Source organism: Magnolia sinica, chromosome 19 (genome assembly GCF_029962835.1).
Source record: "Magnolia sinica isolate HGM2019 chromosome 19, MsV1, whole genome shotgun sequence".
Lineage (NCBI taxonomy): Eukaryota > Viridiplantae > Streptophyta > Magnoliopsida > Magnoliales > Magnoliaceae > Magnolia > Magnolia sinica.
The window spans coordinates 6,259,102-6,403,280 of NC_080591.1; the positions used below are offsets into that span (position 1 = coordinate 6,259,102).

Consider the following 144,179-nt stretch of genomic DNA (forward strand, 5'->3'; position numbering starts at 1 on the left):
TGGCCCACGAATATTTCAACTATCGAAATTCAATTCTCACATTTTCAGCCCAATTGAGAATTAGTGACGGTTCATTTTTATCCTCATGTCCTGAAATGAATTCACAAAACAGATGGATGAAGAGGATTTCTTAAAATCATCACAATGGGCTACACTTGGGTTCCCAGTGCAAAAATTGTCTACGAAAGCCCGCGTGCCTAATCTACGTTCTCTTCGGAAGGAGATTGGCTGGTGTACCACACACCAGATATATAGCTGCTGTAGCCTGTATGTACATGTGTCCCAAGATTGTACTAACAGTTCAAAGGAAATCAAAGTTACATGGCCCCACAGTGATGTATTTATTATATCTATACTGTCCGTATCTTTTTAGAGATATTTCAGAGCATTATACAAAAAATTAATCATATGCAAAGATCATGTGGACCACACCACAAATAGCAGCGGAGATAATGATTTTCATCGTTAAACAATTCTTATGGCTCACCGTAACATTTATTTTCCATCCAATCTGTTCATAAGGCTACAAAGACCTAAATTAACAAGAAAAACAAATTTTATACTGATCCAAAACTTGGATGACTCAAAAAAGGTTTCAATGGTATATGTCCAATCCCCTACTATTTTTTGTAGTGCAGTCATCTTTCGTATTTTTCGTCTCAACCTTTAAGATTGGCTCACCAAATGGATGGACAGTTGGGATATAACAGGTACCTCTTAATCAAAACCGAAGTACTTGCTGATATCATTACAACAATTATATAACTGGTGTGAGGTACACCAGCCAATCCTCTCCTCCCTTTTCGCCCTAGAGATTACCTACCACTAACAAAGAGGATGGGGAGCCAAATTGGCTAATGAAGTGAAGTCACCAAAATTTAAGGCCCCACCCTAATATATGTATTGTATCCACACTGTCCATTCATAAACCTTATGGGCCCCACCATAATATATGTATTGTATCCACACAGTACAACCATTTATAGAGATCATTTCAGGGGACGACACAAGTATACCCGTTAACAAAAAAAAGGAGAGTAATTCGGACGGTTGAAACCTTCCTAAGGTCATGATGTTTATTTGATCTTTAACTTGTTCACGAGCTAAAACGGACATTGAAGAAGGTAAAACACAAATATCAGCTTTACCGAAAACTTTTATGCCCTTGGAAGTTTCTAAGGGTCGGTGTCACTCTCCCCACTGTTTTCAAAGGTGGGTCCACTCGAGCTTTGGATCTAACTAATTATTTGGCCAAATGGATGGACGGTCTGGATACAAAACATACACCATGATGGCCCACACAACTCGGTGACGTCACTTCAGTGGCGAGTCTCGCCACTCAACCTGTCAGTAGCTAATCCGCGTCCTTCCCCCTTCTCTCTTCGGACATTTCACCATTTTGTTGAGCTCTCAAATTCCCCGGAGCCCTAATTTTCTGCAATTCCTTTCAATCCATCCCTACCATATCAGAGAAATGAAACCCTAGAATTTCCAAATTCTAGGGTTTTGAGTCCCCGAAAACTTATAAATGGCATTTTCTTCCTCCTCTCATTCTCCTCCGTTTCTCACTCCCACCAAAATTCGCCCTCACTGCCTCCGCTCTGATCCTTCCGTCATCGGTTTTCCAAATCGCTTTCTGAATTTTCAGATCTCAAGGCATAGAAAATCAGTTCATTTCGCTTCTATTGCCGAAAGAACGCTCGAAGCCTCGTCGTCGTCGTCCTGGATTCCTCCAGATGGAAACTCGAGCGATGGCTACGGAGGTTGGTTGTTCGTTGAAATGCCGATCGAGAAGAAGAAAAGAGGTGGTTTTTCAGTCAATTTCTATAATTTTTGTTCCCGGTGAAACACTTTCGTAAAATGCGAAACTGTTTTTTGTTTTTTGCAGAACTGCCGATGTTTCTATTTTCTGGTGTTGCTGCTTCAATTGCAATCGTACTTGCTGCTGTTGCGCATCGTTCCTTTTCATCCAAAGGTGCATGTCAAAAGTCACATGGTTTTTTTTTTTTTTTTGCGGCATATATATATATATATATATATATATAGTGGTTGTTTGTCTTGATCAGTGTTGAAGGAGAATCTTGATGGGATTTTTTTCATTATCATTGTTCTTTTTTTGCTGAAATTTGAATTATCATTCCTTATTATGGTGCGACATGTCATTGGTTTTAATTTATGAAAATGCTCTTGTACAAAAAACGCGCTGCAAAAGTTTGCCCAGAGCAGACATTATCACTCTCCTGTGAAGATTGGATGGTAAACATGAAATGGGTCCCCATGGATCCCTCTGCCTTGTTTGAGGTCCACTATCCGACGGGTCTCCACCACTGCATACATTGTTTTTTAAGATAATATCCTGGAATTCATGAACTATATCATGCCCTTTCCTTGAAGTTAATTTTTTTCCTGGATTGGTAGTTTTAAATATCAGAATGCGCCATATTGTATAATAAAATCATTCAGTCATAAAATACAGTCATCCATACTATTACTGCTACAAGTTAATGCATCAAAAGGAGGTGAAGCTGCAGTGCCATCTCCTATCTCACCAGATTAGGCCATTTGTGAGCTAACTCATTTACAGATATAGCATATATTTTCGGAGACAATGATATCCATTCAATAATTGATCCATTAACCTGCTGTCTGCCTCTATTCTCTCTCAGAGTCAGTTCCTTTTCTTTTTTTCTTTTTCCTTCTATGCTGTATGCAGGATCTTTTGATCTTTCAGTAATATATATTTAGTTATTTGCTCAAGAAAAAAAGTAGCAGCATTTGTGTTGGTTTGTACTCTGTATCATTGATATGTTCCAATACAGCAACATAATATAGGGATGTATTAAAAAAAAACCCCGCAATGTATCCTCAGCTATCACACCAAGGTTAATAATACTAGAATGTATCATTATGGATCTTATCGGGAATGTATCGTAAAGAGTTAATCCAATGATACAATATAGTCAAAGAATATTTTGAACCTTGGTTTGTGCTCCCTGTGGTATTCATTCATGCACTTGTGCTTTTGACAGTGTATAAACTATAAACTGCTTCTGCATTTTAGTTCAATTTCATCACTGATCATTGCACTATGGAATGTGATCATGCCCATGGGTATTTTAGGTTTTAAATATCGATTCAATGCCCCGCTGCATGCCCTGCAAGAACTGTTTACACCAGCCCACTCCAAGGTCCCTGCAATCAGAATTGCATCTGCTGATGTATCTGAGACAATCCCGGAGGATAAATCTTCCATGGGTCATCGAGCGTCTGATACGGCAGAAGAGGACTGCTTGTCAGGTATTCAACATTGTAGCTTCCTTTGAAAACATCCCAATTACACAACTTCTTGGCATTGCCTCATTCCTGATGAGTTTCCATTGGAAGTTTATGACATTGTTTCACGCATATCAATCTGACCAACTATCCTATTTCTGTGTGTTTCTTTATGTACTTTTATCAGGAGAGAAGCAAGAACGTATAATTATTCCAGTTGCTCCAGATTCCACTCAACAGGAAGCTCTCTCAGTTATGAAGAAACTAAAGGTTCTTGCTAGAAGTGTTTTTTTAATCATTCACCAAGCTTCAATTGCATCGTAATTTGTGGGAATTTGCACATATATATTCTTGAGCTTCATTGGAATTGGTGAATGTACTCCTTGAATGAAAAGTTGTTCTGTGTAAGTTTCATCAGAATATGCATGCTTACATGAATAGCAAGTGAAATATCTTGTTGTTGGAGTCTTTGACCTTCCAGAATTTGATATTCCCTTAGCTAACTTGCGAAGAAAAAATAGAGAAGAGATTGACATGTTTTTCTTCAACCAAGTTTGAGGAGACTCAGTAATCATTGCCAATTATAGTTTATGGCTTTGACATTAATTATGGTTTATGGCATTGACATTATGGAATATCGCTGACCCTGGGTGCGAATGATTCTCTACTTTGGTTGAGAGACGAATCGGGCACCTTCATGGTGAAATCCTTGTATGAAATCATTCGCCGAAGATCTCTAGTTTCGGATTGCGGCCACACTGGTTAGGTCTGGACCTATGGTGCCCCGGCAAAGGTAGCAGCCTTTGCTTGGCTTGCGGGCCGAAAAAGAGTGCTCACCATTGATAACCTTTGCAAGCGGGCAAAATTTCTTCCTAACATCTGTCTTCTCTGTGCGAAGGATGCAAAATCAGTCACTCATCTCTTCATGTTCTGCCCTTTCGCAAGTGGGTTGTGGAACAATATTTTGGAAAATTTTAACTTTCCTGGGGTAATGCCTAACTCTAGGGAGGGCCCTTTAATTTTTTTTGAAAGATGTGAAATTTTATTAAAAAAGGCTGCAAAGAACCACCAAGAAACTACAATGAAACTACACAAAGGAAAAAACAGAGAAAAAGAGAACAAAAAGAAGAAAAGAAGATACATTGGCTACAACCCCAACCTCTACCCAGGGCACCAGCCAGATTACGACGCCCAATCCCTAAAAAAGATCAAAACCTTAGAGAACACAACTGCGGAAAAGAGACTATGGTCCCTAAAGATGCAGTTGTTTCTCTCCGCCCAAAATACAGCTAGCAGAAGGCAACACCACTTTTACCAATATCTCCACTAGTCTCCATGTGCCAACAACAAAACAGATGGTCCACATTAGCGGGCATAGCCCATTCCACACTTACTAGGTGAAGGACACTCCACCAGATATTTGTCAAGAAGGGATAGTGGATGAAAAGATGGTCGACCGTCTCTTCGTTCTTGAGGCAAAGGAGGTAGACGCTTGGCAAAACGAATCCTCTTTTGCGTAAATTATGAACTGTGAGGATTCTATTCCCTCATGCGAGCCAACCGAAAGCCACCACCTTCAACGGGATACCATAAGACCAGACTGCTCCAATATGACATTGGGTGGGAGGGTTAACCGAGGACGATATGAAGTTGTAGAAGGACTTTACGGAGAAGATTCTTGAGCTGGACCGCTTCCAAGAAATGGAGTCCTCTTCCAGGGGGTTGAGACGAATTTCTTGCAAAGGAGAGAGCAGTGAAATAAATTCGCTGATCTCTTCATCATTGAAATTCCTTTTAAAGGGAGGAATCCAAACTCCTCCCATCCCATTATGGAAAAAAAAAAAAAACAATCTTTCACAAGGATAAGCTGATTTGGACAAAGAGCAAACAAGAAAGGTTACTAATGCAAGGGCATTTTCACATCGGGCTCGAGTGGGGTGGCCTGTGGGATGCAGGGGCACACTTGAGGTGGGCAACATGTGTGAGGTGGGCCCCACCTGTGGGAGGCGGGTGGCTTGTGTGAGGCGGAACCATGTGATGTGGGGCCTACGAGGGGGTTCAACCAATGACCTAACCTATGGGATGTGGGCCCTGGGCTAGATAAAGGAATCGATTTGCCACACTCTATCGGTTCGAGCTTTTAGAGCAAGTTGTTAGTTGTACTGCGTCAAAGTGGTATCAGAGCAGGGGGTCTCGTGTTTGAGACTGCTTACCAAGGGTGATTAATATAGGGGCATTTTGACGCTAGGCTCCTTACTAGGCGTGATTAATGCATGGGCATTTTCACACCGGGCTCGAGTGAGGTGGCTCGTGGGATGCGGGGGCACACTCGGGGTGGGCGGCCCGTGTGAGGCAGAACCCATGTGACGTAGGGCCCACGAGGAGGGTTCGGCCGATGACCTAACCCATGGGATGTGGGGCCTAGGCTATGAGATAAAGGAATTGATTCACCATGCTCTATCAGTTCGAGCTTTTTTAGCAAGTTGTTAGTTATCCTGCGTCAGTTACGCCTCCACCAACGTAGAAGGGTCACACCAATGGTCTAGCCAGAACCGAATCTTGTTTCCATTACCAAGGGAAATATCAATGGTCTAGCCAGAACCGAATCTTGTTTCCATTACCAAGGGAAAAGCGAATATTTTCGCGAATGGAGGCAGATAGCTTTGCAATATTCTTCCAAAGAAACGGGGCTTTGTACATTGCCAAATCATTTGTCCACCAACCAGAGGGGGGTGAGCCATATTTAGCTGCAATGATTTGCCTCCATAGGCTGTTTGGCTTGGTTCCGAGTCACCAAATCCATTTGCCAAGAAGAGCTCAGTTGACAATCTCAAGATTTTTGATATTTGCACCCCTTTCACTATGAGGACACTTCCTTCCATTTGAGCAAAGCAAACTTGAATGAAACACTATTCTCTTGGCAAAAAAATTTCCTATTAATGCTGTCAATCTTGGAGATAACTGACTTGGGGCAGATGAGACCATGGCCGTGAAACAGAGAGGACATCGGAATGGCGTTCAGGGAGGGCCTGTTCTTGTCCTGGAACATCAGAATGCCAGTTGATAACGTTAAGGTCAGATGGAGACTATCCTTGCTCGATATCTTATGGCCCACCTGGGATGAGAGGAACAACCGCTGCTTTAGGAATGTTAGTGGGTCTACTTCGGCAGCATCTCAAAGGTCTTTTTGTTCATCAGGGAGTGGGACCCTGATTAGGGGTTTCTGCTGCTTTTCTTTCGTTTTTCTGTTTACCGTTTTTCTGTTTGTATTCTTTGTCTTCGGGCATTCTTTAATCAAATCCTTTGCCTTTAAAAAAATAATAAATAAGTAAATAATAAAAAAATAGCCAGTACTTCACTTTTTTAACTTTGCAGTCTGTACATGGATTGTGGATGAGATTATGAGGGTTGGATAAATAGTGGCTGTTTGTTTTTCCTTGAACTAGCCTTTCGCTGTCCCAGAAGTTAGATCAATCACAGTTAAACTTGTTTTCTGTTCAATTGTCCCCCTCATTCTTTAAATGTATTCATATTCAAATGAATTCAGCTGTTCCCTTACTTTGTGTGGCCTTCTATCACACTGCCACATTTAAAATGACCTCTCTCTCTCTCTCTCTCTCTCTCTCTCTCTCTCTCTCTTTAAAATTATTTTTTAAATGACCTCTTGAGGCTTGATGATTGGTAAAGGTTTGACAAATTGAAATTCCACTTGATAAACTGGTTGTCAGTTGACTCAAACAGTTTCTCAAGATTTTGTTTGTTTCAGGCAAGTGCTTCCTCAATCCTTGTAGCCTTTTGTTGCTTTCAATGGAGTTTCTTGAGTGCCTGATCCACTTTTGAGTTTCTGATCTTTTAGTTGAATTATACCAAAACCATATTGCTTGGAAACTTGGTGCATGGCTTGATTGAGTCAAGTTGCCTCAGCTGAGTTTTGAGCCAACTCATTGAATTTTTAAATCATGGATAAACTAGGTTTTCAAAATTGTGCATTTTATTCTCTTACTGAAATTTGAATCAGTTAGAAACAGTGGAAGTTATAAACATGTAAAAAGAACAATTTAAGTGTTCTTCTCAGTTTATATCCATTTTAGAATGGAAGTTATAAACATGTAAAAAGAACAATTAAGTGTTCTTCTCAGTTTATATCCATTTTAGAATGGATTCCACTGAGCACCAGAACAATCTGGATCTGATAGAAAGAAGCTGTTAGTTTTCGATGAAGTATAAAATCATAATTATGGAGCTTCTGCCCCATTCTGAACATGGGTTCTTAGTTGGTTTTCAAATGTACAGATCATTGACGACGATGTTAAGCCCGAGGAGTTGTGTACAAGGAGGGAATATGCAAGATGGTTAGTTAGAGTGAACTCTTTGTTGGAAAGGTAACTGGTGAATGAGGCATTAAACAATTTTATTTTATTTTTTTGTCCTGACAAAGTAAATCACTTGAAGTTATTATATATTCTGAAATCAATAATTCTTGTATAGGAATCCAAAACACCAAATAGTCCCATCTATGTTAATTGCTGGTTCTACAGTTACTGCATTTGATGATGTGAGTGTTGGAGACCCCGATTTGTGGAGCATTCAAGGTAATCCAGTTTGATAATATCTATGATTTAGAAGTTCATGCGTAAGCAAAGGTATCTGAACTCTTGATTACATGAACTTGCAATCAAAAGCACTTGCCGAAGCTGGTGTCGTAGCCAGCAAGTTGTCTGTGAAGCACTCTAGCTTTCAGGACATGGATGGCTCAAAGGACCAAGGGAGGGTTGTTTTTCTCCCAGAAAGGTAGTACTGTATTCTGTCCTCTGAGCAGGATTTTTCTACCTTAAACAATAGTTAGGTAGTAATGTGGAGTTGTTGATATTGCTTGCTGTTGCAGTTTTATATCACGGATGGATCTGGTAGATTGGAGAGCCAAGTTAGATTATCCGCGCATGGCTGGAATAGAAGAAAAGGTATCCAAAATAGCAGACAAGGTTCTGTTGAATTGTTTTGTTTGGATTAATAACAACTATGTAGTTTCACTGATATTTATGCAGTACTTTGCAGTGCTTAAAACCTGACTTGTTTACAGTCCAGATGTTAAGGAAGAAAGTGGGTTTTATGGATGTGGCTCCAGATGCATCGCCAGAACTACTCATGGATTTGCTTGGTGGTGACAGGAGTATAGCTAGAAAAGTGTTTGGTATTCCACTCCCCTCTGTATTCCTCTCTCTCTATCTCTCTCCATGATGTTTCTCTCACTACTAGATAAAGCCAGGTTGACTCAAAACTCATTCAAAACCCAACTTGCATTAATACTGTGGTGGCAAACTGGTCTTGTCCTAGGCACCCAAAGCAAAATTTGACTTGCCTTTGACGTGGGTGCTTTATGGAAAAAGCTATAAGTTGGTTCCTTGAATTCTTTGAGTTATTTGTTTGATTTTGGGTTATATGTGCTGTTTGGTTCCGATGTTTTGTTAGTGACAGTATATACTTAATTTTGGAATTTGGAAGCATCGTATTTACCTATGAAAAAATATTTCTCAAAGCGATCATTAAAAATAAAAATAAAAAATCCTCAAACATGATATCCTTCAAATGTTCCCCCCCTGGCGATGAGCAAGTATTATCCCAAAGGGATTTGCTATTGCATTCAAACCACGGCAAGATGGGTGAGATGCCATGAGGAAGCCCTCCTCTTGCAGCCCTTCCTGCCACCATGCCATGATCAGAGGAAGTCCCCCATTTGAACGTGGCATGAATCAATGAGCTTAAAGAAGTTCCGCCAAATCTTCAACATGGAGGAATGGGCAAGAACAGATGAGCCACAGTTTCAGCATCCCTAATGGCAGAAAAATGCAACCACTTGGGATTATCATCTTCCTACTCAAATGGTCAATTGTGGGAATTGTAATTTTACCTACTAGCCAAGCAAAAGTGAGAACGCGAGGCAGCTGCAAGTACTTCCAAGTGGCACAAATAGGATCCGGAACTCCGGAGAAAGAAGGAATGACTATGGCTGAGTAAAATAATTGATAGAGAAGCAGCCTAAGCTGCTAGCATTCACATTTCTGTTCCAAATCATATTTGAAGCAGCCCAAGTTGCTAGCATTCTCAACTCTGTTCCAAATCATATTTGGGCTTTTCTTTTATTTGATTTAAATTTTTGATGAGAAGTTTGCTCATTTTACTGGTGATCGTTGTGCTAACATTGCTATGCTTAAACATTATTTTATCCAAAATTATACAATAGGTACCATAATTCAAGCCACATTTTTGATAAATTTCATGGTTAATTGTGAGAGTAGGATTTCAAGTCCCCCTTCCTTAATTTGCCAATGTGCTGCATATGTGTGAGATTATGGTCTATCATTAGTTGGGTCCACTTTGTGTTGTTGCCCGAAAATCAGGCTGGTCCAGTCATCAGGTTGGCCACCCATCTATGAATAACTGGGCAGAGAATTGATCACTGTTCACATACAATGCAGGCCCATCTGATGACCTGACTAGCCTAATTTTTGGGTGATGACCATACAAGAGGGGCTCAATTGATGAATGTCCTGGATGTCACACACATGCCAGTTTTGGTCCAACTCCCATGACTGACCATTGCAGAGCTTTATTGGTTTTTCCAGCTTTTAACTCAGGTTTTCTATACTTCTCTTGACATTGTGGTCTGTCTTTATAAAACTTCGTTTCTTCACCCAAAAGAGAGACATTCTTGGCTTGGCAGTTATCCTGTGCGATACAGTATTCTCATGGATTTTAGTCAAAATTCTGGAGAGGCCAGGGACTTGCACCCGTGCCATTAGTTTTTGGCAAGCAGTGTTTTGTTCAGTTACTATTCTGAATCAATGGCACCCATGTCATTACATTCACTTGCAGGAAACAGCAGGCGGCTTCAGCCACGGAAACCTGCAACTAAAGCACAGGCTGCTGTGGCACTGACATCTGGCAGGATGGCAGAAGCAATTCGTACTGAACTATTAAGACTTGAAGCTGAAAATTCATCGAGGCAAGCTGAAATGGAAGAAATAAGGTCTGAGATACTTGGCAGAGGAGAAATACAAAGGTTTTGGGAGGAAAAGTTGAATGAAGAGAGAGCCCGTGGGTTGGAGGTTGAGGGAGATTTTCATGCAGCCATGCATGATTTGGAAAAGGAGAAGACTGTTCGAGATGAGAGCCTTGCTGACTTTTTGAAGGAGAAGGCAGCACTGGACTGCCAGCGGCAGTTGCTGTCGCGTCTTGAGGAAGAAATCAATGAGATGCGGGAAAGGCTTGCTGCTGAGAGGGCTAACTTTGTGGCTGAACAGCTTAGTTCAGGGCAGTTGCTTGTGGATTTACAAGCCAAGCAGGAGGCCATGGTTGAAGCAAAATCTATACTGCAAGCCGAGAAAGAAGCTCTCAGAATCCTCAGGTGAGTCTTTGACCCACCCTTAATCCTTTTTTTTTTGGATGAGTGGCGAAATTTTATTAGCCAAATGGCAAAGAAAAACTAGAAAATAAACACGAGGAAAAGCTAAGGAAAAGCACAAGAAAAGAAAAGACGAAGGAGACATCCGTTTACAACCAGAGAAGCTAAGCTACCATGAGGGGGACCAAACCACTCTAGCTGCCATCTGAAATCCAAAAACTCTCCCTTGCCGCACCCTCTTTAACCAAAGAATCAGCCCTATCATTCGCCAATCTGTCTACATGAGAGAAAATGACTTTTGTGTCTGTCACACAAATCTGTAGCCTCCTCAAGTATATTCAGCATCCGCCAGGGGCCCCTCCTGTACTTGTCCAGTCGATGACATTGGAGGAATCTCATTCCAAAAATAATCGAAACAGGTTATGAGCTACCCCAATCTTAATACCAGTAAGCAACGCCATAGCCTTGGTGCGAGATGAATCTCCACACCCCAACGGGCTGGAGAATTGCACAATTGTTTTGCCTCTGTGATTCCTTATAATGCCTCCCAACACCAGATTGGCCTGGGTTTCCTAATAAGCAGCCATCAAAATTCATCTTAAACATGCTGTGGGGAGGGGCTTTCCACTATTGAGCATCCTTGCCCTTGGGGTGCCCACTGTTAATGACTCCTTCCCAACCGGACATCATTGTCACTCTTGGAATTCCAGCCATAAGTTTACTTTGATCGCCCCAGCTGGCCACTTACTTAGCAGTCTGCTTGAAGATATCAGCTTCTAACTTTTCACTGCCGCAGAATACTATTATTTTGTTCTAATCCCTGGCAACAGAAGCATGCTTTCTGCTAAAGGTTTCAGAGCAATTTGCCAACTGTGCCCCAACCTGTAACCCTCCAGCAACTGCGAAGATCACGCATCTGACATTACCTGCTGAACACCATATCTAGTAAGAACTGCAGACCACAGCCCACAAGCAAAGGAACAGTGAATAAACAAATGGTTAATGTCCTCCATGGCAGCCTTGCACATTAAACATCTGTTTGGAATAATCCCCCCTATGTTGAAGGTGATCCACTGTCAGCATCTTGTTACGGCAAACAGAGATCATTGACCTTCGTTGGAGCTACCTTCATCTGACCCTTTTCCCTATTGATTTTGATTTTGCAATTTCCAACATTGGTGGATCGTGGGTGCCTAGGAAATTCGGGTTGATTGGGAGATTTCGTTACCTCTGATACCAAGGAGTGCTAGTCCACTTTGTTGACCCGCACCTTTCACATGTGGCACTGCAGCATACGATGTGTGAATGTGATATCCCAGTACTTACCATACGGGTTCCACTGTATGTAATCCTCTTATAGTAAAATCAGGGTGATCTGATCATCATGTGGCCACATATGTACAAAAGAAGTAGGTAGGTAAGAGAAATGGACTAATAACCACATTCAACATATGGTGTTTCTCACCTGATGACCAAACTAGCTCTTTACTTTCCTCTTAATATTTTGAGAGGGAAACCATCTAAATGGTGGGAGTGGGACTGCCTAATAAGATACTTGGGTCTCAGATGTGTGTGCCACATTCTCTTGCATGAGAGGGTGGTGCCAAAAAAGTGCACCTTGCTCATGTCACCTGGCATCTCTCCTCTGACATGACCTTATAGTCACAGTTTTAGAAATCACCTCATTGCCATAATCACCTTCTTCTTACCATTGCTAATATTATGATGAATTCGTTATATTTAAATTTGTTATCATCATATGAGAGTTATTGCCCATCAGTCATATATTTACTACTAATTTATTGGGATCAACCTATGTAATAGACTATTAGATAGCACTTGATGGTAATCAACCGATGTAATAGTCTATTATTACATTGTACCTTTGGGATTTTTGTGCTCTCATGGCCGGTCCTAAGCCTGGATAATGGAGGGTTGTGTCAGTTGGCAGCTGGTGTCAAACTTATGCAATAACTTCCATCATGAACCTGAACATATATGACATTCCAAACTCAATGTTGGGTGCAACTGAAGTATGAGCCTTGATACAGTGGAATGGTGGAACAGGATTTGTGTTTCTGACCCTAATTAGTTGGGACAAGGCTTAGATGATGATGGTGATGGTGAGGGTGATGAAGATTTGGTCTTTGAGTGAAATCGTTTGTCCCTTTTTTCAATGACGGAGATGCCCTCATATCTTATAGCTGGAGGCATTGATGTTCCCCCTTTGTCATTGGGAAAAAAAATATTTCAATGTAGGTAAATTTGTGGATTTGTGTGCATTGGTCGGAGAGCATGGATGTATCATTTGTATAATTTTTCTCATCCTTGAACTGGTCTGCAGGTCTTGGGTAGAGAATGAGGCAAGGCGAATCAAAGAACGTGCAAAGGTTCTCGAGGAGGCTGGACGGAGGTGGAAATGGGATGCCAGATAAAGTCTCGCCACTCGTGCTTTGCCTGAGAGCAAGTCTGCATATGTACTGTGAGGAATCAATAATGTGAGGGCAACCGGAGCCAAACGTAGTTGATCTTTTGAGGAGGTACTATTGTCTGATCAGAGCCCATTGTCGTAGTCTCCTGCTCACCTCCATTTGTTGTTGCCATGGGGGCCCACAAAAGTATGTTCTGTCCCATCACAGCAACCATTGGTTGTGACAGGATGTGTCCTGAAAGACATTTGGCATTTCCCAACCAATTTTCTATAGTTTGACAATTGAAGTCGGTTGCGTTCAGTCATTGTAAATGAAACTATACAAGCATCAATGTCGGGACAAGAAAAAAAAAAAACTAATGTTTTAGAGAATTAACAGAACAAACTAGGGCTAGACTCCTATATTAGTTACACCAGTTTTTTTTTTTTTTTTAAAGGTTAATGGGAATTTATTAAAGACTGACTGGAAAAACCAGCGAGAAAAAAATACAAGAAGAAGAAAGGAAAAAAAAAAGAGAGAGGAGTGGCTATCAATCCAAAGATTTCATAAGGGAAGCCCACTTAGAAACAAGGGTCAAAATATGGGCTATAACCGTACTGACAGAAGAAGAATTTCTAGAGTAACAACCATTCCATTCCTCTTGGCCCAAACAGCTCACCACACCACCAGGTTGACTTGCCAGTGAACTACGACTAGGGCTGTACACGAGGAGAGTTAGCTCGGTTAGCTCGCTTGACTCGACTCGAAAAAGCTCGATTCGACTCGGTTCGAAAGTGAGTTCGAGCCAAGTTGAGCTGATTTTTTGAGCTCGAAAAAAAATTGAACCGAGTTTGAGCTTGGCCCAGCTCGACTCGACTCGGATCGAACCCAGCTCGAATCGGACTTGGATCAAACCAGTTCGGTGACTCTGTTACTTTGGTATTGATGTTGCTCACCAACTGTTTGATGAAACGACCCAACCAAGTGTCCGCTGGTGGCAAGGAAGGTACGTATGTGAAACAAATACTCCTTTTTCTTGATTTTGATGTTGCATACGAGGTGTTTGATGAAATACCTGTAAAAATCACTGCTGCTGTTTTACAAACAATGAGAATTTGAGAATGGACTGAATTTGAGATGCAGTCCATGTGTTTGTGAAAATGCCGCAGAGGCGAACTCAGCTGGATCTTGGCTCGAACTGGCCCGAGCTACTGACAGAACCAAGAGCTGACCAGTCAGGCTCGAGGACCGAGCTGAGCCGAGTGCGAGCTGGGGTCGGCAAGTGGCCGAGCCAAGTCCAGCTGTACCAAGGTCGACTCCATTTGACTCGTGTACACCTCTAACTACGACCTTGATAACCAAACCTCCTTTATGCCAAGCCCACAGAAGATCTTTACATTATCAGGCATAGGCCATGAGGGAATGGAGGAAATGACATACAACCACTGATTGGAAGTGAAGGGGCAAGAAATGAAAAGATGATCGGTTGTTTCCACAGCCTGCTGACAAAGGTAGCATCTGTTCGGAATGATGAGAGACCCCGTCTAAAGATCGTCTATCATCAAGACTCTTTTCTTCCCACTAAGGCTGCTACTTTGAGGGGAATAGCATAGGAGCAAAAATGAAACGCGTGTCCATTATGCAAAGAACTCAATGACAAATGTCCATATTTATGGGCAGTCCTGACCATTTCGTCTTCCTCACCTTGGATAAGAATCGGATCTTGTCCTCAAGGGCGAATGAATTCTGCCATTTATTGATCCGAGAGACCTTCTACAAGGAGTCCAACAAGCAGTAGAGTTCTGCCATTTATTGATCCGAGAGACCTTCTACAAGGAGTCCAACAAGTATAGAGTCCCAAATCGAAAAGCAGCCTGCGCCACTGAGATATCTAATGAGGGAACGAGGCGAGCCAGGTTAGGATATACTTGAGATAGAAGAAGGTCATTGTACCACACTTCCGCTCAAAAATTGACTCTAGTCCTATCACTAAGCGAGAAGGAAACACATTTCTTAAAAATATTTCTAAGAGCCATGATCGACTTTCAAGTATTAGAAGCCCTATAAAGCAAAGAGTCCTTGAGTCTCCATTGATCATGCTATACTGACCATCCAATTAATGGCTATAAAATGGATGACCTATGGTTTGATTGAGTATACGGTCCTTGATAGTGTGGAATGGCAACAGCAGGATTTGCATAGCCGATCCCAAGTAGTTGGGATAAAGTTTAGATGGTGATGGATGAAAGTAAACAGAGAACGGTCCAATTTTTTAAGGGAAATATTAGATAGTTAATTTTATCCTCCCAATGCAAATTTTTTGTCATGCTCCATCGACGGTTGTGTGATTTGGACAGTCTGGATTGCTGTACAACTACGCATGGACTCCATGCTGCGGAAGAGTCACAAAACTAACACAGAAGTAGACCCAATAAACCTTCACTGGAACTTATCTTCTTCTCTACTCTGCAATGGTAGAACATGTCATCAGTTCTGACCTGTTGGTTGCTCTGCTACCTCGTCCATGCATGATACCTAAAGAAATTCCCCACTAATCTATAACAGTCCCAACAGCCTGACAATAACTTGCTTTGGAATGGTTGGAAGGTAAGGGAAAAAGATCCACCGAATTGTTATCAATTCGGATTGATGGCCATATTTGCCGGAAAGACTGTATACAGTACTTTTTGAACCGTTGATAGATATACGGTTCCTAGACTTGATTTAAGCAAAAAAGTTAAAAAGAGTGGAGCAGTAACTCTCGGTAGCTATCTCTGATTGGGCCCACCAAAGTAAACGTCTAGCATGTTTCACTGTTGGTCCCTCTCCTACCGATCCAATCAGACGAATCTGTGGCCAGTTGATTGTATAATTTGCCCTATTTTCTTTCCAACACCCCATCAGCAGACCGCTGACTGGATGGTTTGGATTTGTCTGAACAGGGAAATTTTGGGCCATGGCCTATCATCGGTGGGGCCTACTGGATGAACACTTGATAATACTAAGATCTTGTGGACAGGCCACTGCCGTTTTGCACCTGACAGAAGATTCCTTGAGAGATGGTCAGATAATATCTTCCGAAAATTAAAATTTAATACTCACTACTACTCTGGAGACCTTTTTAAAGGTGTGGGGTTGTTGATTAAAATGACTGATCGAGACCTTAGTACCAGAAACATGTAGCCATCTCTGGCAGCAGATACGGCCAGTTGATGTATCAATCAGATCCGTACATCTAGTTAATCCCATTTGCTGGCGAGGGTTTGAAAACCTAGCTAATGATCAAGGGCCTGATATTCTATGGGGGAAAGTGAAGTGATGGATAGCATTGTCTAGCAAGTGTGATCTTGGAAAACACAAGTCATCTATGGTAGGGCTGGATAGATGGACGCATTTGATACATCACTAACCCCACTTGCTGCCAAGAAATTGCTCTACCGTTTCCCCATTCTTCCGGCTCTACCATGCTATCACCCATCATATGACTAGGAATCTGGGCCGTATTCTTTCGGCTCTACCATGCCTCAGCCAAAAAATTATTGCTGGCCCACTCATTATATGGCCAGCCAATGTCTCCAAGCTCTAGCCATTCCTTTTATTGATATGCTGTATGCTATCCAAAAACAAAGCTCAGACCTGGAACAGGTGGCCTACATCTCACTCCAGCACGTCCCTACGGTCCATCTTTTCTACTCGTTTTTGCAAAACCTTAAGAAGAAAATAATATCAAATCCTAGAATTCAAAGTTATAATAAATAACCAGTCGTTTCCCAAAAACACATGCCATGTTCATCGGATTGTTTAAACACTTCTGGAACATTACCCACACATCTCGGCAGGCTCCAGTAGCAGATGCTGATAACCAGAAATTCAATAGCAAAATCTAATGGCTACAAGAGGAAAAACAATTCTGAGATGTTGGAGAATCAAATCAGATGAAACTAGGGTAAACTGGTCCCTTTGAGAGGCCAAGGCGGACTTCCATGCCATGATGCAGATCTGCTGGACGGAAGGTTTCCGAGTTGCGTGGGTCTGCAAATGGCAACATATGATGTCAAGATCAACATTGGGCAATTTCATCGGGTGGGTGATTCAAATTCAAAGTAGTGTATAAGGATGTGTTATTAAATCAAACTGCAATTAATTACTCTAACAAAGTTCAAAAATTAACATTGCAATTTCAGGATTTGTGCTCCAAAATGCAACACGGTTTTCCTACGGTTGGACCCACAAGGAAATTTTGTAGGCTACTTGTTATGAAAACTAGAACCATCATTGGTTTTCTTTTCTTGATTGAATTGATTAGTTGCAATGTGAACATGTCCTAAATTCATGCCTAGTTGCTTTCCCATCAAGGTTTTAAATCAGTGTGTGGAATATCGTATCATTCAACCATTAATACGCCCCTTGTCGCCCCTTTATTGGGCTGTTTTGGGGGGGTACAGCTGTATCGCTCATGTGCGATACCAGTGCATATAGGGTGATAGTACTGCTTTTGGATGATACTTTAAACCTTGTTTCCCGTTGATGTGCCCACCACAAATGAGAGTGAGATGACAACAGTCAGCACTCATTTTTTATCCCACAGTCGGTGGAAGGGAAGGTGGGAGAGAGGAAGCCTGCTAGATACAGTTTCTGTTTTCCATGCTGTTCGACACCCAGAGTAGATGTGATCCACTGAAACTGCCAAACCAATCCCAATCTCAGGTAGATCCACAGGGTCCTTCCTACATGCAAATCTAAATAAATTTTAGCGACTAACACAGAAGTAAGATCCTTCAACCTTATAGGGCAGGGGAAAGCTTTTCCCCACACAAACAGGTCATATTCTAAACATGGGTGACAGGGTTGTAAATTGGGTTAGCTTTTAACTTCAATTTAAGAGAGGCACCTGCTGATCAGAAATTCTTGGCCGTATTTCATTTTTTTATTACACATTTCTACAATGTTTCCTGCTGATCCAATGTAGAATTCATGCAAAAAAAAAAGTACTTTTATTCAAATCCAATATAGAATTCATGCATGCGGATGGTTATCCTGACTATCCAATAGTTGATGATCACCCCCATTAATCTTATGGGCAACACCATGGATTGACCATACCCCAAAAATTTCCCAAGTTGGAACATCCTAAGCATCTGATCTTTGGCCTTTTTGTGTTATATGGGGCACTGCTGTATCTATCTCAACTGTCTGCAGGCCACGGATCAAATGGTTAGGATTGTCCCATTTTAGGAGATGTTTTGTGCACCGAGCCATCAGATCAACGGTCAGATCCACCAAGTCATGTTACCCAATTGTAAGGACTGATGAAAAACAGCATCTAGAGATGGAAGCATTGTTACCATTGAGGTAATCTTCAACACCGATACAATCCAAGCTCCCATCAAGAGCCTCCAAGCCCAGCATGGATGACGGCAATGCTCCTGGAGGCCTCTGAAACCTGCAAACAAGAGCCTGTTAAAATCTGACTATCCAATAAATGCTGAGGTCCAACTTTGAATGTGTGCAAATGCACATTTAGCTCTATTCACATGGCAGTCTTGCATTCATAAGGTGTTCTATAACGGTAACGGTGGCCGTAACGGCCACCACTGTTACCGTTATGATATGGGCCGTATCGGCCGTTACAGCCCCCGTAGCGGCCGTTACGGCCATTTTTATTTATTTTTTGAAAAATGTGCTTCCTGGACCGTTACGGGGCCGTCATGGGTCTGTTACGGACCGTTACCGGGCATTTTTCTGTAACGGCCGTTACGGCCGTTTCGACCCCGTAACACATAACGGTTATGACCATTACCGTTACGAAACGGCCGTTATGGCCGTTACATAACGGATTTGGAATACCAAATGCATTTCAAAAGGTGTGGAAACTACATCTTGAAGCACACGACTATCAAACTGGCTCGAAACAACAAATAAGCTAAATGCGGCAGGGTGCCAAGCAAAATAGCCATTTCGTCCATATGATCATTCTGCTGAATGCAAATATATTGACGTCCAAATGCACTGTGAGTTCCCTGAACTACAAAATGTGCCCTTTTTTTTAAAGAGTTTGCATCTGTGTGTTTGAGATTGTGATTTTCCATGACTGATTTCGACAAAAGACTGCATAGAACAAATAGCTTGTTCAACATGGAACCTCTTTTCCTTCCTTTCCAAAATATGGCAGCTTTTCAATGTCGCGCATCCCCAACATTGTTTGAGGTAGGCCAATTGCAGCTTAAATTATTAATTAAAAGAGAAAAAAAAAAAATGCTTCCCATGTGCATGCTAATATTGAACTGTGCTAGGATCAGGAGTACTATTGAGAAGCTTGACGTCTCCACAATTTACAATTTACAAAATTCAAATCTAGATGGAAAAGTCTTAATCTAAACACAACCAATCATTTTTGGTCAAGATCCATACTACAAGAGACCCACCCTATCATATTAATTTTAACCCTCTTATATAAATCTGCTTCCAACCCCCTCTTTTTTTGGGAAGCATTGATCATTCCTATCCCCCCAAATAGCCTGTAATACAGTAATCATGATTAACTTACGCAGCAAAGTCTCCTTTTTTCCTTGTGCCACCACCAGGCCATGGTAGTAGGAGATCTATAATGGAGCCTGGCATCACCAATGAAATGCCGAAGGAGGCTACTAATTTCTCCCACAACTTCATACAAAAGGACAATGGATGAACAGAAGATCCATTGTCTGTCTCTACCTCTATCTAGAGCTGGACATGAACTGAGCTAGCTCGGTTAACTCGCTCGGCTTGGCTCGGATAAGCTTGACTCGGCTCGACTTGAAAGCTGGTTTAGGAAGAGCCGAGCTGATTTTTTTTAGCTCGGAAGAATTTTTTAGGCGAGCTTGAGCTGGGCTGAGCTCGACTCGGCTCGAAACTCGGCCCTAACTCAACTCAGTTTGGCTTGTTTCAACTCGTGTCGGTATGATGAGGATCTTTCCAATTTATAGTTACTCTTGCTCCTGGTTCTCGGTTTTATCGACGGAAAATAAACCCTTTTCACTCTATTTCTTTTCCTACCTCTGCCAATAAACCCTTTTCCCTCTATTTCTCTTCCTACCTCCGCCCTTTTGGAACCCTTTGCTCCAATCTTCCAAACCGGCTTTGATTTTCCATCTCGTAAGCGATTTCATTTCTCCAGATCTGAGGAGGTTTCAGTCTGTATCCGCACTTTAGGTTTTGAAAGCGGTTTCTAGCTAGGGTTTGGGAAGTTTCTGAGCAGTTTTTCGAGCTGGAGGAAGGAAATCAAGGGTTTTTCTGTGGAGATCTGTGGTGTGATCTAATGGCGACGGAATTACAACAGCAGAAGCGTATCCTTTTTTTTTTCTGTGATCTTTTTATGTATTTTTTGCTCCTATTTCCTGAATTTTACAGTATTTCTTATTCCTGATTCCTGTTGATCTCGATCTTTGATTGATGTTTGAAAAGGGATTTTTTTTTTTTTTTTTTTTTGTATTATTTGGGCTGCTTGATCTGATAGATCTGTGTAGATTAGAGATCTTTGATTGATCTTCAGTTTAGATATGCTCTTCGTGCCAGCTATGGAATGGTTTTTCCTTCTTCTTCTTTTAAAGAATTTTCTCATTACGGATCTTTGGTAGTTGAGGGCTTAAGTCGAACTCGAACTTGGCTCGAGCTTGGCCCAAGCTGTTGACCGAGCCAAGCTGGGCCAAGCTCGACTCGGTTTGGCTTGGTGTCCAGCTCTACCTCTATCATACACATCAAACAACAACTAGGAATTCCTAGTGATCTCTTTTGAAGATTGTCAATGGTAAGAATCTTATTCCTACGCCGCAACTGCTCTTGCTAAAGCCGGAAAAGTGTGCATACCCCAATCAACACATCTTTCCAAAAATGGATCCTTTTCCCGTCATCCCAAGAGAACCAAATCCCTTCCTTGAATGCAATCATCGATGATGAAACACACCTCCACGACCTAGACACCTTGTAAAGAGATGATCTCTTCACCCACCAACCCCCATCCTAGGTGCCATATTTGCATAAAATTACTTTTCTCCCCAATTTTCTTTCCTCCAAACCAAATCTCCATAATCATTTGCCAAGAAGAGCTTTAATCCTAAGCCATATTCCTTATGCCCACTCCCCCCTCCCTATAAGGTGTCATACTTCATCCCACTTTATGAGATGGAATTTATGCTTCACTTTAGCACCTTTCCATAGGAAATTCCACCTCAATCTCTCCAACTTGCCCACCACTGATGTCAGATACTTAAAAAGTGACAAAATATATCGGTAGGTTCAATATAGCTATTTTATCAACGTCAATCGGTCCCCAAATGAAAGATACTTTTTCACCCTGAAAACTTCCTTTCAACCTCTTCAATGACCTTGTCCCACAAGTATTTAGCCGAGAAGAGTGCTTGCCTTACACCTGAAGACATCTGCCAATGCCGTCGCAATTTCACTAGAGCAATACACACCAAATAATTTCCTTTTGAAAATATTCTCTTAGGCCCAAGACCACCTTGAAACATCTCAACAACTTCCTCAGATTATCCACCATATGAACTTTTGCATCACAAAATAGGATAGTATCGTCGACGAACTGAAGTTGGGAAATTAGGGACATAGCATCGCCCACTTTAAAACTTCTAATCAGACTGACCGCTTGTCCTCTATTGAGCATAATTGGATGATTATTTGTTTTTTGAAATCAGCTTCTTGAAATCTTTTGTTTTTTGTGTTCATTTCTTTGCTATATTAAGACTCATACCAAACCACCAATCATCCTCATCTTGTTGCTGCTGCCAAATTGGAAAATTTAGGTAAGAGAATTTGGAGAATGTTACTAGATAGAGTTTACATCTCTTTTCAATTAATTCAAGCCCTAAGTAAAAGTAGTAAATCTATATAGTAATATCAACGACACGTTGATGGTAATTGACCTATGTAATAGACTATTAGATTGCGCTTGATTGTAATCAACCTTTTTAATAGTCTGTTATTCTATGCGAGTTTGTGTTCTCACTGCCAGTCCCTAGCCAGGATCAAGGAGGGTTGAGTCGGGTTGCAGAGAGCGTAAAACTTATGCCGTGAAGATCATGAATCCAAATGGAACATGATTCATGTAGCCACCCCAATTAATTGGGATAAGGCTTAGACGACGACGGCGGCGACGATATAGTGATCAACGTTTTTAAGGGTATGGAGTGAGCTCATCTTAAATTAAGCTACAGCCTAGAAGACTAGAACTGGGATACAGATTACAAGAAAAAATAATAGTATTTTTTCTGAGTAAAAAAGCATTTCATTGAGCAAAAGTGCATTCTGCATTCTGTGATTTAGAATGCAAAAGAACTCTAGTTTGGAACTAGATATAGGTGATAATGCATGTTGGCCTGCATTCTAGAATAAAGTATGAGCCATGCTACTACTAGAACTTGCATAAACCACCATATACCTGCTTACAACTTACATGGCATGGAGCTTTCTGAACTTTCCAACAAAGCCTTGTTCAGATTGAAATAAAACTAAACAGCACCAGGCAGGAAGCAGTGCAAGAAATGCCCCTAATCAGCAAGCAAGACAACTGAATTTCTTCTTTTGAAATTAATGCAAAACTAGGGAAGGGTCTAATGTGAATTATAGAACTAGAGAGAGAGAGAGAGAGAGAGAGAGAGAGAGAGAGAGAGAGAGAAGCACGTGTGTGATAGAACTAATAATGCAACTGTCAATATAAAATTAACAGTGTAGCTCAGTGTACTTAAAGGCACTAGGCACACCCCAAGTACGCCTGCCCCTTCCATGTGCAAACTTTTAATTTTATATCATAAATATTGATATTTCTATTTGTAGTATAAGTTGATTTTTTTTTTCTTCCTAAAAACAAGCAAAGTCAATGCCATTCAATTCCTCCTTGTCCAAAACCCAATATCCCTAATTTTCTCTGAACTCTCTTAATTTGAAATCCTATTTCTCCGATTTCCACATCCCAACCCTAAATCCCCATTTTCTCCTGGTGTCACTAACTAATCCATGGTCCAGGCGTGGTGTCTGTGCTCCAAAATTCCTAGGAGTACACTGATGCAACTAGCAGTCACTCAAAACAACACCTACCTCCAAGGTATTCAAGAACACTATCAGTGGCTGTAAGTCTGTAACCATCATTACAGTCATGTAACAGTCTGATTTTTTTAAAGGAAAAAATGTATCGGCTCATTAAGGGTTTTTTTTTTTTTTTTTTCCAAATTGGCCTTACAGCCGCATATCATGTAACGGGCAGAATGAATGAAGAGAAGTAGAATGTATGAATGTAGATGGTAGAGATTAGAGAAATACAATGTTAACTACTAACTACTAACTAAGTACTATGTGAGAGAGAGAGAGAGAGAGAGAGAGAGAGAGAGAGAGAGAGAGAGAGAGAGAGAGATGTAAAATAGAAATATGGAAAGAATGAAGAATGATTATGATTATGAATGAAGGAGATATAGAATGAATGAATGAAGATAAATAGAATGTGTGTGTGTGTGTGTGTGTGTGTGTGTGTGAGAGAGAGAGAGAGAGAGAGAGAGAGAGAGAGAGAGAAGTAGAATGAGAGCGCTTCTTCAATGTATTCTTGGTTCTTGAATCTTGATTGATCTTTGTAAACTTCTCTTCTTGATTGATCTTTGTAGAGGATTTGTAGAGATTAGGATTTAGGCTTGGAAGTAGGAATGTAAGAGAGAGATTATAAGGATTAAGGAGTAAAAGGGAGAAAGAGAGAGTTTGAAATGATTCAATGTTGCAAATTGGGGGATTTGAGTGTCTTTCTATAGGCAAAAAGTGAAAATTTTACCCAAAAAGAAAAAAAAAGTGCCAATGGTCAGATTTTTGACAGTTGGCGAATACGCAATTGCATATGTTGTATGCAATTGCATATATCACATATTCAATCACATATTATTGCATAAAAGAATATGTGATTGCATATGACAACATTGACAGGCACCACATTACTGTTACGTAACGGCCGTTGTGGCTGGAATGTAACCGTTTTTTAATACCATGCCTACCTCTAGACCCAAAAAACAGTTACCAAGACACTTAACTATCTTTGAATAATGGTTGACGCAAATACCATGCCTGCCTGTGGACCCCAAAAAAAAAAAAAAAAAAACAACCAATACAATTAACTATTTTTGAATATTGATTGATGGAAATCTGTCATTTCGCACTGGTAAATCAACCATACCACATTCAGAAACACAACTTCTCTAACACATACTAGGGATGGAAGGTATATTATAAAACTAGTCAAGATAGAGAGTGAATGAGTGGTGGAGGAGTTCTATGAAACTCTGTTTAGTGATAAATGTTTGTCCTGTCGGATATTTATATTTTTCACGTCAATTGAATGTTAAGTGATGTGTGATAAGAATTAAGAATTTTAAATAACTTGCGCTACATAGCTTGTAGCTTATGCTAAGTAGCAGGCTTAGACTTCACGCCACATAGCTCATGAAAATACTTAAGCTACATGTAGTCAATGCTACACTAGCATATCTTATGCTCCAAGTTATTTTGCACTAACACATTAAAATCAATTAATGTTTTCAATGATTTATTACATGTTCCTATTCAGAAAAAATTAGTTAACTTTTTAAATAAATTTAGTTAAATAATACAAGTAAGAAGTAACAGTATCAAACCAGTTCCATTGCTATTTCTATCTTTATATTTAATCTTTGCCCTATGTTTCCTGTTACTTTAGGTTGTGTTTGGTCACACCGAATATCACAAAAATTTGATATTATGCAACCAAGCAGAACCTTGATTATAAATATATATTTAACTTTTAAAATTATTTGATAATTTACAATAAATATTTTTACTTTTGGCGAGACTTTCCTGATGATGTCCTGATAAAAACCTCAAATTTTGAAAATCTCCTGAGAGATTGCCAAGAACGAGATTTGTTAGTATGCTGAATAATTCTCGAGTTCACTTCTCTGGAGTTTAAAAAGCTAGAGAGGGCCACCTTGAATTCTTTTTTAAAAGCACTGGATCCACCTAAATCAGGATTTGGGTGGCCTCCAAACACGCCACTGAGTTAAAGATTTCCTACCTGGAAAGGATTTGTCGGTCCAAATCCATTTTCAAAGGAAGTGCTGATCCATAAGTGTTTGAGAGAATCATCCGTTTCGTCTCTTCTTCTTTCCTCCTTGCCTGATAAAAAAAAAAAAAAAACACAAATTAAAGATCAAGAAAGTACGATTAGGGTTAGGGTTTTACGACAAACAGTTCTTCGGGGAGCGAGAAAGAGGGTGAAAGAGATCGTACAGATTCGGTGAGAGATTGAAGAGGGTGTTGCCCGACGATCTCGCTCTTGACGCCTTGCAAACCGAAACGGAGGGCGTCATTCTGGAGCCCTCCGATCTGGTGGGCCAAAGTCTGCGAGTCATTCTCTGCCATCTCTCTCTCTCTCTCTCTCTCTCTCTATCTATCTCTCGCCTTTGTTTCACGGCCCTTGCTTGATATGCAAGACAGTGAGGAAGAGCAGCCGAAGAAGAAACGTCAAATAACCAAAATACCCTCGAGGTCGATCATTGTGTGCGTTTACAACTGTTTTCCAGATGACTGAGAAGCCATTTAATATTAATACTCTTGGAGTATGCGATAGTTCATACGCATACACCCAGTATTTGCATGCGTGGAAAAAAATATTTACCAAATTAAACCGTCCAAATGCGTGGAAACACTATTTTGAGGGCAAAAAAAATAATAATTTAATATTTCATTGAAGGAATCTAATCTCTCGTTGATGGACATTTTCTCTTCGCTTTGGACCTTTGAATATATTTCATTATTTAGCCAATCAATCGGCTACGTAGGATCACCTACCTTTCGAGTAGCGTTTTCTTTTATGACCCATCTAAAGTGGGGCCCACTATTTTAACAGTTAATTTGAATTAAGCATATGCTACCGGTACAGTTGATTGATGCCACGTGTACAAATTCTTTGCACATGCAGTCTTCTCTTTCTACAGGGTGGGCGTCCCACACGTGGTCTGCATGTGAGTAAATCCGAGCCGCAAAAGGACCAGACCCTGGGAAGGAGTATAGACATCCTTAAAAATCTCGTATCAGCCACCCATTTTGAACTGTTGGTCATTTTTAATAATAACCTATTGATGGCAGCCAAGTGGACGGTTGGGATTTCACTATCAGTGTGGTTTTAACATTTGATAGTGACCAAGATTATTCTACCAGCGTGCTGCTGAGAGGACGACCCATGCTTTCTTAATGACATTGAGTTATAAATGACCTATTTGCATCGGAATACTTGAACAGTACAGCCCTTAGATCATGATCGTCCATTCCGTCTGTTCTACGTGGCCGCCTTGAGAAGACACCGATTGCATCATGGCACGTGTCAAAGCAGGAGAGGCCACGGTCTTTCTAATGGCATAGAGAGAAAATTACACATGCCTTGAGATTTAAGTAGACTGTTCTAAAACAAACTATTATTTAAGGCTATGATTAATAATAACAAATGATAAAATATAATTAGCCAATGCATTTAGAAATAAGTTGATTGTGCAAAGATCATAAAGATTCATCTTAAGATGGAAATATAATTAGTTATGCTTGCCAAATAATTAGCTAATTATAAAAAGATTTCAAAAATATGTCTTGATTTAGAATTATAAGCCGTCACCTCTATTAATTGGCCAATTAATTTAGAGAAGACCGGGAATGTCAGTTCTAATATGAGTAGGGGTGTACATCGAGTCCAATCGAGTCGAGCTAGCCTCAGCTTGACTTGGCTCAGCCACTAGTTGACCTTACCTCGAATTCAGCTCGGCTCGGTCCTCAAGCCTGACTTGTCCAACTTGGTTGGGTTCGGTAAGCAGTTCAAGCCAGTTCGAACCAAGTTCAAGCTAAGATCGAGTTGAGTTCCCCTGTGCAACATTTTCATCAACACTTGAATTGCACCTTCAAAATTTCACTGTATCTAAGACATTAGCAGTGGTTTTACAGGTATTTTATCAAACACCTTCTAAGCAAAGTAAAAACCAAGAAAAAAAAGAATATTGATTTCATATACATACCTTCCTTGCCACCAGCCACACTTCGTTAGATCATTTTATCAAACACTTGGTTAGCAACATCAATATCAAAATAATCAAGTCACTAAACTGGTTCGATCTGAGTTCGATTCAAGCTGGGTTCGATTCGAGCCGATTTGAGCTGGGGCCAACTCGAACTCGGCTCAAACTCATTTTTGACTTAAAAAAATCAGCTCAACTCTGCTCCAACTCAACTTCGAATCAAATCGAGCTTGGTTCATGTACACCTCTAAATATGAGTCTTTAATAAATTACCTTATACCTTTATAAGTTTAGAAAATCTGAAGAGCTCAGGGTTCACATCACTAATAGCACAACACTACTATTTCAACAGCATGTTGTGTTATCCTTTGTTTGTTCTGGACAGTTATTGTTATCAGGCTAACAACTCTTTCAACTACGTTTTAAGCTCATTCACAACTTACGGGAGGCTAGTTAGTTATCATGAAGTAAATATAACTTATCGACGTGTAAAGTATTTTAATTTCATATATTTACTATAAGTTTGAGGGCAAAATTTATCATAAATGGACCATATAAAATGAAATAATCAAGAATTAACATACAATGATAGTGTAGCCGTGAGTCATAGGCATTTTCAGATAAAAAATAAAAATTTATTTTGTGTGTTCACAGTTGTTCAATTAAAATGAACAGGTCATGTTAACCAATAAGTTAAAATTTAGTTTTTGGTGAAGGAGGCTTCTTTTTTTAAGGAACCATTCTCTTTTCAAAACAAGAGCCCACCATACAAGTGGTAACTGTGTTAGAAGGACATTTTTATCATTAAAAAAATAAAAATAAATAATGATTCCAGGGCTACAAAACCATAAGTTTGGTCTACACGATCTTTTGCCACGACCACGTCATGGTACTCAACTAACAGGTTAGGGCTGGCTTTATTTAAACCGAACCTGCATTGTTGAACATAGGATCAAATACAACCATGGCTTATGATGGGCCAAAACAGTCTGCCTTGTTTTTTATTGGCTGAGCCCGAGCCCAAGTCAGAGACACGTGGGTTGCTGGAGCATGGAGAGAGAGGGAGGCATGGCCATAGGGCTGTCAACGGGCTAAGCCGGAGGCTAGTCTCGGCCCAGATTAGAAATGTTCCAATGCCGGCCGGAACTCATTTAAAATTTTGTTCTCGTCAGGCCTGAACCCAGCCAATTGACACCCCTACATGGGTATTTGGAAAGGAGAGAGAGATTGGAGCCGTGGGTCGTCAGAGAAAGCAATGGTAGGCATGGATTGTTTCTACAATAGAGAGATGAGAGGCGTGGGTTTTTTTCTTTTTGTACGGTACATATTAGCCCTGAAAACATTAATAAGCAGGCCAGGATGATGAGCTGTTATACATGGGGGCTCTATTGAGAAAACAAGCTTTAATTTTAAGCCAGAACCCAGTCCCAGGCCTGATACGCCAGCCCAAGTCCGGCCAGCAAGCTGACGGGCCAGCTGGGCCGATTGGCTACGGCTGGGATCGCCCCAGCGCTTCTTGTTGCACCCCTGTGGCGAGTCCCGTTGCCGACTCTCGGTTATGCCTAAACGCGGGAGTAGCCATCTGGCCATCCGCATGCTAAATCGTACGTGTGAAGTATGCACATGATCTGGTCCGTTGATCAGGTAGGTATCACTTTTCCCGCACGTACCTTAAAAGGAAATCTGGTTTGATTGCACCGTGGCCAAAAATGTCTTGTCTAATATGGATCACCAGTTGATTTTCTCCTAACCATCCATTTCTTATAAGAACTTTAGCCCCCTTGAGTCCAATTTCAGGTCACAGAACAAGAGGCCACGACATCAACGACCAGGATCCCGCACACACGTGCACATCAGCACGTAACGCGGACGCAGTTTGGCTAGCGAGCCCAGCACCTAGCTAGGTGGGTGTACACCAAGTCAGAACCGAGTCCCGCTAGCCCTAGCTCGATTTGGCTCGGCCACGAGCTAACCTCAGCTCAAACTTGGCTCAGCTTAGTCCTTGAGCCTGACTGGTCAGCTCGGCTTGTTTCGGTCAGCAGTTCAGGCCAGCTCGAGCTAAGATTGAGTTTGCCATTGCAGTATTTTCACAAATACCTGGACTGCACGTTCAAAATCTTACTGTATTTGAGGCAGTAACAATGGTTTTACACATATTTTATCAAACACCATCTAAGCAACAGGAAATCAAGAAAAAAAGAGTGTTGGTTTCATATACATACTTTCCTGACCACTAGCTACACTTCTTTGAGTTATTTTATCAAACACTTGGTGAGCAACATCAATATCAAAGTAACCGAGTCACCGGATTGATTCGATTCAAGTTTGATTCGAGTTGGGTTTGATCCAAGTCGAGTTCAGCTGAGGCTAGCTTGAACTCAACTCAAGCTCATTTTCGAGCTTAAAAAATAGTTCGACTTGGCTTGAACTCAGCTGCGAGCCAAGTTGAATTGAGCTTTTTCCCGAGTCCAGCTAGCTTAGTTCGTGTACACCTCCCTAGCTGATGTCAGATCCAACTCTTAAGTGGACCACACCACTAGAAGTGAGGATAGTGACGACTCTTCGTTGAAACCTTACTATATGCTAACATGAAATATATTTTCCTTCCAAACCGTTGACAAGGTAACGTAGAAGTGGATGAAGGGAAAAGACAAATATCAACTTGATCCACAACTTCGGTGGCGTGGAGAAGTTTTCAACTGCAAGTGTTTAATCTCCCGCTGTTTTCTATGGTGTGGTCCACTTGAGCATTGGATATGCCCAATTTTTGGGATCCTGCGCTAAAATGATCTGTTGAAATGGACGGCGTGGATAGGCAACATGAATCATGGTGGGGCCCGCATAAATTTGACATCGGGTAGATGGCTGATGTTGGGGTCATCAGCCAAACAAACCGCGTCCGCGTGACGCTACTCGTACTCGCGAGTTGCCATCGTTACGGTTTCAAACATTTCGCCATTTTCGCGCCTCTCTCTCTCTCTCTCTCTCTCTCTCTCTCTCTCTCTCTCTCTCTCGATTCAATTTCTTATCAGTAATATGAAAAGCTTCTTTCGATCGGGAGCTCTCTGCCGATTTCGATTGAAATTACACATCTTGCGAGCATTTTCAACTATTGCAGGTACGGTTTTTTTTTTCTGTCCCTATTTCTTTTCCAATAGGAAGTTCCTTGGAATCACTTCAACAAAGCAGTGCGTATTTATCTCTATTTCGAATTGCAGCATCCATTTTTTGCAATTTTACTGATAAAAGCTTCTCAACTCCATACATGAGTTATGTAGCCTTCTTCTTCTTGTGGATTTTCAAAATATAAATAGTTTGGGGGTGTTTTTCATTTTCACACCAGAAATTTGAATCCTTTATAAGTTTTTTATTTTTTATTTTTAAAATTTTAAAATGTTCTCAGTATCAAAAAATGTTTAGAGGATTAGTGGCTAGAGGAGAGAGAATTGGATTTTGTCACATCAAGGGATAGAGTTATAAGCACTGTGTGCTGTCCGTGCACGGGTGGCGAGGGCAGTGGGTAGGGCTGCTTGGGTGTCTTTTGGTGCCTATTTTGCTGCACCTAGCACTTTACATGTTTGCAACGGAGTCCAAAGCCTTAGAATCTCTCGGGCTTAATTTTTTGCCAATCCTACATTAGGCCTGTTGGGTATGGTCCATCCTCATGTGTGAGCCATTCACCATTAGATGGGTGGTGTACTTGACTCATGTGTATTATGTTTTAAACATGTGTGTGTGTGTGTGTGTGTGTGTGTGTGTGTGTGTGTGTGTGTGTGTGTGTGTGTGTGTCTTTAGAAGTGCGTGAGGTTCTCACATAAGAAAAGCGAGAGAGTTGTAGAGATATGTGTCAGAGAGAAAAGAAAACCTAGAGAGATTTGTTTTTGCTCTTACATCAAGAGAGACTTAAGAAAGGGGGTTTTCATACATGAGAAGATGATCTTCAAGTTATGCTTGAAAGAAAGCTTGTAATATTCAAACATTGCATAGTGAATTCGTGTTTGACGGCCCCGTGATTTTTCGTTCTTGGATTGAGAAGGTTTTCCACATAAAATCATTGTGCATTTCTCTCTTTATCCTCTAATCTTCTTTTCATTTACACTTGTTGTTATGTTTTTTGTGGTTTTGTGGGTTGATTTGCACAAATAATGCACCCCATGTGTTTGTAAAAATTCCCAAGTGGTTTATACAAAGGGAAAGAGTTTTTCATCTTCCTAACAAAAGTAGTCTCAGGGTTTTGGTTGGTTATTGGGGCTTTGTTCATGTAAATCAAGATGAAAATTTCTATACCAAGGATGGCTAGTCTCAATGGAAATAATTGGTTGATATGGAAGCCCACAATGCAAGATGTGCTCTATTATAGAGACTTGTGTGCACCTATTGAAGGAAAGAAGCCCGAAACCATGATTGAATGGAAGAGGTTGGATATGAAGGCTATCATAACGATTTGACAATGGTTAGATGATGTGGTGTTCCATCACATGTCGAATGAATCCACGACACAATCTTTATGAAAGAAATTGCATGATTTGTAGGAAGATGCGGCAAACAAAGCATTCCTCATTAAGCAACTTGTGAACTTAAAATTCAAGGAAGATGCTTCAGTGGCAAAATATCTAAATGAGATGCATAACATCGTGAAGCAACTGACATATCCGAATATGGTCTTAGATGATGAGTTGCAAGCATTATTTGGGAGACATTAGTGGTTTTTTGAGTAATTTGGTATCCAATGCGAAGTTAACCATGAGTCATGTGACGTGTAGCTTATTGAATAAAAAAATATGAAGAGAATCCATCAATGTTTCAAACTCACAAGTTCTAGTAAGTAAAGAGAGAGGTAGAACTTCCAATAGAGAAAAAATGTTCGAAAAAAGTCTAGGCTAAGATCAAAGTCAAGCAACAAGATTGTATGTGACTTTTGTCCGAAGACTAGTTATATAAAGAGGCAGTGTTGATTTATGAAGAGAGACGTGAAAGAAAAAAAAGTAAAAGAAAAAGGTGGAGAGACGACCGACACGGTGGCTAGTGATAACACTCTACTTGTAGTTGAAGAGAATGAAAATTGTTTAAATGCAGCAGACTTTGACATGAATTGAGGTTCCCAAATGTGTGTAGGTCTCAACATGTGTGTAGGTGTGAGGTTCCCATATAAGAAGAGTGTGAGAGTTGTAGAGAGGTGTCTGTGAGAGAGAAAAAAACCTTAGAGAGATTTGTTTTTCCTCTTGCATCAAGAGAGAATTGACAAAGGGGTTTGTCACACATGAGAAGAAGATCCTCAAGCTAGGGTTGAGACTTGAGAGTAAGCTTGTAATCCTTAAACATTGCATAATGAATTCTTCTTTGACGGCCCCGTGGTTTTTCCTTCTCGTATTGAGAAGGTTTTCCACGTAAAATCTGTGTGCATCTCTCTCTCTATCCTCTAATCTTCTTTCTATTTTACACTTGTTGTAGTTTTGTAGGTTAGTTTGCGTAAACAATGCACCCTATGTGTTTGTATAAATTCCCAAGTGGTTTATATAGAGGGAAAGAGTTCTGCATTTTCCCAACCATGTCTGGCCATGGTCCAAACTGTGGTTTAACTCGCTGCTTATATAATTGGGAAGGAAAGGCTTAGGTACCCTTGTACTCCTCGGCTTTAACATAGCCGACTCATCAAGAGGAGGTTGCACCCCCTCACGCCATCGTCTTCATCATCATTGACATGCTCGGGCTCATCTTCACCATGTGCTTCTTCTTCTTCATGTTGCTTTTCATTTCCACCATCTTGTTCATGTGGAATGCTTGCATCACCATCATCATGATTGATGCAGGACAACTAACCACTTGCTCTAAAAGCTTGAACTGATAGGGCATGGCGAATTAATCCATTTATCTCATAGCCCAGGCTCCACATCTCATGGGTTAGGACCTTGACCGAATCCCCCTCGTGGGCCCCAAATCACATGGGTACCGCCTCACACGAGCCACCTGTCTCACACGGGCTGCCCACCCTGAGTGTGCCCCTACATCGCACAGGCAACCCCACTTGAGCCCGGTGTGAAAATGCCGCTGCATTAATGATATTCATAGGGAATGACTACAACCCGATCTATCCGCTCACCAACAACCTTTCACCAGATAGGTTCATCAAAATCTTCAATGGTTTGGTCCTCTCTAAAGACCACATCTTGGCTTCTATACACCTTCCTGTCATTTGGATTCCATAATCTGTAACCAAAATTTTCGTTCGTATAATCCAGAAAATACATGGCATGGCCTTGTCATCCAACTGGGATCTTAATTCTTTAGGAACATGTACAAATGCTTTGCATCCAAATATCCGTAGGTGCTTGTAGCTGACGTCTTTTCCTTTCCAAATTTGTTTGGCGATTGCTCCTTGCAATGGTGCCGATGGAAACAAATTTATCAAGTAGCATGCTATTCTCATTGCTTCACCCCAAAACAATTTAGGCAATTTTGAGGAGGACAACAAGCATTGAACTCTTTCAATTATAACCTGGTTCATATGCTTGGCAATACCATTTTGCTAAGGAGCACGTGGAGTGGTCTTCTCATGCCTTATCCCACACTTCTCACAATACTCTTCAAATGCCTTGGAGGTGTATTCACCCCCATTGTCCGTCCTCAAACACCTCAAAAGCTTTCCTATTTCCCTTTTTATTGAAACATGAAACTTTTTAAAGATATCAAATACATCATTCTTATTTTTCATAGAGTAGGCCTATACTATTTTTGATGCATCATCAGTGGAAGTTATAACACCACTAGCCGTAAAAGTTGTTGTGGGACCTCACACATCCGAATAATCTCTATCCAAGATCTTTGTGGCTTGGTTAGAGTTATTCCTTACAAAAGAGACTCTATGTTGCTTTCCAATTAAATAATCGTCTCATGAATTTAACTGCGTACCTTTAATTTTGAAAGGAGGTTCTTCTTTGCCAAGACTTTTATCCCCTTCTCACTCATATGGCCAAGTCTCTTATATCATAGGCCTGTCAAGGTGCTTTCAATTGTAGCATTTAGCTACACCTTACATGAATGCCCCATCATGTAGTACAAAGTGGCAAACTTGTTGTCTCTCGCCACCATAAGTGCACCTTTAGTAATTTCTAACTTGCTTTTCCAAAGGTGGTAATATAACTTTCATCATCCAACTTTCCTGTGGATATAAGATTCATATGCAAATCCGGCACATGTCGCACTTCTTTTAGCATTAGCTTCGCTTTGATGCTTGTTTCTATACATATGTTACCCATGCCAACAATTTGAGATGTTCTTTGGTTTCCCATATGGACAACACCAAGCTTTCCCGGCTTGTAGGAGATGAACATATCTTTACATGGTGTAGCATGATAAGAGGCTCTTGGTCAACAACCCAATTCATGTCAAAGTTTGCCAAATTTAGACTATTTTATTCTCTTCTACTACAAGTAGGGTATTATCACTAGTCACCATGGTGGTTGCCTCTCTACATTTTTCTTTTACTTTTCATTCTCTCTTGTCTCTCTTAAAAAATTAACATTCCCTCTTTATGTGCCCAATCTTCTCACAATAGTTGCATACTATTTTGTTTCTTGACTTCGATCTCTACTTGAACTTTTCTCGAACAATTTTCTCACTATTGGAAGTTCTACCTCTCTTCTTTTGCTAAAACTTGTGAGCTTGAAACACCGGTGGACTTTCTTCGTATTTCTTCATTCAACAAGCTATTTGTTACATGACTCACAATTAACTTCCCATCAAAGTGCCGAATTGCTTAAAGAGACTAGCAATGTCTCTCAACTTTTTGGGAGTGAGCTAAGCAACAACAATGCTTGCAACTTATTATCAAAGACCATCTTCATAGATGGCAATTAGTTCATGGTTCTATTTATCTCATTTAGATGGTCCATTATCGAAGCCCTTCCTTGAACTTTAGGTTCACAAGTTGCCCAATAAGGAATGATTTGTTTGTTGCCGTCTTCCTCTCATACAAATCATGTAATTTTTTCCATAGAGATTATGCCATGGATTCATTCGACACATGATGGAACACCACATCATCTGACCATTGTCGAATTGTTCTGACAACCTTCCCATCCAACCTCTTTCATTCATCTTTTGTCATGGTTCCGGGCTTCTTTCCTTCAATGGGGGCATACAAGTTTTTACAATAGAGCGCATCTTCCATCTTGACCTTCCATACCAACCAATTGCTTCAATTGAGACTAACCATCCTTGGTGTATAAATTTCCATCTTGATTTATACGAACAAAGCCCTGATAAACAACCAAAACTTTGATTCCATTTTTGTTGGCAATATATGGAACTCTTTTCCTTTATGTAAGCTGTTTAAGAATTTTTACAAACACACATGGTGCATTGTTTGTGCAACCAACCCACAAAACCACAACAAGCATCATAACAAGTGTAAAATGGAAAGAAAATTGGAGGATACAAAGAGAGATGTGCACACTGCTTTTACGTGGAAAATCTTCTCAATTCGAGAAAGAAAAACCATGGGGCCGTCAAAGAAGAATTCACTATGCAATGTTTGAGGATTACAAGTTTTCTCTCAAGCCTAGGTTGAGGATATTCTTCCCATATATACAAAAACCCCTTTCTATAGCATCTTTTGATGTAAGAGTAAAAATAAGTCTCTTTAGGTTTTTTCTTCTTTCTGACACAACACCTCTCTACAACTCTCTCTTCTTATGTAGGAACCTACCACACATAGAGACAAGCACACATGTAGAGACACACATGTGAAAAACATAGCGCATGACTCAAGTGCTCCACCCATCTAAAGGTGAGTGGCTCTCACATGAGGATGGATCATACCCAACACAGTCAACGATCGACTTTGCATTGACTGTCTTGTGACATGGCGCCCATGTTGCAGTTGAGATGACAGTTAGGCAAGGTGTTATAGTTGACTGTTTTGGTTACAATATTGGTTCAAATGAAAAGACACAAAAGTGTCTCTTACTAATAGAGTAGAGCTTCTTCAAGGCATCCTCTCAGGCACTCCCAACACCCATTCAAATTTTATAATGTGGGAGCGGATGGTGGTCTTCGACCTAGCTGATGTTCCTTCGTCCTAGAATTTGTTATGGTGGATTCTGGCTGCTATGGTTACGAAGGAGGCGTTTGGATGCACAAGTAAATTGAATTGCTAGCATTCTGTTTCATCTATGGGAATGTCAGAAGTGACTGACTCTCCCTAGCGTTCGCAACGAGGAAATCACCCTCAAATTGTAGTTAGATTTTCTTTCTAGTGCAACTCGAATGCAAAATAATTGCAATGTGGACCCTTGAAGCTCAACAATGTTAAGGATGGAAATCACAGTTTGGTTATTTTCACTTCATTAGACAAAGAATTGCAATGCAATTTGATAGCAGATCCAAACACATCCGAAACTATCTAGAGTTCCATCTTCTGTTGCATTCAGAATTCTGATCGCCTTGCTTTTGTATGATTGGATCTCAGCCTCTAGCACTACTCATATGCACTGTGGACCATGAAATAAAAAGAGTCTTTTGAAGAAGCAAACGGAACTTATGGACAGCTAGATGGTTGCTAGCATTGTCAAATGTTCATGCTGTCCATTTTAGGGTATTCACCATTGTAACTTTGGTTAAGGTTGTGTTTGGATGCACAAGTGAATTGAATTACAGAACATTCAGATTTATAAGGGAGTGATAAAAATCGTAATGCATGTTAATATTCGTGAAGAGGAAGTAGCCCTCAAATTGCAGTAGCCGTCTTTCAAGTTCAATCCTTGATGCAAATGCTAAGGAAATTACAATTCGTTGTTTCCACCTTATAAGACTAATGATTGCAATTTAATCCCATAGTGCATCCAAACACACCGGAAATTTTAAATTAAATTATAGCCTTTGATTAGGAAGAAAATTGCAAGAATCACAACACTACGAAACAATCACAATGACTTGAATTTCCAAATCAATGATTTGACTGCTTCTAACAGACTGGTTCTTTCTATCATTTTTAGATCTATGATATGCTCTTTTACTCTTTTAACAGGTTACTGGGCCCTCCAGTTATGGGACCTACTTCTAGGAGGAATTATATGATATATGGCTCACTTCTTTGCACAGTGTACTCGAGTTCTTTGTTCTGACAAGCGGGGCTCATTGTTCAGTAATCCAGACTGTCGTGGTTGAAGATTGCCTCATAATCTCCCAGATTGGAAGATCCCAACGACCAATATTAGGACTTTTTTGGCCGAACGTGGTCTGTTATTGTATTAATCTTCATAACTGTATGTTAGGCAATGATGGAAAGGTTAACATTGTCTCATCATGGAGATTTTCGAAGAATACTCCATCCATGATGGGGACACAATGGTCTGGATTTCCAGGCTATGGGTCCCACTCATCAGAACCTAAAACCTGTTGAGGATATGCAAAGATGCCAGCTCACAGATAAATGGCACGGATATTGCACACAACATTAGCATGTGGGGAGAGTAAGATTCAGATGGCCACTCTGAGAGAGATTCATTTAATTTGACAGATAATGTGTGGTGAATGGACTAGTCTCACCAACAAAAAATCGAAAGAGGCTAGAAAATGCAACGGACCACAGCAGCACAGCCACTATCACTGATAAGACAGAAGGAAGGCAGCAATAATCAAGATCTGTTTTCTATTTAAAAGGTTAGCATGACCACATCCTTTTCTTATGGACATGCTTTGTCAAGAACTGCATTTGAGTATTAGGAGTAGGGCTCTTGATGGGCTAGGCCTGCCCGTTGGCCTCGGACCTCAAACTGGGCCCACACATAGATCAAACAACATTCTCCATTTGAGGCCCGGACCGAACCCAAATCTGGCACCATCCACACCTGATAAGGTGTGTGCTGGGGCCAAACTTTCATGCTTGTTGGCTAGGCTGGATGTAAATATCAGGCCTGAAATTTAAAGGGCCTGTCCCAAAAGTTGAGTTCTTCCATATGAGAAGATGCTGATAATTCAGAAGAAAATCTCTCTGACCCGGTGATGCAGCAGGCATGCTGGAGAGAGCCCAATCTAACCGTTTTCTTTAGTGGGCCTGGATCCAGGCATGGCTGGGTTTCAACTTTTGATAGGAAATGTTGTTGAATCTTGGACTAAGGTCAGTCTGTTTGTTTGTGGGCCTATAATAACTGGTCAGTCTGTTTATTTGTGGGCCTATAATAACTATTGCCAGGTGCAGATGTAGGCCTGAACCAGTCCACAGTTCAAAAACTCAGAATCTTGACTCGACCGATGTTTATCTGGGGCCGGTCAACTCGAAAGTAGACTAACGTTTTAAAATGACTTGATATTTTAATAATCAGATTTGAAGTATATAGAGTGGTTGCAAAAGATTAAAATTATTGGAAATGTATCAAATAAAATACTGAAAATGAAACACAACCGATGCTTTATGGTGTGCTGGTAGCAGGTCTGTCATGTATCTTTCAACGCACAACTGGGTTAGTGATTTGATTGAGTCATGCTGAGTCGTGTCCAGTCAACCAAGTATTCGAGCCGACTTGAAGAGTTGTGTTGAGTCCTAACCAGGTCATGCCCGTCGGCAAGTTTCCATGAGACTCAGCTTTAAATCTTGCCAAGTCAAGTTGACTCGGTTGAGTTTCAAGTTGACCCGCAGAGTTTTAGCACTATGAACAAGTAGAGCTGGGCATCGAGTCGAGTCGGACCGAGTTAGGGCTGACCCAACTCGATCCGGTTTTGAAATATACCTGACCCGAACTCGACTTGACTCGGTACTGAGTCCAGCATGCCTGACCCCATCTGATTCTGGGTCTGGCCTGGACTAATCTGGACCGTGTCCGACCCGGTCACAAGTACTGAGTCAGGTCAAGTTGGCATCAAGTCAGGTTGGGTGTAGTGTGTATCCACGGGCTGAAATCATAACTCAAAACCTATGTGCACTTGCCAGAATTGTACCCTCTTCATCCGTTACACGACATCTCAGATCTGAAACGTCAAATCTGAGTTTTTTTATTTTTAAATTGTATATATATGTACCAGTTGAGTTTCGGATCGAGTTGAGTCAGTACTGAGTTGGATTTTGGGTCCAGTCGAGTTGAGTTATTGGGTGACCTGAGCTTGACTCGGTTTGAGTTCGGATTGGACGAAGTCTGCTTGGCTCGGATCGACTCACCCACTTGGTTCGGATTGAGTCGGTCTGAACAAGTCAGACGAGTGGAGTCGTCCCGAGCCCAGCTCTATGAACAAGTTCCATTACTCACGCTGCTCAAGGCCCGGTGGCTTGATGGGCCAGGCTAGCCCATTGCCATCAGTTTGTTTGCAGGCCTTTTGAGTCAGATCCAGCAGCCTGAGAAGCTTTTGAGCCAGGCCAGCCCATTGCCAATCCTTTCTGTGGCTATTTTGGCCGGGACCCATTCGGACCACAAGTACTTTGGATAAAATTTCATATTCTGGCGGTTGATAGGCAGGCAAACGGAAATTGTACACGTGGCATTAATAAGTCAAATTAAACCGTCCAAGTTGCGGGCCCGCTATAGATAGGTCATCTTCAATTGAGGCTGTTGACTATGTTTCATTCCGACCGTCCATTAAATCTCCTTCAGTAGGCCAGTTAGTAAATCAAAGCAGCGTAATTTTTGGGTTATTGAGCCATCTAATTCGGATTGATGATTTCGATGGTTCATCTTAAGCCCCAAGAAAATAAATGTAGAAAAACTTTGATACTTCTGCAGAGAACGACTGTCCATACACAGGCCACACATTCAGCCTATAATAACTCAAGTTAAGCCGTCCAAATGTGGATCATTATTTAGAAGTAACACTAATTTGATTTATTATTATTATTTTAACTCGTCTGGTTGTTGGAAATTTAGGATGATCAAATAAACAACAGCCAACGGTCCAGATTCAACTAACATGTCAAAGGTTTGAATTGTTCAATTAATCTGATTTTGGGATTATGACCTATCTACAGTGGCTCATGCAATTTGGACGGTTAAGTTGGGTCAGCTTATATCGCATATGGGTCAGCTTATATCGCATATGCAATTTTGGAGTGCCGGCGTATGGACAATCACACGTTGCCACAGTATCTAATAAAATCCGGGCTAAGACAACGTTCATAGTTCACCACCATTTTTCAGCTTGTGCTGTCTCATCTACCATGGACGTGACATACATGTATGGACATGTATAGGAACCTCAGCCATCCAACATGTGGGCTCCATCGTGCATGGAACAAAGACTGAAGCCTGAACTTATCAAATGATCTCAGCCATCCGATTTAGTTAGCTGAAATTGGGCCCCTGATCATTTTATTCTTAACCTTCAATTGGATGGTGATTATCATTTGTTGAGTGCAATTTTGGTGATACACTCCATTTGTGGGCCTTACGATTTGGACGGACTGGATTGGCATGGATAGGTGCCATGTGTACCACATATGAGATACTGGAACTTAAAAATTGATGGTGAACTATCATTGTAGTGTAGAAATCCTAAAAAGGTGGAAACGAAGAGGTGCAAAATCACAAAATTCCTATTTTGCTTGGCTCATGTCCACCCAATGATCAAATGGCTGTATGCCAGGATTCACTTTTCAGCCCCATCTTTTCTTCCTGTGCACAAGATAAAGCCACATTTTCTTTCCCTTCTGTCTCACCAACAAAAGACTGGGCCCCACCTAGCCAATGACAGCTGAGGCTATCTTTTCTAAAGCTACACTTGGGTTTTCTCCTATATAAAAATTTTGATGCTTTGTCAGACCATGGCGCACGGCCACCCTACATGTAGCCCAATCCAAACTTTGTCAGACCATGGCGCACGGCCACCCTACATGTAGCCCAATCCAAACTGTTCAAAGAGTGCGCCCCCCCCTAGATGGACCATAGGTCCATAACACAAAAGACATGTCAAGTGATTGTTATTACCATCCAGTTAGTAGCTGATGAATGGACAGCTAGAGCTGAAGGGAGAAGACAACCTGAATTCAACAAAGCAAAATCCATTAAGAAGAATTTATAACCATCCGATCTATCCGATTCCGGGGATACAATCCATCTACAGCGGGGCCGATTATTCAGACAGGTTGGATTGTGGTACATATATGCCATGTGGAAAATTATAGGGTGCATGTTTATGAATGCTCATATTCCGTCAGATTATAGTTGGATTTGGTCAGTATTCTTGTTTTGTTGGTTGAGCATGCATTGGAAGAAGGTTGTGATAGACACAAAAAGTAAAATTCACTGTACAGTATCAGCCACCAGTTTTTTCTTGGTGGGCTTTGAGAACTCTACCATGAAGACTTATCCAGAACTTGGCAGATGCATGGAATAAAAACTGGGATTGGATTTTGTAATTCTGAGATGGGTCTTGCTTGGTTGTGTAAAATACGCTCTCCCCAAATCGGATTTTTAGTTGGTTTTCCTCATTAAGCTTCATAGGCGATTTGGGTCGATTTGCAATTGCCAGTTTTTGGGTTTGGATGAGTTGTGGGAGTGAGAGTCTACTCTGAATGTGTCTTTCAGAAATGGATTCAGATGAATGAAGGGTTGAGGATTGTACATAGTTCTCTATATGCTGGTCAGATTAGGCTTCCTGGTTGCTGCTTCAGTCGCTGCCTATTCGGTTAAGCAACTCAACTGCCCAAGGCCGACTTCCGTAAAACCTTCAGGTATTGATTTCTTCATTGAAAAGAGAAATTCATTCATGATGCTGCTGTAAATATATATATTTTCTAACGAGTTCTCAAGTGAATTTCTGCTTTGGGTGATTGTTAGTTCTGTGAATTATTATTTGCAAATTAGAATAATTGCAAAGGGTGTGTTTGGGGGTCTTAAGTGGGATTTGTTTCTGCAGAACTCCACCCAAACAGATTGCTTGATGATGGAAACTAGATAGCCTGCTCGCTGCGGATTCTGTTACCTGTGCTTTTTGAAACATCTTGCCTTTTCCTATTGTGTGTAGCCTAAGAAAAGTTTTTTCTGGAAATGTGGTTTGTGGGAACCTTTTTTTGTGGCTTCATTTGCCATCATCGAATCAACAACCATGTCACTATTAGCTTGTTTGCAAGTTTATTTTTTCAGTAACTGTTTTGTAAATAGTTTGGGTGAAATTCTGAATTCAGAAAATGGTGAGGAAGGCCTTGAGCAACATCAAAATGGAGGAGGACAGAACCAGCAGTTTACTGACAATGGTATTGTGGAAAAGGAGCATGTATGTATTCTAGATCTCTACATTCTGTTTTTTCTCCTCTATAGACAGCTTTCTGAGAAGATTTCCTTTCTTTTATTTATTTTTCAATCCGAAGATTGAAATTGGCTGTGCATTTGAATTATTAAGAAGAGTTTAATTTCTTGCAGGTGGAAGAGGAAGAGGAGGAAGAAGAGGTTAAAAGAATCAGCAGCCTAATTAGCCCTGCTTTGAGCAATCCCGCTCTTGTGGACGGCGACGATGAGATCTTACCGGAATTTGAAGAACTTCTATCGGAAGCAATAGAGTTTCCACTACCCAATGACAAATTCGATCTGAAAAGTTATTCCCAGGCCAAAGAAGACAACATTGTATATGAAATTGAGATGGCAAGCAATGCGAGCGAACTACAACGGTTGCGGAACCTGGTAAAGGAATTGGAAGAGAGAGAGGTGAAGCTTGAAGGCGAATTGCTCGAATTCTACGGTCTAAAAGAGCAGGAATCAGATATTGACGAGTTACAGCGGCAGCTGAAGATTAAAATGGTGGAAATCAACTTGTTGAATATCACCATCAATTCGTTACAAGCTGAAAGGAAGAAGCTCCAGGAAGAGATTGCACAAGGTATGTCGGCGAGGAAGGAGCTGGATGTTGCCAGAAATAAGATTAAAGAACTTCAGAGGCAGATTCAGCTTGATGGGAACCAGACTAGAGGGCAGTTACTGATGCTAAAACAACAAGTCACGAGCCTTCAGGTGAGGGAAGAGGAGGCTTTGAAGAGAGATGTTGAACTTGAGAAGAAGCTGAAATCCGTGAAGGAATTGGAGGTGGAAGTCGTGGAGCTGAGGAGGCGGAACAAGGAGCTGCAGCATGAGAAAAGGGAGCTGACTGTGAAATTGGATGCAGCTGAAGCTAGAGCAACTGCCCTCTCCAACATGACTGAGGTAATAATACATATAAAAATTAAATGATGAATGATGCACATGTTGGAAAATTCACATTTGGTGCAAATGCTCAAATGGGCCTGGAGACATCATGGGTTGACTTGAAGACTCAATTCAACTTGAATCAATATTCAATTAGAATAAATTGAAAATATTATGGGTGGTAATAGGTATTTAAAATAATTAGATCTCATATAAGAAATATAAAACGTAACTCAAAAAACAACATTGTTGTGGTTTGAATCTCACTCCCGACATATTTCTTTTTTTAATAAAATCCCGCTATTTAAGGTGAGTGACTTGGTTTGAGTCATGCGAGTCTTTCTGAGTCCAGGTCGAGTCAGGCCCAGTACTGAGTTTCCTCAAGACTTGGTTCAAAATCTCATGGAGTTGATTTGACTCGACCGAGTTTTGAGTTGAGTCAGTGAATTTTAGAACTATGACCCCATAACCGCAGTTTGCTGCACATAATCCAATTTTTGATGCATATGCTAAACACCATTTTGTTCCCTCTAATTTTATTTTCTTCTATCTTGCTGTTTCCTATTTCAATTGAACTGCTGTCCCTTTTGTTTTATGTTGCGAGACACTTTCTGGTATGAAGTAGCTGTTGTCCAGATATAGTTCCTCAAAAATGCATGAAACATGAGTTTCGTATGTCTACGGATTTTCTACCAAAAGACAACCTATCTTCAGTTCTATTTTTCAAAATTTAGTGAATTATCTTAAGATTCTAAACTACTTGAAATGATTGGAACTCAAGAAGAAATAAAAGAAGCTAGTGACTTTGATTTTGGCAAACCTTAGTGATGTAGGATGCATGCATGTGGTTAAATGGTTGAGTGAGATCAATCAACAAATTAAATTAAATAATAAAAAATAACAAATCATGCCAAATCATCAAGCATCTCAAGAAACTATCATGAAACTATAAATAGTTAAGGCCACATTTAACAAACTACGCAATGCATGATTATCAAATACAAGAAAATTAGGATGTAATGGATGTGAGAACACCCAAACAGCATATGAAAGAATATACTTCAAAAGGGGAGAATTATTACTACCTAGGGTTTGCTCAATTAGGACGTAGGCTAACCTAGAGTTCAAGGAATTTGGGGAAAAAGTGAAATTAGGGTTTGGATGGCTTAATTGGCACGGGGATTTGAGGGTTTATGTTTTAATAGTAGGGAATTAAGGATTTGGATAGTTGGAGGTTTGGGGATTTAGGTTAATTAGGGAAATCGACGTTCTAGGATTTGGGTGATTTGGGAAAATTTGAAAAGTAGGGAATCTAGGGTTAGGGTTATGGTTAAAGAATAGAGGGGTTTTAATGTAGGTGCAAGAGGGAATCAAAGGGGGAGAATAGAGATGCGCACATCCATCCATGGGCTTCACAAGTGTGGCCGTACGGTCACACGTGTGGGTCTTGGGGCTAGGGTTTGGGCTTTCAATGTTAGGGTTTAGTGGGGATGATCAAGGGGGAGAGTGGAGAAGGATTTTTGATGGGTTTTGGAGCCTAGGAAAGGAGGGAAGATGAGAACACGAGGAAGTACCTTTGATGGAGAAGATGAATTACGGATGATAGTTGGAAGCTTCACACTTCCATTGTTGAAGAAGCACTTCCATTGTTGAAGAAAGACTTCACACCAATCCTTGTTCCAAATCACTTTGAAACAATCTTCACATTGCATGAAGATTTAAAGAGAAAAACCGTAGAGTTTTTTTTTTTTTTTTGAAGAATAATACAACGCTCATAAATGGTCCATAACATAAATCAAACTATCAAATAAATCCTAAAACAATCCTATGCCATCAACGAGCCTCACAAGTGGTCACGATCACGATTTGATGGTGATGATGGTCCCTGATCACGATCCAACGGTCGAAATAATATGTCGATGAAGATCAACGGCCCGATGCTCCTTGGAACAAAACGCTCATGATGATCCAGGCCCAGTGGGCCCCATGTACAGGTCATCCGGCCATAAAGACACCGGTGCCCTCCTCACGTACACTCGAACGGATGGCACGCAAATGTCCTCATCACTTAGTTACACGATCCTTCTGAGTTGGTGCCGCTCACGCTTTGAACCATGTGTCAACTCGCTTTCCTGTTTCCACTTCCTACCTGTTTATATTTGAAAGCATTTTGAAACAGACACATCCCTACTCCCGCGCCCGAATCTGTTGCTGCTTCCCTTCATTCTTTGTGCAACCGGCCAACTATAAGGGAAAACTGGTTTTTTTTGTTGCGGAAGCCTACTACAAAATCACCTTTGGTTTTATAGACATTCACCTCTGCCTCTTTTTGGCGGAACTAACAAAATGCTACTGCTATAATGGTAAACCCTCTTTCCGTTGCAACCGATGTTGGCCGAAGGTACTGAAATTGACCAAAATGCCCCTGGATTTGGTTGACATTGCACTTGAATTAGGAGAGACCAATATTCCTTCAGAATGATTAAATGCTAATTTTCAAGGCTGATATAATCACATTAACCTGAATTTTCATAGCTAGGCATATGTTGGTTTTGGAGGATCAAAATGCCTCTACTTCTGATTAAACACAAGTACTCTTCCCAAAGGCGATCAAGTTTCCCATTGAGGGCATGTTTGGATATCACCAATTCCATGGAAATCAATAGAAATGGAAAAGATTTTTCACTGATGTGAGAGTTTGAGATGTCTCGATAGCAAGAAATGGGAGGATTCTGCAAAGCAATCATTGCAGTTTTCCATAGTTTAGGTTCTCTGATACAAGAAATCAGGTGACCGTTGCCTTATAAATATAAGATTTCCACTTAAAAAAAAGTCTGATCTTGTTAGTGGAAATTACACAACTTTGAAGCATAAAACTTGATACCAGGAACATTCTGAAATACTGTCATTTCTGCCTCATTAAACTGATTGCTTGCAATTCAATTCACTTGTACATCCAAACAAAGCCGTGAAGTATATACTTCAGAGCAATATTGGGAACATTTCAAAATACTTTTCGATGTAAGTGAATCAGCATGCCTGTTCACTAAATCATGAATCTTGTTTGGCTGGATGTGTGTATTTGTGTAATTCTTGAATCTTCCCCATGCTGCAGACTGAAATGGTCGCCAAGGCAAGAGAGGAGGTCAGTAGTTTGAGGCATGTGAATGATGACCTTTCCAAGCAAGTGGAAGGATTACAGATGAACAGATTCAGTGAAGTCGAAGAACTGGTGTATTTGCGTTGGGTCAATGCATGCTTGAGGTACGAACTCCGGAATAACCAGACACCGGCCGGTAAGACCTCCGCACGTGATCTCAGCAAGAACTTGAGCCCAAGATCTCAAGAGAAAGCCAAACGCCTGATGTTAGAGTATGCCGGATCCGAACGTGGGCAGGGGGACACTGATCTCGACAGTGTGTCCTCTCACCCATCTTCACCTGGGAGCGATGACTTTGATAATACTTCCATAGACAGTTCCTCCAGTAGGTATAGTAATATGAGTAAGAAGCCGAGTTTAATTCAGAAGCTGAAGAGGTGGGGCAAAAGCAGGGATGATTCTACAGTATCATCACCAAGCAGGTCTTTTGGAGGAGGTTCCCCAATCAGGGCTAATAATAATAACAGATCGTCTATGTCGAGGGGCCCATCTATATCAAGGGGTCCACTGGAAGCATTGATGCTAAGAAATGCAGGCGATGGTGTGGCCATAACGACGTTTGGGAAGAAAGAGGACCCAACTGAATCTCCTGACCTGCCGAATCTCCCGCGTATAAGAACGCGGGTTTCTTCGAGTGATTCGCTGGACACAGTGGCATCATCATTCCAACTGATGTCCAAATCCGTCGAGGGGGTGTTGGATGACAAGTATCCCGCATACAAGGACCGGCACAAATTGGCGTTGGAGAGGGAGAAGGCAATCAAAGAGAAGGCAGAGCAAGCAAGAGTAGAGAGGTTTGGCGATGGTTCCAACCTAAATTATTCAAATTCAAAATTGAACTCTGAGTCGAGAGCTATAGCAGAAAGAGAGAAACCCGTTATATTACCGCAGAAACTTGCTCAAGTCAAGGAGAAGGTTGTTGTTAGCAATTCGCTTTCTAGTGATTCGAGCGAACAGCCCAATGACAATAAGAGCGATACCCCAATTGTGAGCAAGATGAAACTCACACACATCGAGAAGAGGGCTCCAAGGGTGCCTCGGCCACCTCCTAAGCCATTGGGTGTCAGTGCTGGCAATGCTGCAACCACTGCCAATCCTTCAAGTGGGATACCACCCCCACCTCCACGGCCTCCATTACCACCAGGTGTGCCCCCACCCCCACCTCAGCCCGGCCTTCCTGGTGGGCCACCTCGTCCACCACCCCCACCAGGAAGTCTACTAAAAGGGCCAGGTGCTGGCGAAAAAGTTCACAGGGCTCCTGAACTGGTTGAATTCTATCAGTCTTTGATGAAGCGCGAAGCAAAGAAGGAAACCCCATCCTTGACTTCGGCGACATCGAATGCAGCAGATGCTCGGAGCAACATGATCGGCGAGATTGCAAACCGATCAACATTCCTCCTAGCTGTAAGTAATGTTTATTTTGGTTCCTTTTTTTTTTTTTTCCTTCTTCTTCTTCTTCTTCTTGTGATGGATTGAATGGTTTCAATCACTTTTCGATCAGAGATTCATTAACATGAACTGGGTTGGATTCAGGTGAAAGCTGATGTGGAGACGCAAGGCGATTTTGTGCAATCCTTAGCCACTGAAGTCCGGGCAGCTTCTTTCACTAACGTAGAAGATCTAGTGTCATTTGTTAACTGGCTGGATGAGGAACTTTCCTTCCTGGTAAGCTCTCTGATGAACATCAGCCATTGATGTATGAATCATCTCGCAAGTGCCGTTAGAGATGGAATGACAACTTGCGGATCCTCTGTCCACGTGTCAATGTGGCTCATGTTTGTGACTCAAGGTCATCCATGATGCTGCATCACCATGTATTTGCTGTGGCCTGATAATCAGGCTGCTCCAGTTGTGGGTAAAAAATGGACAGTTAAAAGAATGGCCAACGTCCACATTTGACGTGCACATGTCACCTCCTAATGACCTGGCAGGTCTGACTTTCAGGACATGGAATATACATGTTCAGGTTGAATGGATGATACACATCTTCCACATTTCTGGGGATGTACTATTTGAGGTCCTCTAGTGAATACTGAGTAGTCATGGTGGGAATCCTGTGCCCCTATAGATAAGGCAAATGAGTAGGACCTCTGATTTTTTACAGTATTAACAAAAAACACCAGAGATGCGTTGGGCTGCACTATCAAATCGAATTGCAATTTTTAGCACAATAAAGTGGAAAAGACAATACTGTAATTTCTTGTCTAGCATTCGTATTGAGGATCTGTCCTCTGAATTGCTAGCACATGTTGGTGATTGCTTCCTCATTTGAATAATTGGGAACATCTTTTTCATTTACTATTGATCGAACTGAATTTTCAGAATTTGATTCACTAGTGCATCCAAACGCAACCGCAATGCTTTTAACTATTGAGGCATGCCCAAAGTTCATTCCAAAAGCATTGTGTATGCTGTGTTTGTATGAACAGGCAGAATTGCAAACATTCAGTTTAATGATGTCCGTCTCAATTCATGATGATGGAGTAGCCACTCAATTTGCATTTATGTTAGTCTCAATTCCATCAAAGTAATATGATTGCAATTCGGAAGCCAGTCACATGAGTTGGCAACTTCCACTTTTATTGGACTAATCATCGCAATTCAATTGGGTAGCATATCCAAACGTACCTGTAAACACATTCATTTGAAAATTGAGCTAGAAGTCACATGCTTTTCTTGATTGTCTTCTAAGTCAGCATATCTTAATACATCTCTTTGTTTTCTTAGGTTGACGAGCGTGCAGTCCTTAAACATTTCGATTGGCCTGAGGGAAAAGCCGATGCGTTGAGGGAGGCAGCTTTCGAATACCAAGACCTTATGAAGTTAGAGAAAAAAGTCTCATCTTTCGTTGACGATCCGAAGCTCTCTTGCGAACCTGCTCTAAAGAAGATGTATTCATTGCTTGAAAAGTAAGTGAAATTCAACCAAGTGAAGATTGCATTAGTAACTAGCTAACTAATTTTATCCAAGTAACAGAAAGTTGACTGACATTCTCGATTGTTGTAGTATTCAAGTCTGCAGTCTGCCTTCTTAAATTTATAGCATTGTTGTTTGATATGTTTTGAATTTTCAGAGTGGAACAAAGTGTTTATGCACTCCTTCGAACCCGAGATATGGCTATTTCACGGTACCGGGAGTTTGGAATTCCAGTTGATTGGTTGATGGACTCTGGTGTTGTGGGAAAGGTATGCTTTATTTCTAAAACTTCGCCAGGTTGACATTATATAACTGAAATGCAGATGGATCTCAAAAAATATAGTTCAAACTCTAAATTCTAGTTGCAGGGTTTGATTTGATGAACAAAAAGTTGAACATGGTAATCAGAGTTCTGCTAAGCCCACATGCACCTCTACATGCCGCCGAATGTGCTGACTTAGCTTTTTTAGGACACCCAAGTGGTGCTTGAGGTAGGTCCCACTGTGAAGAGGATCTGGTCCATATTTCTGTCAGGTGGGTCATATGTGGAAATTGGATGTGGCCTGTAGGAAAATTTGTTTAAACCATTCATTTTTTTTTTTTTTTTAACACCCGTGGCCAATCTGATGATTTGACCATCCTAATTCCTGGGCCAGGTCATCTATTCGGTGGGGTCCACCGGATGCACGTCTACATGAGTTTTGCAAAGATCGGTGGATAATATTTGCATTTCTGTGGAAGTCATTGTGCTTTCTTTTCTTCCAAAATGTCGAAATCTGTCCTGTTTGTTTTCTGAATTAACGATAGAAAAGAAGTTGGAATTAGAAGGATTCAGATTCCAGAGTTATCTTTTGCTCTTTCAATGCAGATCAAGCTCTCATCTGTCCAGTTGGCGAGGAAATACATGAAGAGGGTGGCATCAGAGCTTGATGCTTTGAGCGGACCCGAGAAGGAGCCAAACAGGGAGTTTTTGGTTCTGCAAGGCGTCCGCTTCGCCTTCCGCGTGCATCAGGTAAAATGCTGCATTATTATCTTATATATCTCAAATCCGAATGGTTGGATTATTAGATAACCGGTGATCGAAGTATCATTTCCCATTCTGTTTTTTAGCTAAAGAAAATTTCACTAATTAATATCTGATTGGTTCGTAACTTGGCCAAATCTTCAAGCACTCTATCGGGATCTTATTTAATTTCTAAACCATCGATGCTGTGTAAATATCTCTGCCACATTAGAGTTCTTAATTTGATTTTTCAAACCGCCAAAATTAGCGCATGATCTAATTGACAGTCCACTGTCTTGGATGGGCCATAGACGACAATCACACTGATGGATGGATCGCAACTTTAGAATCAAGTGCCTACTTTCGGACAGCCCCATAACAGTACTAAAAGAGTTCATTAATCCAATTATTCATATATATGATTTGGATGACTTTTGTGCCATGGTCCATCCAATAGGCGGTCCATCAATTGGACATTCATGATTGATGGGCATGCGTGCACTGATTTATACGCTGATTTAAAATGTCAAGCAATGGTATTAAGGATCCAATGGATTTTTATGTGTGTGATGGACCAACTGAAAAAACTAACTGAAAGTTCTTTGTGCTGTTCTGCAGTTTGCAGGAGGATTCGACGCAGAGAGCATGCACGCTTTCGAAGAGTTAAGAAGCCGTGTCCAATCGACTCAAACAGGTGAATCCGAGAAGCCCCAAGCATGAGTGGTTTCGCCTTCATCTTCTCGTATTTTTATTGAATTTTTGTTGTATATTTGCATATCTCCATGAAAATTTTCAAATGTATTTGATTTTGAATCTGTGTAGTGATCATCAGTTCACTTAAATGAGAAATACAGTGTTTATACTGGGAAATCTGTACATGTGGGCCATGATTTATATCTTTTTGACTCATCATTGTTGAATGTGGACCTTGGCCTTTCCTTAACCGTCCATTTGTAGGGCGCTGACAAAGGTTTAGGATTTGTCCAATCTGGGATAGTTTTGACACATCCTTCAATCCAGTGGGGCCCATCAGATCAGTTGTCTGGGACACCAAATGATTGAACCTAAATGCAAGGAATCCTGCTGTCTGGATGAGACGGTGAAGTTGATGGATGAATTAGATGTCACACAAACGTCATCGGAATCTAAAAAAGAAAGGGTGTTGCTTGCTCTTCTTATAAGAGGTGTGTTAAAATAGTGATATCAAAATTACTATAAATTTAGCCATACTTTTAGTACATATAACTCACGTTGCACATAAGTAAACAAAGCCTAAGTGTTTGTGGACGGTTAAAAAGATATTTTTGATATTTCACTCATAAAAATATAACTTTAATTAAGTTGTATAGGAAATACGACAGTTACAAATTTTGGAGAAATTCTAAATTCAAATTCAAGATTATAAGATTTTTCAAGAGTCACTCTAAGGTTTTCTTCTCCAGGTGTCAAAGATGAAAAGATTCCAACTAGCAAAGGAAGAGTCCACCTACAAAAGTTTTTTAGCAAAATCTCATACTGCTGTTGCACAATCCAAATAGTAAGAGGCTTATGAGATAGATCTTTCCTGTACACATGATCTGATATAATTGGTTACGCTTATATAAAAAATTAATGAGACAAATATGACCAATCAACCAAATCTTTCACAATGTCGAATGCTATGCATAGTCACTCCCTCTTCAAATATATAAAATACAAACATGAAAGAGAACTCTAGACCCTCACTAACACACACACAACTTTGAATGGCCAAATCAAAAGTTATAATTAATTTACGGTCCGCCTTCTTTTAATCTAGCCATGCTAGGAATATATCGATCTCACGTCCTACATTAGCTGATAAAATGGATGAGCGGTGGGATATACCATAAATACATCAAAGGTGGTACCCATGGTGAGAAACACGCTGTGTTGCGTAAGGCCGCGCCGCACCTAATCAGTTACCGTATGCATATGCCTTTTCCCTTTTCCTCTGCCGCTACGGTAGATAGCAGGGCAATGCAAGTTAAGCCGGTGCATCGCATAATTTCAGGATGTGTCACAAAAATAACAAATCCACCCCGTCCATAGGATTGGTTATCTGATTTTAGGAATGGGGTGAAAAATGGAGCCGATACAAAGCTCAAGTGGACCAAACGAACAGAAAAGAGTAGGTATTGAACGCCCACCATTGAAACATTCATCACGACACATGATATTTATGATAAATAAACTCCGTCCATCTGTTTTCCCTTCTCATTTTAGGATATGGAATAAAAAACCAAGCAGATTCAAAACCTCAAGCGGGCTACACGACAGGAAACAGTAGGATTGAGCACCCACTGTTGAAACATATTGGGGTTTCGTGGGGTCCATTTTGAGTTTCAGTGCTACGTCGATTTTTTGGGTCCATTCATTAAAATGAGTTGGAAAAACGAATGGACCGGGTGGATTTCCCACAAAATCAAGGTACAATCATGTACGGTTTGAGTTAGGCTTTTGTTTTTTTTTTTTGAGTTAGATTGTTAGTACACACCCATGTCAGTACACACACTCCATGTTAGCCACCCCCTCTAGGGATCGATGCCAAGACCTCAAGTGTTGAAACGAGGTATGGATCTGGGTGTACGTTTGAGTTAGGTTAGCAATGGCAACGAACATGAGCAGGAGGTTTGGTGGATATTTTAGTGGCGAGGTTGCTCGACCGTAGGTGGGACCCACCATGACGTTTGTGACAAATCCACTCCGTTCATCCATTCTTCCAACCTTATTCTCGGGCATGGGCCCAAAAATGAGGCCAATCTAAAGCTCAAGTCGGCGAAACAAGGGTGAAAAAGTGGGAATTGAACGCCAGCGTTGACACGTTGGTGTGGCCACAGGATGTGTGTGATAAATCCACTTTGTCCATCTGTTTTTCCATATCATTTTTTGGCAAGGGCCCTGAAGTGAGGCTGATACTACGCTCTAGTGGGCCACATGATAGCAAAGAATGGGATGGAACTCCCACCGTTGAAAAATCCTAGGGCCATTTGGGCTCACTATGATTGTGGATCTGACTCATTTTTTATGCCTATGAAATAAAATGATACGAAAAAAATAAATGAACACGGTGGATTTCTGAAAATCATCAAAGCAACTCCACATATGGTCTAGGTTAGGCTAGCATGGCAATTAACGTCAATTAATGCTCCACTCAAGAGGTTTGATGAACATTTAAGTCTAGACGGCGACCGTTGCCCGACTTAGGTGTGGCCCACCATGATATTTGTGACAAATCAACTTACTCTATCTGTTGTATCACGTCATTTTAGTTCACGAGACCAAATATAATTCCAACCAAAAGCTCAAGTGGGCCACACTGTCATGAAACAGTGGGGAATACAGGCTGGCTGTTCGTGGGGCTACAAGATGTTTGTGACAAATGACAATCCAAGCCATCCATCAGTTTCTTCCTATCATTTTATAATGGAGGCCAATGCCAGGCTCCAATGGGCGAAACGACTAGAAACAGTGGGGATTGAACACCTACCGTAGAAACTTCTTAGGGCCATCGTTGGCCTACGCTGAACTTTGGATCTGCATCATTTTGTGGCATGTACCCTAAAATAAGCTGAAAAAACAGATGAATGGGGTGGATTTCTCACAAACAACAAGGTAAGCCCCCGTGCACTATCGAAAGTTAGGTGGTACGCAGGTGGTTTCAATGTAACGGTCAGATTGCTAAGTGCATTAAAGTGAGGGCAGTCGGGTCAACACCAAAACCTATTCGTACAGGTACCTAACAACATATGTTTTAATGTCTAACTGTTATAACCATAAGCGGGTTTTGAGAACTAGTTTAAATGCAGGAGGTTTTCGTTCCGTAGCCGAAAAGGTAGGCGGCTACAGGGGAAAATCCTTACAAAATTTCTTAGGACATGACCGGGTGTTAGGCCCATCACTACTGATCGTACTACTCGATATCAATGTGATTTTACCACAATTTACAATATTGTGGCAGATCATCAACAGTGCACAGGAGTCGTACATTCAGCCAATCCAATGTTGGGTCCCATCGAATCATAATAATCAGATGATCTGATACCATAGATGCAGACGCAGATGATACAAATGCACATGATCTTCGGTCATGCACCGTCGACTATTGGGCCCATGGGGTGGAGTTTGTGCGGTGTAGATTGGCCCGATTCGCATAGGGTTATGCTCATGCATGAGATGGAGACCACGTTCACTTGTTGGACTCAAACGCCTATCAGATTGATGGTCCAGATCATCGAACCATGGGGCCTTTCATTGACCTAGGGTTCAAAGGAACACCTGTTGTAGGAAGAGTATGCAACATGCGAGCTCTGTGGGCCCACCGTGACGCGTTTGTGAAATCCACTCCATCCATTTGTTACAGCACCTCATGCTCACTGTGCATGAAATAGTCAGCTTGATATATAACTCAGATGGGCCAATGGCACAAGAAAAATGTAAAATCACACGTGTGGCCCACCTGAGCTTTCGATCAGGCTTATTTTTGGGAAATCTCTTCATACTGGTGGGGCTCACCTGGTGAACGGGTCTGATGGCATTTAAACAACATGGTGGGGTCACCACTCAACTGAATTGAGACAGAGGCCAAACGTAGGCTGTTTGAAGTGACACCCATTTAGGAGTGAACGAGAACCGAGTTAACTCGGTTAGCTTGCTCAACTTGGCTTCAAAAAGTTCTATTCAACTTGGTTTGAAGTTGAGTTCAAGTCAAAACAAGCTGGTTTATTGAGCTCGAACAAATTTCAAATTGAGTTTGAGCTTGTCTAAGATTGGCTCGACTTAGATTGAACCCTAACTCGACTTGAATTGAATCCCAATTTGAATCAAACTCGGATTGAACCAGTTCAGTGACTCAGTTACTTTGATATTGATGTTGCTCCAAGTGATCGATGAAATGACTCAACGAAGTGTCAGCAAGTGGCAAGAAAGTTTTGTATATGAAACAAATACCATTATTTTTTTTTTTGATTTTGATGTTGTTAATAAAGTGTTTGAGGAAATACTTATAAATAGTTATTGCTGTTTTACATACAGTGAGAAATTAAAAGTGTACTGTATATTTTTGTGAAAATGACGTAGATGTATAATTTTAGCTCAAAGTTGACTTAAACTGGCCTAGCGGTTGACCGAACTGAGCTGAGCGGGCCAATCAAGCTCGAGGATGAGCTGAGCCGAGTTCAAGCTGGAACAGCTAGTGGGTGAGCCAAGTTGAGTTGAAGCTAGCTTGACTCGGATCGTCTCGGTGTACACCCCTACACCCATTAGATAATCCGTCAACTCCCCGAACTGAATATTTAAAAGTTCTGTTTGCACCATTGAATTGAAATCCACCGATCAGATGGCTAGGATCGTCCAATCCTTGCATGTTTTAAACCATGAGCCATTCACATAATGGGTATTTAGATGGACGGATCTGATTGATACATCATTATGCCACGTGTCGCATTACTTATTCCGATTGATACAGTAAAATCTCGTATTTGGCCAAGGGAGAAGGAAGATCTTTGATACTCTGTCAGAGTGTAATAAATGATACGCAGGCACTTAGAAATTTCATATATGGCACAAAAATAATGCAGATTAAACTGTTCATATCATGTGTAACAGTTTAAATGTATCATTAAATAAAAAGTTACGCTTAATTTATCATCTGACTATCAGATTGGTGGCCATTTATTGGACGGTTATAAACGAGAAATATCCGGTAGTTTCATTTCAACGAACAAATGTCCAATAATCAGAGGTTAGGATTATTCAACTATTATGAGTCTCGGACGTTCCACAATTTGTCCTAACTCAGGCTAATATGTGACACGTGTACCATTCTAAATGCCCGCGTATCAAGCGTCACAGACTCACAGGCAGGCAGAGTATCAAATAACTACCCCCTAAAGAAATATGGGGGGAAATTATATCCTTCGTTTTTCAGTCGGTTTCAAGTGGCCCAAGGTTCAGTTAAACGTTGATCTCATGGGCTCAAGCATCATGGACTACGCACCAGAATTCGCAGCGATTAGAAGATCTCGGCCGTTCAATCTCTGGCTAATATTGTGGAGGGCTCGAAGGTACTTGACAATTAAAAAATAGCATAATATTGATTTTCTGTATTGGAAAGGAAAGGAAAAAAACTACGGTCGAAAAAAATTCCTCCAAAACTGGAAAACCAGTTTTACCCTGCGATCAGTCGCGCTGGACCAGAAAGATACGTCCGTCTTCCTTTACCTGACATGTATCAGGTGGATCCAGACCTTCGAAGCACTGGGTATATTGCAGTTAGTAGAACATGATACCAAACATCGATCCTAACCATCCGTTTTTCCTGTTGAATCTATCTTCATTATCACTTTAAACATCCACCATCGATGGAAAAGAAACATATTATGAACGGCAGGGATCTAATTTCAGATCTTCTACGTGTAAGATTCTGGCTACGAACGTCCTTCCTTAATGCACCGCGCCGGAGTCAGAAGCTTCTCGCCACCCTCGATTAATTCCCGTCCTTCTGTCCCAAACCTACCGGTAAAGAGCATGTGCTCGGCCACGGGCTGCGATGTGGCGATTTCGGCGGGAGTTCCGGCACACGTTTCCCATCGCTATCGTAGTAAATCACCCCAGAGAAATTCAACGGCTCGCACTTCTCGCCCATCCAGATCTGCCTCTGCCACAAGCCGTCGGCTTCGGCTGGAGACTCCTCGGCGATTCTTTTCTTGTTGATAAGAGGGAAAGCCTTGTTGCCGAGAGTCGTCAGCAGCTGCTTCGGCGATGCGAAAGGAAACCTCGGCGCGATTCTCGAATTACTAGTCTCGCTGCCACTGCCGCTACCCCCGCCGAGCTTTCTAGTGACTCGAGTCGCGTGCTTGGCGCAGAGCGCGACGAGAGCAGATACGGCAACGAATAAGCCGATCGCCATCGGCGCGGCTTGGAGCGTGGCGTGGCTTGTTGGGAATAACCGGCCCATCGTCTCTTTCTTCTGCGGATCCTGAAATGAAAGAGTTCTGAGAATGCGGTTTGAAAATCAGGTGGAGAGGAGAGGTGTATACATAGACGTCGGATGACTGGCCGTAGCCGGTGGTGTTTTATGGTGACCGCCAACTGCCGTTTGTTTTGTTAGGAACCCTGGGTTTGGGAGTTGCCTGTCTGACCACACGAATGGGTGTTCTTACACGTCATCGCTGTAAGTTGTAGTGCTCCTAGTTGCATCTGTCACATGGAAAGTCCGATCCATCGATCTGAACTGTCTCTTAAGTACATAGCACATTTGATGGGCCACTATGCAAAAATCACACTGGTAAAATGATCAAATCCTTCCCTGATTTGTTATTTTACAGCCCTCCATTTTCCAAGCCATGGATTGGATGGTCAGGATTGCCTAACGAAAGTGGCTATTTAGAATCATTAAGGGCGTGTTTGGTCCGTGGATTAAAATGGTACTGGATTATATTAGATGGGATACACCTATTTATTGCACAATCATTACATGTCCGAAAATATTATGGTATTTTAGTTATTCCATGTCTAATTATTCTTTTACACACACACCCTCAGGCCTTTTTGGGATTTCACCACTTATGGATACTCAAACCCTTGACCGGGTGTTGAAACTCTGGAGAGTCTACCACCAGAGCAAGTGTAGGGATCCAAGTTATTCAATCTTATGTTTGAGGTAAAATTCTTTCCGAGGAGAACTAATATATTTAGCAAAATCCTAATCGGTGAATCATTAAATTGTAATAAAAAATTCAATTTGGTGAATCATAGAATTGTAATCAAAGAACTAAGGATGTCATTCACTTATATACATATATAACCATAGTGTCACTTGTAAATGGTATATGTGGATGTACGGCATGGATAAACACATGCACAATGTGGGGCCCACATGTGTAGTGGATTTCAAAATTCTTGAAAGTCTCGTATGAGACCAATTGCAATTACATCCCACCTAATCCCAACCTTTCTCATCCTCCTCTAACTATGGATGGAATTTGCATGAGACCAAATGTAATTCTATCCCACCTAATCCTATCTAATACCTTGGGCTAAACCGCCTCCAAGTAATCTATGATGGGGCCCAACAAATAGTTAATCAAATTGTTGATTGAAGTAATTTTTGTCTGGATGATCTTGACCATCCATATTAAAGGTTAATGGTCAAATGTCATGATTGATGATTGGTGTGATTTTTTCATGGTAGTCCATGAAATATTACACCGACCCTAATGAAGAGTGTAAGTCAATCGATTAGATTGTCCAAGTGTCCCAGTGCATCTAAGATCACTATAACTCATGGTGAGAACATTAGAGCATGTATCATGATACTATGAATGAATATATGTAAGTCATTGATGCATTCAATTTCAAATGTAATGGAAGCCCTTTTGTTATCTACCTTAGAATTATATTTTAAAGTAGTTTTATTTTATTTTTTAAATTAAATATTATTTTTATAAGTTAATATTGTATAATCATACCCGTATATTGCTAAAATCTTCCATGGGCCCACTTTTAAATGCTTTTCCTACTAGTTATTCTAAAGATCATCGTGTCAAAATTGATCTTGTGGGAGGGATTGATGATTAAAGGTAGACCCACAAGGTGGACAATACAAATTAATGCTTGGTCGAAATTGGAAATGAATGGTCCCATTGGGTTAATATTCAAGATCAATGATTTTATTAGGATATATAGTATTGAAGATCAACTGTTTGAATTGACCAATATCAATAATGTGGTTTTATCGGGCCAAAATTAAAGATGAATTTTGTGATTGAGTAAAAGTGATGAATAGTTGTCTGATTTGGTCAATATTATACTTGAGTAGTCTCATTGTACTGATTTCAAAGTCCAACAGTTTGATTTGAGTGACATTAGACAAATATCAAAGGCCAACGGTCTAATCGGGCTGAGAACTAAGATGAACATTTTGATTATCTTGAAATTTAAGATCAATTCCTCAATTGAGTTGATGGGAAGATTAATTGCTAGAGTAGACTAATATCAAAGATGAATGATTTGATTACAAAAATTGGAGATGAATAGTCCAATTTGGTTGATATTGAAGATTATTGGACCAACTAGACCAATAGTAAAAGTGAGGGGCCAGATTGGGTAATAATGAAGATGAACAGCTTGATTGGATTGATGTAAAAGCCAAATACTCGAATTGGAACAATATCAAATATCAAAGGTCTAATTAAGCAAAAATCAAAAAAATAATAGAACACTTGGACAAACATCAAAGATCAAGGTTTGGCAAAAAATAGAAATGAATGGTCCAATTAGGCCAATATTCATGATCAATGGTTCAATTGAGTCAATATTAAAGATCAACAGTTAGAATGAACTGATATAAAAAATTATCAGTCTAATTGGGCCAAAGTCACAGATGAATGGTCTAATTGGGGCAAGGTCGATGATCAATAGTTCAATTGGACTACCAATGCAGATGGATGGTCTTATGGAACTAATGTTAAAGTTGTTTGGTCTGATTGCAATGATATTAGTATCAATTGCCAGCTTAGGCTAAAGTAAAGATCAACTACCCAATCGGACCAATATCGAGCCATTCATCTTTAATCTCAATCCAAGCATATGAGTATATCTTCAATATCTTTTGAATCAGATGAGCAATCTTCAATATTAAATCAATCAGATTATTTGTCTCAAATTTTGGCAAATTTAGACCATTCATCTTTGATATTGATCTAATCATACTGTGGCTCTTCAAATCAGCCCAGTCAGACCGTTAATCTTTAATGTCCCACCAATCATACCATTCATCATCAATTGGACTGTTCATTTTTAATATCATTTAAATCATACCATTTATCTTCAACATTAGTCAAGTTGGACCACCAATCTTCAATATAGGCACAATCAGGCTTTTCATCTATAACTTTGACCAAATTAGACCGTTAATATTACACACACACACACACACACACACACACACACATATATATATATATATATATATATATATATATATATATATATATATCCGAACATTGATATTGAATTTTGACCCGATGGGACCATTCATCTTCGATATCATTCTAATTGAATTATTTGGCTTTGACATCAATTAAATTAGGTTATTCATCTTTAATATCCATTCAATGGAACCATTAATTTCCAATATTGGCCCAACTGCACTATTCAACTAGCATTTCAATCTACTCATATTGTTTATATATCCTCATTTTTGGCCCATTTTGACCATTCTACTTTAATATCGGCTTGGCCTAATCGAACCATTGATCTTCAATATTAGCTCAATTGGACATTCATTTCTAAATTTAGCTCAATCATACAACATCTTTAATATTTTTCTGATTTCATCTCAACTTTAATTGTCAATCTCTCTTAGTAGTTAATATAGTCCATCATCCAAACTATTGTTCTAATTTCGTCCCACTTTAATTGTCAATCTCTCTTAGAAATTAATAGAGTTGATTATCCAAACCATCTAGTCGTAAAAGAGAAAATAACAATGCATATTAATTATAATAGAGGTCTAATCATATACATGTTGTGGGGTGCACTCGGTGAGGAGAGAAGAGAGAGATGAGGATGGGAAAGATATTAGACTCAAAGAAAGAGAATAGCATATACACTGTTGATGCAGGAATATGGAAGTCGTGTATAGCTGATGAGGTAGGTCGGCACGGTATAGACCCCTTATCTCATCCGAAGTGGATCTGTATATGAATAATCCGAGAAGGCTATCATGACTCATGAAGAAATTAAAGGCTACGGAAATTGGTCATCATAAATATTTAAGCTGAATCTTCGTTTATTCATGTTGGGGCCGAGCTGATCCAATCGGTTTACCGGATGAAGCCGACCTGAATTGAGCCAAGCTGAACCAATCGATCGACCGGGGATGGACCGAGCACTGCATTGAGCTGAGTTGATCTCATCGATTAATCGGCCAGGGATTGCCTTGAGGAGCTCGAAAATTCTACATTGGTCGTCCAGACTATTGATTTTTCCGAGCTGAAGGTTGGACCTATCTTCTCGTGGGTCTCATCTGTCCTTGATAAGCTCTTCCTCAACTTCATCGAGCCGATCAACCCCTTGGCGTGTCCGGAGCTGAGCTGGACTGACTAGGGTACTTTAAGACAGTCCTTACGAGGTACATAGGTGGAAGCTTGGGGACGTGTGCTGCTGAAGGCTGCGCTTGGGGAAGTGAATTCTAACTTCTCTGGGTGAGATGGCGCAAGAGTGTATGCTCGTCAGCCCGAGCCGACCTTGAGGACGGTCGGACTATATTTTCCCATAACATACACTAAAGTATAATTCTAATTAGATATCTAAACATTAAAAAATATATCATTATAAATGCATAATAACTCAAGATTAAACTTATAATAAGTGTTCCAAATGCCTTTCACCGACATAATGCATCATGCTATAATTCATTATTCTTATAATTATGATTAGGTGCACCATGAGCTATCCAAACGACCCAAATCGCATAACCCAAAATGATATCTCTGGTTGGCATGGATGTCCAATGGATACCATACTTTAAAAATTAGAAAACTCAACTCAACTTAAATCTAAACCGGTCGGGTTGACTCGAAGAGTCGACTCGACTCGACTCAACTTGGTATATAGGATTAAACTAGAATTAATATTTCACTAATAATAAATACTTAAAATAGTATGGATATAAAAATAGGCAAACAAAATTACAAAAGAACTGTGTCTTGCTAATAAGTTCTATGATCTCATTTGTTAGACGGTTAACTCACTGAGTTTCGAGTCGACTCGGTGAGTGATTTATATCAGAAGGTGAAGGATTTTATATACTTGGAAAGAACAAAAAGTAGAATTCGATAGTGGATTAGCATGCGAGATTGAAATACACACGTGTTAAAGGTTGATACCATGAACTAACCCTGGTTTCTAACCAATGAAAACTGCCACGTGTCAGTTTCCAACACCATTGAGGTGTCCACCTTGGCTTGGAACACTCACCCACCATTAAATCCTAATTAGGAGTCTTGATTTGACTTTCTTTAAAAATGGAGAAGATCTCAGGGAATGGATTAGGTGAGACCCCGGCGTCCCGGCCTCACCAAGATGGTACGGCCCTTACCGTGGGGCCCACCTTGATGTATCTATTCTGTATCCATGCCGTCCATCCGTTTTTACAGATCATTTTAGGGTATGATCTCAAAAATGAAGAAGATCCAAATCTCAGGTGGACCATACTCTAGGAAACAGTGGTGATTAAATGCCCTACCAATAAAGACTTCTTAGGGCGTACCTTAGTGTTTCCGTAGTGTTTATTTGCCATCCAATCCGTTGATAAGGTCACATAAGCCTGGATGAAGGGAAAAAAAATATCAGCTTGATCCAAAACTTTTGTGGCCCATTAATACTCAACCACCACTGTTTCCTAGAGTATGGTCCACCTGAGATTTGGATCTTCTTAACTTTTGGGCTTGATGCCCTAAAATGATCTGTCAAAACGGATGGACGGCTTGGATACAGAGTAGATACATCAAGGCGGACCCCACAGTAAGGGCTGCACTGTCTTGGGTATGGCCAAAGGTCTCACCTAATCCACTCCCAAGGTCTCATGGCTGAAATCAAAAGAAAGTGCGCAGACCAAACCCTCTAAATTTATTGTTTTTTTCTAACCTGAGTTGAAGTGGTTGGTGTCAATGCAAGGAGTTTGAGGTGGGCGTGCAATGACAAGACCTTTGGCTGTATACGGCATTTTAATATTTAAGTTTGTGTTGACCAAAGTTGCAACTTGGGTGCTTAGTGTCTCTCTTGGGCCCACCATTTTTTGGACTAGGTCCACTATCTATTTATCATGCTTATCCTTGCTATTTTGTCCAAATCACAAATGCTTGTCTGACACAATTTCATCAGTGCTGGCACTTGTCTGGCTCAGACCGGGTTTGGGTTGGCCTGACCTTGACCCATTTGGTAAAAGCGTCAAAAATTCTAGCCCAAACCCATCCAATGACCTATTATTCCAAACCACTTAAAAGAGCCAAGAATTCTAGCCCAACTATTGTAACTGGGTCTAGCTCGACTGGTCCACCACGACCTACTACAACACAACTTTGGTTTAAGAATGGAACATAAGGCTAAGGTTAAATGCAACTTGAGCCAATCAATGGGTACATACATGTATTTAAATGTTTTGAATTTTGGGTTGGGTTAGGTCATCTGGCCTAACCCACTAATGACCCTTAGGGGCGGGTTGGGTCAAGTAGGGTTCGAACCAAGCCTGACCCATTTATTTAAATTATTCATATTTTTAGCCCCAGTTCTACTGGCTACCCATTTAGCTTTGAGCCGAACATGCCTCAAAACTGGGTCAGGCCTAGGGCTGTTAACCATCCCCTTTGGGTCAGGTCCTATAGTACTCGTGCTTAAGCTAACTGAGTTTGGGTTTTGCAGGGTAGAGTATAGTTCTTGTAGACCCAGACCCAGATCCACTCAGGTTTTGAGTACCTGGTAGGTACCCTTAGGTCTTTGGATTTAGGTTTCAAGTTGAATATGAGACAAATAAGAGTATTTGTATGATTGGGCACACCTGATGGATAGATTAGATCTCATGCATATATACACCCCTTTGACATGCGAATGGCATTCAAAGATGCTCTCTTACATGTGTGCCTTAGGAAGCATTATTTCATTTGACAAAACAATCAAATATATAATTTTATTATTAAAAGTAACTAAACCCAACTGCGACGTAGTTCAACTAGACCCGACTTTAACCGGGTCCACATGTACCCAACATGGACCCAACCAACCCCAATTTTTAATTGGGTCCAAAATTTCAGACCTGACTGCCCGACCTGCTTTCCTAAGGTGTCCAACAAATGGGACCGAACCTGTTAAAATCTGGTCGGATCCATCGGATACCTGCGGGTCCCCGAACCCATTAACAGCTCTAGTCGTCCAGTTGACCTCCGAGCCGACATCTTATACAAAGCTTTGCAGAGGATCCGACCTATCCATTGTATAAGTGGACCATGAACATGGTACATGGATAATGCGCATGACATATTGGATGATGTCATGAAAAATGAAAGCAATTCATGCATGGAAGCATGTTTCTTCATGATACATTGATGATGTAATGCTTATGAAAACTATCTTCATGAGGTATTGGGTTGTACAGTTTAGTTTTTGAGTCTTTACAAGTGGGGCCCATGACTCATTGATTCTGATCCAACCGTTGGTTTAGTGGGCCTCACCGAGGATTGCCCATGCACCGAAAATCTCCCAGGTGGAAATTCCTAATAAGCCTTCAATACGTGGCCGAATAACAGCCGGCTAAGGAACATGTACACCAACCGTTCTTATATTCATTCCAAAAGTGCCGAATTTTTTACTGTTGGGTTCTTAAACATGGGAGATTTTTGTTGTATGGGCCATCCACAATCAGTCCCATCACATAAGCGTTTTGGATCACCGGGCCAAGTGGGTCCCACCACAAACTGTACAAACCTGATCTGGTCGAGTTGAGTTGACTCGGCTGAGTCAACTTGAGTTTTAAAACTATGACTAGCCTAGTTGTTTTAACCATCATGGTGATGGGGGATGATGCCATGGCCATGTGTGGTCAACTCATTCAGGTGTGGCCTTTGATGTCTCCCAAATCCTCATAAATGACATCTTACTAGGACAGCAGTTACTTGATATAATCTGGCAGAGCATGACCATCCATACTCATGCAGATAGCTACTATACACGTGTTATGCGTGCCGCAGATCAAACCATCCAAAGCATAGAGCTCGTGGATTGTTGATGAACCAACGGTCCAACCGGATGGACATTAAGTGTACGACTGGTGCCATCAAATGGGCCGTGAAAATGTCAATATCTCATCCATCCATAGTTGGCCCATTGTTTGTATGGTCAGGATCAATGTGAATATATGCCACGTGCACCTCTGCTGCTGGAATGAGTAGGATGGTCATATTCCTTGCCAGACTATTATTAGTTTTCATCTAGACATGTGTTGGTTTATTTATTTTTACAGGCATGGGTAACCTAATTGGGTTTAGGTATGAATTTTATTTATTATTATTATTATTATTATTAATTCTTCACTGGCGTGGGTGACCTTGATTATGATACCATAATAGAACTAAGGATGACATGGTGGAAAGCTTGTGATGTATTTTCATTATAAAAAACTATAATAAATACAACACCTGCTATCTTAGAAGACACGTTTGTATTCATTGGTACCTTTATCTTGTAGTATGTACTTGTACTCCTAACACTCCGAAGCCAATGTAGTACATGATTCTCTCTCTGTGTTAATTTGAGAGGCTTCATTAGGTGGGCCATGTGATTAGTGATTTGGATGATCCAACGGTTGGATGTTTAAATTGAGCATGCTGATGGCCCCAATAGTACATGTAATAGATATAAAAAGGGGCACATCCAAAATGTAAGCATTCGACAAGAAATTCAAATAGGCATGTCCTAAGATTTGTAATGTGATATTTTTAAATTCACCTAAGTTATATATGTGTGTGTGTGGAAATGGTTCTATGCCAGCTAATGGTAACTTCTCATGACGTCGAGCTATGCGGGCCTCATTATGATGTGTGTCAAACATCAACACCATGCATTTGATGGGTCTACTTTAAATTATAGGATATGTCAAAAATCAGCTATACACGGAACTCAGTGGGCCATACGATCTAAAATCATATGAAGACATGCCTAAAACATATAAAAGCACTTGGTGAGGCCCACCTAAAATTTGGATGCATCTAAAACTTGGTCTGACCCCTCATCCAAGTAGGACACATATAATGGATGGGCTGGATTTGTGAACGACATCTCGGTGAGCCCAAAAAACGATTATGAATGTTTTAATGAGAGAATAACCCTCCTGACTTTTGTATGTGATGTGGCCCACAAAAGTCATGGATTCACTTGATTTTTAAGCCTGAGGCTGAATGGTGTATCTAACTAATGGGGTAGATGTTTGGCACGCATCACAATGGGGCCCACACAACTCGACCTCATGAGAAGTTCCCATGACCTTTACCTCATAAAACTATTTCCCACACACACATGCGCGTGCACAAACACATATATGTTAGCTTGTTAGTCGCCTCAGCATTGAAACAAGGTATTTTCACCTGGTCTACCACCTGAGCTGTGGATAAGCGTGTAACCTAAGTTTATATTTGTTGATGAGCAGGATTCAGACACTTCTAGTCTAAGATACTTGTGACGCAACCCAACCATCAACAGGCCAAATCTTAAATAAATAAATAAATAAAAACTATGTGCTCCTCTCTATTCAAACTCTTCCTGAGCTGTGCATAAGCAGGTGTAAAAAAAAGTGAACATTTTCAAATAATCTTTATGATCAATTGCTGACAATTATCAACTTAGATTTATGTTTATGTTGAAATTAAGCAGTTAAAATTGTTTTAAATTAACTATTTTTTAAGCATACCAAGTAATTACTCAACATGCAATCTGCATATGGATATGAGTGCAGTTCATATCAGTATACATGACCAGCCCGATGAGCAAAACTTTATTGGAACTCTCTCATATTCGTAGGCAGCCTATCGTAAATACCATGACATGCGAATTGGTCAAGTCAATTAGCCCCAATGAAGGCCACTAAAAGCTAACATGTCTCTTTAAAAGGTTCTTTTTGTATTATAGACGCTTACGGAATGTTATCTTAGATTATCTTATTTTAGTTGGGGTAGGCATTTTTCATTTACTCAAACGTTGTTATCCTGCTCTATTAACAATCCCACTGAAGATATACATTGAAGCTGCTCTGAATCTGATGCCTCTCGGGGGATGGGAGTTGTCGTGCATCCTCATCTTCCACCGTGCAACCTCGGCATTCACTGGGGACATCTGGACCATACATTCAACATATTTGATGATGAATTGGGTGCTAACAAAGAATCATACTATGATCGCACTGCACGTACTTTTAATTGTTAGTGGATAGATGGATGCTAAAATGAATGGTTCAAGTTGGATGAGTAAAAAGATCATTCATAATTCTTGGTTAATGTCCAATCAAAGGTGGGGTCCAATGGATGAGTGGCCCAGATTTCATCAACATGTCAAGTATGTGAAAGAGGTTGGGGAGACGTACGTGCATCGAGGCTTGTTGGATGACATTTTATTGTAGAAGTGTATTAATATTTCGGTTGCTTACCCAACTCATCTATGAAAGGTCAGAATATGGAATCCTCATCAGCATTTGAAGGTTACCAGGAAAAGACGCACAACCCATGACCCTTGGGCATGCTCTCTAGTCTCTGCAAAGGGGCGTTTGATGTTCCGACATCGAATTGCAGGCTTGAAACCTCCTTTTCAAGAAACCGTTTTCATAAGAACATCCAAACGGGTCTTTGACTATTGCACTTTATATAACCTTCACTTTTAGAGCTAATCTGTACTGTTATGGGAGCCCTGTGGGACTTGTCCGACCCGTACTTGGTTAGACCTCATTCGGTTTGATATCTGGATTAATCCCCAACTCAGGTGAATTGGGCCAATTTTTTCACCCCCTACTCAGTATGTGACCCGGTTTGAACTGACTGAGCCGTTCAAATCCTGAGCCATTTGATAAAAATGATATTAAGTGATTTGAATGCCTTTACATGCTTATTCATTAAGTGGGTCCCCATCTGCACGTCGAATATAAATGGTCCATTTTTTAAGATAACCATTCATTTTTTGCATGTATGTCAATGCCATCCATTAAGGTGAGAAACTTGATTTATGTGCGAGGTATTGTACATGCTATTGAATAGGTCAACTGGGCTTTACGTGGTATAGATAATGTTTACACCCATTTTCGGTGCATTGACGTAGATCAATGAGAAGTCGCCACATGTTGTCACTACGGGTTTAATGCAAATAGAATTACACTCGTGCTGATCAAGGATATTTTCATTTAATCTTCATTTGACGATACGAATTTTGTTATTGATGTGATGACACCAAACCACACGCATGCCTTTATAAGAGTGAAATGTCGCACGACACATGATCGTGATTAACAAGCCAATTAATGAGGTAGCGTGCCTGACAAGTGTATAAAGATCCACTGAGAGAAAGAATCCTATTACAGATCTGACTATAATACCCGTCTCTTGTAATTTTTTTAAAATGAGAAATCTTTTCAAAAACGTTTGAAAAAAATTGCGGTGATCACAAATGTTCCGAATATTTGAAGATCAGTTTGATATCTGAGCAGATTGGTCACCACGTTAATCCAAATCATGAGAGGATGAACACTAGTGTATTAGCTACATCAATCGGAATTTAAAAAATATAATGAGTGCTCGAATTAGTGGAACCAGTCCCACCAATTCCATGATTAGAAGGGACCAGGATCGTGAAAAGGATGGATGAACTTGATTAGGTCATTTGGATGCATGAATGAGCTGATCGATTTCAAGTTTGTGATCAGCGGTAGAGGTTTTCCTAATCAATCCCACTTCTTGATGCGGTCGGGTCCTAAAGGCGTCCAATATAAGAGCATCTATACAAAAGTGGAGATCTAAAAATCAATGATTACAAATATACAGATATCTTCATATTTAGAATGTATGCTGTAAATACCAAGGATCTAATATCAATAAGGAGGGTTTGCCGTCTTGACAACCTATAAAAAAGCGCGCGGTGAAGAGCTCGAGGCCCATGTCAAACACAATCTATCTCTTTTATATTTATCTCTACGTTTATCTTAGCATGTATTGCTACTATCCAGCGCCACTGCTATAATATTATAGGATCGGATTAAATATCCACAATTCTGAGTTGTTGGGTCCCGATCAATCGAATCCTTGCTTTGATTGTTAACAACTCGCCTCAATCATCTATTCTTATGAACATATCATGTATTTATCTCTCGTTTATTTATTTCTTTAATTTGTTTTAATACTTTGTCGATTGTAATGAGCTTCATCTAAATATTAATTTTATTGGTATTGTTTTCGCATTATTTTATTTATTTGTCTATCTTTATTCATTCAAGAAATATATTAGCCAAAATTACCAATGAAATAATAAGTCCATAGATACAAGGCAAAAAAATCCACCAAGGATGATTCACCCTCACCCTTTCACAAATTGCTCGGTCACTTATCAGAATCGGTGGTTGGCTCGATAGCTAGATTTCTAAATTTGAGTTTACTCAATTGTTTCAGAGCGAGGTCATTAGTGTTCAATCAAACATTAAGTTGAATACGACTTTGGCACGACTGCACTTCATAATCACACATGTAAACTGAATACATGCCTTCTATCACATATATGGCCTTGTGTTTGATTGAATTGCATGAATAGATAAGACTCATGTTTAGTAATCTAAACCATCAATACGGCGGGCCTCACATTGGATGGCCCTTGAATAAGACTTCACTTTCTTCATGGTGCTATTCACACTTGGCCAGCTTGATCAATGGTATGTATCTGCAGACGACATATCACCGATTAAGGCCCCGCTTGTTAAATCTGAAGTCTAAAGACCGAATCTGAAATCTGAAGCCTGAATCTAAAATCTAAAGCTTGAATATGAAATTGAAGTATAAAAACTTGTATGATAATTATGGCTGAAGTCTAAAAATTAAGTACTGAATCTGAAACAAACCGTTTGTTAACAAACATCTTAAATGTCTTAAATATGTTAATTTGACACAATTGCCCCTATCTCTCGTTTGGAAATGTTTTACATTATAAAGAAATTATTTTTTATTAAATAAAAATAAAATCATTATATTTAATTCAAATAAACTAAAATACTTAATAAAAAACTAAAATATCATCATAAGGCCCTCGATTCCTCCTAGCGAGAAGATTGTCACTATATGTTTTATAGGATTGAACAACAGTAGCCACAAAACCTTCAAATAAGGCCCACCTTATATTTATATGCTATCCAAACATTTTATAAGGTCATTCCCAATTGGATGAAGTGAAAACACATTGATCCAAAACTTTTGTGGCCTACTTAAGTTTATTTTCTATCCAATATGTTCATAAGGTCACAAATACCAGTATGAAGAGGAAAAAAATAAAATTATATTGATCCAAAACTTCTGTAACCCCAAAGCTTCTGTGACCCCAAAAATCGTATGCAAATTATTATTCGTCTCAAGCTTTAATACAAGCTCGCCAAATGGATGGATGGTTTGGATATAACACATACCTCATGAAGGGACCCACGGAACTTGCTGACAAAAATACAGCAGCTATATACCTGGTGTGAGGTACACCAGCCAATCCGCATCCTACTTGGACACAAATTAGCTACTGACAGGTTGAATAGTGAGATTCGCAACCGAAGTGACGTCATCAAGTTCCATAGGCCCACTATGATGTATGTGCTTTATCTACACCGTCCATCTATTTGGAGATTTAATTTTAGAGCATTAATTAAAGAATGAGGCAGATCCAAATATGTAGTGGACCCCACCAGAAAAAACAGTGGCGAGATTGATGCCTACTGTTGAAACCTTCATAAGGCTCACCATGATTTTTAATTGAAATTCTCGTTTTCAATTTTGAGATTTTGAATTTTAGAAATTTTCGTAAGTGCTATAGTTTATATCCCTGTTTGTTGTCAAATTTGTAGTGCCAAAATCACTATTATACTCTGTTATATATAACTTGCATAAGTGAAGCTCTCTCAAGGATCAACATACATGTACAAGCTAAGCTCACATCAAGCAACGCTCTCAAAGACAAGACTCTTGAATGCAAGAACTGCTCACAAGACTCAAGCTGAAAAGAAAAAGAAAGTACAAGGCAAGACTCAAGTTGAACTCAAGACTCAAGTTGAAAGTCAAGCTGAACTCAAGACTCAAGCTGAAACTCAAGCCACTTTCATGATTGAGCTACTTCAAGGTTTAGTCTACATCAAGACTTCAAGGCTCATTCTTCATGGTCTCTTGTTTCAATGTCCATACTTCATGATTGAGGTTTGTTTGACCATAGGATGACCTTAGAAGTAGGTCATTTCGGATACATAAGTCGAATGTTATTTTACATGTGATTGGTCTGTTTCTTCGACTAGTCTTAGGTCTGCTTCGACTAGTCCTAGACTTGCTTCGACCGGTCTAAGAAATTTCCTGGATCGATCGTAAGTTTGTTACAAATTACGGATAAAATCTGTTAGACTGTCCTGGAGACTGCTCGACCGATCGTAGGAACAGTGTCGACGCACTTCGACCCGTCGTAGAATCTACGACTCGAAGTCCAGCCGGTCGTGAACAGACCTACGACCGGTCGAAGGAAACCTACGACCGGTCGTAGGAGGGCTACGACCGATCGTAGAACGGTCTGCGCTTATCCCGCCTAATCTTTCAAATATCTCTATGGCTTCGACTAGTCGTAGAGCACTCTAGACCCCGAAGAACTGATCTTCTCACCTATAAATAGAGCACGAATCTCGGAAGAAATCATCGATTTAATTATAGTATTCAAGCCAATCTTCGTCGAACTTCCGAGAGATAATTTTGTGCTCCATCCAAGCTAAGTGTGCTTATTTAATATCTTCTTTCCTTAGCTTTATTTTAATTGATTTTGTTTCGTATATTCAATCCGATTTGAAAAGAGGAATTGTTATTCCCTTTCTTTGGAATCAAAATCAATTAAGGCAAGCCCTGTTTGGTTTAATTTAAAATCAATTAGAACTAGAACCATTGTAATCGAGTCTTGGACATTGAACTTGGACATTCAATCATCTACTTTGATTTGGTTCTACCTGCTACAACGAAGAAGATATTCGTATTTTACATATTGTAAATTCCTTTCTATTATTTTGGTTTCTTTCAAGATTTGCGGAAAAATCTTGTTATATTGGTTATCCGAGGAAAGCCAGGAAAACTCGAAGTGGGGGTTTTTAATTGTGTAAGCCCACATACAAAGACACAATTGTAAGGGTTTTGGGTGAACTGGGAAAACCTATTCGTTAGTAAACGCTAATATCCCCTGTGTGAGGATATTAGGAGTGGAGTAGCTTTTTGTGTGGCTATTGGATAACAGTTGGTGAACACACAGGCGAACCACTATAAACCCTTGTATTGTGGTTGATTGTTTTACTCTTCTAATTTTTATTCTTTTTGTGGGATGTATGTATGGTGGTGAATGTTGTAATTATTTCAAGCTTTGTGAGAATGTTGTAATAGCTTAGAATTTACTTTGCTATTCCTTTATAAGCTTGTTTTTCAATTTCATTTTGAAAGTTGTTCCAGCAAGGTTGCCCTGCCATTTTTATGGTGTATGGCTGTCCCTAGAACAATACATCTTTAATTACAAGTTATTTCAATTCAGTTCATATTTGTTTTTGTATTCCTCTTCGATTTGAGACTTGATACAAAGACCTTTCTAGAAATAAGGTTGTCCTACCATAAACTCTTTTTGGTGTAAGGTTGTCCTTAGAATAACGTTTGTATCAACCTCTCAAGATCCGAATTTTGAGGTTGTTTTTCTTTCCTGCATTGTTATTTAATTTGGCTATCATTTTCTTTATTATTCCATTGTTATAAGTTTTTATTTGGCATTGTCCTATTCACCCCCTCTAGGACATATAGCTTGGCCTTTTCAAGTGGTATCGAGCCTAATAGCTCCTTTTAATTCTTGGATTTAATTCCGAGCTAACGATTTAAGCTATTCGGATGTCAAATTTTGATAGCCTTTCACCACTAGGCCTCCACCCTTTGATGGCTCCAACTATGCTTATTGGAAAGCCGTAATGAGGATCTTCCTCAAATCAATGGATGAAAATGTGTGGCAAGCCACGGTGATCGAATGGAATCCTCCTATCATGGAAGTTATCGGGGTTGATGGTTCAAAGTCTATGAAAACCACACCATATTACCAATGGACCACCCTTCGAAAAGTGAGAGTAGTGCAAATGCTAAAGCACTAAATGCAATTACTTGCGCACTATCACCGGATGAGTTCAAAAGAATCATTTCTTGTGATACCGCAAAGCAAGCTTGGGATACATTAGAAATGACACACGAGGGTACTACAATTGTCAAAAATCTAAAGTCCAACTCCTCACAACCAGATTTGAAGAAATTCATATGGAGGAAAATGAAGATGATCTTCAAGACGCTTACAATGCCCTATATAAGGAAAGTTGTAAAATTGTTGTCAAACTTAAACTTCAAAAAGAAAAGTTTTCTAAACTCAAAAATTGTTTTGAATCGCTTGTCTTAGAAAAATCACAAATTTCAGATAATTTTGAAAAATCAAAATGCGATTTGGAATTTAAAAACTCTCAAATTGTTGATTTAAAATCTGAAATTGAGAAACTTAAAATGAAGTTTCTTCTCTTCTAAGTTTAAAGGACACATGGAAATATGCCCAAGGTGATCCAAAGTTAGAAAACTTTTATCCGGATCAAGAAAATGTGGTGATCGAGCCGGGTTGGGCTATGATAAAAATCAACCTCCTAAACAAAAGTATACTCCTCCTATATTTGTTAAAGGAGAGTCCTCAAACTCAAAAGGGAAAAGTACTTATCAAGATTTTTCTAAAAATTCAAAAACTTTTCAAAACCTAGAAACAGCCATGTCAACTTATAATCGAAATCCACTAGCTGAAAAGATAGTTGATTTACTCAAGGAGCTATTAAAATCTAACTCTATAGGTCATTCCTACAAATATACACAAAAGAAGACCAACTATGTTCCTAAACCCAAAACATTATGAAATGGGTTCCTAAAGTCACCGCTTGGTTGCTCACACGCTTTCAAAGCAACAAGTCATTCAAAGTGGTACCTAGACAGGTGGATGCTCCAGGCATATGACAGTGACAAAGCCTTATTCACCGATTTTAAAGATATGATCGATGGTTCATCACATTTGGTGATGGAAGCAATCGCAAGATTTTAGGCCAAGGTACGGTTCAACTTTTTAATCTTCCAAGTTGTTTAAAAATGTTTTATATGTTGAAGGCCTAAAGCACAACTTGCTTAGTATATCACAAATATGTGATAATAACCATAATGTTCGGTTTTCTAATCAAAGTTGTGAGATATTAAATAATAAGGGTTCTGTAATATTAACTGGACGTAGAACGTCCGAAAATTGCTATATTATTAGTGAATCCACTCATCTAATCAAACATGTTACATGGTCCATACAGACGAGACCGATTTATGGCACAAACGGTCTTGGATATGTACATTATCGAAATTTATATCGATTGAGCAAACGAGAACTTGTAAGAGGTTTACCCAAACTTCAGAAATTAGATAAAATATGTGGTGCGTGCCCGATAGGCAAACAAACAAAGAACTCACACAAAAAGGTGAATTCAAATACCACATCAAGACCACTCGAACTTCTCCACATGGATCTGATAGGACCTACCAGAACAGAAAGTCGAGGTGGGAAAAAGTACATCTTGGTAATAGTTGATGACTTTACCAGATTCACTTGGGTAGTCTTCTTAAGGGATAAATCTGAAACCCTTGAAGAAGTAAGAAAAGTTCTCAAAAGGATTCAAACTGAAAAATCCTCTCAAATCAGTAAGATTCGTAGTGATCATGGATCTGAATTTGAGAATAGCAATTTTGAGAAGTTCTGTACCGACCAAGGAATATTACATGAATTCTCTGCTCCCAAAACTCCTCAACAAAATGGAATTGTAGAAAGGAAGAATAGGGTGCTTCAAGAAATGGCTAATGTCATGTTGAATAGCATGAAGCTCTCTAAAAATCTTTGGTCTGAAGCAACACAGCTTGCTATATTATTAACCGAGTCTACACAAAAAAGATAATAATAAGACGGCTTACGAATTGTGGTTCAATAAAAAGCCTACCGTTAAATACTTTCGAGTTTTTGGCGAAGTGCTATATTTTACGTGATCGTGAAAATTTGGGAAAGTTCGATACGAAGAGTGATGAAGGTATTTTTCTAGGATACTCTTTAAACAATCGAGCTTATAGAGTTCTGAACAAAAGGACTGGTGTGATTCAAGAATCCATCAATGTTGTCATTGATGATCATTTAAACACACCAACTTCTAATTCAGATAATGATGAAGTACTAATCATTGATAAACCCGATACTTCATCAAATCAAACTGATTCTGAGTTGAGGACTGTTAAAGATCATCCAACCACACAAATTCTTGGAAACCCTCTCACCGGTGTTCGCACCCGTAGACAACTTGAGGATATATGTAATTATGTATGTTTTACATCCCAAATTGAACCATCTAACGTAAAAGTAGCGCTCACTGATGAGAACTGGATTGTTGCGATGCAAGATGAACTCAACCAATTCATAAGAAATGATGTTTGGTATCTCGTACCAAGACCTAAAGATAAACACATCATTGGAACAAAATGGATTTTCAAAAATAAGTCTGACGAATGTGGAAATATAATTAGAAACAAGGCGAGACGGGGGGGACAAGGGTAGACTCAAAGTGTAGGGATTGATTTCGATGAAACCTTTGCACCAGTAGCACGTCTTGAATCTATCAGACTATTTATATCCATTGCATGTTTTAAAAAGATAAAGATCTATCAGATGGATGTGAAAAGTGCTTTTCTAAATGGCGATTTACATGAAGAAGTCTATGTTGAATAGTCAATGGGTTTTGAAGATTCCAAAAATACTGATTATGTGTATCGGCTTAAAAGGCACTTTATGGAATAAAACAAGCACCTAGGGCATGGTATGAGAAACTAACGAAATTTCTTTTAACTCATAATTTTCAAATGGGATCTGTTGATAAAACTCTGTTTGTTAAAAAACAAAATGATCATATCTTAATGGTACAGATTTATGTTGATGATATCATTTATGGATCAACTTATCCTGACTTGACTATGAGTTTGCAGATTTGATGAAATCACGGTTTGAAATGAGCATGGTTGGGGAATTGACTTATTTCCTTGGATTGCAAGTAAAGCAACAATCAAGGAATATTCATTTCTCAATCTAAGTATGCCTTGAATCTAATCAAGAGATTTGGATTTGAGAATGGCAAGAATTTCGATACTCCTATGAGTACTACCTGAAACTATCAAAAGACTCTAATGGTAAAAATGTTGACTCAAAACTTTATCGAGTATGATTGGTAGTTTGTTATATCTAACTGCTGTAGACCGATATTTCTCTAAGTGTTGGTATTTGCGCAAGATATCAATCGATCCAAAAGAATCTCACTTGATTGTCAGCGAATTATTAGATATGTCGCAAGCACTATTGTAAATCTCGGTCTCTGGTATCCTCATGAAACCAATGTTCAATTAGTTGGGTACTTGACTGGGCTGGTAATCTAGATGATAGAAAATCAACCAGTGGTGGTTGTTTTTTCATTGGAAATTGTCTAGTTTCCTGGTTTAGTAAGAAACAAAATTCTATTTCACTTTCAACAGCTGAAGCTGAGTATATTGCAGCTGGTAATGCATGTACACAGCTTGTTTGGATGCAACGAATGCTAAGTGATTATGGAATTAAACAGGATTCTATGTTATTACACTGTGATAATTCCAGTGCGATAAATATTTCAAAAAATCCTATTCAGCATTCTCGTACTAAGCATATTGACATTAGATTTCATTATATAAGGGAATTAGTAGAAGAAAAAGTTATATCTCTAGAATATATTCCTACTGAAGATCAACGTGCTGATATTTTCACAAAACCTCTTGATAAAAGCAGGTTCAAAAAGATGAAATTTGATCTTGGCATGTGCATTTTAAATTGATAATTTATGCCTTCTTGTATTATAGTGTATATATTTGCTAGATTGAATTTCAATTTTTGTATAATTTGCAAGAAATATGAAATTACATGAATCTTTGTGTCTAATCTGTATCCTCGTTCGGGTAATAAATCTGACCTGACTTCATTTATGGTTCGTGTTATCCATGCTATCTCAAATGGTACTCAGATTTGTTTGCCTTCCTTAATCTGTCATTTCATTCTTCAGTTTCGACTCCATCCTGGTCATAGTGACATTCCATTTGCATACTTTATGACTGTATTGGCTACTCATATGTTAGTCGATATGCCTGTTGATGAAGCACCAATCCATCATCTGATCTTCAACAATACAAATATTAATAAGATGAAGTTGGATCTGCTTCCTGAACAAGGTGGTGGTGGTGGTGGTGGTGGTGGTCCTGAAGAAGCTGGTGTTGACATTAATATGGATGACATTTTTGAGGAACTGGATTCGAACTCAGCTAATGATCCAGATTTTGTACCATCTGATGTTGATGCACGTCTGAGTGCATTAGAAGATAAAGTTGAGAATATTAATGTTAAGTTGGAGAACATGTCTGTTGCTCATGATTTGCAATTCAAATACATGCGCAAATACCTAAGGCGCTTGAACAAAGGCATGCACCAACTTGATCCTTCTATTCCTGCTCCATCTTCAAGTTCTAATTCTGACTAGTTTCTATGAGACTTTTGGTATGTAATAACTTTATTTCTTTGCTCTTGTTTGATTGAGTTTGAGTTGGATTCTATGCTGGATATTTGTTTTTCATGTAATATTTATGCTGGATATCTGTGATGCTATCTTGAGTATCTCTATGACTCTTGTGCTATACTCTATTTCCTCCTCATGTTTACTCTCATTCCTTTATTTAGTTCTCCTTTGTCATCTTGTGACAAAAAGGGGAGAATGGTTTATTGTTAATGTGATTGTGAGAGGAGTAGCATTGGTTATGTTACTCGGGGAGTGGGGTGTCAAGAAGAATATATGTTTGATCTTGTTGAATGTTGAAACTGGTTGAATGTTTAATGTTGCTTATTGATTTGCATGTATTAACCGGTTGTTTTACTTTTGTTTGGTTATGTGTTTTGTCACTAATTTGACAAAGGGGAGATTGTAAGTGCTATAGTTTATATCCCTGTCTGTTGTCAAATTTGTAGTGCCAAAATCACTATTATACTCTGTTATATATAACTTGCATAAGTGAAGCTCTCTCAAGGATCAACATACATGTACAAGCTAAGCTCACATCAAGCAACGCTCTCAAAGACAAGACTCTTGAATGCAAGAACTGCTCACAAGACTCAAGCTGAAAAGAAAAAGAAAGTACAAGGCAAGACTCAAGCTGAACTCAAGACTCAAGTTGAAAGTCAAGTTGAACTTCAAGACTCAAGTGAAACTCAAGCCACTTTCATGATTGAGCTACTTCAAGGTTTAGTCTACATCAAGACTTCAAGGCTCATTCTTCATGGTCTCTTGTTTCAATGTCCATACTTCATGATTGAGGTTTGTTTGACCATAGGATGACCTTAGAAGTAGGTCATTTCGGATACATAAGTCGAATGTTATTTTACATGTGATTGGTCTGTTCTTCGACTAGTCTTAGGTCTCGCCTCGACTAGTCCTAGACTTGCTTCGACAGTCTAAGAAGATCACTCGTAAGTTTGTTACAAATTCCGGATAAAATCATAGCCTTCGACTAGTCCTCGGAACTGCTCGACCACGTAGGAACAGTGTTTCGCATCTTCGACCGTCGTAGAATCTACGACTCGAAGTCCAAGCCGAACCTCAGGACCTACGACTGGCCGAAGGAAACCTACGACCGATCGTAGGTGACTACGACGATCGTAGGAGGGCTACGACCGATCGTAGAACGGTCTGCGCTTATCCCGCCTAATCTTTCAAATATCATATGGCTTCGACTAGTCGTAGAGCACTCTAGACTCGAAGACCCGATCTTCTCACCTATAAATAGAGCACGAATCTCGGAAGAAATCATCGATTTAATTATAGTATTCAAGCCAATCTTCGTCGAACTTCGAGAGATAATTTTGTGCTCCATCCAAGCTAAGTGTGCTTATTTAATATCTTCTTTCCTTAGCTTTATTTTAATTGATTTTGTTTCGTATATTCAATCCGATTTGAAAAGAGGAATTGTTATTCCCTTTCTTTGGAATCAAAATCAATTAAGGCAAGCCCTGTTTGGTTTAATTTAAAATCAATTAGAACTAGAACCATTGTAATCAAGTACTGGACATTGAACTTGGACATTCAATCATCTACTTTGATTTGGTTCTACCTGGCTGCTACAACGAAGATATTCCGGTATTTTACATATTGTAAATTCCTTTCTATTATTTTGGTTTCTTTCAAGATTTGCAAAAATCTTGTTATATTGGTTATCTGAGGAAAGCCAGGAAAACTCAGAAGTGGGGGTTTTTAAAATTGTGTAAGCCCACATACAAAGACACAATTGTAAGGGTTTTGGGTGAACCTGGGAAAACCTATCTTTAGTGAACGCAAATATCCCCTGTGTGAGGATATTAGGAGTGGAGTAGCTTTTGTGTGGCTGTTGTATAACAGTTGGTGAACACACAGGTGAACCACTATAAACCCTTGTATTGTGGTTGATTGTTTTACTCTTCTAATTTTTATTCTTTTTGTGGGATGTATGTATGGTGGTGAATGTTGTAATTATTTCAAGCTTTGTGAGAATGTTGTAATAGCTTAGAATTTACTTTCTGCTATTCCTTTATAAGCTTGTTTTTCAATTTCATTTTGAAAGTTGTTCCAGCAAGGTTGCCCTGCCATTTTTATGGTGTATGGCTGTCCCTAGAACAATACATCTTTAATTACAAGTTATTTCAATTCAGTTCATATTTGTTTTTGTATTCCTCTTCGATTTGAGACTTGATACAAAGACTTTTCTAGAAATAAGGTTGTCCTACCATAAACTCTGTTTTGGTGTAAGGTTGTCCTTAGAATAACGTTTGTATCAACCTCTCAAGATCTGAATTTTGAGGTTGTTTTTCTTTCTTGCATTATTATTTAATTTGGCATCATTTTCTTTATTATTCCGCTGTTATAAGTTTTTATTTGGCATTGTCCTATTCACCCCCTCTAGGACATATAGCTTGGCCTTTTCAAAACTTTTGTGGCCTATTTAAGTTTTTAATGGTGGACGTCACTCTCCCTATTGTTTTTTGTGGTGAGGTCCACTGGAGCTTTGGATTTGACTCATTCTTTGGATCTTTACTTAAAATTATATTTCCAAATGGATGGACGGTGTGGATACAAAACATACATCATGGGGCCTACATAACTTGGTGACGTAACTTTTGTAGCGAGTCTAGCTACTCAACCTGTCAGTATCCAATCCGCGTCTGCGGAAACAGATTGGCTACTCCCCTGCCACTGGCCAATGGCTGATGGTCTATGCTATGTGGGCCCCACCGTAATGTATATGTTTCATCCATGACGTCCATCTATGTTTCTAGATCATTTTATGGTATGAGACAAAAAATGAAGTATATTCCAATCTCAAGTAGACCACATTATAAGAAAACAATGTTGAATGAACGTCGACCATTAAAAACTTTTTGGGAAACATAAAAGTTTTGGATCAAGCTAATCTTTGTTTTTTCTATTTATCTAGGTCTATATGACCTAATCAACAGATTAGATGTCAAATAAACGGTACATTGGGCCTTAGGAGAATTTTAATGGTAGATATCCAATCACTATTGTTTTCCTATGGTATGGTCCACCTAAGATTTATATTCCTCTCATTTTTGATATCCAGCCCTAAAATGATTTTTAAAAATGGCTGAATGAATTGGATAAAACACATACATCATGGTGGGGCATAAAGAAGTTTCACAGGTCAATAGTTGATTTTGTATTGCCTAAACAATTTAAAGAGAAAAAATCCTCGTAGTAATTTTAAAAGGGGTAATTTTGAAAGTAAAAAAATTTGTTTAATAAAAAATTCACTGAGCGCATTCCACATTCACCGTTAAGGCAGACTCCTATCATAGAAAGAATTCAGTGAAAAACCACTTAGTGCTTTCCTTCTTCCGCATTAACGATGCATTAACAAACCCCGCCAAACATGGAACATTTTCCCAATTTGGCAACAAACATGCCCTAAATTCCATGGCTAATGTGTTTGTAACCTTACTAATGTGTTTGTAAGGGGTAATTTTGAAATTGGGATCCAATTCCACCGCTAATTTTGTGTTTGGCAACTTGGAATTTAGTTGGAATTCAATTCCTAATTTTAAGACGTCTATGATGATACTTTTCAGAAAGCTAGTTTCCAAATTCCTGAGAATGAAATTGCAATTTTAAGTTGCCAAACATGACTTAAGAAATGAATTTCTCATGTACCCATTCATGGAATTAGATTTTAAGTAATTATCAAATTCCATGGAACGACCTGTAATGTTATTAGCTACTTGGCATGGAAAGGTGGATTCTTGGTGTTACATGCAGGTTAGGATCATTGATTATGTGGGGCTCATCAAGAGTATGTTCGATTTTTTTTTTCACAGTAGGTGGGCCGTGACTGATCAACGTACTAGATTTTCTAGATCCGTGGCTGTTAATTCGGAGGATTATAGGCATGAAGTGGGCCCCACGTAAGTGATCGGACACGGACACGTGAATGCATTTGCGGTTGGCATGCATGCACAATGGGATACGTACCTGTGTTTGCCGCGGCCATGCATGCTCCCTTGCTAAGCTTTTCGGTGTCTCACGGTCTTCCACGTCACTCTTTCTACCTATGTGGGGTCCACTGCATGCCCATAATCCTTTGATCTAACAGCCACATATCCGGACAATTTAGTCCGTTGATCAGTGACAGCCCATCAACTCTGAAAATATCCAACAGAGTATACTGTAGCCCAAAATTCAAGTATGCCCGTTCATGTTCACGTGGCCTTGCATGATCAATGGCTATGATTTTGGGCTGAAAACTTGCTGGGCAGCCCGTCGTGCGTTTGGGCTTTTAAGCTTGATTAGTACAAACCAAAGTCCCGGGCCTAGTGATTGAAGTACGGCACATGTGTAAAGCCCAGTCCAACAACGTTAAGTAATTCAGGTGGGCCAGGCTTCTATGTACGGTCCCTTCTACATACATCAATGTGGACCGTCCATTAAGTTATCAGGCTTAGCCTTCAGTCTCAATCCAGCAGCTAGAAATAGGCAAGGCCTGGGTCAGTTCACCCACCATGACTCTATACCTTGGGTGGCATATGATCGAGGGCCGGGCCAGAGCATTTCCAAGTCCAGCCCATGAGATAGGTGCCCGAGTCCTGGCTAGCCCAACCCTACTTGACTTGGTCCGGAAGGACCGGAACTCCCATGCCTTTGGTCTTGGGCTGGCGCCTGGATATGTAGGCTCATCATGGGGGGTTTTAGGCCAGGCTCAGCCCAAACGTGTGCTGCAAAGCCCAATTCATCCAACGGCTGGGATCTTTCAATATTTAAATTAAAGAGGCGAACAAAACAAATTGATTGGCCGCCTCGTGGGCCCATTGTGAAAATCTGAAGCCGTTGGTTGTTTTCCACCATTTAATCTACAGTTTTTTTTTTTTTTTCTGGATTATGCTCCAAACTTTTCTTGGCCGTCTAAAAGTAGGCGATGAGCTCGAAATCATAACCTTCCAATCGGCATCATTTTCGAGTCATAGCTCATCTGAGAGCCTGTTCACTAATTGGACGGTCCAGATCCTTCGTCAAAATGTATCGATAACGGGTTCAGACTCCATATGCTGAATGCTGATTGATGGACGGTGGATCCTATCCCATAGATTATAACATGGGAAAAGATTGTGTATCCTCACTTGCACCCGAAATAGGATTTTGAGATCAGACGGAGGACAGTGTCAACATGTCAGAGCTGTTAAATGGCGGCAACTCATCATTCCATACGTGTGATCTGCATTAGTTAATCTAGACCGTCCAAATCATGCTCCCTTGTGGCAGGAGGAATTACAAAGTCGTGCTGTACGTTTGCTGTTGATCGGATGGTCCTCACCATGGATGAGGGAATGATGGGAAATCTCCCAGATTGGATGATAGACAGACTCGGTTAAGAGAAGAAGTATAGTGAGAGTTCACATTCAATTTGAAAAAAGGGGGCCAAGATTGAAGTCCTAGAACTTAGAATCATCCAATCTGGGTTTGCAACTTAGAATCATCCAATCTAGGTTTGGGTGAACCTCTACATGATGTAAATGAGTTGTGTTTGGTCCTCTTGTGTGATGTAGAGTTGGTCACGGATAGTTTCATGGCCAAGATGAATCAAAAAAGGCCTGGGCGATGATAGAAGTGATCCGGACCATCAAGCCTTAAATCGGGCATATCTCGCAATCCGGAATGAGTTATCGGGTGTGAAATACATGATTTCTAGGTAGAACGAGCTAGTTTAGCTACCCAACCCGCTATGCCAGGTTGTGCAAGCTGCATTTGCGAAATACCACCCGATCGACAATCATTTTCCTATTTTAATTCCGTTTTTACTATAAATACTAAGTTTTAATTTGATTATAATTCTTCATCCATTGGGCTTTAGAAGTTGCACCCAACATGAGAAGTGCTTATAATAATTAGGAAAGCAGCTTGTGAAGCCAAACTATGACATTTACTATTTTTGGCCGAAAACCTTGCACAGTAATAAACATTATGACCATTTATAAATATTAACTTTACTATTTATAGTAAGTTGTGAATTTCAAGAGTTTTAATTATAGTTTGCGTCTGCTTTGAAACTTATTTAAAGGGTTGTTAACTTGTTCAATTTATTCATCAATCAATTTTAAATTTTATAAAATTTATTTTCTATTTTCTCATTCTTTTCCTCAAAGATATGAAGGGTCTCTCTGAGAAGTCCCGAGAAGTTACTTGGATTCGGAGCCATTATCCTCCTGGGAAAGACAGTGGTTGACTTCCCGTCCTCCCCTGCGTCTATAAAATAAATGGTCCCCTCTCTCTCTCTCTCTCTCTCTCTCTCTCTCCAATTTGGAGGCAGCTTAGACGTGACACGAATTTAATGAGTTGGGTTTGATAAAAATTCTAACCTACTTATTAAATGGCTGTAGAAAGTAGGGGAGGGTCCAAATTAATGTGTAAAATATATAACTTATGAAGATCGGACCCTTTTTATCATGGGAAAATGCTCCATCCAAGCTGATGAGAAATATCACAACGAATGGTTAGTATTCTTCAGCCTTGAGCCTCTACTTTTTGTGGGGCCCTTGATTCTGTGGTCCACAATATTCATCTGACGTGTGTTCCAACATGGATGTACAATGCCTAAAAAGTCTCTCAATTTGGAGGCTCCTCACACTCAGAAAATTAACCTTTTCTTAGCATATGAAAACACTGTCAAGATTATTGTATTACAGGGTGCGGTCCATCAGATCATTGCTTTGGAACAGCAAATCATCAGCCCCTTAGCTAGAAATTCAATGCTAGAGAACATCAAAAGTCCATAGGCAGAGTATCATATTCAATTATTTTTCTCCTTGATTAAGCTTATTCTACATGGGCTGCATGGCGCCATGGTGTTGCATGTGTGGCATCCAACTCGTCCATTAGGGTCTTTAACCATGACCACAAAAATCATGCCAATCCAATCAATCAATCATCATGTTGGCCACCACATCAATTTATAGATTTCCGATGGTTGTACATTGTTTTCTATGGTGTGACCTGACTAGTGATAGAATAGATCTGATTCATGGTGGGATTATTTAATGGGTGGTTGGGTAGCGTGTAAGCAAGCAATGGAGCAGGTGAATTAACCTTCATATGCTGGTGAATAACTTGTAGATAAAGCTTATATTACCAGGATTAGTGGAGGAACCACCCTTGGGTCCAAGGTGGCAATGTGTTAGGACCATGGTTTTATACTTGGCGACTTGGATTTAATGGTTCAATCGCGAGTCGAGTCAAGTTGAGGGGTGTATCAACCTGACTTGCTCGCGTCGGCGATGACTTTCGCTGACTCAATGTTTGAATTGGGTAGTACCAAATTCGAGTTGATGCAAACAAGTTTGATCTGACTTGTTGAAGTCTTAAAACCATGGTTGGGCAAAGTTGGACCTAACTCGACCCTAGTCTTCGAGCACTTGCATGGGTCAGGTCTTACGTACACTAATTGTGTTGAAAGAGGCTCTGGACTGCAGGGCCAAGTTGGGCCATCATGGATTCTATAAGAAAAGAATTTAAATGATCAAGAGTTTGAAATTAGCCTATCTAAGATTTTTTTTAAGTATCCTCCACCTTTGATAAGTCTCATCATTAAAACATAGCCCTAATTGTTATATTTCATTTGGAATATTAGGGCCTTTGAGATTAGGTGGTATGTAATTGTATTGGGTGTTTGGAAAGACGGAAAGGATTAGATTAATTTAAGTACCATTCATCTTGTCCCATCAAGAGGTATAGTTGGATTTCCATTGGATTTTAAAATCCACTGCATTTTATGGGAAAAAAAAAATATTAGCTTAATCCAAAACTTTTGTAGCGCATTAATAATCAATCACCACTGATTCCCATAGTGTGATTGACTTGAGATTTGGATCTTCTTTATTTTTCGTATCATGAAATAAAATAGTCTAGAAAAGATGATGGACGGTGTGGATACAGAATACATACATCAAGGTGGGCCCTACAGTATCCCACGGTAAGGACCGCACCGTCTCGGACGAACGCACAATAATTGATCGCTGTTCGCTACTTTTATCCGTTTTCCCATGCAGATCACGTGCGCGTACCGCTGGCCTTTTATTTTCTGTTTTTATCATCGTGGATCACGTTGTCTTATCTCAGAGTACGCTCGAGTTTTCAGTTTGTATATGTGGAGCCATATATTCAGTAATCTAGACCATTGATATGGTTGAAATCCTTACAGATGGCCCTTCCCCGAAAAACAAATTCAGATGGAAAGATCAAACCCTTCCAATGTCTTTGCCATTTAATCAGTTCAATTTGAACAGTTGCTGCATTTATTTTCCAAACTGCCTATCTTTGTGCACCAATCAATTGATTAAGATTACATAATCGAAAATTCATTTCGGAGAATCGTTCATCTGCTGTTTGATCATCAGATCAACGGTCCAGAACACTAGATCTAGGCCCTAGTAATAAGAGTAGTAGCTTAGGGCCTTGCGTTGCAAATCATCGAGTCGAGGATCATACACCTCCGGTTATGCAATGTTGCCGTAAATGGGGTATCCTGCCCTATGTCGAGAGCTTGGTTTCATGGTTACTTATACCACCCGAAATTGTGGTCATCAGCACCTCTCTACCACGGCAATAGTACGTGATTGGCACGGTAAAAAAAAAGGTAGTACTCATGTTGGGTGGGCCACGTGCTCAGTAGTACACAGATCATGGAGTAATAGCTGTCGGATTAGTGTTTGCTAAACAGAAAGGATCAATGGTTTACATTCAACAGGTGAAAGATCCAGTAACCAACTAACTCGAAACTGCGAGTCGTGCAATTTTTAGTGAATGTGCCATCACTAGTTAGGCATGGACCGGTTCTGATCAGTTATAGTCATTCCCATTTGTATGGTGGAGATTTGAGGAACACCAAATGAGGTGGCCCGCATATTGAAAACCACTTGCGCTTTCTCTTTCAAAATGACCGGCTTGAGAAATGAGCAGATGCAGCGGATGTAGCCTAAGTTATGATACAGTGGCTTTTTCTCAACATCTCGCATGAGTGGAATATCCAATCCGTTCGAGATGTGGACCGCACCATGATGATCATCCGATATGAAAATCATGCCAATATGTGCGCCAAAACAGTGTACTAAGTCATATCATTGGCTGTCCATTATTTAGATTTTGTGTGGCAATGGATGACTATATCTGCTTATTTTCACAATAAATTATCATTATGTTTTGGCCCACCTTTTTCACGGATTGGATAATTCTAAAATGTATCATATTGGCGGTAAGAAAACACATCCATTCAAGAAATACTGTGCACTCACTCGGGGCACTTTCTAGGAGCGGATTCAGAGCGGCCCCGGCCTCACCCCGGATGGTGCGGCCCTTACCGTGGGGCCCACCGTTATATATGTAATCCACTCCGTCCAACAGTTTTTTTTTATTTTAAATTTTATTATATCATGTTAGATATAATCCCAAAAATGAAGCAGATCCAAATGTAAGGTGGACTATACCGTAGGAAACAGTGGTGAATGAACGCCCAACCATTAAAAAATTCCTAAGGCCCACCTTAATATTTAAATAATTTTTATTTTCCATCCAACCTTTCTATAAGGTCAAAAAAGTCTGGATTAAGGTCTAAAACAAATAACATTTTGATCCAAGACTTTTGTGGCTCACAAGAAGTTTTTATGATAGATAGTGAATCTCCACCATTTTCTATTGTTTAGCTCCCTGAGGTTAATATCTGCTTCATTTTTTGGTTTGTACTATAAAATAGTCTGAAAAAACGGATGAACGGCGTGGATATATAATACATACATCATGGTGGGTGCCGTAGTAAGGGATGCACCATCCTGGGTAAGGCCAGGGCCGCACCTAAATACTCCATCCGCTCCCCCCACTTTCTGAGTGCTCTCGCAAAACACGTGACATACAGGTGATATGGGATAGGACGCGGATTGCCCACTGACGCTGCGCCAGTGGCGAGGTGGGCCGCTGGACCGTGCAATGTTGGCCGAGAGTGGATTTGGTGAGACCCCGTTCTCACCCAAGACGGTGCCGCCCTTACCGTGGGACCCACCTTGATGTATGTATTACGTATCCACACTGTTTATCCGTTTTTCCAGGTCATTTTAGGGAATTATCCCGAAAATGAAGCAGATCCGATTATCAGGTCGACCATACCATAAGAAAGTATGGTGATTGACCGTTCTACCATTAAAAACTTCTTACGGCGCACCTTAATGTTTCTATAGTTTTTATTTACCATCCAATCAATTGATAAGGTCACGTAAGGCCTGGATGAAGGGAAAAAACAAATATCAACTTGATCCAAAACTTTTGTGGCCCATTAAAGATCAATCACCGCTGTTTCTTATGGTATGATCCACCTGATAATTGGATCTGTTTCGTTTTTAGTTTTTATAATAATATCCTATAATGATCTTAAAAAACGGATGGACAGCATGGATACATAATACATACATCAAGGTGGGCCCCACATTAACCATACGGTACAGGCTGTGCGGTCTTGGGTCAGGCGGGGTCTCACCTAATCCGCTCTCCTGTTGGCCCCACTGTATGGTTTTTATCCACTCCTTCCAACTATTGAAGGTAAAAAGCAAATATAAGCTTCATCTATAACTTTCGTTGGCCCCAGTAAGTTTTTAACGGTAGGCGTTCAGTTGCCACTGTTTTCATGGTGTGGTCTGCCTGAGATTTGGATCTGTCTCAAATTTTTTTTTTCATGATCTAAAATGATCTGGAAAAATAGATGGACGGCGTGGATAAAACACATACAGCTGGGTTGGTCCCACAGAACACCGTCTAGTAGCTACTGACAGCGTCAGTATGCAATCTGCGTCCTATCGGATGCCGCTTATCTGGCTATCCTAGATGCAACGTCAGAAAAATCAGTAAAATACGATCACTAGGTGGCCCACACGTTTACATAGTATTCAGATCGTTGGTCATTTCTCTTAACCGTTTACTTATTTTATTTATGCGTGGCCCACCATCAATCTATTTTTTGAGACACCGCATCTAAACAGCAAGGATTACCCGACGAGCGGTTCGGATATCGTATCCGTGCGCCTCATTCTCACGTGTGAAGCGAACGTGCACACTTGAGTGCACTAGGCATTCCTTTATTCGGACCGTCCTGCCACCATTTCCTACACTCGAGGACAGTGCCGGCCGCCTTGTTGCAGAGGGGAGTTATTTGATACTCTGGCAGCGTATGACGTTGATACACAGGCACTTATAAATAGTACACGTGGCATATCCCTCATTAAACAGACAAATTGTGGAGCCCACTCATAATTCCAACATCCGATTGGTTGACTAGTCCTAACTTTCCGATCCCGTTTGTAGAAATTGAAAGTGCGGACTTTTTTCTTTTTCAACCGTCCAATAAATGCGCACCAATCCAACGGTCAGATAATCAGATAATCTTAATTTTTTATTCATAATATATCTAAACAAGTACCCATCATAATTTGGATAGTTTAATTAGAATTAATCATATGCCACGTATGCAATCTCTAGGCGCCTGCGTATCATCTATTACATTCTGCCCGAGTATGGAAGAGTTTCTCTACTCGAGAATCCATTACTACTCGAGTCTGAAAGCTTGTTAGATCTCTCGAAAGAGAAAAGAAGAGAGAAGAGCTTCGATTTCAAGCAAGAAATGGCGTTTTCTTCATCTCTGAAACTCGCACTCGCACAGCTTCCTGCAAATGATACTCGCATCATCAAGCCACATCCAGTTCGTATGGCAGCACCTGCACAGGTCCAAACAAACCCCTCAACATCCGATCTTTTTACCATTTTGCCACTCTGCTTCTCGTTTCGTTTCTTTCGTTAGTTTTTACTGCATCTTCTCTCTCTACGACCGTCTGTCTCTATCATTTTCACTTCATCACCCTCACTTTTTAACGCACACACCCCTTTTTCTACTTTTGGTATTTGAATAGTCTGTTTTTTTAGTCCGCTTTTATTAAAAGTAAAACAAAAGGCGTGTGTGCGGCAAAAAACTGGGGGTGTAAATATCATTTCCCTCCCTTTTGCAGACTTTTGTGTCACTTTCTTCATATCACGAGAGTGATTTTGTGTCTAGATTATACACCAGAATGTCGGTGTATAGCCACTTGCAAATCGATGCAGACCGTCTATTTGGTGGGCCGTGGCTGTTAAGTTGGATTGATCCTATTGTTTTGACATTTTTCCTTCTTTTGGACGGTCCACATGGCTCACCAAAGAGATCCATTGGTGTGGATGGTTACGATCGTCGATTTGCTGTTTGGATCATGACTGATGCTTCTGATGCTTTCGACTGCTGGTCATATACATGTCCGAATAGGTGTATAGACTGAATTTCTATGTATGATTGTAATTTGCATAGATATAAACTGCTTAGTGCCAAATCTCCTTAACCGATGTTATATACACCACGTTTCGCTGTATAATCTCAATGTACCTACAAACTCAAAACATGGTTAGATTACATATGCTCTGAATATCTATTCAAGATTTATATCCCCATCGTAGGATTGCATAGTGTAGTGATTTGTGTCTGTCGCTCTTGTAATGGCTGCAATCTAGGTGCTTTTTAATGATGGCCAGCCGTGTGCCTCAAATCAGACAGTCCGTTGTGCATTGTTTTTCAACAGTGTAGCCCACCTGATGAATGGATCGGTTTGGATGGCTTGGATGTTGTATGCATTTTACAGGCTGGCACGTGAGCACAAGATGTAGTATGGTTACCGCCCGTAGTGGTGTATGTGAGCATTCCTTCTTTACATGTATTTAGGTTTAACTAATTGAAGCTAGGTTGTATAGTCAATGATGCACATTTTATTTAAAAATGGGTCTTACAAAGAAAGAAAATTCATAAACAGCAGCCAAACTAGGAATGCTCCGGTAAGGTTTATCTGAACGTTTCTATTTTTGGCAAATTAGGCTTAGAAGGGTTTTGCTATTTCAGGTAACTTCTAAATGAATTAAGAAATGAAGATTTAGATGAGTTTTGCTATTTTGGGTAATTTCAAATTAGGATTTGGATTTTCTTTATTAGTGGTGTAAATGTGTAATCAAGATATCATACACGCATTATTCAATAAAATACCTGAATTTTCTCTCGTATTTTCTTGTGGACTCAAGAACTCTCCTTGTGGATCCAAGGATAATCACTTGAGGAAAACGGTGATCTCTCTACTATTGTTTCACGCTCTTCCCTGTGTCCACAAGCCCTTGTCCACTTACGATGCCATTGTTTGGTTTGTAAAGATTGGTACCCTATGGAAAACCTCACTTTTAGGGTACCAACCAACATTGAACATGTTTTTGGGAGAAATTGGTACCCACTTTTTTTGATTTTTGTTCTTGTCTTTGTTTTTGTCTTTGTTTTGTTTTGTTTTGTTTTTGTTTTTTCTTGAGTTAGACCTTGGAAATGGAAATCGAATTCCAACAGCCATTTTTACATAAACAGCAGCGAACTCTATTTCCATGTAAAACAATTTTTCTTCTGACCTTTGAACTGCTTGGACAAGGTCTTTATAGGCAGGCCTATTCAAACTTCATTTTGGTAAGGCCCGGGCTGAGTCCATTGCCAACCTTACCCATAACCCAACGGGGAGTGCAAGCATCTTGTCAACTGGCTACCAAGTTGGTTGGTTCTGTTTCTTGCTAAAGTAGATAAGTTTGCAGCCATTTGCTTTTCCTTAATGAGAATAAGATTAACGCTATTCCGATCACAGTATATCTGGTTTTCATGAAGTTACCGTTTGTATGTGCCCCGAACTGCGGTCGAGGGGGGCATGGAGAAGCACACCAAGTTGTTTGGTTCTGTTTCTTGTTAAATGAGATTAGTTTGTGCCTTGTTGCTATTCCCTTTGAGAATTCACTTAATTCTATTAATGTTGTGGTGTATCCGATTTTCATTAATGGAGCTTGTCACCATTTTGGTGCATCCCAAATTGTGGTTAAGGTGGCTCTCCCATGCTAAATGAATGAGCATCCACTTGTTTGGGGCAGCCAGAAAAAGCTAGCGGGTCTGCTTCTCTATGCTATGGAAGATTGGTCCTGCCCATGATTTTCTCACTTAGATTTGGATTGTGGGAATCAATTTCATGCTTGAAGGAATCAGGGTACTTCTAAACATACTTTAGGGTGTGTTTGGTTGCACCAAATCTCAAGAAATTTCATGATATTTTTGCACCACATTAGACCGATTTATCATGAATATCAAGATATTTGGTGCAACCGAACACACCCTGAATATGTGAGTTGCTTTGGCATTTCAAAAGTAAGAGGCTTGTTGGGATTATGAACATGTCCTCCAGGTGGCAACTTGTAGATTCTGTTCATGAAATACATGATTAGCACCATTCGAAATTCACCATACATGAATGCACAGCCTCAAGAATTCCCATTCTCGCATCTTGGTATTGGTCAAATCAAATGATTAATCTACCCAACAAGCTTGCCCAATACTCCCCTTCAACCCCCTTTTGTACTATTTTGTCGTCATCATACTTATCATGATCATCAAAGCCTGATCCCAACTAATTGGGCACGTCTCCCTTTTGTACCATTTGATCTCCATATTGCAGCATTTTCATTTCGGCGAGCTCAGAAACTGTCTTTTTAAGCAGCAGTTTCTTTGCATTGCTGCATTTGGTATTCTTATTACCAATCTAATTGGGAAGAATATACGTTTGAAGATTATCGGATACTTGGGAACATGATGTTGGGTGATCACTTGTAGGAATCCATTTATCGTCCATGTTTGCAACTCTATCATTATACATTGCAATCGGCAAGGCCCAGCTTCTGCTAGATCCTGATTTTGGTAATGTTGTGTGAATGCCTAAAAAATGGCAGGAGTTTATGCTCTTAGAAGTTAGAACTGAAGCATCAACGTCTTTAGGCAACTAACAATCTTGCATATTGTTCTAGCATCTATTCGAGAACCACTTCACTCAAAGCGTGGATTGGAAAACTCGACTGTTAAGTCCATTTTGTCAAGTTGATGCAAAGATGACCAAAAGCTTGCCTGCACTCCACATTAAAAACGCTATACTTAATAATTGTTTTAGAATATGAAATGTATTATAAAATGCATAAATTAATAAAAATATGAAAAGTTAATAAAGAACATAAAAAATGACGTATGATTTAACTTAGGATTGTTGTGGAAAAACACCCTCACACAATCGATGCAAGCAACACAAAACCACAAAAGAAAATAGCCAAACCAAACCCCACAAGTTAAAGATTAAAAAGAAAGAGAGAGAGAGAGAGACGAGGTACAAGAATTTACGTGGTTCGGTAATATAACTACATCCATGGGGCAACAACATTGAGTTTTCTTCTTTACTAAAATAAGAGAAATCAGATAATACAATGCATACCTTTCTCTCTTTCCCCCATTCTTTCACTATGCAATCCTCATCGAGGAATCACCCACTAGGAAGATACACTTCTCTCTACATGTGTTCCCCTTGTACAAATAACACACTCCATGGAGAGTTAGTACCAAAAGCCTAGCGAAATTAGGCTTCATTGTACACACATACAAGAGAGGAGGGGAGACATTTTCCTAGATGGAAATGTTCGTGTATGTACCTCTTGTATGGTGAAAACCATTGCCCTAACATTCTTAGTTGAAGATTAGTTTCTAATAATGCAAAAAACACTCCCAATAACAACTACCCAAACTACTAATCACTAGGTAACAACAAGCCTAACAAAAGTCCTATGCCAAACTAACTTCTCCCATGCAATAGGCTTCGTTAGCATATCTGCTATGATTGTAATTGATGTGAATCTTCTGCAATTTATCTGTCCATCTTCCATCACGTCTCGAAGAAAGTGATAATGAACGTCAATGTGCTTCGTCTGAGCATGAAATACTAGATTCTTAGCCAAATGTAATGTGCTTTGATTATTACATAGAATCACCAATATTGATTGCCTGAATTTTAATTCTTCTAGCAACATCTTCAACTAAATACCTTTCTTGCATAGACATGTACTCTGCTTTCGTAGTAGGTAAGGTCACCATTGAAACATTGACTGCAATTTTGACATCCAACTAATCGTGCCGCCAACCTAAGAGAAAACGTGACCTGTGATATATCCTCTTTTATCACGATCTCTTGCATAATGTGCATCCATGAACCCAACTCTAAAATTTAACAACCATAACAAGTAGTTGTTTTAGAAGTATCTTTACCTTGAACCCAACTAACTGTAAATATTGACCACTATAATAAGTAGCCATTTTAGAAGTACCTTTAAAGTAACGAAGGATTCACCTCACATTAGTCTAATAATCTCTACTTGGGTTCGCCGTGTACTTATTGACTACTCCAACCGCTTATGCAATGTTTGATTTGGTGGACATCATGGCAATATAAGGTTCCTTACTGTCGGTGAATATGGTACCTGATACATTTGTCTTCTCCACTTATTTGCTAAGACACTGATACGAAGATGGCTTACAACCAACAAGAAATGGAGTATTGACTGGATTAAAATTTTACATGTTGAAGTAGCGTATAACTCTTCCAACATAACCTTTCTAAGTTATTCAGACTTTCTTGTTCTTTTTGTTTCTAAATAAGGTCATTCCAAGAATCTAATTAATGGCATCCAAATCCTTCATATCGAATGTATAGCCAAATGAGCTTTTAATGCTGTGATAATATTTTCATTAGTACCCACAACTAGCATATTTTCCACATATAATAACAAGATAATGAAGCCACCATTATCATATCTACGAACATAGGCAAAATGATTTGGTTCACATCTTTGAAATGTCAAGCTCATAATAAAGGAATCAACCACTTATACTAATACCTTGGCGCTTGCTTTAAACCGTAAAGCGATTTGTTCAGCTGACAAAAGAGATATTTCTTGTTTTCTTTAATAAAACTTTCGGATTGAGTCATAAATTTCTTCATCAATATTCCCATGGTAAAATGCAGTTTTTACATTCAAGTACTCAAGCTCCAAGTCAAGCATTGTTGTTATACTCAACATAGTACGAATATTACTTAATCAGACTAGGGAGAAATCTCATTACAGTCAATACTCAATTTCTAAGCATGCATTTTTATCATTAATTGGCTTTGTATCTTTTAACATTTTCGTTAGTATTTTTCTTCAACTTGTAAGCCCATCTACAACCGATAACTTTCTGTTCCTTGGGTAATTTAACAAATTCTCAAGTCCTGTTTTCTACAGAGCTTCGATCTCCTCCATAGGCTCTCCAGTGGCTAGCATCCAAAAGTTCATGTCTCTCGGTATGAACAAAGTTCATGCTTTTCTATCATGCAAGATTGGGGAATGGTTGTGTTCATCTCGAGTCGAAATGCTATAGAGTGGGTAACATTGGATTCAGTTGGGGCTTTTGGTGGTATATTAGTCTGGTGGGACTTAGGTTCTAGGCTAAAGAGGATTTCAGGAAGGGTTGTTTCTCTGTCAATGTGATTCTTCATGAGTTGTCATTTGGGTCCCAACCAGCCTCCTTTGCGTCCTGCTTTCTAGGAGGAATTATTCGTTGTATTCGATAGATGACACCTCCCTTAGTGTGTGGGTGGTGATTTCAATGTCACTCGGTTTTTCCACGAGAAGCTTAATGGGTCTAGGGTCTTTGCTAGTATGCCAGGGTCTTCGGATTGGGTCCTCAGGCATGACTTGATGGATCTCCCTTTGGGGAATATTAAGTTCACGTGGTCCAATGCTCAGGCAGCTTCAGCCATATTGAAGGTCAATAGGTTTTTGGTTTCCCCTGACCGCGTCCTCAAATTTACACTAGCCCGGATTCGTGGTCTCCCTAAGCTTTTCTTTGACCATTACCCCATCCTCGTGGAGGTTGATGAAATCAATTGGGGCCTGAAGTCCTTCCGCTTTGAGTTGACCTAGCTTAAGGTTGAGGGCTTCCAAGCCTTGGATGTTGAGTGGTGGTCCTCATTTCATTTTGAAGGCCACCCTAGGTTCAAGTTGTTCAAGAAGCTCCAACTGTTGAAAGACAAGCTTAAGATCTTGAAGAAGGAAGTGTTCGGCTTGCAGGAGATTGAATTGGATTCTCTACTCAACAAAATTCAATAGTTGGACATTAAGGAGGAAGGCGGCTTGCTGTTTGATGAAGACAAAGCTGAAAAGTATAAGTAATTTATTAACGATTGCTCTAGGATTAAAGACAAGGAGGTGAAATGGTGTCAACAATCTCGGGCTATTGGCTTAAGGGGAAAAAATGCTAAATACTTTAACAGAATTGCCAATGCTAGAGAAAGGTTTTCTATAGACTAACCAATAGCCTATGCGGACACAAGAACCTACATGTACGCACTTGTGTCGGTAGCTCCCGCGGAGACTTCAAGGGTTGTCTATAGGTTAACTAATAACTTTCGATTCGTCCTACACAAGAACTAATCTTACGTACACTCCCGTTGGAGACGGTCTTACACAAGGACCTATTCGAGTTTGGGTTTCAAACTCTATGGACTCAAAACTTAAACTCTTACTAGTTAGATGAGCCCCGTTGATAGCGCCTTTATAGATATACTTCACGCTTGAATCCGCTTCTCTTTTGCTCCCTCAAACTTTGATGTCGATCTTCTTTGACTTCAAACGATCGGTTACCTTGAGGATGTACCTTTGAAGTGCTAAGATAATGGGAGAGATGGGTTGGTTAAATCTCTTACAACTAATGGTGTAGTTGCTTCCGATTTGGGGGTTTACCTAGATGGGCATTCTAGAGGTTGATAGACAAAGGTTTTACCTATGAGGTTAAGTGTCCAAACTCTATAGAATGTAAGATTTCATGTTCTTCTTGAAATGAGCTTGGAATGCTAATTAAAGTGATGAATCACTAAGAAAATGACATGGATCTCTTTGGGATAGAGCCTATGAGTAATGGGAAGGAGTGGGATATACTAGGGCTTCTAAATCACCAAATTCCATCATTTGCAATGAGGTCCGAATGCTCCTTTTATAGAAAACAGATTTACAACGGCTATAAAATGGGCAGAAAATGGCTAGTTTGATTGATCGAGCGATCCTTCGATAGATTGAGGTTTCACAAAAATATCCAGATTACTTGTTGGACAGTTTCGGCCATCTTCGATTGGGACCTTCGATTGATCAAATTGAATTAATGGATTGTCGATTTGATCGACAATCTCCAGAATTTTACTGTTTGTGTTTTCTGGTTTCCAGCAGTTTTGCCTAGCTTATAATGTTCATTTTAAGACTTAAGGCTTGGGATGATCAAACTAGGATTTTCCTATAGGGGAATGGATCATCTAGAGGTAAGTTGTTTTGGAACTAAAAGGGTCTAGGGCGAGGATTGCCAAGGCACCTCAATTTATCTGTAGTCTTCAGGCCTTGATGTTTCAAGTTTTTGAGTCTTCGATCTTCAATGTCTACCAATGGGGGGCTCGACTGATTCAAGACTCCCCAACTCAAGTCATTAACAAATCGAGGCACTAACACATGGGCTGGTAGACTGAAGATTCAACCCTTTATCATGCTTCATTTGGAAATTAGTGTCTTGATTAAAGGGCGATGTCTTCGTTGGAGTGTGTTTTGCTGTTGGTGATGCTTCGAGATGAGATTTTGTGTGGTGCGGGGATTCTTCCTTGCGTGCATCCTTCCCATCTCTAGTTTCTCTTTGCCCTACAGAGAACATCTTTGTTGCTAGTTGCTTTTTGGGTTAGGATTCCAGGGGCTTGTGGACCACGACTTGTCTACAGAACCTATCCAATTTTGAGTTTGATGAATTTGTCCTTCTCATGTATCATTTACTGGGAATTCACCTTGCTCATGGTGTGGCTGACTCTCTGGTCTGGTGTAGCGAGAAATCTGGTCGGTTCACAGTGCGATCTTTTGATCTTCTGCTCTTGAGGGAGGATCTGAATAGGGTTGGATTCTTCATGGGTCCGGTTTGGTCATTTGGCCCCCCCTTAAAGTTGCGGCCTTAGCCTGGCTAGTGAGGAGAAACATGATCCTTACCATGGATAACCTTTGCAAGAGATCCATAATCCTGCCTATTGTATGCCTGCTTTGCCTTGGCGATGCGAAATCTATGGGCCACTTATTCATCCATTGTCTCTTCTCTAGAGTGGTCTTGTCTGAGATTCTTTGCTCTGCCAACATTCCCTGGGTGATGTTGAGCTCGATTGAAGCTTTGTTATGATCTTGGCATGGATGTGGTGGAGGAACATTGGAGCCTCATCAGTGGAGATTAGCTCAACTTGCTATCATCTGGCCTGTCTGGTATGAAAGAAAAATTTGTGTTCATAATTTGAACATGTTGGCTGATGGGATTCCAAATTAGGTTGTTCCTTGTATTAAGGATTGGAAAGCTAAAGGGTTTTCTTTAGTGTTTGTTTTTGTTTGTTTTGTTATATTTTGTTCTCTTTTGCTTTGTTGTTTTTTGGCATTTTGGCTTGTTAATAAATTTCACAATCTTTCCAAAAAAAAAAAAAGAAAGAGAAAGAAAGAAAGAAAGAAAAAATCAAAAGAAGGTACAAGTCGTAACATAATCTTTTAGCCAAACAAAAGGTTTTATAACTCTCTTCGATTAACCCTAATTACTTTGATTTTCAATACTTGGTATTTCATCTGCATGCTCTTCATCAACTTCATTTTTAACAATATAATAAAATTGGTGATCTTCTAAGTCAGAAAGTTTTCTTTTAATATTGTTTGAAAATTCAAATTTAAGTATCTTTTTCGACTCTAAGCTCGGTAGTTCATTTTCTTTTTACATCAGATCCTTATAAAGTAACATCTCGGCTAATCACCAACTTGTGGTTAGTAAGGTCTCGCAATCTATACCCTTTTGTTCCATCGATATAGTTAAGGGAATTACACTTTTAGTCATCGCATCCAGCTTAATCCTTGGCTTTTTCGGAAATTCAAACATAAGCATCACAATAAAAAATATAAAGGAATGCATAATTAATGGTTTTCAAACCATATCTCTTTAAGTATCTCACAATCTAGTGTAGTTATAGGAGAACAACTCACCAAGAAACAAGCTATGTTAACAGTTTTTGCCCAAAAACACTGCTCGAGCCTATCCGAACTCATCATGATCTTAGCACGATTAGTAAGAATACAATTCATACGTTCAATGACTACATTCTATTGTGTACTAGGGACCGTGTAGTGCCTCTCAATGCTATACTCACTGTAAAAATTCTTGAATTCGTTCGAGGTGTATTCGACTCCGTTATCATTTCCCAAACATTTAATCTTCATTTCCTTTTGGTTTTCAACCAATAATTTAAACTTTGATTAAACAAGTAAAAACATCACTATTTCTTTTAAGCATATAAACGTATACCTTATTGGAGAAAACATTAATAAAGCAAACAAAGTATTTTGAACCTCCAAAGGATTCAACATGGGCTTTCCAAGTGTCAGAATGAATTAGATTTAAAACATCTTTACTTCTAATAGTGGAAGAGAGACAACAAGCTCTGAGGAGCTTTTCAAGTAAACAATCCTCATAAAATATAAATTAATGGATTTTAAATCAGGAATTAATATGAATTAAGAAATACCTTTAGTTCTTACTCGCTCATGTAGTTCAATCGCCTATGCTAGATCATAGCAGAGTTTGTCACGGTATTGACAACAATAGCATCGGCAACTAAAGTATCTCCGATCAACCGATAAAAACCATTCATCAACTCTCCCTTTGCAACTATCATCGCTCCTTTTGCAATTTTTAATCGACCATTTTTCACTAGAAATTTTGCAGCCATTTTCATCAAATTTTCTCTATGACAAAAAATTCTTCCGCATATCCACTACTTGCCGCGGACCCGAAATTGAACGTGTGATGCCATCAAACATTGTGATTCTGACATATCCGATCCTCACAATTTTACTCGTATTGTCATCACCCATGTAAATTGTGCTGCTATCACATAATTGATGTGTGGAAACAATACCTGTGTGGTGTCATTTTGAATGAAGTGCATGAATCCAAAATCCATCGATAGTTCAAATTCGCATTTGGAATTACTGTTAACAACACTTCCTTGTCTTAGGATGAATTGCCTTTTTCAACTAGATTTCCTTGGGAACTCTTTGATTTTGATGCTTGATCATGCGATTCACGTTTGGAATTTTCATGATTTGCTTCTTTTTTTTTTTTGCACATGTTCAACACTTCCCTATTTTGTGCCATTTCGAATTGGATCTCGTTTGATATCCCATTCGTATATTTCTTAATAGATCTTCCTTTGACCATCATGGCATACTAGAAGATCTCTCATGTGTTTTTTTGCAGGAGTCTTTGGTAAACAACGTGGACATTGCCAACTTCATATTAAAATATGGACTGTTACTAAGATTTATATTCAAACCATTCCACAAATCTGGCATCAAACAAAGCAAAAGTGCAACCTTTTCTCTGCCGTCATTCTTTACATCGATCGTCGCTAATATGCTAATCAGGATATTAAACCCATTTAAGTGTTTTTGTAAACATGACCCTTTATCTTCAAGTTGTATAGCTGCCTTTGGAGGAAACTCTTATTTGACATTGATTACCCTTAGTAAAGGATTTGCAATTTGTCATACAAACTTTTGGCAATAGTTTAAGTGGATGCGTTGAACAAAATTGTATCATCTAGTATCAGAAGAAGATCCTCCATAGTTAACTGGTTTTTTCTCTTCAAATACCTCATCTTTAATCTTATAGGCTTCTTTTCTTTTCTTTTGACTGCAATTGCACAACTTTCCTTCACCAACATTGCGTTTATCTCCAATTTCCACAATGCATAATTGGATCCATTGAACTTTGGCACCTCGAATTTGGTAAAACTCAATCCAACCATTTGAAATATAATTGCGACACAGACACCAACACGGATCTTATGCTAAAAGGCTTCCCAACCTTTGGCTCTAATACCAGTTGTTGTGGAAAAACACCCACACACATAATCGATGAAAGCGATATAAAACTACAAAAGAAAAGAGCCAACCCAAAACTCAAAAGGTGAAAAGAAACAAGAGATGAGAAGCACAAAGATTTACGTAGTTCGACAATATAACTACGCTCACGGGGAAGTAACGTGGAGCTTTCTTCTTCACTAAAATTAGAGAAATAAGAGTACAATGCATACCCCTCTCTCTCTTCTTTTCTTTCGTACAATCCTTATCAAGGACTCACCTACTAGGGAGATACGCATCTTTTTCTACATGCGGTTTCCTTATATAGACAACACACCTCATGGAGAGGTATTGCCAAAAGCCTAACGAAACTAGTCTTACACCCACACAAGAGGGGAGGGGAAGAGACATTTCTGGAAACGTCCTTGTTTAGCATAGGGAAGAGCCGCTGCCTCAACAAGGATATAGTCCTTGATAGAGTGGAATGGCAGAATAGGATTCACATAGACCCAGAAAGAACTCGACTCGATAGACTTTACATGACTCAAAGGAACTCAAAAAGACTATAATAGAACTTAATGAAATGAATTTCTCATTAGGTTGACTCGAAACCCAATCAAGTTGTTGACTCAATCGAGTTTCGTATTGGCTTCGAGGCTTCTAAGGCTGTGTTTGATTGGTTGCATCCATTTACGGGTATCCCGGATATTATTGATAATATCCCAGATATTATCGTTATCTCCAGCTCAATGATACATATAACGTTGGTAGTATAAGAAATTCTAGGTCTCAGTGATATATCGCTAAGTATTGCCAATGTATCACAAATATTTTTTACTGTATAAATTCCAGGTCTCGCTTATATTGCCAATGTATCCATATCACCAAAAATTTGTTTATTAAAAGAAATATTTTTATTAGAATGGTTTGGATTATGCAATGGTGGGTTCGACATGCACAGTTTATCAGGCCAAGCAAATATTTTTGAGCATTTTATTTTCATCACAATCTCTATGAATCCTTTATTGGGCGTGTATGCATGATTTGTTTCCATCATGTTCTGTTCTGTTTTTATCTGTTGATTTTGGCAAAGCGAGAGTGCTTTTCTTTTGTAGGTACGGAGCGAGGCAATTCAAGAACCACCACGGCTCACTGTCACTTCACGAAGAGAAGCATTGCTCTGCATGTCCACCTCTCTCTCAGCGACTGCTCTTTTCCCAACCGGCCCTGCTGAAGCACGTGTTGTGAGTCTGGACATCAGGGAAAATCTCATGGAGAAGCTGGAGAAACTCTGGGAATCGTTTGGTTTATCAAAACCAAAGGCCGAGTCAGGGCCTGGCGGTGAGCAAATGAAACCACCCGTGAACCAAAATGACCAACCGATGAACATGCTCGAGCAGCTCAAAGAGAAGGCTGGAATATCAGAACCGAAGTCTGATTCAACTGTAAATAGTGAGGAGCTGAAGCCGCCGGTAACCCAAAACGACCAGCCAATGGATGTGATCGAGAAGCTCAAAGATAAGGCCGGACTATCAACTACAAAGTCCGATTCAAACTCGAATGGTGAGGAAAAGAAACTAGCTGTATCCCAAAACGATCAACCAATGGACATGTTCGAGAAGTTCAAAGAGACAGTTGGAATATCAAAACCGACTGGGAATTCGAGCTCCAGAGGAGAGGAAAAACAACCATCAGTTGCTGAGAATGGCCCACCATCTGTAGCTACAGTTGAAGCAATAATTTCCAAGTAAACAATCTTTCTAAGTAGCTGCATTTGAAGTTTTCTTGACTTCTTGACTTCAGATTCTCATCTTCTCATTTATGTAGGATGCTTTTATGCAATAATCGTTGGAGTGTTGATTCCATGGCATTGAGTTGAGCCTGTTTGGTGCGTTGTATTTGGTGGTCTGGAATTGCATTTGGTCCTCTGCAAATTCCATCCAACATTTGGAAACAATGCCATTAATCCTAATATCATATCATCCAGAGCTAATGGTAGATACTGCAGGATTTCTAGTGGATTTTGAAATCCACTACATATGTGGCCCCACGTTGATGCATGTGTTTTATGTACACCATCCACCCATATGTGGCCATATATGAGATCAACGGATGGATTAGGAACAGTTACCTTCAGAAATAGGATTTGATCATTTTGGGGTGGGTCAGGGTCTGATGAGGCCCAACTAACTTTGGGGCTTAGGTTTGGGCCAGTATAGTGGGCCCATCCAGGCTTGCACGTTACTGCGCTTGCACGTTACTGCTTGTGGAGATGCGTGCGTGTGGCCCCATAAAAATGGAGTGAACCACCAAAGTCCACTGACCGGACCATCCTAACCGTCGGATTGGTTCACGAAATGCACGGTTAAAAGTAAGATACTTAGCAGCCCAAATTCAAAGGGTGGAATCAGACTGTCTAGACCATCCAATCACTGAGATGCCGGATGGAGTCGACAACTTGGACAGTCTTACATGTAAGCCACGTGTACGGCTGATAAGGGTGCGACGTATTCGACAACTGTAAACAAAAGCATACCCTTATGAGAAAGCTGCAATCACAATCGTAAAAATTGCATATATTCCCAATCAGAAAAAAAGTGCTTTTTTATTCTGCCAGCCAAGCTTTTCAATCACACTCCACGGAATTCAGCGGCCAGATATTCTCATATTCGGGCGCGGATTGGCCCTAACAGGACGGTCCTGTCGGGGGATCTGCGGGGTCCAACGTGATGTATATGTTATATCCACGCCGTCCATACATTTTGAAAGATCATTTCAGAGTATAAGCCCAAAAACGAGGTAGATTCAATGCTTAAGTGGACCACACCACAAGAAGCAGTGGGATTGAAAGCTTACCGTTGAAAACTTCTTGAGGGTCACCGAAATTTTGGATCAAGCTGATATTTATGATTTCCCTTCTGACCTCATGAACAGGTTGGATGTTAAATAAACATCACGGTGAGTCTTAGGAAGTTTTCAACGGTAGGAATTCAATCCCCGCTGCTTCCTGTGGTGTGGACGACTTGAGCCTTCAATCTACTTTCTTTTTAGGTTCATGCTCTAAAATGATTTTTCAAAATATGTGGACGGCGTGGATAAAACCTATACATCACGGTGGGCCTCACGGATCCCCTGATTGGACCGCCCGTCTCTAGCCAGGTGCTGGTGGGGGTAGTATCCAATCCGCGCCCCTAATATTTGCATGGGGTTGCATACGTGCCACAGATGTTCTACTGTCCTGCGCTTATACGTGCACAGATGCTTCCCATGCTGAGAAATGAGAATAAAGAGTTTCCTCCCGCGGTATCTCCACGGTCCATCTAGTTACGTTCTGGCATCTGATGCTGTTCATTTGGTGGGCCCCATCCACAGGTAGATGGAAAAAAAAATGAACGCGGCTTCGGTGGAACTCTGCCTGTGGGGCCCATCTTGCTGTACGTGCCTTACATCCACGCTGTCCATCCATTTTGACAGCTCATTTTAGGGCATGATCCAAAAAATGAAGCAGATCCAAATCTCATGTGGTCCATACCACAGGAAACAGTGGTGATTGAATAACCACCATTAAAATATTTTGGGGAGCTACGGGAATGTTTATTTTCCATCTAACCTGTGGATAAATCACAAAGGCCTAGATGAATGGACCTCACTAATATCAGCTTGATCCAAAATTTTGTTGGTCCACAAGATGTTTTTAATGGTCAATTACCACTGTTTCCTGTGGTTTGCTCCACCTGAGAATTGGATCTTCTTCAAGTTCTGGATCAAACACTAAAATGAGTTTTCAAAACGGATGGACGGCGTGGATGTAAGGAAAATACATCAATGTGGGCCCACAGTCAGGGATCCACCGAGGCCGCGTCCGGAAAAAATTCCCTACAGATAGAAATGATCCTAATCATTTCAATCAGAAATTTTCCTATTGAATGCAGATCGTTGATGAATAGCAATTAAAGGATGAGATGAGCTTTTGGACCTTGGTATATTTGCATTCATCTCATGGAGGGATCACCGTACATGTGGTGGCCGTTAAAGTGTATACGAGGTGTCGCATAGTTGTACCAAATATTCTCATGATCCCATACGTTCGTGCTCTGTGGGGCTCACCCGTGATGTTTTATAGAATCTAGACCGTCTATCTTCTGCTCCTCCTCATTGACAGTGTACGTCCCCAGAATCATTTCTATGAATAACTCAGGTGGGAAACTTCACTCTTAAAACCTGTGTGTGCACTTATTATCGCCCACGTACGTTTCAGAATGTCTTGATTTTCGGTGGGTCCCATAACCCTGGTAGGGCTCATTTGACGAACGGGTTGGATGAAATATAATCAAAACAGTGCACACGAAACTCTATCCGTAGGCTTCTATCACGGGTCTCCCCTTCCCCTCTCTTCCCCATTGTTCCATTTGGTGTGGCCCACCTGAGAAATGAATTAGGCTATATTTTGGTATCTGTGCCCCATATATAGGCTTGCATCTAATGGACGGGTTGGATAGAACGTAAACAGCACGGTGGGTCCCACTAAAAGGAATGCAAAACGGTACTCACTGTAGCGCTTGTACTCGCACGTCTTACGTATATAAAAATTTCATGTATGTGAGAGATCTGAACCGCTAATCAGTCTGCACCCGAAATAATTATAGCTATTTTCAAAACTTAGGTCGGCCTAACAGCTGGTTTCGAATAAAAAGATGGACGGTTCGAAAATCATTGACCAAATGTACACGTGTCAACTGTTCGATAAGTGAATCACAGAAATTTCTGGATCAGTTCATCTAAAGTTAGGGCCCCACCTGATATACGTCTCAGATCTCCACAGCACATGATGGGTTAAAAACCCTGGCCGCGTTTGCAAGTCCACGTGGAGAGGTGCGCGTTGGTTTTTCAAACTCTAGATAACACACCAAATGCGCATGTTAGCCAACAGCCAAATAAATCTATGACACGTGGCCGAATATTCACCCTTCCTCAATAAGCCAAGCATCTGATTCGGCAGACTGACAAAGCAGAAAAAGAAGTACACAAAAAAAAAGAAAAGAAAAAAAGCATTTTATATTTACGTTTTTAATTTTAAATTTCAAACGATATTACATGCATTTGGATTCTCGTCGCTGAAAATCGTCGTGAGGCGATTACTATCAGCGGCAAGATTGCAAGTACCCTCACGAACAGGGGTAGGATAGTAATGATACTCCCCACAGTAATAGTCCCTCCTACTACCATCTTCGTTTCCCGGACCCGAAACGGGGGATCCGTTACTATAGCTGGCGAAACCCGACTCGTGTCGGGACCATTCCGGGTCGTTTCGGTCGCGGTAGAAATCGACGGTTGAGATGCTGTCATGGGTGTCGGGTTCGGAGAAGCGGACTTGCAGGACTTCTTTGGTGTCGCTGTTGGCGGGAAATACGTGGGTTGAGTTATGAATGGGCGTTGGGGGGAGTGGGCCATGCGTCGTGTTGGCGAGATCGGATGGTGGGTGGGCTACGTAAATGGGGTTGTCGTTGGTTGGAATTACGGATTTTGCCATCCTTTCTCGAAGTTGATGGGCTTTCAGGGACCTTCGTCTGTTCACCTTGGCTGGTTGAAAAATAGTCACAGAAATCAGAAAATTTACCAAATGAGAGAGAGAGAGAGAGAGAGAGAGAGAGAGAGAGGACTTACCACGGAGCCTTCGGAGAACATTGCCAAGAGGATTGCAACCCATCTTTCTCGCTCTCTCTCTCTCTCTCTCTCGCTCTGAAATTCCAAAAGCCAATGGAAGGATTTATATATGCATGGTTTGCTTTATTTCTGCAGCTTGGAAAGATCATTTCTATGAATAGTTGGTGCAGTTCACCTCACGCGTGCCAATATAGCATGTGTATGAGATCCTGACTGTCCACCTGGCAGTGCATGTCACCTGGAGTTTAATAAGGTTCGCGTTCTCAACAGGTGGGCCAAAAGAATTATATTTTTTTTAAAAAAAAGATACCCGGCCGAAAAGATTGGAGTCTGGCCAGACAGCCTACCTTGCCTTTAACGTACATGGACCACTAGATTTTTTGGTCAGAGCTCCTTGTTTGAAGGCTTGCTAATGAACGGAGCTGATATTACGCACGTGTGGGGTGAGTCGATGGATTAATTCACAGAGAAGAAATTCCATGTCCTTGATAAGACAATAGCTGTTGTTTGGATGGATCACGAAACTTACCATGGTTTACTAATGAAAATGTGGAGTACTCTACCTGAAGCCCGTTTGGATGGTATAGGAAAAGAAATGGAATATCTAATGTTCATGGGATAATGATTCTCATGAGCACTACTTCACGAATCAATATGGCATTTGCAGTTTTTTTAGCCATCCCAACGTAGTAAAATGTCTGATCATATCCAAGCATGGATTTAATCTTCATTTCATTTCACTTCATTTCTATTCTAGATAAATAGGTGCTTATATCCAAACATTTGGAACCTGGTTTCCATAGTAAAAATAGAAATAATCATTAGTAAAGTGCCTAATGAGGGGACTAGAATAACCGTTGACTACTAGAGATCAAGGTCTCTTATACATAATTACTGTTAATTAAAATAAGATTAACTTAATTTTAGGCCTCAACCTTGGGGAATTGAATTGCTTGTGCGCCGTATCTTATGCTAGGACATAAGCATAATTAAATTGAAGTAGAGTTATAACTAATTGAGTGTACCATATTACAGGAAAGTGGGGATGAAAATGATCATTATTGAAACCTTCTTGGAGTCCATTGTGATGTTTATATGCCATCCAAATATTTTAATTGACTATTTCACTAATATAAACTTAGAAAATAAAAATAAACTTCAACCTAAAAATTTGTGGGCTCAATAAGGTTTCCACTGTGGGTGGTTTTTTTCTCAGTACTTTCCTATCATTTAACTCACTCGAGTTATTGATCTACCTCATTTTGAGCCCAAGTCCTAATGTCACTTTGAGAAATTAATGGACCATGTAGATGTCACCTTGACATCAGGATGGCCCCACACAGCTTTGGCCTATAGAACTTCCTATTGAGGCACATAGTACCCTGTGACTAAATTACCAGGGTATCTCTAGTATATTGAGATGGCCCTATGCAAAGCATGTTGGAAAGTTGTTCAGTCTATGACATACACGACAAGGCTTTATATTTGACAGTTGCTTGTTGCCCAATTAGATCCCGCTATGTAGGGTCACTGGGATATAACTAGTGATTCGGGCACCATTCAATCTGCTTCCGTTCCAAATAGGGCTGTCAATGGGCTGGGCCGGAAGTTGGCTTCAGCCCGGATTTTTGATCTGTGTGGCTGGGCGTGATGGGCTGGCCCTATTCAAAAATTTGATTTTGAGTGGCCCATTTACAACCCTAATCCCAAACAGGGTGAGTGAAACCGCCTAAAATGTAAACAAGTAAAAAGGCACGCTTGTGTGCCACCTCACTACAGTTTTCGTTTACATCTCCAGCCCCTGTGCCATTTGTGGAGATGTCATGTTGTTCAGTCCAATCCACAACTGGTGTGGTCCATAATGCAGGGAATAATGGAAAGGGCAACGCCCACCGTAGGTTGCCTTTGCGGCCCATCATGGAGTTCCATCAGTCTATTCATCAAGTGCTCCCTACAAGAATAAATAGACAGTTTAAAAATCAGCCTCATTTAAAAAAGGGAGCAGGCTATTACATGAACTCAGAGGTTTTAGTTGTAGTTTTATATCGTCCACTGCTGGCTATTGCATGACCTTTAAGGTTTTAGCTGTAATTTTACATCGTTCCCATGCCTTAACCCACTTGAGTCCTCCGTAGGGCTTATTTTTCAGAAATTTTAATAAAGATGAGAAACTTGCTTGATGAACCGATTGGATGCTTCGTATGGGAATCTGGATTGTCTTCTTATCACAAACATGAAATTTCTATTTGTTGCAATTTGATTGGGCCATATCATCAAACGCAACATTTAATGCAGCAATGCTGACAACGTTAGTAATAACATGAATGCAAACCTGCTCTCCATAAGAAGTGTCACAACGTTAGTAATAACATGAATGCAAACCTGCTCTCCACAAGAAGTGTCGTGGAGGATTCCAATCCCTACATTGTGCAAGTGGAGATTAGGCCCATTTATGGGAGACCCTGTGTCAGAACGTCTCTTGAATGAGTGGAATACCAAAATTTGCACCCTTCAGTAATACAAAACTAACTAGATGAAGGTGGCATGGTGACCCTAATCCACATAGCTTGGTGGTGTTAGAATGTGGCAGAATTTCTAAGTATGATGCCACAGAATATTTGAAAGTAGTTGAGTATTTTCTTTGACTATAATGGCCACTAGCACAGGCACATGGCTCAATCAAATTCTACCCTTTTCGCACCATCAGGCTAGGTCATGTTAGGGTTACCACGACATCTATGTAAACTGAACTCAGGTTGGGTACCGCCGTGCCTATAGCTATAGTGAATTCTACACAAGCACAACATGGAGAAATTTGACTAGACACCGAATAACAAAGCTTGTTTGAAAGTTGTTGGGTTGAGAATGGGCAATGAGGTTGAGGTCTAATATTTAATAGGAGCTCGTTATAGGCTGGGGCAGTACCAATAAGTGACGATTAGGCTGCATACCCCAAAACTAACTATTTGGGTGAGACCCAGATGGTAGGGCTCACCTTGATGTATTCATTGTATATCTGTTAGCCCATCTGTTTTTCTAGCTTATTTTAGTAAATGATTTAAAAGATGTAGTTAAAAATCTCAAATGTATCATATCACAGTTAAAAGTGGTTATTGAACGCCCACTATTAAAATTACCTAGCATCCACAGTAATGTTTATCAACCATCGAGCTTGGGGATGAGATCACACAAACTTGGATGAAAGGAAAACTTAAATATCAGCTTGATCCAAAACTTTCGTAGCCCACAAAAGGTTTTTAATGGCTAATACCCACTATTTCCCGTGGTGTGGTCCACTTTAAATTTGTATTTTCTTCGGTTTTGGGACCATGGCCTAAAATAATATGGAAAAATGGATGAACAGCTTGGATATACAGGGAATACATAAAGGTGGCCTCCTATTGTCACATCGCTTTTTTGCAGGTCGCATCCAAGTAAAGTTAGGCAGAATCTGACCCGATCTGACGAATCTAACCCGATCCGAACCAAACTGAAAGCCTAGATCGGTGCGGATCGAGTATGACCACTTAGATCCGATTGTACATCGGATCGAGTTCGGATCATGGTCAATCCGGACCGATCCGAAATCTGAACGAACCCTAACCTCTTTTTCTCTACCCGAAGGAAGCGCCACACCCACCTATCTCTCTTCCTTTCTCTCCCTCTTTCTCTCACAATTTCCCTCCTCTCCTTCCTTCTCTCCTCCTTTCTCTCCTGATTTCTCACATCTCCTTCTTTCTCTCCTCCTTTCTTTCCCTCTCTCTCCCTAGACTCAACTCAATCTGACTCGATTTGGTTTCCTAAACTGAGTTGGACTCGGTTCGAGTCATGCCAACAAGGATTCAGATCAGATCGAGTTAGCCCTACTAGACTCGGTCTTGGATTGGATTGTTCAGATCATGCTCTTGAAAAATTGGATCAGTCGCGTTGGACCCGATCCGGTCCGACTCGACCCGATGCCCACCTCTAGAGCCAAGTGGCGGTCACTATGTTCAGAGTCCCAGGAATAGAAGAGGAGGTTTGGATCTTGCCCCGTGGGACCCGCTTCTCCATCTCTACTTACGACTGTCCACGAGAATGGTTGGGCAGTGTACGGTGAGTGGAGACTGAACGACATTTCTTGTCACGCACACGTCAACTAGCTGGATTTTAAGTGGGACCAGCGTTTCGCACGTGCATACCTGGTCATTCGCCTCTTCAGATGTGACAACCAATTCTCACACGAGTAGGTACACGTGGCATACGGTAACTGAAATTAAGCCGTCCAGTTTACGGGACCTACCATAGATGGCGCAGCAATAGCATCTCTAACTCAGATATGCATGAATTCCGCCTATTGACCTTTCAATGGTAAGCGTTGAATTATCTCCCCTATTAATGTGGTGTGATCCACTTAAATTTTAGAGCTGCTTAATTATTTTTCTTGAGCCATATCCTATCATGATATGGTGAAAGGGATGAATGGAGTGGATGCCGCCCGGTCATCATCATGAGCCCCACAGATATATGCCCTAGGAAAACCACAGCTAGATAAGATTTGTTATGCTACAAGTTTGCCATTATGGAAGGTAAGTCCCGGATCCAATCCATCCATCAGAAAGGCATTGCCGTATTGATGCCTTATCCCAAGAAGTAGGTTGGTCCACTGATCAGGTGATGTAGAGCAGGTCGCGGACACTTTTATGCTCAGGATGGACTTGAGAAAGCCCAATTAGAAGCAGAAGTCATCAAGACTATCGTAACTTTAAAACAAGCATATCTCGCAAATCGGAATGAGATACTTGACGTGTCATATATGATTTTGAGATAGGATAAGCTACTTTAGCCAACCAACTCGGCATAGCCAGGCTGCCCACGCTGAAATTGCGAGATTCCATCATATTAATAGTCGAATTTTATGTTTAATTCCATTTTTACCAAAAATAGTAAGTTTTAGTTTGATTATATAACTCTCTATTGGTTAAGCTTTAAGAGTTGTGTCCAATATGAAAAGTGCTTAGAATAATTAGGAAAATAACCTAGTTAAGCAACATAAGAAATTTACTATAAAAATAAATTTATTATTTATAGTAAGTAATTAATTAAATTTCTAATTTATTAGAATTTATTTGAATTTATTTGTATTTTTTTGCTTTCTTTCCTCGTGAACTCGAGAAGTCTCCGTGAGGAGTCTAAAGAAGCTCCGTGGATTCGGAATAATTATCCTTGAGGAAGACGGTGATTAACCTCATCACATTCATCCTTGTATCATAAGGTGGACACGGTTTGGAAAACAGACGCGCAACTCTAAAACTCTTAGCAGGAGTTTTCTAACCCATTCACTTGTTTCAATATTGGGGCCCATCGTCCGCATTGACTAGATGATTTTTAGGAAAAAACGTGATCAGCATAAATGGTGGATGGATTTGATGACAGATCTACGTCCAATGATGGCACATGTGTGGAGGTATACATCTCTACACTTGTGTGCAATTACCAAGACTAGAAACATTAGAGGCATGCTTGAAAGTAGTATGGGTTTGCATTAGGTTGTAATTTTCATCTCATGCTTGGAAACAACTGGAAGGATTAATTAAACTTAGATATCATTCATCCAGTCCATCAAGAAATAGGGTGGGGATTTTGAAATCTACTACTTTTGTAGGTCTCCTGTCGACGGATGTGTTTTATACGCACAGTCTACCTATATTTGCTCTTTACACGTGACAATTGAGTTACATGTGCATATTTTCATTTATTAAAATTTCATGCTCCAAAAAACGTAAGTTTCACATTATATATTAATTTTCTTATCAAACTGGCCCTAGGAATCTCCCACTTTATGAGTACTTTTGTAAGCTTGTAAAAGGGAAAATGCGTTTATAATAAGTGCCAAATGAGAAAATTTACTTTTTCAAAATTGATTAATTAAATAGCTAACTAAATACATTTTAAGTCTATAAAAGTAATTTTCTAGAAATATAATTTTTTTAAAAAAAAACTCGTTTAAACAAATGCCAAACATTCCCCGGTCCAAGACCCGTGATCCCACAATGAATGGGCATGATCTTATGCCCATGCTAAAACATTTACAATAGCCCGTGGGACCCACCACTTGAACGGTTACGATCATCCTCACACATGGCACAACTGGCGGACATCGAATTCGCTTTTAGTAGTCCGCGGCCTACAGGAGTAAGACTCTTTCGATTCCGAGCCGAAATATCTGGCGTCCGACGTCCCCACCAGACAGCGACTTACTGGAACGGACCTTCTAGAACGTTCCGGTTTTCTGAATCTCTTCCATAACCAGAAGATCGGAAACTCTCTCCAATCCACACATTCTCCTTTTCCTTTCTTTCCGATCAACCCATGCAAACGCAACCCTCGCCCCTTGTCTCTCTATATTAATTTCCCTTTTGCAATCCAATCCTGAAATCTCCATCCGCCCATGAACTGATCGAAATGGACAACAATCGACGGTCCAGATCTTACTACGTCGTTCTTGGCGTCGATAGGGATTCCTCCGCCTCTGAAATACGAACTGCTCATCGGAAGCTCGCATTGGTAAATCTCTTTCTCTAGAAATCGATTTTAAATTTTTTACAATTTGTGGAGTTAAGGATCTGATTTCCGTCCAGAAATGGCATCCAGACAGATGCATCCAAACGCCTCTGCATGCAGAAGAATCGAAGAGGAGATTTCAGCAAATTCAAGAAGCTTACACAGGTAATTATTTTAATTAATTAATTAATCTCAATTATGGTTATCTAATTTATTTTTTTAAAAAAAATCAGAGATTTTTATATTATTTTTTCGGCAGTTTTATCTGATCAAAGGAAGAAAATGATGTATGATGCGGGATTGTACGATCCAGATGAAGAAGAGGATGAGATGAGTACAATTTCACACACAAAGGTCGATTTCCTAGTCCGACGGACTATTGAAGTGAATTCGTAGTCCGCCTTGAATTGGTAATCCTAGCCATTCCAATCATAGGAGCTCCAATATGGTGAAAAGAAGACCGACCATGGCCTATCCGTAATGAGGCCCACCAATTTCAGTGTTCCGAGGTCTACCCATCTTTCAGCATTTGTAATTTGTAATTATTTTTTTTCCCATTCTTTCAGGTTTTTTCCGAGTTTATGCAGGAAATGCTGTCGCTCATGGCTACCGAAAAGAGAAAGGTATCAAGTTTTCTTTTATTTTTAATTTTGCTAACTGCCTTTTATCGTTGGTTTACCAATTCCACGAGCGCGTGGGAGCGTTGCCCATTCACACGCTGCCTCACGTGTCAATGTGAGATGCGCGTGCGAGATCTGATTTTATAATCAGGTGCCAGCACTGCTTCATTTCTTCTAACCTAAAAAATCAGGCCATTTCACAACTCATGTGGGCGTCAGCATCCAAAACAAATGGACGGCTAGAAAATTTTGTTTTAGCCATTAGGTTTATGGATGGTGGCCCACGTGAGGAGTTGAAGCTGCTGATTTTTTTTGGCAGATGGAAACCTCAGATTCACACGTGACACGTATGCCTACATGCGGATGGTTAGCGCTTGTTGTTGCAAATATTACGCTAGTCCCTTACGGATAACCGGTACTCTTCGGTTGTTAGAATGCTAAGTGCACTCGCGGTTGTGAGAGGCCGGGCACGCACGTGTACTGCACTTTAAGAACGTGAAATTACTTCCAAAACCTCCAAGTTCACATGGTGTGGCTCACCCGATATTTCGATATCTGATTTTTCTATTTTCAATTCATACTGTAGAGTTACACCTGATGAACGGATTTAATGAAAGATAAACAATATAGTAACCCACACACAACCTACGGTTGACATCTCATCCCTATTGTTCCCTATGGTTTAGCCCATCTGAGTTGGGGATCGCGCTGATATTTTTAAGTCAGGTCCTAAATTCGAGGATGGAATCTGATAGACGGAGTGGATTTTACATATAGGACTTGGAGCAGCCTGGCTACCTTTGGTAGTTCAGTGCACCAGCAATTAAAGTGGCCCCAAATGGCAAAGGATGGCAGTGAAGGACGGACGATGCAGATGGTCCCGCCAGCCTATCTGACTGATGGGAATATTTGTGGACCTACAGTAGTCAGACGGACTACCTGTTCTTTCTCTCCGTTTAGAACGCGCATGCTTCTCTGGCTCTTCTGAAGATTCTGATTTCCCTTTTTGTCGCTTTCATTAGAAGCTTAAGCACCTGTTTGGGACGGGATTTCCTCGCAGGGAGATGCAATTCCTGGATACACTATATATCTGTTGGTGACAACTCCCTAATAAATCAATAGATTTGCCTGGCACGAGTGATTTTTCTCACTAAATCGGTGTCCACATTATACCAAACAGGCTCTACGGGTATTCCGTGATTCATAAAGACTTTTGAGTGAGGTTTACGTGAAAACATGCCACCACATGTGAGGTCGAAGAGCCAAGAATAGGGTGGGTTAGTATACGGGTTCAATCATCAGGGTGTGGTAGTTGATGAAACGTCAGACGGTTAGAAAAATCACAAGCAACAATGTGAAATCCCTGATTAGATGGTCAGATTTTTTATTTTTTATTTTTTATTTTTAAAACACAAGTAATATTAAGTTGGATTACACTCAAGTAGTGTTTTTTGGGTAGAAACTGTTAATATGACTTTATTTTTTATTTTTTGTTTTTTAAACACATGCACTCACACTACAGTGGATTTCATCCCAATGGATTGTAGGATTCCCCCTGGAACCATGATCTTGGGATGAAACTCTTGTGAGTCTACCACAAGAATATCGGTAGAAAATGGATCGTTGCTCTTGCTCCGGTAGTAGACTCGTGAGAGTTTCAACACAACACCCGGTCAAGGGTTCGAGTATCCACAGGTGGTGAAAGGATCCTTGCTCTTGCTCCGGTAGTAGACTCGCGGGAGTTTCAACACAACACCCAGTCAAGGGTTCGAGTATCCACAGGTGGTGAAAGCCCACCACGGCATGAGTGTGTGATGGTGTGTGCGCGTGTGTAAACAAAAATAAAATTAAAATTAAAAAAGTAGAAAATGTTAATATGACTTTCTACTTAGTGATTTTTTGTTTCCAACACTGCATTAGATTAAGATGAAGATGTATTATCTGAAATTTTATTTATTACTCATATCTTGGTGATCTTGATAGCCTTATATTTTAAGTATCATATTCAATAGCGATTGCTAGCTTTATTTTGCGATGGTGTGCACCAACTAAATACTGTACAAGCAGTGGGAGCCATCAGTGAATGCATGGCGAACCTAAATACAAATCATTGAATTGCAGGGCCTAGGCCTGATTGCACCATCCTTAATGGAAATTCAAGACGAGCTGACCCATAGGTCAACCTACAGATTAGGGCTGTCAATGGGCTTGGCTTGGGCCAGGCAAAATCAAAATTTTGAATAGGCCAGGCTCAAGGAGATTTCGCAAATGAAGAAGCATGCAAGACACCAGGCCTGGCCCACCCAAGCCCAGTCTATTGACAGCCCTAATTCCCAATGCGAGACTGCTTACGAGGTAGTATCGCCCTGGTTTGGACCGGTACCAGGGCAATAGGCCCATGTTGCTAATGGACAATGCATGTGCGTATCTACATGACAGCAATACGTACGTCGAACCATGATAGAAAGACGTTTATCCAACTTGGCTGTTCCGCAGCTGACGTGTATGTGAAAGGACGAAACTGTGTGGCAGGAGAAGAGCCATAGCATAGCGGAACTGCAACGGATGTTAGCAGAAATGCAGAAAGAGTACGATTCTCATACTAGTTGGACAGTTGAAGAAGATTATAGAAGCCCGAAGAGGATCCGTAAGGAGTGCCACGTCCACGTGTCAGGGATTGAGATGTTCGGAAATGCGACTTGGTGATTCCTTTTTAATTTGAGTTCCCATTCAAATTTTGGTTTTTTAAAGCCAGGAGGTTTCGTCTTCTGTGAATGTGGGAAAAAAGGAAACTGCCAGTAGGTCAACGCCACATAGCTTGGTGGTGTTAGAACGTGGCTCGATTTAATTGAGTCATGTACCACCGCAGCAGGAAGTTAGGTGGGGCCACACCATCATGTACCACCTGCATTCGTTTGAAAGTTGCTAATCCTATGCAAAGCATGTTTGAAAGTTGCTGGGTAACCGACTATGCCCATTTCTGATAGTGGAATACTTTGCATATTTGAAAGTTGCTGGGTAACCGACTATGCCCATTTCTGATAGTGGAATACGGATCCTTTACAAAAGAGACAAAAAAGCAAGAATGTCGTGCTTTTGGCAAACAGAGGATCCGGACTCCTGATAGTGGCATATATGCCCGGTTAAAAATCCCGCCACGTCATTGAGCTGTTCCACATTACCAAGCTACGTGGTGACTCATCACCATGCAATCTGAGTCCATCAATGCACGCACGAGCTTACATGGCAATGTATCTTGGGGTCCACATTTTCGCCAGAAATGATCAGACGGTAGATGGGCTTCCACCACAAATGGTGCAAGCGAGGTGGAGTTTACATGCAAGGGTGACAATAAGGCCCAAGGCCTGAAGCCCACATGGCCCAGAACAGTGCCAAGCCCGATTACAACAAGTCAGGCGTGAAACCGGATAAAATCGCTTTTTCTCACTTGAATGAACTCGATCGGTTGGGTCCCATCTGACCTGAAAATTGATGAATTCTCTATTTCCCACTTCTTCATTTTTCCTAATCTATCTGTTTATCAAGTGGGCCACTCATAAAAAAATAAAATATTTAGAGGATGAAACCATGAAAGGCGTATGCATGTGGTCATCTCAAGCCGGGCTGGCTGGCTGGGTCGCGCTACAATGACGTGACACCAAAGGCAACCTAGAAATTCATCACGCCATGCATGTTGGGCCCAGGCCCTGCCCATCTGTCGAGCTAGTAGGTCGAAGCCCCATACGAAAGTTGGATAGGGCTCGTCAGCATGGACAGGCTCCGGCCCACTGCCACCGTTATTTACATGTACGAGGCCCAGGTGTGAGGTGGTGGTCAGCTGTGACATGACCTGGTTCAGAATCCGGACGGTCAACTTACCCGGTTGGGTACACTTTTTTGGGGCTGTGGGTCCAGATACGAAGAATGCTGGGCTGGGGTTGGGCCAGCTCATATTTCATGGAAGCGATGGACCCCACTTTAGAATAGCCCACATCTTTGCCATCTTGGTGCATGGGTCTCGAACTGCTGAAGCAGGTTGCGGCCCATGCCAGTTACGACGGGCGAAGTTCGAGCATGACACCTAAGACCCATGGTCAAGCCCGGCATGGCCTAGAACAGCAGGCTCGAGGCTGAGCCCAACAAAATCCGGGCATGGGCCCAGGCACAACTACCTCCTAGACGAAAATTGATAAAATGGGCCATGCATACATAAAGAAATAGACAGGTTGCCTCACCGAGAACGGGAAGGGCATTGTGGTAAGATCCATAACAGGTGCACATATGAAGTCAGGTCGGGTTGGGCAAAAATGACTTGACATGAAGCCCAATACAAAAACTGACCGGGCTTAGGTCTCTTCTCTTCTCAAGGGACTTGATTTCGGTAGTGACCCCTCCAATACCGAAGTCGGTACTGGTCGGTTCTGTGTGCCCCACCATGATTTGTGTGTATTATCCATGCCGTCCATCAATTTTGCGAACTCATTTTAGGGAAATAGACAAAAAAGGTGAAGCAGATCCAAGCGTTAGGTTGATGACACCATAGGAAACGGTGGTGATTGAACGCCCGTAATTAAAAACTTCTTGGAGGCGACTAAAGTTTTGGAACAAGGTGAAATTTTTGTTTTTCCTTCATCCAGGTTGTATGACCTAATCATCCGTTTAGATGACGGACAAACATTACGGTGGGCCCATTAAATTTTTTAATGGTGGGCATTCAATCACCACTTTTTCCTGTGGCGTGATCCACATGATATTTGGATATGCGTCATTTTTGGCCTCATGCCCTAAAATGAGCAGGAAAAATGGATGAAGGGTATGGATAATAAAACATACATCATGGTGGGGCGCCAATCTTTTCCCCCCCTTAATTACAAGTAGAAAGAGGCCTGATCGTTACGTGATCGGATCATAAAAGACGACTTACACAAACACATACAACCCTTGGTTCAATTTAAAAAAACCCAAGTCAGTAGGAAATAGAAATACATACCAACATCTTACATTTTTATTTATCACCATAGCTACGTTCTTTTTCCGCCCCCTGATCCATAGCTCCAGTGGTAGACTGAGTAAAGATACCTCGTTTCAACACCGAGGTTGGCTAACAGTGAAGTGTGAACCCCCAAGTGGGTGTAGCTAACCGAAAAAACAAAAAGCTACATTCCTTTTCCGTACATAGAACCATATCAACGGCTCATATTGGAATCGCATTGGAAACGGACGGATACACGACGGTGGCCGGGTGGGCCATGATGCGCCGGCCCTTCATGTGTCGAAAGATATAAACAACGGCTCCGATCGGCCACTCCACGACCGCCGCGACCGCGAACGCCAGGAAGCCCAGTGTGGGCCCCACGACCTTGCACCGGCACGGGTTGCTCCTCGTGCCGCATTGCACACATAAGGGGACACCCATGATCGCTCTGAAGGAAATCACAGGAAGAAATGGAGCGTTTGGATTTGGATTGTGGGAGCTGGACTGCGTTTTATAACAGCAGGTTCGTAGTGGCTGGACCGCACGTGGCAACAGCAGGTCACACGTTGGCATGGGGCAAGGACATGCTCGCCATCTGTCTCTCGGGAAGGAAAAGATGTCGGCGGAGTATGAAACGTGTACCATCGATGGATGGAGGGTAGAAAGAGAACCGGATTCCTCTGCAACAGCTGCTGAGTTATGTGGGGCCCACCATATGATTTTTTGGGAGACGGATTGGCTACTCCCCATGACACCAGCCCCGTTGCTGGTGTTCGGTGCTCTGTGGGCCCACCATGATGTATGAGTTTCATCCATTCTGTTCATCCATTTTTTACAGATCATTTTATGGTTTAATGATAAAAATGATAGGGATATAAATGTTAGATGGACCACACCACAGGAAAACAATAATTATTGGATATCCACCATTAAAATCCTCCTAAGGCCCAATGTACTGTTTATTTGACATCCAATCTGTTGATTAGGTCATAAAGACCCAGATGAAGGGAAACAATAATTATCAGCTTGATCCATAACTTTTATGGCCCCAAAAACGTTTTCAATGGTCAATGTTCAGTCAATAGGGTTTCCTGTAATGTGGTCCACTTGAGATTTCGATATACCTCATTTTTCCTTTTTTAACCATAAAATGCGCTTTTTTTAACCATAAAATGATCTCTAAAAATAGATGGACGGAATGGATGAAACACATACATCATGGTGGGGTCCACGGAGCACCGACCACCAGCCGCTCGTGGCAGGGGGAGTAGCCAATCCGTTTCCGATATTTTGTGGCATCTGCTCGCACGCGGATTAGATAACGACATGTTGAGTAGCGAATCGGCTACTGAAGTGACGTCACCAAGTTCTGTGGGCGCCACTATGATGTCTGTGTTATATCACACCGTCCATCCATTTTGAAATATCATTTTAAGTCATGAGCCAAAGAATGAAGCAGATAAAAATCTGTAGTGGACCCCACCACAGAAAACAGCAGGGAGAGTGATTTCCACCATCAAAACTATCCTAAGGCCCACCATAATGTTTATTTGAAATCCAACCTGTTTAAAAGTTAAAAAAGACAAATAAGAGAAAACACAAATATCAGCTTGACCTAAAACTTTTGTGGCCTTTAGAAGTTTTTAATGATTGGCGTCACTGTCCCCACTGTTTTCTGTGCTGGGGTCTACTGGAGCTTTGGATTTAACTCATTCTTTGGTTATTTTCCTAAAATGATCTCTCCGAATGAATGGAAGGTGTGGATACAAAAAATACATCATGGTGAGGCCCACGGAACTTGATTACGTCACTTCAATAGCGAGTCTCGCTACTCAACCTGCCAGTAGCTAATCCGCGCCCCAGCTGCTCCATCTTACGCCCCTCAATTTCAGGCCAATCCAGAGCTCAGGTGGTCCACACAACTGGGAACGTGGACATAGGGGAAATTTTCTGATGCTGTTTAAGGACCCACCTTAGATGCATACTCAATCCAACCCGTTCATCTGGTTCGACTGACAGGGATGAAAGAAGAATTCCAAAATAATGACTGATCTAAAACTTATGTGGGACACACTGCTTGATTTAAATATTTTAGGGGGGATTTTACATTTTTGCACTTAGTGTGTCCAAAGTATATCTTGTATCATAGATTTATAGTCTGTACGGTTATCATGAAGTTTTTCACCTGTTGGACGGATCGGATGTCCAAAAAATAACACGGTGGGCCCCACAAAGATTCGGTTGTTGTAGCCGGGGCTACAGCAAGTGTTGTACTTCCAGATGATTTCGGTCATGGAAAAGTCAAGCTTTAAGTACCAAGGATGTTCCCAAAAGAATAGGTTGATACTCTGGCAATGTTGGAAGATTCATGCGCATTCACTGGGACATTTTACTCCACGGCATAGAACAATCAGAATCCAAGCCGTCCAAATGGTGGACCCACGACTTGTAGTTGTACGTGACAAGAAACCATCCCGTATTACGTGGACGCGGACTGCCTGCAAAACCGTTTCGCAGGAACTTCCAGCGGCGGGAAGCTAGGTGGCGCCGGCCTTTATGTTTGCGAGAAATCCATCCGTCCATCCATTTTTCCAGATCATGTTAAGACGTGGGCCAAAAATTTGGAAGATCCAAAACTCAATTGGGCCTCACGACAGTAAAAAGTGGGTAGGAAAATGCTTACGGTTGAAATTTCCCTGGGTGCACCGTGATATTTATATGCCATCCATACCGTTCATAAGATTATTCCGACTATGATGAACTGAAAAAACAAAAAAAATATTAGACTGATACAAAACTCCCCACGAATGTTTCAACGGTGGAAGTTTAATCCTCACTCTTTCCTGTCGTGCAGCCCACTTGAGTTTTGGATTTTCCTATTTTTTTGATTCATGTTCTAAATTGATCTAGAAAACCGGATGGACGGGATGGATTTCTCACAAACATCACGGTGGCCCCACCTAGCTTCCCGTTGCAGGAAGTTTACGCGATAGGCTTTAGAAAGTAACCCACTATCACGTGCGAATGCGATGCCGCCGTGCCGGTTTTTTCTTCTCAACTCTTCTAATGGCCAAAGCGTGTTATTTGATACTCTGATAGAATATTATGGTTCATATGCATGTAATCGTAATTGCATACGAGGCATACATATAACTCAGGAATGGCGGTGCCCACTGCATTTAAATCGCAAACAGGGGAGACGGACTGGCTACTCCCCCTGACACCAGCCCCGTGGCTGGTGGGCGGTGGTCTGTGGGCCCACCATGATGTATTTGTTTCATCCATTCCGTTCATCCATTTTTACAGATCATTTTATGGATTAATAAAAAAAATGATGGGGATATAAATCTCAGGTGGACCACACCACAGGAAAACAATAATGATTGGATATCCACCATTAAAATCCTTCTACGGCCCACCACTGTACTGTTTATTTGACATCCAATCTTTTGATTAGGTCATAATGACCCAGATGAAGGGAAACGATAAACATCAGCTTGATCCAAAACTTTTATGGCCGCAAGACATTTTTAATAGTCAACATTCATTCAACACTATTTCGATATACCTCAATTTTCCGATATACCTTAATTTTTCTCTCATAACATAAAATAATCTATAAAAATAGATGAATAGCATGAATGAAACACATACATCATGGTGGGGCCCACATACATCATGGTGGGGCCCACATAACACCGACCACCAGCCCTTGGCCGGTGGCAGATGGAGTAGTCAATCTATTTCCCAACCAGGAGGGAGTGGATTGGCTATTGACAGTAGGGGTGTACATTGAGTCGAGCTGGCCTCAGCTTGACTCGACTCAAACACTGGCTGAACTCAGCTCAGCTCGGTCCTCGAGCCTGACTGGCTAGCTCGGCTCGTTTCGATCAACAGCTCGGGCCAACTCAGGCCGAGTTCAAGTCAAGATCGAGCCAAGTTCACCATTGAGGCATTTCTACAAACACCTGAACTACAACTTCAAAATGTCACTGTTTTACAAACAAAGGCAATGGTTTTACAGGAATAGACTTTCATTGATGGTTTCGGTAAGAACTTGAGCTACACTAAAGTATTCGATGTCAGCGACGACACTATCTACCTTATTATCTTCTCTAACTGGGTGATGTTCTTAAACGCCAACGAGCAGATAGCGTTGATAGACAGTTGTAATGGGGACCTTGGTGAGCTGGATGTGATGGAGGGTGAGAAAGTTGTAACACCCTGAAAATTGGGGGTCGTGCATACACTTGACTCCCAAGTTCCCGGGCATCACTTATAATCAATTTTATTGTTTTATGATTAATCAGGTTTAAATGCGCAGCATGGAATTATTTGAAACATGAATCACACTTCACAACTAGTCTACTGGAATGGAAATGACTAAATGTATACAAGTTCAAAAATACATCAACGGGTCGCACAAGGTGTCACCCAGCAAAAATATAAAAGAATGATCAGACTAAAGGAAAGTTGCGCTGAGTCCCCCACTCAGCGATTCCGAATAGACTACTAATATATGGCAAACCGCTCATCAGCTGGAAGTAGGACAACTCGTCCTCCTCGTCAATGCCAGCGCCACTCGGCTTCTCGAACTCATCGCTATCTGCAGCTACTGAAGAATCTAGTTAATGTTTTAAAACACTATCCCAGAGTGAGAGTGAGTGACTAACTTAGTGGGTGCTATTAGTCTTAAGTTGTAACAAACATCAATTATATTATGAATTTAATGAAAGACAAACATTCATAAACACCTAACTAATCTTGTTAATGCAAGTGCGTAATAAATTACATGATGCATGCCCTCACAACAACATTCCCCCGAGCGACTCCATCTAACGATCGTGTATAACCAACCACCCTCATTGCGACCTCAACTGCCGAGTCGCCAACCTAACTAGTGCGATGCGGTCATGATAGTGTTAGCCGGGTTTTTAATTTAGTCCATTTAAACAGTAGATTGGAGAAACTAGTACACCCCACGATATCAATGCCCTAAACTGGTTGCGAGGCCAAGGCCCCCCAACGTATGAAGCCAAGACCCCGCGATCCTTGATCCCGTCGAGTTCTCCATCCTCGACTTCAAGCACATGGGGAGTGCCGAGCAGAGGGATCGCTTGCGGTTACTACGGGGAGGCTTGTCACCCCAATATAGGCCGACAGCTTAGACATAGTCCCGGCTCTCAAGTTAGTGGATCGGTTTCAAATGGTTGTCAATGGGCTCAAATAGTTGAAGGGTGTTCCAGGTTCTATACAGGTGTGGGCAAACATGATTAACAAACACGGTTGATCAGTACGTAGATTAGACCTCACGAGTTCAGGCGAGTACGTGACAGACGATATTAGGTACAAACGACCCATGTAGTCCAACTACTGTAGCCCATAGGTACCCGCCCAAATCCACGGGTTTAACTTAAGGATAGTCCTACCAACGGGACTATCGTCTCTTTTTTCAAATTCCTAACCAACTCAAGGGTTTGATGGTATTCACTAACGCTTCAATAATCAGGGAGGATTTACTAACACAAGCGACATCATGCATTCACACTTCTAACACAATTTCAGATTTCTCTATAATCACAACTACTAACAATATTAAGAAATAAATGTGTATGTGTGTGGTGTGGGTTAAAGAGGAAGCCAAGCATTTCATATATCTCATAGTACAAAGAATACACAAGGGTTAGTGCATCAAACATGTTATGAGGAAACATCATACAAGAATCGAGTAAGGAATGCATAAGCAATCATCAAATTCATACCCAATCATGATAAGAAACATCAAACATTACATAATCATTCCTTATTGATTTGGGGATGATCTAAAGTATAATATCTCGTTTAGGTTTCTCTAGATTACCCAAATACATCACCCAACAAGCAAAATCATTATATTCATATTAAAATTGGTGATAGGCCACCTAAGAGCAATAGTCCGTACCTAAGAACTCGGTGTCGATCGGTCGGAATCCCTGAGGCAAATCATTTGCATGTTAGAATTCCATGCAAATCTCCTCTCAATACAAGGGGGTTTCAAGAGATGAGGGATTACCTATCCAATCGGTGGAGAGGGGTTTTTTCAGTCGTGGTGGAGGTTCTCCCTTGAAGAAGAGGTAGGGAGGTGCAAGATTGAACTCCCTTGGGCCCCACCTTGCCTACGGTCCACCTTCACTCTTTTCTTCCTCTCTTCCTTCTCCTTTTTCTCTCCTCTCTCCCTTGTTCCTTAGGGAAAATTCGTATGAGGGGAGGGGGTGCCCAAATAAGGCCTTTAAATAGTGCCAAGTTTGGTGTAAATGGCCCTAAGGGATGAGTTTTCACTATACTAGCCCTAGGGGGTGCTTTTCTACCATTTTAGGGTTACTACGGGACGCAGAAGTCGGCACCTACCGTTGAATAGTTGGCCCTAGCGATGATCCACCCATAGACACGAACGGCTTGTCATTTGGATGCGTCGATCGACGGGTAAGATCAGAATTCAGTTCAACGGTCACCGACTATCGATTAGGCTCGCGACCATAAGGATTTGTAAAGAACATTATTCTAAGTTGTTACTCCAAATTTGGTCGTGATCTAACGGTCCGAAAGCTACAACTTGGGAAAAGACCGAATGCAGATAAGTGACATAAGTTCTTGGTTAGTTTCAAGAATATTCGCACAACTCATATATCGACCCTGTAAGTTCAAATTGAGCGATCTGAGTCACGATCTCGAGTGGATGTCTCGCGATGGACGTCAAGCCCAGTAAGACATATTATTTTATAGTTTTGGAACTAGTGACCCACTAACAAGCGGTCTAGAGATTGTTCGAAAAATCGGAGTATTTTTTAAATGAATTTGGTAGTGAGATTTCTTGTAGGCAATGATTAGGTTTTGGATTAGCTATGTTCATGGTGTGGACTATTTATAACTAGTGAAAGTGGAGATTTGGTCATGATTACTTTAAACCGTCGGTTTTAAGCTAAAAGAGTAACGGGGGTGATTTGGTCTATTAGTTAAGATTCGGGTCTTATCTGACTCGGTTTCGGTTAGATCTTTAATTTAGTTATGATTGTCTTGATTAGTTAGCGATGAGTCGGTTAGATTTGGGCCCTATGTGAGTAAATCATGGGGTTAAACTTGATGTTCAAGTGATCGGGCGGATTCGTTGGCTTTCTACTGTTGATTAATCGGACTTGTGCGGTTCTTTACTGGTTCCACCCATGTATAAACTATCATTGAGTGCTAATGGTCAGTAAGTGATAATATAAGTTACTCATATAAAAAAAGTTCAAGGATTTTTGAAAATCCAAAACAGTGAAAATAATTCAGGACGTTATAACCTACTTAATCAGTGGAGAGGGGTTCTTCCGGTCGTGGTAGAGGTTCTTCCTTGAAGAAGAGGTAGGGAGGTGCAAGATTGAACTCCCTTGGGCCTCACCTTGCCTACGATCCACCTTCACTCTCACCTTCACTCTCTTCTTCCTCTCTTCCTTCTCCTTTTTCTCTCCTCTCTCCCTTTGTTCCCCAGGGCAAATTCGTATGGGGGGAGGGGGTGCCCAAATAAGGCTTTTATATAGTGTCGGGTTTGGTGTAAATGACCCTAAGGGATGAGTTTTCACTATACTAACCCTAGGGGGTGTTTTTCTACCATTTTGAAGTTATTATGGGGCGTAGGAGTCGACACCCACCTTTGGATAGTTGGTCCTAGCGATGATCCACCCATAGACACAAACGACCTGTCATTTGGATACGTCGATCGATGGGTAAGATAAGAATTTAGTTCAACGGTCACCGACTATCGATCAGGCCTGTGACCATATGGATTTGTATAGGACATTATTCTAGGTTGTTGCCCCAAATTTGGCCGTGATCTAACGGTTCGAAAGCCACAACTTAGACAAAGACCGAATGCAGATAAATAACTTAAGTTCTTGGTTAGTTTTAAGAATATTCGCACAACTCACGCATCAACCTTATAAGTCCAAGTTGAGCGATCCGAGTCACGATCTCGAGTGGATGTCTCGCGATGGACATTAAGCTTAGTAAGACGGACATTATTCTATAGTTTTGGAACTAGTGGCCTACTAACGAGCGATTTAGAACTTGTTCGAAAAATCGGGGCATTTCTGGAATGAATTTGGTAGTGAGATTTCTCGTGGGCAATGATTAGGTTTTAGATTAGCTATGTTCATATTGTGGACTATTTATAACTAGTGAAAGTGGAGATTTAATCATGATTACTCTAAATCGTCGATTTTAGGCTAAAAGAGTAAAGGGGTTGATTTGGTCTATTAGTTAAGATCTGGACCTTATCTGCTTCGGTTAGATCTTTAATTTAGTTATGATTGTCTTGATTAGTTAGCGATGAGTCAGTTAGATTTGGGCCCTATATGAGTAAATCATGGGGCTAAACTTGATGTTCAAGTGATCGGGCGGATTTGTTGGCTTCCTACTGTTGATTAATCGGACTTGTGCGGTTCTTTATTGGTTCCACTCATGTATAAACTATTATTGAGTGCTAATGGTCAGTAAGTGATAATATAAGTTATACATATAAAAAAATTCAAGGACTTTTGGAAATCCAAAACAGTGAAAAAAAATAAAAATTCAAGACGTTACAAAAGTGAAGATGTTGTGGACAAGGGCCCCGCAGAAAGATACTGACCAGTGTTCTTCGATTTTTGGTGAGGATTCTTACTTGGGTTCTCTAAATGGAGATAAGAAGATCAACAGTTTGGTAAGCTACATGTTGGCAAAGATTGCGGAGGAAGCAACTAATAGAGATGGAAGAGGATGGAGCAGCAGCAGTGGGTTGAGTATTAGTGGGGTTTATTCTTATGGTAGTAGTGCTGATGATTCTCCTCTTTTCAAGGATATAGAGAGGAATCTACGTTTCAATGTTATTGGAGTGAATGGTTATAAGTATATGGTCCAACATATATGGGACCTGCAGATCAGGAATTGTGCTATGAAACTCTTAGGTATTCAAAACCTATTTGAAACTAAAGCCCCCCACCTTGCTTACCACCAGCTAAACCTTCCTTGCCACCAACCACATTTTGTTGAGTCATTTTATCAAATAGTTGGTGAGCAACATCAATGGCAAAGTAACCGAGTCACCGAAGTGGTTCGATCCGAGTTCGATTCGAGCTGGATTTGATCTGAGTCGAGTCGAGTTGGGGCCCGCTCGAACTCGGCTCGAACTCATTTTCGAGCTCAAAAAATCAGCTCGACTCGGCTCGAACTCAGCTTCGAATTGAGTCGAAACGAGCTTTTTCAAGTCGAGTTGAGCGAGCTAACCGAGCTAGCTCAGTTCATGTACACCCCTAACTAATAGGTTGAGTAGCAAGACTGCTACTGAAGTGATGTCACCAAGTTCTGGCCCACCATGATGCATGTTTTGTATCTAGGTCGTCCATCCATATGGAGAGATCATTTTAGGGTAAGATTCAAAGAATGAGTCACATCCAAGGCTCAAGTGGACCCCACCACAGAAAATAGTGGGGAGAGTGACACCACCATTAAAAAAAGTTTTGCATCAAGCTAATATTTGTGTTTTCCTTTCGTTAATGTCTTTGTTAATTTTTGAATAGGTTATATTTCGAAAAACATCATGGTGGGCCTTAGGAAGGTTTCAATGGTGGCCGTCAATTTGCTGTTTTTTGTGGTGGGGTCCACTAAAGCTTTGGATCTGCCTCATTCTCTGGGTCATGCCTTAAAATAATATTTCCAAATGAATGATTGTTGTGGATACAACACATAGATTATGCTGGGGCTAACAGAACTTGGTAACGTCACTTCAGTATAAGTCTCGCTACTCCACCTATATCTAATCCGCGTCCTAAGCAGGAAGTCGTGTTGATTGAACGAGTTCGAACGACGATTAATTGGGAAGTGGATTGGCTGGTGTAACTCACACCAGCTATATAGCCGCTGTTTTAATGCCAGCAAGTTTTGTGGTTCTTATCACGAGGTATGTGTTATATCCAAACTGTTCATCCATTTGGCAAGCTCGTTTTAAGGCTTGAGACGAAAAATAAGAGATATCTAATTATCAAATGGACCACATTGCAAAAAGCAGTGGGGGGAGTTAACGTCTACCTGTGGAACCTTTTTTAGGGTCACAGAAGTTTTGGATCAATATGAAATTTATTTTTCTCCTTCATTTCGGTTTTTTTGACCCTATTAACAGATTGGATGGAAAATAAACATTATGGTGGGCCTACAAATTTTTTAATGGTAAAAATCATTACCTCCGCTGCTATTTATGGTGTGGTCCAGATGATCTTTGGATATGATTTTCTTTTTGGATAATGCTCTAAAATGATTTCTAAAAATAGATGAACGGTGTAGATATAATAAATACATAAATGTAGTGCCAAAAAACTTTGATCTCCTTTGAACCGTTCGTACAACTCGGAGCTCGAGGAGCGTCAGTGCTCGTCTTTGCACCTACAGCAGCTATATAGCTGGTGTGTGGTACACCAGCCAATCCGCTTCCGATTAACTGGCCGTTGTCATGTTCAGGAGGTCCACTCGTATTCAATCTAACTGGACATTAGATGTCAATCAATCGGTAAGTGAGAGTGCTAAATCGGTATACCTTTCGGTTAGTAAATTCATCTGCAATGTAGGTCAGTACACACACTCCATTTTAGCCACCCCCACTAGGGATCGATACCACTCAATCTGCCAGTTGAAACAAGTTAGTAAATTCATCTACAATGTTACGCAGGAATGACGTGATGAGGGTGATCAACTTCTTTCTCAAGGATAACTACTCCTAGACCACCCGGAATTCATGGAGCCTATCTAGACTCGGATAGAAATAAATTCTATAAAAATTATAATTTAATTAATTGATGAAATAAACGAAACTCCTAAAATTCACAACTTTGTAAATTTTCTATTTACAGTATCTTATGTGACTTAGCTAAGTTATTCTCCTAATTTTTCTAAACACTACAACTTTTAAAATCCACAAACTCCAAGGGTTATAATTTAACTAAACTTACTAAAATTAGTAAAAATGGAAAAAAAAAATGCAAATTCAGCATGGGCCGGTTGGTTGGCTAAAGTAGCTTGTCCTACCTAAAACCACAATCATATATGACACGTTGAGTAATTTATTCTGATTTGTGAGATATGCATGTTTTAAGGTTTTGACATTATTGATGACTTTTGCTCTCAATCAGTCTTCTCTAGTTCACCTTGGACCTAAAAGTGCTCATGACCTGCTCTACATCAAAATGGGCTCCAAAATTTTAATGGCTTAATCAAGTTGAACATATGCAATATGAACGAACATACGATTGGACGCTACCGAAGTATGGTAGCAGATTAGCTGTTACCTAGTTAACACCTTAGCATGTGTTACCCTAGCCGTGGCTCACCTTGATTGTATGTTATTATTATTATTATTATTTTTTATAAATTCATGCCGGCCATCTGTTTTTAAATCTCATTTTAAGACGAGATCCAAAAATTAATCAAATCCAATCTTACGTGGATTGCACCACTGGAAAAAGTGACTAATGGCGAATAAAAAAAATAAAATATTTGTGAGCCAAAAAGGTTTTGATCACGCTGATATTTCTATTTTCCTTTCATTTAAGACTTTTTGACATTATCAACAAGTTGAACTATACGATGGGCCCTTGGATTTTTTAATGATGAGGAACTCGAACACCATTGTTTCCTGAGGTATGGTCCACCTGAGATCTAGATCAGCTTAATTTTTGAGACCATTTTTTAAAATAAGCTGAAGAAACAGATGAATGGCGTGGATATACAACACATCATCAAGGTCTGCCCCAAGTAAGGGTAACAGCCACTAAGGTATCACCCTGGTCAAATCTAATCCGCGGGATTGCTTGTGGCACCGCCACGTGGAGATCCTTGTGCCACGACGTGGCCAAGCTCTGTGGGGCTCGTGATGTATGTGTTTTATCCGCGCCGTCCATCAATTTTTTCAGTTCACTTTAAGTACATGAGTCCAAAACTGATGAGATTCAAAACTTAAGTGGACCACACCACAGAAAACGGGGATACAACGCTCAACGCTGAAAACAGTTGAGCTCGGCACACACTCAGTTGAAAAACCTTAAAGGGGCTGGCCCATCTCTGGCCGCTTTCGTCCACACCAATCAAATCTCACCATGTCATTTTACAACTAAGGTCAGTGAAGAATTTCTCACCGCCCAATCTGTCTCTATATATATGGGTCATGCAGTTGTGATTTAATGTCAGATGGGGCCAAGCTTAAATCACCCCAATTGAGAGCCACCACTTACTTTTGTGACGAATAAATGAAATGGACCCAAGGCTTATAAGGCTTTCCAAACACTTTCTAATGAACTCCAAAGTTACCTGGGACGGTTGAAAAATGAGGATGTGGGCCACCCTCGGTTATTGCTGGCTCCGGGTGAAAAATAAAGATGTGGGCCACTCCCAGTTATTACTGGCTCTGGATATATATTAAAAATAAAAAATAAAGATGTTGACCACCCTCGGTTATTACTGCTTCAACACGTTTCGCAGGCTAGGAGTGAGTAAGAATTACTCACTCATTGCCTGGTTGCTCATACTGCCAAACTTATCAGTATCATTTTTCTTATTCTTAAAGCTGACTCATCTAAGGTGAGGCGTCTACACGTAAACAGATTGATTGAAAAATCTTAGCCACTGATTTGTATTTTTGTAAGCACTTCACTTAGGGATGGGGTCTAAACCAATGATTCAAACAAAAATCAATGATGTTCGAACTACTTTCAATTGACTTGTGATGATAAGAGGACCTAATAGACTCCTAGGCGGCCCACTCTTTGATTTTGATTTCCATATTTATTTGATTGTTTGGACTAAACAGCCCACTAAATCTAGATTTTCTTTGGTCAGATCTGTAGATTTTGAACTATGGCCGTATAATTAGAAGGGTGTTTACAGTTTAGTTTGAATTCTATATTGATTTAGACTTTAATTTATGCTTAATTTCTTAGAGAGATTTGTTTGATAAGCTTTCCAATGATACCAAGATCTCAGAATTTGAATTCATGCATGGTGAGTTGTTTGGTCCACAAGATGAGTGGTCCAAAGTTACAGCTGACTTTATTCTTTTACATAAATGCTATTCCAAACTTGAATTGATTAAATCCATTTTTGTGGACCCCATTACAGTGATTGAACTGTTTAGACACAATTTGTTGAAGAATTACAAAATTTCTATCTTTGATTGGGAAATATCCAAATTAACCTTCTTCTTCTTCTTCTTCTTCTTTTTTTTTCCTATAATGCTTGAAATTAAATAACAAAAAACAAAAATTAATTTTTTTCATAATTAATTTTACCTCCAAACTTGTGCAATTATAATCTATCATCTGGATGAGAAATAGGAATTTTCCATTAGATTATGTTCTTACCCTTTCTACTGCCCTTGGATTCTTTGAATTTACGGGTTCTCCATTTGGAAAATTTATAAATAAGTCCTTTACTAATTGAACTTCTGTGGCCGGCGCTTCTTTCTTTCATTCTTCCTTTTTCTATTCTTTTTTCGTAGGTAGGCTTTGTTATATAATAGGTGGTGCCTTTACTTTCCGTTGGGACCCACTCAAATACTTGTTAAAGCTATATTTTTAGCCACAAAGATGATGTGGTCCCACCTTTATAGAAATGAAGTGGAATGGTTAAAAGAACGTGCTTAATCAATTATATATATATATATATGGAAAAGGTACTATGCGCTCGGCCTCACGATAAGCTCTCGTGAGGTCCAGCTGTGTGGGCCCCACCGTGATGCGTGTCGACCATCAACACTGTGAATTTGATGGGTCCCCTCCAAATTATGGAATATCCCAAAAATCAGCCGTATACGGAACTCAGGTGGGCTATACCATCTAAAATCATGTGAAGACACTGTTAAAAAATATAAAAAGCACTTGGTGGGGCCGACTTGAGTTTTTAATGCTGCTGAAACTTAGTCTGAACCCTCAGCCAAGTGGGACACACATAATGGATGGGCTGGATTTGCAAACCATATCTCGGTGGGCCCAAAAAATGATTATGAATTTTTTAATGGTGCACGGCCCCTCCCCACTTCTGTATGTGGTGTGGCCAACACAAGTCACGGATTGACTTGATTTTTGAGACCTAGGCCCATGATGGAATGGTGCATTTGATTGATGGGGTAAATGTTTGAAATGCATCACGGTGGGGCCCACATAGCTCGACCTGATGAGACGAACTCGTGAGGTCGAGCGCATAGTACCTTTTCCCTATATATATATATATATATATATATATATATATATATATATATTACTTTTATAAACCGATCTCTTATTTTTAAACTTTTAATTAACGTGACGTTGGAGCTAAAGATTTATGTAGAGTCCTAGCTCTGCACAAAATAGAAACGAAAGACTAATGGCCACCATTCCTATTTTCTGGTTTTATGAGGTGAATTGAAGTGATTCTTGGCTCAGGGTATCTACATCTATATGCGGAATTGCAAACGACGGGGCTATGCATTGAAATATGGAGATTAAATGAGCTAGATAGTGTGCCTTGTTGAGGATTGATGTTGTAGTCTTATGCACCTTTCACCATTAGAGAAGCACGAGGATAGAAATAAGGCTTCTGTGGTATGTAGGATTGGAGATCCAACTTTGTTTATATTGAGTTTGAAACTCATCAATACTCTTCTTACTAATGCTCCACATGAATTTAGTAATCCCAATTCAATTCTAGCACTGTGTATCAAAGTTGCATCACCCCTTATATAATTTTAGATGTATCGTAACTGAGTGAGTTCACTATCCCATCACACTATCCAACTCTTAGGACAATCCAGATCATTGATCAATAAAGCTCACATTATAGAATTCTTAGGTGGAATGGATTGCATACCTATGTGCCATGGTGGCACATGATGGTTCATCCACGGTTGGGCCTGGCCGGGTGAGATCACTGCAGCTGTGGGCTCCACAGGTACAAACTGAAAAGCAAGTACTTTGAAGAATGTAAGGTGGTTTTATGTTTTTTAATTTTTTATTGTAAGGGATAACAGGGTCATGGACCCAAGGACATGCACGTTTTTTATTTCCGTTGGTAGTAGGGTCCATTTTCCAGTGATCCAGGCCGTTGATCTAACGAGACCAGCTGTATATGCATGAAGCACAGATAATTACCCCGAATAGAGAGACCCCGTGCGCCAATCTCGGCCTTTTTGGTCGAATATTGGGGTCCAGCAGAACAACGGTGAGGATCACGTAGATGGCCCTACTTGTAGTGTGATGTACGTATCATGACGCTAAGGGTGCCATAACTGCCATCTCTGTCTTTCCACCGTCAGAAATCAATGGCCGTGGATTCCTATTCCTAACTTTTTGTCTTTTTGCATATTTCTTCAAGGCTAAGCACGTCTGGCTTTCTGTCTCTATCCATTTGATGGAAAAGCAAGCCCATCTAACTGGACCATTATACATTCTCAGGCCCACCTCACACCTTCTCCAGACCCATTCCTGGCTGATGTGACCTGGGCTCTGAGCTACTTGGGGGCAGGAAGGCTGGACCGGTATTGAATTTTAGGCCCTGTAATGGGCCTGCGTCGGGCTGACCCTGGTCCCGTACGGTTAACCCACTCGCCAACTCCTCGGACCACCAACTTATTCGGTCCAGAGTCGAGTCGGGTCTGAATCGGCCTAGTTCACCTGAGTCAGGCATGACTCATGGTATTGACGCAGGGATGAACTTCCTGAAGGATAACTACTTCGAATCCACGGTGCTCTTATGATTCCTCACAAAGATTTCTCAAATTCACGAGGAAAGAAAACAAAAAAATAGAAATAAATTTTAATAAATTTGTAAATTGATTGATTAATGAATTAAATCAATTTACAACTCTTTAAATAAGGATACCAAGCAATGAGAGAAAAATCATAATCAAACTACAACTAAAACTCTTAGAATTCGCAACTTACTATCAATGGTAAACTTACTATTTATAGATGATGATGATGTCTACTAGTGTGCAGGGTTTTTGGTAAAAAATAGTGTCTTATTTGGCTTCACCAAGCTATTCTCCTAATTATTCTAATGGCTTATTACATTGCTCCGAATGCCCAACTGATGAGGAGTTATAATCAAACTAAAACTTACTATTGATATTAAAAATGGAATTAAAATGGGAAAACGACCGTCAATCTGGTGGTATTTCACAAATCTAGCTTGCATAACCCGGCATAGCGGGGGTGGGTGGCTAAAATATCTCTTTCTAATCCAAAATCATATATTTTACGTCTGATAACTCATTCCAGATTGCAAGATACGTCCGATTTAAGATCCGATGGTTTGGATCACTTATGTCATCGACCGAGCATTTTCTGATCCATCCAGGCCATGAAATTGTCCATGACCCACTCTACATCAGGTATCTAATCCGATCGGGTCATAAAGAGTATGAGTTGACTCGGACGAGTCTTGTGGCCAAGACCATACAAGGTCCATGACTTCCCTATACGCTTGAAAATGACTGAAAACGCTCCTCCACTTTTTTCCGAAAATGGTTGAAATGCCCTTCTCATGCATAATGACACGAGTGGCAAGTAATCATGGGCGGGTGTAACAATCACATGCACAGCCAAAAAGAAAAGAGAAAAAATAAAAATAAAAAAAATACTCTGATACTCTGGCTGTGTGTGATGGATGATACAAAAGCACTTAATAAATTACTTATAATTTGCTTACGTGGGGTACACTAAATTAAAAAATTAAACTGTGAAAATCATGGATCCCAGCTTAGATTACGTCATGAACAGACCATTATGCTTATTTGATTATCTAGCTACTCGATTGGTGGACGGTTAAAAATGAAAAAATCCAACGGTCCCGTTTCAACGAAGTAGTGTCCACAAATCAGAGGTTCGGATTAAAGGCCCATTTCGTTAGCAGAAGTCAGGCTGGGCCTTGTCCTGAGTCTTTACCTCAATTGTACACTTGTTTTGTATTTTACAGTTATGTGGACCGTCCATTTTTCAGCCCAACTATCATGAACGCACATCCCCAGAATCACTTCGATTGCTCGATCCTAACCATCCAATTGGAAGACTTCGACCTGTTGAACGTGAAATACTGTTCATTCTCCATATTTAACCATACATCAGTCCGACCATTAAAACTGTCCCACGGTAGCTACTTTTGGGCTAGCTGGGCCCACCAAATTAAAAAAAGGCCACGTGTAACCTAACGCCGAGTCGGTGAGTCGTGACCGTGTGGCCCACCTTGATGCACATGTTGTATATCCACTCCGTCCAGCCGTTTTGATAGCTCATTTTACTGCATGGTTCGAAAATGAAGCAGATCCAAATTTCAGGTGGACCCACCACAGGAAAAAGTGGTGATTGAATGCCTACCATTAAAAAAGTGTTGGATCAAGCTGATATTTGTGTTCTCCCTTCATCCAGGTATGTGTTACCTCATTAGCAGCTTGGATGGCACATAAGCATTACGGTGGGCCCTAAGATGTTTTGAATGGTGGGGAGTTCAATCAACACTGTTTACTTTGGTGTGGTCCACCTGAGATTTCATTTTACTTTAATTTTTGGTCTCGGACCCCTTAAAATGATCTAAAAAAACGGATGGACGGCGTGGATATATAACACATGCATCAAGGTGGGCCCCTCAGTCCCTGCCTCCCCCCAAGATCCATGTTTGGCCGGCCTCACCGAATCCACGTTCCACGTTCCCCTCTCCACATGCAGCCAGCTGATATAATATAATTCTTCTTTCTATCATAAATAGCTTGTGATTATTATAAACATTATGGAGAGGAATGATCAATGGTCTGAAAGGGTGGCTGGTGGGCCCCACATATTTAGAACATCCACATGCATGCTGATCGCTTTCCATACAACCCATCTCCAAAAACATAAAAAGAAAGAAAGAAACAACCTCCCAATCACGTCATCTTTGCCTTCAAAAATTGAGAAAAACTTAGATACTCCGGCGGACTGTGATATATGATACGCAGGCACTTAGAAATAGCGTACGCGACATGTAATTAAGTCAAATTAAACTGTACAAATTACGGTTCTCGGGTTAGATTTATCTGACCCGAAAAATTACAGCCTATTTGATTATCTTACTATTAGATTGGTGGACATTTATTGTACGGTTAAAATGAAAAAATCCAACGGTCTTATTTCAACAAACCAGTGTCCATGAATCAAAGGTTAGAATTTCTCAACCAAGCAGATCTTCGGATTGGAACTTTAATAAAAGTGGGTTACACAGTTTAGTCAGTTTAAATTGAGTTAATGTATGCCAAGTGTGCAAGTTCTCAGTGCCTGCGTATCAAGTATCACAGCTGCCAGAGTACAATATTATAATCCGGAAAACCAAATTACCTAACGCACCGGACCTTCTTTTACCTGTTCCATGCACCAAACGTAGAGAAATCAATTCCACACCCTCTCTTCCTTTCACACATCCCTTCTTCTTTGAATTTCACTCAAAATTCAGATCTAGATCAACGTAGAAGAAGATAAAAAGGCTGTCCCAAATCCTATCAAGGAGAGAGAATTCAGGTGCTGCTTTCGGCAAAATGTCACCGATGTGTCATCAGAGCCGTCGAAACATACTAGTGGTGGTCCTAGTTCTTGCAACGTTCACGATTCCGATCGGTTGCTCGCAATCGGAGAAGATCGATGAAGGAGCTGCTCCCGGCCCACCTGCGGTGGGGATCACGTGTACAATGTGTTCTTCTTGTAATAATCCATGTAACCAACGTCCGCCACCTCCACCACCGTTGCCGCCGCCGCCGCCGCCACCCCAGAACCCTGTGAGTCAGAACTGCCCTCCGCCTCCACCACCGCCGTTTTTTTACTATACGGGCACACACGGGGACTTGTATCCAGTCGACCCAGAACATTTTCCGTCGGGAACTCGCCGTAATTATGCGGCACGGCTGCCGTTTTTATTGGGGTGTGGCTTTTTGGGCTTATGGGCAGTTTGGTAATTGTATGGGCATCTTAAAACGAGTTAGTACCTTTAAATTTTCTTCTACTTTTATCAGAATTATGAATGAAAATAACAATCCATTTCTCTTCCTCTTTTGTTTTGATTTAAATAGAGTAAATATATTGTGTTTTGATTTATTTTTTTTTGGGACCTGTTTGGCTATAGATTGTATTTTGAAATGATCAAGACATGGTGTAATGCACTAGGTCTTCTCCACATGAATGGATGCTGTAGAGAAATTGGACAATTGCATTGATATTTTGTTCTTGAAGAAAATCAACATGCCTTTTTGGCAATGAAATATATAGGGTGAAACTCAGGCCGGTAGGGTTCGGTTAAGGGCCAACACAGGCCCAACCTAAGGGCCCGTTTGGATGCAAATCGCAAAAGGGGTCTCCCACAATTTTGTTCGATCTGTTCGTTGAATAATCGAGTGATCTTTTAACATTTATTTCTTCAAGTGGGGGATTAGATGATAATGTGCGAATGTACATCAAATGCACAAGCAAACTGGAGTTTGGCTTAAAACACTGTTTTAGAGTCGACCCCTCCTTTTTTAAGGTCAGTCCAAACAGGACCTATAGTCCGAACATGACCTAAGAGATATATATATATATATATATATATATATATATATATAAAAGAATTGGGACACTGTGCTTGTCACAGACATAAATTTTATGTTTAGTTGCATTGTGATTAGTTCACGTCATCTCCTTAACAGTGCTGCTGCATTGAATACATTTCATAATGACGTGGCCTAGTTACATTGTAACAAATAATTTTTTTTATTTATAGTAAGTAGAAGCTCTAGTCTCGTATATGATATATAGCAGCTAGGATTAAGTTGCCTAGGGCCTCAATCATATGACTTGGGTATGGGTCACGAATTTCTGGCCTAAGCTAAGGCTAACCTCAACGAAGACCCTTGTTTGACTTAGTCACCCGGACTTTGATGAGCCAAGAAGACAAATATAAGTTTGATCCAAAACTTTAAAACTTTTATAGCCCTCGAGAAGTTTTTAATGGTGGCCATTTAATGACTACTGTTTATTGTGGTGTGTGGTCCACTTGATATTTGGATCTACTTCAATTTTGGGCTTATCTATAAAATAAGCTGGAAAATTCGATAAATGGCGTGGATAAAATGCATACATCATGGTGGGCCCACAGAGCACCGTTCAGTAGTGACTGGCTACCGGCTAGTAGGCAATCAGTGGTCTATACACTGCCTCTACATTCCGTGCGGTGTTTTGATCATTGAAGAGATGGTCCACTTCCTGATTGTTGGACATCATGTGGGGCGGATCTTAGGGTGATATGTGCAGAAGTTTCCATGTAATACTTTACAGACCAGGAAAAATTCTTAATCTATTTATAATGTTTGGTGGTCCACAAACATCTGCTCTGGTTAAAGAGGTTTAAGATATTAATTAGAGGTTTGTTTGGTGAAACCGTTCGACTGCAACCCATTTTGATTGAGATCTATACTCCTTTGTTAGTTTTGCACCATTTAAAAAAGTGGTGGCAACTCTTCAAGCGTACAGATGGCACAGTTGGATGGCAATCCAGACCGTAAAATCACTGACCCATCTGTGGACGGATCGTATCCGCTTGCACGGAGAAGATGATATTAACCATCTGATTGTTCTTGAAATTTGGACAGCTTATTATTTTTGCTTTTAACCATCCATTTGATAACCAATTATTAGATGGTTAGGATTGCTTGTTCAATGTGATTTTAGATGTATGCTCAATCTACAATGTGACCGGCATGGATGGCTGGATGTCGGTGGCACATGTGAGGAGGATGAGTCACCAGTACCGTTCTTTAAATAGTGCAGAACTAACATAGGACTGTTTCGGTGCCCACTTGTGTGGCACACGTGGATGTGATCAAAACCGTCGATTTGATATTTCAGTAGCAAATGGGCCGTGGTCCAAAAATCACAATGGTATGCTGATTCCGGCCCTTTGATTTGTGGCATACAAAGAACACTAAAAGAAAGAAATCAGCAACGGCTTCCATTAAGTGAGAAATAGCCCATTTATTTGACGGTTAAGATAGTCTAATCAAGCAAAGTTTGGTTAGGGGCCAATCAACTGATGATCCAGCACGATGTTGATCATGATACATGTGTGACACGTGTGTTGTACAATACGGAGGCACTAAAATGCCGTGCATCGAGAGGCATCCCAATTTTATACATTTGACTGGACCGAAATTTCTACAAATCTACAAGATTGTGTAGCCTACAATGTTGCGTTAGTGTGAAATCCACTCCATCCATCAGGTGAGTCATCTCATGTTGGCCGAACATGCAAAAATAGATTGATCGAAAATCAAATGAGCCACACTAATGAAAATAATATAAAATCAAGCCTTAATACTATAAGCTCATGCGTCTGGCCCACAGGAGTTTTGTATCAGGCTGATTTTTATAATGGTGAGGCGCGGCTGATGAACAGGTGGGATGAAATACACACCATGCTAGGCCCCACGGAAAAAAAATATATGGTTGGGATCTCCTCCCCATTTGTCCCTGTGTTGTGGCCCACCTAAGTAGTTGATCAACCTGGGTTTTTCCCCCAGGACCTAATATCGAGGGGTATACCTGATGGGCGGAGTGGATGTCACGCTTACAGCACAGTGGCCCAACGGGGTTAGGGTGTATTCCCTACGGAGTGGATGGCACACGCAGGCACCGGGGTGCATTGACTGAGCTCCTGGGCCCACATATGGTTCGATCAGGTACGATCCTCTATTTTAGGCCGTGCTGCTATAGTTCGGCTAGATGCACAACTGACGTGGGCCACATCACAGGGAACCATGGGGAGGGGACACCCACCATCTAGGTTGTGCATGGGGCATACCATAATGTTATTGTTCCATCCAATCCGTTCATCGCGTTTTTCTCACTAGGATGAACGGTCACTACAAAAATAACCTGAAAACAAAGTCAGACGGGCCGCACTGCCTAATCTTAGAGGTTTTAGTAGTGAGTTTAAATTGATCTGAGTGGTGGGGCCCGCTTGAATTTTTTATATGGTACTGAAAATAAGAATTCTCACATGATGGATGGAGTAGATGGGACGTACCAGACACCGCGGCCCCCACAAAACTCGCGTGTTTCACCTGCCTACAACAGTTTGTGGTGCAGGATTTGTTTTTTTTTTTTTTTTCTCTTTTTCTTTTTCTTTTTCTTTTTTCGGGTCAATGGGCTTGTGATCAATGTCTTGGGCTATATATGGATGGGACCCATGTGGCTACATGATCTGAAGATCCACACCGTCCATCTGTTTGAACTCGGCCGCTTGTATAGTTGGGCGCCCAGTCCAAAAATCCCGGTTGACTGAGATGTCAAAATATTGATGCTAGGTTGGCATGTCATGTGCAAAGACAAAAGAATTATGTGCAATGTTGAAACATTCACGTTGCATGATCCGGTGCATGCATTACAATATTTTAAAAAAATGTGGGCAGTTAGCAACGGCCCCAAGGTTTTTAAATGACACGTGGGACTGTGAATGATTGATCTAGACCGTTCACTCATTGTGTACCAGCATTGGGACACTTAGTCCCATCCATTGATCTAAACTGTTCATTAGATCCAACACAGATTTCATTGACTAATATGAATAGATCACACTGATTTCACATATATTAACAATTTCATCAATGGCCTTACACATGGACAGTGAAGATCATTTACACAAAATAGGTCTAATAAACCATTTGATCTATTTCATTGTTAGGGATTATCTTAGATTACTTATGATTCTAGAGAATCATTTTTGTTACGCAATCGGAACCATTCCATCTATTGCTTGGAAAAAGGATGGCTAAAAAATAAGCCAAACTAAGGATGGATTAGATCATCCCTCTTAGTGTGAGTTTTTTGCTGGGTAGCCATGAAATACTTTCTAAACTTAATGTATAGTTTAAATCAATCAAGACTTTGCTGTTGTCTTGGATGCAGAATTCAGTCACGTGTAATATTTGCGGGTATGCTAGAACCAATTGTGTGGTTCAATTCCAATCGAACAAATTTGATCCCGAGTGCCAAGATAGGCATATACATCAGAATTGAAAATATATAACTGAGATTTGGGAAGACCGATCACATATTCAGCTACTCATAAGATGTTTAAAATGATCGGGCGATTATCAGTAGGTAGGGTTTGTCCTCCGAGAATGGGTTGCACATTGTCTTTCTTACGAAATGACTTTCAAATATAAAAATAAACAAAAAGAAAATACTTACAATTGACCGTAGAAATTAATTACAAATTTCATTTCTATTGGATTACTGCTACTCCTAATGTAAAATTATGCTACGAGTTACGTTAAGGAATGTAAAGGATTGATTATGATAAGGAACATAAAGGATAATTGAAAGATGGATTTTATTTGTTTAATTGAGTTGGTATAAGATTCTTTGCTTTCGTTGAAATCCTTTGCTATTTATAGATCTCCTTTTTAATAGCAATTGCTTCGGCATTACTCCAGCCTTCTAGACTCTTTTTAGACACATGTCCCAATAACCATCTCAACTCCGCTTTTCTCTCAATCACATCTTGTATTCAAGCTACGCTCTGTCTATTAATGACGTGTAACACTCTAAGTAGTGTCAACTTGATCATATGTCCTTTCCTTATTGAATGTTTCAGGAACAATAAAAAATAGGATACAACAAACTCCAAGTGAAAAAATGCAACTAGGAGCACCATCACTTACTAGAGGGTATGGTTTATATGATGCCCACAGGGAAAGGAAGGGAGAGATATTGGAGGAGAAGGGTGTCGCTAAATGTAGCGTACATGGAGAGAGAGAGAGAGAGAGAGAGAGATTTGTTAGGATGGTTTCAATGGTGAATGTCCTAATCTCACTATTATTATTATTATTATTATTATTATTATTATTATTATTATCATTATTATTATTTTGTTTAGACTACTCGCGACTTAGATATGCCTTTATTTCAAGCTCACGTCATAACCTGAGTTGCCACAACTAGTGGATGGAATGGATTTCAACGAGGAAAAATATGGGGTTACTTTCATGAAATGACGAAAATGACGCAAGTGCCCCTAGTTGAAGGGTCAAAAGCATAGGTTCTAAAATATCTCGATAACTAGCTGCCAGGATAAAAGTGTCCACCAACTAGTCATGTTATACATAATAGTTATGATTAGTGTAATCTTTCTATTCTTAGAGAGGAGAATCAATCTGATGTAAATCCCAAAGAATTGTAATAAAGAGAAAGAGAGAAGAACTTTGTTAGTAATAGTTTAGATTAAGAGTACATAGGCTAAATGAGAATAAGATCTTGGGGACTCACTCACCCAAGGGGTCGGGGAATCACTTACCCAACAAAGGATAACTTGGTGACTCACTCACTTAAAAGGTTGAGAATCACTCGCCCAATAATAGATAGCTTTGAGACTTTCTCACCCAAGGAGATGGGGAATCACTCACCCAACAGAGAAGAATCACTCCACTCATAAATACAAAGCTTATAAAAAATAAATCTAAAATACCCTCTTTTATGAAAGACTATTATATATATAAGATGAAATTTTGAGTATATATAGTACTTCTTAGTGTACCAAGGGCTGCATCACAATTTATCCACTTATTTATTATGATCAATTTACTTTCATTGTATACTAGTTGATTTTATTTCCTTATACTGTATTCCTCTATTTAAACATTATTTGGGATAAAGCAATATACATAAACTATTAGAAAATTCTCGAAATTCCCTCAGATTTACCTAGTTATTAACACATAGTGGAGATAGTGCGTATAGAGGACACCGGAGGATTTCTCCTTTTAATCTTTAACAAATTCTAAGTCCTATTAGGGATAATTGTAAATACCTATCCTGTGGTTTCTAACACCCACAAACACCTCTCATCTGGTTTGGATTATTACAAGTACTTTGTCCTTTCGTTTGAATATTTATTGCAAAATTTCCCACATGGTCTATTAACTCCTTTATCATTCAAAATTTGATCCCTATATGATATGTAATTAATTGTAGACGTGTGGACCTACCATAGTGTGTTTTCATTATCCAGTCCGTTCAAGCTGGTCAATCCACACTAAAATAGAAAACCCCAAAGATCAAGTTGATCCAACCATCGGTTATCCCACCACATAAATTTATTTGTTGTGGCACGCCAAATTATCAGATTAGCCTGATATTTTGGGTGTCTCATATTTATGGTAAAAGGACGTTGGTAGACGGGTTAGATATAAATAAGGGTAGCTCAATATGCAACCAAGATAAACTTGAGCTTATTTTATCATTTTATGCGGATTCATAGTCTTTAGCAAAGGAGAAGGGTATGAAGGAGTTTATAATTAACCATGTCTCGTACTCATTTTTTTAAGTGGCAACCAAACAAGGTTTAAAGAAGGCGAGGCATAGGAAGGGCCGCGTTGGCCGTTTTTCTTATATTTATTTATTTTATTTAAATGAGATGATGTTGTCAACTTAATTTCTTTAAGTTTAGGTCCACTAATATGAGAGGATAACCCCTCAATTGTACTTTTTCAATCAATCACAACCATAAATATAAGAAAAGGACCAGTACTGATCAACCACATACAATAAATTCTAACATGTCATGTGTATATGCCACGTCCAATCTATTTGAAAGG

The 144,179-nt window shown here is 40.4% G+C and overlaps 9 protein-coding genes across 11 annotated transcripts; 5 read left to right on the forward strand and 4 right to left on the reverse strand.

Annotated features, from left to right (window-relative positions):
• Positions 1-1,343: 1,343 nt before the first annotated feature.
• LOC131234467 (uncharacterized) lies at positions 1,344-13,519 on the forward strand. Of its 3 annotated transcripts, none has more exons than XM_058231373.1 (11): positions 1,345-1,805; positions 1,889-1,975; positions 3,121-3,297; positions 3,461-3,543; positions 7,567-7,655; positions 7,762-7,865; positions 7,956-8,064; positions 8,159-8,234; positions 8,329-8,464; positions 10,147-10,678; positions 13,020-13,519. In XM_058231373.1, the coding sequence occupies exons 1-11, from the start codon at positions 1,529-1,531 to the stop codon at positions 13,108-13,110; spliced, it is 1,761 nt and encodes a 586-aa protein (XP_058087356.1). In that variant the 5' UTR covers positions 1,345-1,528; the 3' UTR covers positions 13,111-13,519. The 3 variants fall into 3 exon arrangements, with proteins under 3 accessions (XP_058087358.1, XP_058087356.1, XP_058087357.1); XM_058231374.1 differs by having other exon boundaries at positions 8,359-8,464; XM_058231375.1 differs by lacking the exon at positions 1,889-1,975 and having other exon boundaries at positions 1,344-1,805.
• A 3,288-nt stretch (positions 13,520-16,807) lies between these two features.
• On the reverse strand, positions 16,808-25,599 carry LOC131235004 (cyclin-B1-2-like). The gene is made up of 4 exons (XM_058232060.1): positions 25,381-25,599; positions 25,166-25,266; positions 18,432-18,529; positions 16,808-17,118 (listed from the first exon to the last, which is right to left on the reverse strand). Exons 1-4 carry the CDS (start codon positions 25,510-25,512, stop codon positions 17,018-17,020), a joined length of 432 nt encoding a protein of 143 aa, XP_058088043.1. The 5' UTR covers positions 25,513-25,599; the 3' UTR covers positions 16,808-17,017.
• Positions 25,600-41,361: 15,762 nt separating this feature from the next.
• Positions 41,362-51,201, forward strand: LOC131234719 (protein CHUP1, chloroplastic-like). The gene is made up of 9 exons (XM_058231655.1): positions 41,362-41,808; positions 42,262-42,350; positions 42,497-43,270; positions 46,368-47,816; positions 47,946-48,077; positions 49,140-49,321; positions 49,486-49,597; positions 50,197-50,340; positions 50,950-51,201. Exons 1-9 carry the CDS (start codon positions 41,712-41,714, stop codon positions 51,049-51,051), a joined length of 3,081 nt encoding a protein of 1,026 aa, XP_058087638.1. The 5' UTR covers positions 41,362-41,711; the 3' UTR covers positions 51,052-51,201.
• A 5,635-nt stretch (positions 51,202-56,836) lies between these two features.
• On the reverse strand, positions 56,837-57,307 carry LOC131235649 (uncharacterized). Its single transcript, XM_058232920.1, has one exon. The coding sequence runs from the start codon at positions 57,305-57,307 to the stop codon at positions 56,837-56,839; it is 471 nt and encodes a 156-aa protein (XP_058088903.1).
• A 32,104-nt stretch (positions 57,308-89,411) lies between these two features.
• On the forward strand, positions 89,412-102,579 carry LOC131234778 (uncharacterized). The gene is made up of 2 exons (XM_058231732.1): positions 89,412-89,582; positions 101,830-102,579. Exons 1-2 carry the CDS (start codon positions 89,481-89,483, stop codon positions 102,463-102,465), a joined length of 738 nt encoding a protein of 245 aa, XP_058087715.1. The 5' UTR covers positions 89,412-89,480; the 3' UTR covers positions 102,466-102,579.
• A 3,170-nt stretch (positions 102,580-105,749) lies between these two features.
• On the reverse strand, positions 105,750-106,543 carry LOC131234517 (uncharacterized). Its single transcript, XM_058231458.1, has 2 exons — positions 106,379-106,543; positions 105,750-106,294 (listed from the first exon to the last, which is right to left on the reverse strand). Exons 1-2 carry the CDS (start codon positions 106,419-106,421, stop codon positions 105,795-105,797), a joined length of 543 nt encoding a protein of 180 aa, XP_058087441.1. The 5' UTR covers positions 106,422-106,543; the 3' UTR covers positions 105,750-105,794.
• A 6,189-nt stretch (positions 106,544-112,732) lies between these two features.
• On the forward strand, positions 112,733-114,006 carry LOC131235533 (uncharacterized). The gene is made up of 3 exons (XM_058232727.1): positions 112,733-112,924; positions 112,999-113,086; positions 113,181-114,006. The coding sequence occupies exons 1-3, from the start codon at positions 112,823-112,825 to the stop codon at positions 113,315-113,317; spliced, it is 327 nt and encodes a 108-aa protein (XP_058088710.1). The 5' UTR covers positions 112,733-112,822; the 3' UTR covers positions 113,318-114,006.
• A 4,416-nt stretch (positions 114,007-118,422) lies between these two features.
• Positions 118,423-118,988, reverse strand: LOC131235296 (uncharacterized). The gene is made up of 2 exons (XM_058232439.1): positions 118,717-118,988; positions 118,423-118,582 (listed from the first exon to the last, which is right to left on the reverse strand). Exon 1 carries the CDS (start codon positions 118,955-118,957, stop codon positions 118,736-118,738), a length of 222 nt encoding a protein of 73 aa, XP_058088422.1. The 5' UTR covers positions 118,958-118,988; the 3' UTR covers positions 118,423-118,582; positions 118,717-118,735.
• Positions 118,989-136,926: 17,938 nt separating this feature from the next.
• Positions 136,927-137,598, forward strand: LOC131234676 (uncharacterized). The gene has a single exon (XM_058231595.1). The coding sequence runs from the start codon at positions 137,094-137,096 to the stop codon at positions 137,505-137,507; it is 414 nt and encodes a 137-aa protein (XP_058087578.1). The 5' UTR covers positions 136,927-137,093; the 3' UTR covers positions 137,508-137,598.
• The last annotated feature ends 6,581 nt before the right edge of the window (positions 137,599-144,179 follow it).

What these genes read in the sequence shown, in the direction of transcription:
- LOC131235533 (XM_058232727.1), top strand. Translation starts at nt 112,823, where the DNA reads ATGGACAACAATCGACGGTCCAGATCTTACTACGTCGTTCTTGGCGTC. An exon ending in CTCATCGGAAGCTCGCATTG is followed by an intron (nt 112,925 to 112,998) that starts GTAAATCTCTTT and finishes ATTTCCGTCCAG; the next exon opens with AAATGGCATCCAGACAGATG. An exon ending in AATTCAAGAAGCTTACACAG is followed by an intron (nt 113,087 to 113,180) that starts GTAATTATTTTA and finishes TTTTTTCGGCAG; the next exon opens with TTTTATCTGATCAAAGGAAG.
- LOC131235649 (XM_058232920.1), bottom strand. Translation starts at nt 57,307, where the DNA reads ATGGGCCGGTTATTCCCAACAAGCCACGCCACGCTCCAAGCCGCGCCG.
- LOC131234778 (XM_058231732.1), top strand. Translation starts at nt 89,481, where the DNA reads ATGGCGTTTTCTTCATCTCTGAAACTCGCACTCGCACAGCTTCCTGCA. An exon ending in GTATGGCAGCACCTGCACAG is followed by an intron (nt 89,583 to 101,829) that starts GTCCAAACAAAC and finishes TTTCTTTTGTAG; the next exon opens with GTACGGAGCGAGGCAATTCA.
- LOC131235004 (XM_058232060.1), bottom strand. Translation starts at nt 25,512, where the DNA reads ATGGCAGAGAATGACTCGCAGACTTTGGCCCACCAGATCGGAGGGCTC. An exon ending in TTCAATCTCTCACCGAATCT is followed by an intron (nt 25,267 to 25,380) that starts GTACGATCTCTT and finishes TTTTTTTATCAG; the next exon opens with GCAAGGAGGAAAGAAGAAGA. An exon ending in GACCGACAAATCCTTTCCAG is followed by an intron (nt 18,530 to 25,165) that starts GTAGGAAATCTT and finishes TCTTGTTTGCAG; the next exon opens with GTTTCAGAGGCCTCCAGGAG.
- LOC131234517 (XM_058231458.1), bottom strand. Translation starts at nt 106,421, where the DNA reads ATGGGTTGCAATCCTCTTGGCAATGTTCTCCGAAGGCTCCGTG. An exon ending in TGTTCTCCGAAGGCTCCGTG is followed by an intron (nt 106,295 to 106,378) that starts GTAAGTCCTCTC and finishes TTTTTCAACCAG; the next exon opens with CCAAGGTGAACAGACGAAGG.
- LOC131234719 (XM_058231655.1), top strand. Translation starts at nt 41,712, where the DNA reads ATGCTGGTCAGATTAGGCTTCCTGGTTGCTGCTTCAGTCGCTGCCTAT. An exon ending in CCCTCTCCAACATGACTGAG is followed by an intron (nt 43,271 to 46,367) that starts GTAATAATACAT and finishes CCCATGCTGCAG; the next exon opens with ACTGAAATGGTCGCCAAGGC. An exon ending in ATGAGGAACTTTCCTTCCTG is followed by an intron (nt 48,078 to 49,139) that starts GTAAGCTCTCTG and finishes TTGTTTTCTTAG; the next exon opens with GTTGACGAGCGTGCAGTCCT.
- LOC131234676 (XM_058231595.1), top strand. Translation starts at nt 137,094, where the DNA reads ATGTCACCGATGTGTCATCAGAGCCGTCGAAACATACTAGTGGTGGTC.
- LOC131234467 (XM_058231373.1), top strand. Translation starts at nt 1,529, where the DNA reads ATGGCATTTTCTTCCTCCTCTCATTCTCCTCCGTTTCTCACTCCCACC. An exon ending in GATCGAGAAGAAGAAAAGAG is followed by an intron (nt 1,806 to 1,888) that starts GTGGTTTTTCAG and finishes TGTTTTTTGCAG; the next exon opens with AACTGCCGATGTTTCTATTT. An exon ending in GTGAACTCTTTGTTGGAAAG is followed by an intron (nt 7,656 to 7,761) that starts GTAACTGGTGAA and finishes ATTCTTGTATAG; the next exon opens with GAATCCAAAACACCAAATAG.
- LOC131235296 (XM_058232439.1), bottom strand. Translation starts at nt 118,957, where the DNA reads ATGGGTGTCCCCTTATGTGTGCAATGCGGCACGAGGAGCAACCCGTGC.